The following is a 131,078-nucleotide window of genomic DNA, read 5'->3' as shown; positions in this document are numbered from 1 at the left end:
GTTCTTTTCATTTAACTGCTTGTAAACCAGTTTACATGCCGGTTTGTTACAGGTGATACTTGAGATAGGGAAGTCAGTTTGTGCTTTTTTTTTTTTTTCTGCTTAAAAATATACAGACACTAAAAGCATGTCTGCTTATTATTTGTAATCTTTGAACTTCTGATTTACACAATAAATGTGGATGGTCACAACAACCCAACCCAATGCTCTATTCCTGTTTTTGTTTAAGTAACTGCTGGCATTTGCAATTGTAATTATCTTCTCTCATTTTGCCCTGCATTTTCAAGTTGTTGGTGCTGAAAAAAATTACCCTCAGACTATTATTAATTGTGAAATGTTTGCCAGCAGTAGCATCTTGGTACCTTGATCAAATTTTAGCTGTGGTAATTTCATTCTCCTTGCCTCAGGTATCCATATAATTTCGTGGGTTGATATTTTTTGTTTCTTGCTGCTGCCTGTTGAACAGTTGTATTGTACTGCATATGAAGAATATGTTTTGGTGGGGGATTAAGTGTTCCTGACATTTCTCACAGCAGTCTGAAAGGTTATACATATATGTAGGAATTTTTAGAATTGATGTTCAGTAAATGCCTAAGAAATTATTATTCAAAATTTAACCTTCTTCCAAACAGGGATGGGGCAAGGAGTTCAGTCATGTAACTGGTATATCTTAAGCATAGAAATTGCTTACCAATTTATTTTGTGCAAAACATTGCCGTGATGTTGAAGGTGTCTTCAGTATTCCTGCATGCTAGTTTGGAAGATAAAATACATTTTCTCCCTGTGTTTATGCCACATTGGAGTGTAATTCTGGTCTTCTTTCTGTTTTCCTGGTATGGACAACTGTTTTAAAATACATGTGATCTTCAGTAACCTTGTTGAAGTAACTGCTGTTTGTTTCTTTTGATTAAAGAATGAAATGACTCTCCATTTTAAAAAAAAGAACACAACAAAATAACAAAACAAAACCAACACAATACAATCCCCAAAACCCTCAATCCAAGCCAGCCAAACAAATAAATGCTTTCACTATTTTCCTTGTATGACTCTGGGAGTAGAACCTGCATACACTTCATATTGAGGGATAGCCTCTTGTGTTCATGTAATTCCAGTTCTCTTTGTTTACTCCAGGAAAGAGGAAATTCTGAAAAAAATCACGTATTTTCAGGCTTAGCCTTTGTAACAGTCTGACAAAACTGAATCTTTCCAGGTCAAGGATGTTTTCTCCAGGGTGAGATAAATCTGCAAAGTAGGAATTTGGAATTTATGGAAGAATACTGTGATATAACATAATAAAGGCTTCAGAGATGTTAAATTCAGAACTAGTTGGAACACTTTCAGGGGCTTCACTCAACTTTGTGTCTTTTTTTTTTTTGTCTACCAGTGTTTGGGATAAACTTAGATTAATTGTTTGCCTCAGCCATGTGAATTTGTTTAACATGTGGTTTATCTGTTAACTATGGTGCATGCAATTTTATCAGACAAAGCTAGAGGATATTATTTTTTTCTAGTTGCAGAATAGGAAGAGTAATAAACACTTATGACTTCAAATTAAAAAGAAGGTATATGCATCCACATCAAGAGCCAGTTTTCTTTTTCAATCTGTACTCTGTGCTCCATGTAAGGAGCAGCAAATGTGAACTTTCAAATTTCAGCCCCTATTATTAGGACAGGAAGTTGTCATGTACTTCGGAGAGCAAGATAATCCTCTCAGTCCATGAGGGGTCAAGGCTCCTAGTTGAACAGTTTACAGGTTTGCTTTAGCTGAAGTAATTTAATGTTACAGACAAATGTAAGAAAATATTTGTTGTTACTATATTGTGGTTACTGTTCCACATCTTAGAGAGGAGTTCTTCATTCTTTCCTACTGGAGTTTAATTTCCTTTCCAGTCTTCCCCTGCCAAACTCAAGCCGATCTAAGTCACTTTTCAATTTATTTGCAAGGTCCAACAGAGGAAAAATTAAATCCTTTGGTGTTTGTTCTTTTTTTGTTATTTTTTTTTTTAAATTGCTGCAGGCCAAGTGTGATCTAGAAATGACATGTTAGTTTGCCTCTGTCTCTGTCAAAATTGAGAGTAAGGTTTGATTGGCCATGATAGTGATAATATTGATGATTCAGGGCCAATTACTGTTTCCACTAGATATCCTGGACTGTGACTGTCTGATGTGGAAAACTCCTCTGTTTTACTTGGTGAGTGGGATGAAAAAACGTTAAATTCATGGGTTTTGAGTAGTCTTTTGTAAGTCGTCTTGACTTTTCCTCTCCAAATAATTTCTAGAATTAATTACTGCCTTGAATAAACAGTAAATAATCCCTTATGTTCCACTGCACTGGTACATCATCATATTTAGAGAGGATTTGGAGGGACATAGGACATTGTTTTGTCTGACAGAAGCTTTGATACAAAGTATGTACCTTAAAAGGAAATAAACATGTAAGGGCTGTTGGTCAGGTGAAAATGAGTTATTCAGTTTCAGTACTTCAACTGTTTTCAGTTCCAGATCTACAGATAGGGACACTTAATCCATGAACTGAATGCAAAAACAGCAGCTTGTGTTTTATCAGCATTGACACTGAAGCAAGGCAGCTGTATGGCTTTGCTTAGCTTTGGCTTCTTAGTTGACCCTCCTCATCTTCTGTTCCACCTCACCTCTTATCTCCATTGATAATTCTAGGTTTTACAAAGTCTTTGGTTCTCAATGTTAAGGTGAAGGTGTCACAACTGGATTATGTCTGAACAAAGGTTCTGTGGTGTGGGCTTTCTGCACTCCACTGCTTCATTCTGACTATGATCAGGTTTGTCTCCTAATAATTTGTTCTGTGATCTCTGTTTGCTTCTCTTTTCACCTTATTTCTGCTTGGTGCAATTGATTACTGTTCATATTTTCTGCTTTGAGCTGTAGATGATGGCTGGAGAAGGGAAGAAACAAGTTAGTTTTCCTTCAGCCAGAAGTAAACAGCAACAATGACTGATAATAATACAGAGCTTTCTTTAGGTAAATTCTTGCAACCTGCTTTTCTGTTGGTAGTTTCTCTTGATACTATCACTGGTAAGTTCATGGTTTTCTGCTCTAACAAAGGCTGTTATTCAGCTAGTAAGACACCTTTTCCTATTGTTTTCAAAGATAGATTGCTTTTATTTCTAGATCAACCATGGGTTTTAAGATATAATCTTGAAAAGGGCTCAGCCTCACAATGTAGTTCAGCTGAAGCTTTGTGTTCTATGTCCAGTCTCTTTCATGTTCTTATCAATCTTTTACTTCTGTGTTTGAAAATCAGCAGTATATCAGAAAAATGTGATGTAGATTGAGATTTACTGAGTTTTCACTGAGCTTTTCACCACTTTCTCACTAGCCACTAAGCAGGCAGATCAGTGTATCATGAAATAAGTGTCCAAGTTCAATTTCATTATATTAAACCAGTGCAGGTTCCCCTCACAACCTAGACTTGCAGGTCTTTATCATTCCTTATAGTGGCTTAATATCAATTGGTTAAATATTATGCTGAAATAGACCTGAATTTGTAATGCTTTGTTAAAATCATGGTAACAGTGTTACACTTTGATCGCTGCTCTGTGGTACTTGAATGAATCCTAACTAAAACCAGCAGGATGATTTCAGTGTCTCAGGTGAGCTTTTATATCCCTAATTGTTTGGAAATTTAAAAAACACTCTGAAGAAGGAGCTAGAAAATAGTCTCACTTAAATGTTGCTTTGTCCCATACTTCTTAACTTTAGAAAAAGATGTGTAATGTGCTTGGTCAATTGTTGCAGTATGATAGTGACTAGAAATTATTGTCAGAAAGTTAAGATTTACACATTGATTAATTTTTTTAAAAGCTGCTTGCTAAGAGCACTTAAACAGCATATGGATGTTCCACTTTGTCTGAAAGTTTATTCTATGTACAGTGCTTGGTCCCTTAAGAAGATACTTTCTCTAATTGTTAAAGCTTTTGGATTTTTATGGAGTAGCTAGATATATTTTTGGAGTTTGGTTGATCTTTCTTCATAAAGAGAGCAAGAACAGTTTTTCAGAAAGTCACAGTACCATTCTAAGTCTGTAAAACCAGCTGTTGGTTTGGTTTTGCTTCAAACTGAGTTGGAAACTGCTTGACACATTACCAGAATACTTGCTTACCTTCATATGGCTGGATCCTGTTATCTGTAGATAGTTTTGGAAGTCTGGTATTTGTGGTGCTTGGTTTGTTGGGGTGACCCATATCCCTGTAATGTTGTTTTTTCTTGAGCCCTAGGATATGCTTCGAGCCAGTGTGATCCTGTTTTGAGCGTTGGAATTGCCTCAGTTTCAGGCTGTTGCCCGAGTGGAGTGGTTCTGGTTCCCGAGGGCTGTAGATGGCAATCTTGCGCTGTGCTGGAGAAGCAATTCCTAACCCTTTCAGACTGCGGGCGGGAATGTGTGGTTTAGGGGGAAGGGACGCGGGATGGCAGCAGGTAAAACAAGAAATGGTTTGTTTGGGTATTTTTAACTTTTATTCTTTGTTTTTTAAGACTTGCTTCCCTCAATATTTCCGCGTAACTTCTTGATTGCCAGGACGGTGCAGCCACTAGCTCGTGAGGAAGGCAGGCAGTAGCTGTTGGAGCAGCCTTCCTTAGCAAGCCCCAGGAAGCAAAGCTGCAGCAGTAATGCTCTGTTCCTGCCTCAGCACCCAAGCCCTCCCTCTAATGGCTTTTCAGGGCTTAAGTGAGATCACTCAAGGGTTTTTTTCTACATTTTTCCTCCCCATAGTGGAGTATGGCCCATGTGTTCAAGAAGTTTGCAATCTAGTTGGCAAAATACTAACTACTTTAACAGTTCTGCTCGATATGTAGATAGATCCAAAGAAGGAGGGTTGAGGACAAAGTGGTCCATCCTAGTTCTTGTGTTTTATCATTATTACTCTTCCAACCTTTATCAGCAGGACCTAAAGTAGTAAAAGGTCTGATATTTAGAGTACACTTTGGAAAATGTAATTATGTTCTGATGAAGATGAAACTTTCTGTGACTAGTGTTTAAGAGAACCAAAACTGAACGGACGCTTTAACACTGTATGCACAAGTTATTTCCTGCCATGTAGCTTGATAATAAAATATACTTTGCTTGCTTTTCTGAACTACTGAAGTTACACAACTAATTTTCTTTTTTTGATATTAAGGGTTTACACTAGTATTAAAACCTTTAACTATTACTGGGTCGAAGACTTTATTGAATCTAATACTTGATATCTGTGAATAGTTTATCCCAATTGCTGGAGGGGGGGCTTCATGCTGCGTATTTCAGCAGAACAGTCAAAGCGCAGGAGGTGGAGTGAGAAAACCAACAGCTAAAACCTGCAAAGCACTAATTCCATGTAGTTCAGCAGAGGTTATGCAATTTATGTACCTACAGGGAAATGAGTGAGTTCAGAGCTCAGATTAAGGAAAGCAGTCCTGTCTCAATATAAATCATACAGTAAAATATCATCATCCCTGCTCTCCTATCAGAATTTCACTTAAAGCATTTTGGAACTCTGAATGATGTAAGCATGGGCCTGACTTCATTTTAAGGTAAAATGGGGGTGTAATTCTGGAATGAAACCAGCATCTAATCTCATCACTTAAACCATTAATCTTGAGTTGAAGTAGGGAAAGTAAAGGGGATCTGACAGTATGGACCAGCAGTGGTTTAAGCCAATCTTAATTTTGTGTGGCTGCAGGTCCACTTTCCCTGCTAAATGTTCTCTTTGGCTTTGATGTGCCTGTGACCCTAGGGTGAACTGGCTTGACTGATCTAAACCAAGACTTTGTTTTATAACCAGTGGTTAATTTTCAGCTGATCAGCTCCCTGAGCTGCTTGATGTCCAGTCACACAAACATCACTTTGCCTGAGAAAGGAAGAGGGGAGCAGTTTTCTTAAATGTACTGTTATGGAAATGCATCCTACTCTTCTCATGCATTAGAGTAACATGAGTGATAACCTGTGGTCACTTCATTTTAAACTTGTAGATAACCACTTGAATGAAAGTATGAACAGAGTTGATGTAATAGCCAAGTTCTGCAGTAAACTGAACTCTGATTTAGAGCCACCGGCTCACTCGACAGGAGGAAGGAAAACTGCATGATGCAGTATTATTATTTTAATTTTGCTCAGGCTGATATAATTAATAATTTTTTTAATTTTTTTTTTTTCCTTGACTAGCTGCTGAGTCAGATGGAACCATAATCTGTCCTTTAGTAGAAGTTAGATGGCAGTTCTCCACATGAGGAGAAATCAGACCCAGTTTTAAAGTTCCATGGGAGATGAAGGCAGGAGGCTTTTCTTACCCTAAGGCATATAGAAGTGCTACTGACTAAAAGCTTTTTGAAAGCTATGCAATGAATTATCCCAATGCACAGCTCAATTGAAGGGAAAAAGATCTAACAAGCCCAGCTAGGTAATATTTCATTAAATGTTAGTGAAGCTTGACATTCTTAATCTTGTGTTTTTTTCCATAACAGAACTTCTGGCATTAACTACCTTCTAGAGGAGGGCTCAACAAACAAGTCCAAATAAGCCTGTAATGAAACTTTCTTTTCTAGAAGACCACATCTGTGATCATCTCTGCATGAATTTCATTATCCCCTCAAAGCAAATGAGCAGAAAACACTGAGTCGTGAAGTCAGGCTTTACCTTGGGTGCTACACCAGTCAATTTGTGCTATGCCAAACAACTTCAAGCTGAAACAGTTCTTAACTCAGTTATTCTGAGCAGTTGTGCTTTACTAAAAAGTGGATTTCTGCTATCTTTGGTTTGATGGTTTCCTATTTTACTTGATCTTTTTTTTGCTGGGCTTTAATACCCATTTATCAGCTTTTCAACATACTTTGTAATCCAAGTTTGTTGTCTGTTCTTTGCAAAGAGCTCCTGCAGAATTCTGTAAATCATATTAGCATGTATCAGCCAGTCTGTATTGCTGAATTCATACAGCATCAGGTAAAATGGGTAGAAGTTATATTACCATTTAGACACGTGTGCAGAAGTTAGAAACAACCTTAATATGAGAAAACAAATGTTAGAAACAACCTCCTTGGTGGGATGCTCTCTTTCAGAAATATATTGCATGGCAAAGAAAAGTTCAGGTGCTGTAGTCTTCCTTATGTGGTTTAGCTCCTATATCTTCACTCTGCTTTTAGACTGCTCCAGGGAACTGTTTATAATGTCTGTTTCTTCTTATTCCTCTGCTTCCCCTACCTAGATTTTGGTTAGATCTATTAATAATGTTTTAAGTGAAGTATAACCATCTGATGCAGCCTTGACTGCAAGATCTAAAATACTTAAGGCAAGAAAATAATACATTTTGAAGTTCAGATCATGTCTCCATGACTTAAAGGAAGAAAAAATAGGAGAGTGAAGGAAAAAAGGTTAAGCTTGCAGCAAGGCTATTTATAGGATTTAAAGAACTTTTACCTCATGTGCTCTCTGTGACTGTGGGCAAGTTTCTGAGCTCAGGTTCTAAGTTCACTGCAAAGTATATGCTGAGGTTAAGAAACTGCATTTATTTTCTGTTGTTAGAAGATTGTGGATGTTTTTTATCATTCTCTGGCATGCGAGGGGGGCCATTTTGAGAGCTTGCTTGAAGTTTTGCTCTCTCCAGGTCCTCGACCATGGCAGTACTGTTCCTTTAGCTCTCTTTGGGGTGTTAGACATCTTGTGAGATGCCTCATGTTTATTGAAGGTGCTGGAAGGCACACTAGGCTTTTTATAAATAAGAAGTGTGAGATGGCTCATCTGGTGACTTATAGTCAATAAATCTTATTCCTGTTTTGTTACAGAATTTGTCAAAAATAGCATTTTTAACAGCAAATTGCTAGGACGTTGAAATTGTTGCTGTTAGTTAGGAGAAAGAAAGCAATGAACCCTACCTGTTATTTCCAAGGGACTGAAGTGTTATCTCCATTGTGTGGTCTTGAACAAACCTATTGCATACAGCCAACAAAAAGAAGTAACAAAACATCTGACCCAAAAAAGAGTATTTTGGGTGAAGTAAAATGTACGATCTTGCATCTTTTGGGAAGCATTGGCAAAAGACAGGGAAAATTACAAGCACTGATAATTGCTGAAAATCATAAACATTTTTTTCATGTCCCAAACAATGTAGATGAAAATGATTAGACACTTCTAAATAAACTGTAGATCTGTCCATTTTGGAAGATGTTTATAAGTTAAAGATGTGTCTTCTCAGTTTTTTTCCCTAACTTAACCTTTCCTTTCTCTTGATAATATATAGGGAATATGTTTGGTGCTTTCCTTACTAGTGTTTCTTCAGTTATCATGTCTTCATAAACTGTCAAAATGATTTGACAATAGATAGCAATTAAAGGGCCAGTCCTCTGACCAAGTCACAAACAAAGTTGTGTTTGACATGATTGAACAAATAGTTGGTTTCTTCCCTAGAGGTCATTGGTAGAAGAAAGCAGAGGTGCTGCATGTTCTGATTAGAGAGTTTTGGCACAGCTGTGCAGACGTTGTGAAGCAAAACATGGTAGTGAGTGACTTTGTTTTCAGTAGGGAACACCTACTTAAAGTCACTAGGGTTGAATCAGGTTTGAGCCTGAGTAACTGAAGACTTGAATATGTGCAGTTCTTCAGCTATACAAAAGCAGGCAATGAAAATTCACTTGCTGACTACTGACATAAACAGAATAAACTCTGGGTTTGTATGTACTTATTTCTGTGGCAGCTCAGAGAACAATAATTTATGGAATGACTTAATTAAGCTGCACTTGTGTCTGGCTTTTTTGATTCTTTACTTTTTTTTTTTAATTGTCTGTTTTATGATTTGCGTATAACCTTTGGAAAGGTTACAGTCTGGTGTGTGATCAAGGATCTCTGTCAATTTGGATGATTATTTAATAATGCACTTTATAATTGGTTCCAAGGACATGTTGATGATCCAAAGACAATTGAAGGTTGACAGTTTCTTTCTTTTTCCATTTATATATTTGTAGGTGGTAAAAAAATACTGATTGAGTTTTTAATCACTTTTTAATCCTTGAAGTCTACTCTTTCTGTGTTAGTTGAAATTAATAGAATACCAAGTTGAGATAGTTTCCAATAGTCAACTTGATTTAATGTTACTCTTTAAAACCCCGGTGTTTGTTCCTGGAACAGACCTAGTGCACGGTGACCTACCTTGTAGTACCAAATCTTTGGGAGCAGGGAGGGGGTACAGTGGAGCCAAGTAGAAATATTTTTGTACTTGCGTGTTTGCAGTTCATGATGTGAGCCTCAATTATTACTAGTGCTGCTGTCGTGTTGTGTAGAGCAGCTCTAGATGTGACAAATGTTTGTTGTATTAGGACACTTTAATATGTAGCACTGACATCTGTGTCAGAAAAACTGTTGGATGGAATCGGTTTGTGTAGGTAAATCCGGGAGAACTGCTATGACCAGCCAGTACCTGGGGAACTTGAGTTAGGGGTTGCACTTGATTTTTGTACGTTTCAAAATGCAGCTGTTAGTTCTCTACCAGGTTAGGGAGGAAAGCTGCAACCTGAACTGGTGAAGCAGGACAGGATCCTTCCCTATTTCCTCCTGCTATGTCAGCCAGTCTCCTCAGCGTGCTTTGTGCTCAAGCTGTTTATAGTCACAGTCCCACTCCAAGAACTGGATTTACCTGCTGTGTGTGCTTCCCAGGATGAAGGGGGTTAATCTTCCAGGAAAGCAACAGAGAGCAGAGTGGATGTCCATGGGAGCAATTGGATAATTTAATATTGTCTGTTTCACTCTGTGGACTGAAATCTGATGATAAACGAAGCGATTTTTTTCTTGAACATGTTAGTCTTTTTTTTTTTTTTTTCTGTAGGAAGATATAAATGGCTGCATGAGCTCGACATGTGCAAGTTATGGTTTTATTTTTGACCTTAATTATGAGAGGTCAAGTCCAGTGATTTCAGGCTTCAACAGTAATTTATGCATAAAGCAAGAATACTGTACATACTTATTTTGGATCAGCGTAGGACCAATCTGGTCCATGACTGGTAATCTCTGGAGAAGACAGGAAATTTATTAATTGATATGTGACTTAGTTGTCAATATTTAGTAGCAACTTCTCCCAAAACCTCTCTTCTTAGAACAAGACAGATAAAACAATAGCTTAAATGATGTGCAAAATGTCTTCAGAATATTATTGCTGATAAGATGGCTGATAAGACAGCAGACACTACTTGTACTATAAATGGTCTGCATAAGGAACTGGTGTGTATTTTTCTCATGGGCAATTTAGCAGAGTACTCTGAGGAAGTCTTCACCTCTGGCAGCTGACCTGGATGCATTCCAGGATAACCTGGGTAGATTAACTGTATTCACTCTATAAATAGGGTAGATGGACGTTTTAAGACATTGTGTCCCTTTATGCTCCTAGTAGGAAGGATGTTGTGGCAGTTGGTATATAAAGTTATCAGTTTCAGGGCTACAAAGTTGATTTTGAACTGTGAATAATTTAGACATGTAGATTATGTGAAATGCTGTTCTGAAGGGAAGGTTTCGTTCCTGCAGTGCTTACTGCCTGAGAGAGTAGAGCTGTGCCATAATGGTGACTTTGAAAAAATAGTACTACTTCTCCAAGTACTAATGCATTTCCACCATAAAAATGAAAGTGAGGTTTGTTTGTGTGTTTTTTTGTGTTTAATGCGAATGGAAATGTAATCTTATTGTCTCTGGAAAGAAGTAGATGGGGAACGCAAGGAATTCACATTTGCACAGAAAAGATACCCAGTCATTAAGCCTGGGTGGAAAATAAGAACATCTTTGAAAAATATCCAACTCAGCTTTTGGTTTCATTCTGTCTAATCTTGGAAGCATCTAGGTTTTTGGACTAGGGAAGAGGACTGATCCTTTGATTTTGTCAACTTCCTTCCATAGTAACAAGATTTCCAACTGTTACAAGATAAAATGTGTTTTTCTTTCTTCATCTCTCTGTATCAGCTCTGAGTATCATTTACATCAAATAAAAGAAATACAATGAAAACATGAGGAGGGAGACTCTGTGTGTTTATATGCATGTGTTCAGGGAAAAGGACTCAATTGGGAGGTGGCAGTACTGCTTTCACGTGCTGTTTTTTCTGGGATGGGTGGGCTACAGTGATTTTACTTAAATTATAGCTCCTCAAATATTTTTTTCCTTTCACTTTTCTTTACTCTGTCAAAACATAATTTGACAGGTGTTTGTTTGAGTTGCAGCTAACTTTATGTCAAAATGGAATGTTGGCTGCTGTTCCATTCCAACATTAGAGTTAGTAATTTGACATGACTTTGTGATTTTGGGTGGCATATACTGAAATCTTTCATCTGACAAGGTTTACAGTGAATAAGTAGTGTATTTTTTCACTCAAGTTTAATAAAACTTATTTATCTATTGGTAACCTGGCTGTGAAAATACCTTCATAGCAAGCAGAGAGGGATTGGTTGTCTTCTGTTAGCATACCAGGAGGATCTATCTCATTGACCACAGAAATCAGAGAAATAAATAAAAAGAAAATCTATGAGCTGTTGTAATTCTGTGTCTACCTGCTCTACAGGTATAATTCCAGAAACAGGATTTAGGTATTGATTCAGCAACAATTTACTTTTGTGTATGTATTCAAAGTAGAAAAACTGTTATATCCAAGCCAACCATTATGAATAGGATGCTTGTGTGACCATGGGCATTATTAAGGGTCATAATTTTTAGGTTTTTTAGGCAGAAATCTTACTGAGATGTCAGTGGAGTACCCTGCTGTGTGATACCACGGAAGTGGTAATGCTGAGGATGATACATAGGCTTGGAGTCAGAGCAAAGATTTATATTTTTTTTGGCCAATGACTGGGAGCTGATGATAGCCAGGATTTGTTAGAGGATGTTGAAGAAAAAAGAGAATGCAAGTGCTAATTTCCTCCTACAGATAATCCATGTTAGAAAGGAACTTTATCAAAGCGTCATTACTTTAATGAAATTCTCATATAAAATGCAGGATACTTGATATAATTTATCTAAATTAATTACTCTCTGCTGCTAAAAGGAAGTTGTATGACAAATTATTTGTTCTGCCTATTCATCCATTCTGTATCAGACCCTTTCCTACTCAGATGCAACATAAGGAGCAGAAGCAGCCTTTTAATGGTGCTGAGTGAATTAATTTGCATTGATCCCAGGCTAATAGATGAGTTATTCACCCAAGACAGCACTCACTAGTTTTAATAAGACAATATTTCTCTGTGCCTAAATTAATAATCATGTCGCAAGTAAGCAAAATACAAAGTGAATGTTTGGACTTTTAAAAAGAACATTTTAGAAATAATAAAAAAAAAAATATTTGTTTTATTTATTGGTGTGCATAATAGAAGCAGATAAATCGCAGGCAGCATTTTACTTTCATGTTACAAACATGAGAACTCCTAACGTATTTCAGACTATAAATTGTGTTTACCCTACAAATTTATCTGTAAAAATAAGATGCATTAGATGAATAGCTTCTGCCTCCAGTTAGAGTAAATGAAAACAAATGCCACAGAGACATGATGAATCAGCTTTAAAAAGATGAAATTATTGGTATGTTGGACAAGATGTATGGATCCTGAGTAAAAGTGACATTTTAAACTTTATTACACATAATCCTGTTTTAAAGAGTTAGAGATAATCAACAGACATAAGCAAAAAGTTGAGTAGCTTATTTCTGATCTAGCTTTAAAAGGCTTTAATATTAAGCTCTGTTCCTGGCAAGAGTAGGAAACTGCGTCACAGTGCCTTTCTGGATTTGAGTAAAGCATATCCTAGTTAATGGTTTTGGGTTTTGGTTCAGTGTAGTAGCCAGCTAGGGAGTTCTTTACTCATGAATCTTCATTCCTACTTCATTCTTGACCAGACTTAAGGTGAACACAAGCAATACTTATAATTTGCAGCTGTGAAGTCTCCAACTCCTCTAATTGTTGGGAGGATGTTGTGCAGTGTAGACGCCAGGGGTGTTTATCACCAAGCAGCTCCTTGAGTGGGTATCTCTGTGCAAGGCTGTGCCTTGACTGCCTGGCCCAGCTGCTACTGTGTGTCCAGGCTGTCTTGATCCGCAGCTGTGATCAGCTGTTTTGTCCCTTTCACTACTGTCATTCTCATGAAGGTTCTGAAGATGATCTTTGGTTGTTGAGCTATGGAGCTATGTAATATTAAACTCAGTTACTACAGAAATAGGCACATGGGTTTTTTTGCATGCCATTGTCTATTGAAAGCTTCTTCCCAAGTCTAAGCAGACAGAATGGATTGGGTGAATGCTCTTCCTCTTGGCTGAGAAAAAAGTCATCACTTTGTGAGTAGGAAGTGACTAACTTTTAAAAAGATGACTCACTTTGAGATAGACATGATCTGTTCTGCTAGTTTTTCTTTAGCTGTTTCAGAAGCATCATGGGCATTGCTCCTCTCACAGTTGTCACCCAAAACTGGCACAGAGTCTGTCAGTGCCAACCTGATCATAAAACTGTGCTGGAGTATATACCACGCAGTGCTTTGCTGCACAGAGAGAGAACTTAATTGTCAGCAATGACAACATCTAATCCAAGTGGGGTGCTGTCATAACTGGTATGTTATAGATTCAAACTAATTGAGCTAGTGTGAGTGTCTTGAACTGTGTCCTTATGTACACACAACTCTGCAGTGCAAGAAGGAGGTGGATGGTTCAAAATTATTTTTAAGTAGCCCACAGGTATCCATTAAAACAGGCTTCATTTCTTCAGTCTTGTGGCTTTTTAAAAATAACTAATGGAAGTGTTTTCAGTGCTACCTCCTGAGCTGTTCCAATACTTATACCTACTCATAACCTTATTATCCTGGTTATTTTTTCCAATATTTTCACTTTGTGGGATACTTTAAGCAGACTGGAAGGCAGTTTATTTGTTCATATCACTAGCTTGGAATATTTGACTTGCCTTTTTCTTATCAGAATGTTTGTGAAACTGCCAAGTTTTGCTTTGCTCAGGTTCCATGAATTCTTGAGTGAGAAAATGGAATATGTTTTTTTTCTGTGTGTGTCTGAAGGTCTAATCTCAGAAACAGTTCGTATCTGACAAGGAAGGTTTTGTGGGACACATCAGGTCAGTCTGGTGGCTACCATATTGCTTTGCAAGTGGGCAAGCCAGTAAAAAGAGAATAATCTTTGGGATCTTTTGTATAAATGTATCATTACGTAGGCAAGAGCTCTAAAGGAAACATTTAACAGTAACCCGTGTTGCTCCTGTTGTTTGGCTAGTGTCTGCAGAGTCTAAGTTAAACGGAGTTTTCTCTCTTAGTGAACAGGGAGAGAGAATGGTGAGTTGGAACAGGTAAACTTCAAAATAGTCAGCCTAGTTACTGTTCCAGATGGAAATTTAGGGTGTCTGGAAGAGTCTGGATAAGCATCTGAACTTTCCAGTGCTGATTTGAACTGTTAGCTTGCTGATAGCTTGAAGTCCTTATCTTATTTTTTCCTTTATCTGTGAGACCCAAATTTTTCCTATGCAATTTGCTTTTCTTGCCATTTAATCTTGACAGGAGCAGCTTGTTCACTGTCTAGTCCTAACACGATCTACAAAAGGTGGGGAAAGCCATATTAGCTACATAAGTAAAAAGAAAGGTCAAACTGACATTGTTTATGCTGGAAAAATGACAAACATAAATTATACCAGCTTTGTATAATCAAAGCTTCTGGGCACACATGGTTAGTAGCTTCAAACCTTCTTAATTTATGTTGGTCACTTGTTTTGGTGTGTTTTTTACAAACATAAATTTAAATGGACACTGCAGCATCCTGAAATCACCCTTTGGCTTGTTTCTGAGAGTTGATTTGAGCCAAAGACATGCAGGTGGCTCTGACAGCTGCAGTAGGCAATAGATTCTAGTCCTGTGCCTGTAGAAACTAGGTTAATCTTCTGCTTCTGGCATCGTGGGTTGCAGGAAACTCTATGAAAATACAACTGTGCACTGAAATGCTCTCTTTCAATTCCCACTGTTAAAATACATTTTGTGGGATTTCCTTCTCATTCCTTAGCAATTATTAAGGCTAATACTTACTTTTATTTTTGCAGTGCTTTTTACTTCAAAGCCTGAGTTGGTTGAAATAAAGAAATTGAAGTAGTTTTTTGTTTTGGTTTGTTTTTTGTTGTGGTTTGTTTTTTTTTCAAATTGAATAAAAGCACTTTTGCAAATATTTTTAATCATTAGATCAATGTGGGAACCTTTATTGCTGTCAAGAAAAATACAGTCAGTTCAATAATGTCACCCTTTCCATTGTTTCATTTTAGATTGATTTGTTTCCTTTATTAGCATTTGTAAATGGCTAGCACAGCTATGGGGCAATATAGACTTTCAGGCACATCTATCATTAGCTTTTTTTAACTCTAGATTACAAACATATATGCAGCTGAATTGAAATGGAAAATTGTTTTGATCGTTGCTTTGTCATGAACTTTGGATAACGTGCTTACTGTGTCTTTGTGAAGCCAAAATTATTTGCAGGATATCATACAGACTAAAAACTCCTTGTCTAAATATTGGGATTCGATTGCCTGGTTTTAGGTTTGAATGAGATGTCTGTGACTTCAGATGAGATGTGCTTAATATATGTACTAGACATTTATCAACTGAAAGTGGACAATCTCCATTGAACACTGTAAATGAAACATTTGTTATTTGTATGTGTAGATGCAGAACTGTTAAGGCTGCAACCTGAAAACACAGGTCAGTTAAGGACAATGAGGTGCTGACACTACTCATGCACCTGAAAGAGCTTATATCTCCTTCTATGGTTTTCTTATTTTAGTGGAAATATCCATTTGTACTTACAAAAAGGAACAGTGGAATTTTCTCACCTCTAGAAGTGAGGAAAATGTTCAGGCAAGTTAGGTATCTATTTGGGAGTGTGATGAGTTCAGTAAGTTTGCTTCCACTTCATGTAAATGTAGTTTTGGATTAGAATGCATGAATAACAAAAAGGCAAAAATAACAAACATATTAATGGGCACTGATTAAACTCAGTAAGAGACACATGCATTATTCCTAACTTATTAACTTTCTGACACAGTTTAAATTGCTGTAAATTAAATCTGCATGACTGGGTTAGACCCCTGTAGAACACAATGTTTGGTAATGCTGATGGGGTAGAAAGAAATTTGAGTAGAAGGTGGACTCTTAACTGATGAGACTTGATGAAATTCTGTATCCTTCTGTATTTAGGGTCACTGTAATGGGACCACATACCATCACTGTAATTAAATCAGTCTGCAATACCTCTCCTGAAGCTGAGGCTACAGCTTGTTTGGGTTATACTTTTCTTCTGTGTGTATGACCCCCAAAGGAAAAAACGAAAACATTCAAAGGTGAACAAGGGGATGGAAAAGGGGTGGATTCAGAAGCAGTTCTAAAGACATGTTTGCTTTTTTTTCCTAGAATACATTCATGCATGTATTGCTGGCTTCTATGGACTAGACTGATCCCACAAATGGGATCTGAGTATTGTTATAGAGTTTAGTTAATAAAATGTTCAAGGCTTCTGTGTAAGAGGAGGAAAAAAATTAATCTTGAGAGGAAAGACTTGAGCAACTGTTAACTAATCTGAAACAATGTTGAAATCATGGTTAGGAGTATTTTTAGTATGCACTCGAAGAAGGGTGCACAGTGGGTTTATTGGCATTTGTGAGCTCTTTTGTAGAATGATTATAGATGGTATTTCTTAATACAACTGGGCCGCTCACTAAAATCTGTTATACACATGGGAAGCAGGTGAGCTCACTCAGCAGAAATAAAACAAAACTCTAGCAAGGCAAAATTTATCTGAAGTGTGTTATGCATGGAGAACTTACCTGCTGTGGAAGCTTGAATGTTGGTCCTCTTGCCTCTGGATAGTATTTTCTTCTCTTCGCTAGGAAAGAAGTCTGTCCCCTTTTTCTTTCCTATCCCTGTGTAAAGCAAGAAGTTGATTTCCAACTGGTTTGTAGTTAGTTTTTTTTTTTGTTCATCCAGGTAATTAAACCATCAGGGTGAATTTATTTGAAGTAGTTGGAGATTCTGAACCTCTCATGCTTGTTGATTTACTTGCACATTCTCATTAAGTTTTTCCCTTTGTTTCCATTCTAGCCTCTTTCTGGCAGTGGAGTTTTCCTGTACTCTACTGCATACTTCAAGCTGTGTGGCTGGAAGCTTCAGTTTTACTTAAGCTTTATAGGAACATTAGGTCTTTTGTTTCTTACCAAGTGTGAGTGAGACTTCACATTTGCATTTCTTCTACATTTGTGTAAATTGAATAGAAGGAATGAAGTTTGGTTGTAAACATAATGCTGCTATAATTTGTTCGAGATGGCTGTTGCGTTACTAGGATAGAAGGTGCTGTTATCTTTGAAATGAGTATTTATGAAGCCTGTACTCAGAAATCACCTTTTAGTACTGAAGACATTTCCATCACTGTAGTGGGCTGAGGTTCTTATTGTGGTGGATATTTGCATCTCAAAGATCCAAGAAACCTGTCATGTGCTCTTAGAGCAAGCCGTTTCTCTTTTTTCTTGTTTACTTTGTCAGTTATTTAATGATGTGCTATGTATGGAGATTGTTTAAATTAATTTGATGTCTTCTTCCAGTCAATTAAAAAAATCACTTGCTACAGTAAGATCATTGGGGAAACTGCAGAAGGAATGTAATAAATATTTTAAAAGAGAATGCACATTTTCAGTGTTAATTGACTATTGTGTAATTAAATTTACTGAGCAATAACATTTAACTAGTGGCATCACTTTGTAATAGCCAAAGGAAAAGGTGGCAAGCTAATGTTCTGCAGGCTAAGTGAAAATTTTCTGATGGATTGGGTAAATGCTGATTATCAGCAGAGAGGAACAATGACTATTCATGTGGGCAGCAAGAACAAGTGAAAGTAGACAGTGTATGTAGTCTGTTTTAACACAGACTTGTTCTTTTGCTTTGTAACGAATTTAGCTTTGTGACTCATAGTTAATGTGGTTGGAGAAGAAAGGTGTGGAAAGAACAACTGTCTAAAAAGGCTACCAAGAGAACAGTTGCCTCTTGAGTTTTAATTGGGCAAAAATACACATGGAACTCATGAAGATATTAGTTTATATTGTAACATCATGTTGAGTTGGATCTCTTCATGACCATCTTCAATGAAATAAAAAATGATACACATCAGAAAATTATGACTAAGGTTTTGAAAACTGACTAATGTATTTTGATCAAGATTTTGAAAACTGACTTATCTATTTGTGCTAAGGCACGTTAAAGAGAGAAGATGCACAGCACTGTCAGATTTTGTGCAAGTCTGTCATACCTTTTATTTATTGCTTCTGCTCAGAGAACTATGATGGCCCTCTTGTTTAAAAGCTCTTGGTGAAGTCTGCAGGGAGATGAGGTTTTTCTTAGTACAACTCAGTTATCATTTTGGGATTTTTATGACTTTAGAGACTCTGAATAAAAATTATCAGAATAGCTTTTGTGCCTTCTAATATTTAGAAATTTGTATGCTGTATGTATCTGATACTACTTATGAGCATTATTGATTCTTGGGCAAAGGCCTTACTTGAAGCATTTCCAGTAAAATTATAGCTGAAATTGTTTATGGCAAGCACCATCTATGTTGTTGTTTAGCTAAGCTGGTTACAATGAGGTTGCAACTGCAGAATCCTAGCTAGATTCCTTTCTGTTGAAAGAGACCTCCTGCCAAAATGAGGTCAGTGCTAAATGTGGATGTGATGGTTCAGTCTTAGGCAAGTATTGAATGGCTTTGCGTTTTTACTGGTTTGGTCAAATGGATTGATTTAAGGAGCATAGTCAAGGTTACTTAAGGTTGGTTTTTGCGTTACTCATGGTACCTTGAAAAGCCTCCCTGTTCTTTTCGCCTTTCAGAATGCCCAAGACAGGTTGAATGATTTTGGAGTTGGAGCATCAATACCAGCATAGTAGCTGTATTGTTTTGTTAATTGAATAGTGTCTTGATTACCATACATCTGTTCTTTATTAAAAGTGTATGGTTTTTGAATAGTAAGGTGGGCTCTTTTCTTTGTTTCTTCTTCCTTTTTTTTTTTTTTTTTTTCCACTGCTTGGGAGCTCAAAGTGAAGGAAAGTAGCTTAGATCCTGATTTAATGTTGTTGCTTTCTTGGTGCTCTAGTCTGTACAACTGCAAAGCATCAGACTGAGATGCAGGAGATGTGGGTGGAACAGAAACTGTGCAGGCCTTTCCCTTCTATCCCATTACAGAAGCAGATGGATAGATGAGGTAATTTACCTAGCTGGACTCCAATAACAGCCACCTAGCAGCTCTAGGCTTCAAAAAGCAACTTGCTGCTATGGCAACAGGATGCTGATATATTCATTTGCACTTAGGTATGTATATAGAGTGTTTATAGAATCTCTATAGTAACTAGAAATACATAGACCATATACAGTGGAACAAATTATTAAAATGGAAGTGCTGATATTGTTATAATCTATATAAACAGTTATTGCCTATCTAGTGCTGCTTTCTAATATATGGAGGGAGTATTCTAAATAATGTAAGGAATTAACAGTTCATGAAAAGCAGAGACTGAGCTTCAAAGAAGCCATTAAACACTATCAGACTTTGTGGCATTGTGAAGTTTGATATTCAAATCAAATAGCTTCGGATATACGTATGCATAACATTCATGCAGTACTTTTGCTTTTTGCTGCTTAATCAACAGTTGAAACCTTAAGTAAAACTGTTTATTTTTCACATTTTGTTCAGATAATTTTTCTCAACGTTTCACATGGTGAGAAGTACTTGTTAATATATTAAAAATAACATACCTGCTGGGATTAATAGATTTCTTTTTGGACTGTTTCCCATCTGTATTAACATTTTTAAAATCTTGCATTTATTACTGCTTTCTCTGAGAGAGGTGTATCCAGATTCTATGTTCTACTATATGGCTTTTAGAAAAATTAAAAATGGGACAAATATGTTTAGGATAAGGTAGTATTTTTCTGTCAGTTCAGACATAATTCATCTGTGTGGTTACTCTTAAGGGAATTGTTCTAATGATGATCTCTACACATGAGGTCTCTTGCATAACCAACCCCAGCTCTTAAAAATATGTGAGGATGTGCTGGTGTATCTTTGTAGATTTCAAACTCAGTAAAATTCAGCAGAATTTCAGTTTTTATGTCTTTGATAAGAATTTGAGGGCTCTTTTTGGTGGTAATTTTTGTCATAAGTATGTGTACATGGTGTCTAGTACCTAAAAATTCTGGGTGCACAGTATGTGTTACACTTCTCAGACTTCTGCTAAGTGGCAGGGGTGTGAAAGAAACTGTTCTTAAGATCTTGAGGTTGTCATGCTGGGTTACAAGGTTGCTTTGATTGTTCTATGTAGATTGTGCTTTTATAATTTCTCTGAGCTTGCAACAGTTGTCTTGCTGGTTGTTCTTGAAGTCACATGGAGTGTTTAAGGTATCATGATGAGACACTGACACAGGTTGCACAGAGAAGCTGTGGCTGCCCCATCCCTGCAGGTGTTCAAGGGCAGGCTAGATGGGGCTTGGAGCAACCTGGCTGGAACTAGATGGTCTTTAAGGTCCCTTTCAACCCAAACCATTCTGTGATTCTAGGTTTTCTTATTCTATAAAACTTGAGTTATAAATTGCTGGGGAAACGAGTTTAATATCTCAGGACATGGGGATCAGATACAGGGAACTCTATTTCTAAGCAGTTGTCCAGCAGAACTGAACTTTCAATTCTAACCTTCCTGAGTTCTTAAGAAACAGAGTATCTCTCTGAGATCTTATGCTTTTTTAAATTGAACCCTTGCCTGTGTAATTTAAGACTGTAGGAAAATGTAGAGATAAGAGGTAACTGCCTTACGAAGGGGAGTTCTTCAATGTAAAATGGAATGTCACTTATGTTTTTACATGTATGAGTTCTTAAGATTTAAATGTATGTCAAGTCATATGTTATGACAGGTATTAAGGATCTACAGTGACTTAATGACATGGAGTCGTTTTGACAAATGAGCAAAAAATTTTTGTTTGCTTGGGATTTTATTTTGTTCTTTTACTGATTCTGCCTTCTGGTTTCTTGCCAAGTGAACTAGTCTGTGACGGAGTACTAGAGAGGATGAGATGTGAGTACTATTGGATTAACAGCTCTGCTGAAACTCATGTTCTGAGAGGAAGTTATGCTTTCTTCTAGTTTGACTTGTCCTGCATTTCTTGAAGCTGTCTATGCCATATAGGGCTGTTGAAGGACTATACAAAAAGTTCAGAAGCTTTTATTTCCTTAACCATTGTGAAGTAAATAAAATTCAGTATTAACCAAGGTTACATAAATCAATCAGGCTGATGATCTTTTGGTGTTCTCTTTCAGTTTTATCCTGCTGGAAAATATTGATTTAGAAGAAGAGAATACCTGTCTAAAAAGCGCAAGTTTTGATGAGCTCTGATTTGGTTTTGATCCTGATGCTGTGAAGCAGTTCTGGCAGTAGAAGAGCAGGTGAGTGATGCACATTCTTTATACACAATTCTATGTTGTCATCTTTTTGCTTTATCTTTTCCTCCAGCTCCTTTCCGTTTAGAAAAGTGTGTGTGCCTGTGCATCAAAATTACCTCATGCACAACATTTCCTTATTACAGGACCAGAAGATTTGTAAAGAATAAGGAAGGTTCTTCCCTGGCTCCCTTCTAAGTTAGTATAGTTCTTTATTTTGCAGTTACAGATTTGCAAACTGAATGTTAAAGACAGGTTTGATTTAAGTATTTAGACTAGCATGATCTAATGAGATTGATGGATGGTTGCTTTATTTTTCCATTATGCTCTGTTACTCTAGATTTTATGATCAACTAAATATTTTTAAAAATGGAAATGAAATTCCCTTCCTTGCTTTTGCTGCTTCAAGATCACTTGGAATGTAAAACTGAGCTAAGTTAACTTCACTGACAGAGACAGGTCTATATTAGTATTCAGAGTTTTCAGTCTGACTCACTGGTTTGCAACTAATGGCACATTAACTATATTTCCCCTGAAGAATGTGTGCAGTAATTAAATTCAAATGCTTCTATTTTTAGAAGGTGGTGCAGTGCCTTTAGTGCCTTGTGTTGAAGATCAGCTGTTGAATTTTTTGCAACTGATGTGCTTTCTTTGTCAAATGAGTTCAAGCATTGGAGTAAGTGTGGTGTCTTGCAAGCTGCCATAAAACCAAGTGCTTTTTTCACAGTCTTCTTCCAGTAGAAGAATGATTGCAAGGGATAAATGCAAAGAATCAACCTTAGAGAAAAAGATAAGAGCATGTGGAATGCTGTGTGGGTTTTTACTATGTTTTTTTATAGCCAAGCTTGAACAAATTTTGTGTTGATACCTACTATTTAGAAAGTTGGAAGGTAGTCTGTCTGCTTGAATCTAGAATACATTCATCTGTCCTTCCTGAGATATTCCCAGTTTCAGTGAGGTCAGCTTTTAAAAGGATGACCTGAGTGCATGTAAGATGTGTACCAGGTTCTTAGTAGTATGCAGATGGGATATAGTTCTTGACATCCTGAATAGTTGCAGAATCGAGAGAACTTTGTTATAGTTCCATGTTTGGTACTTTTACATGTTGGTACTGTCAGATACATTGAAGTACTACATGCAAGAGCTAGGAGAAACAACAAAGCAGGACTCAGATGTTAGAGGTAGGTTTTAAGTGAAGTTTAAATGACTTCTGCACTTGTAAGCATGCAATGTACTTTACTGCTGCTTGCATGGGTTTTCTACTTGCAATGATTTCAGCAAAGATGTGCAGTCTGTGTAAAGCCACTCAGCAGAGATAACTTGAGAGAACCTAGAATGAACTCACTTGGCTTTGAATAGAATTACTTAATAACCAGTTACCACTGGTGTCTATATACAGAACCAAGAAGGGGGAGTGGAGTTTGCGAGTTTCTCCTGAGGAACCAGCTAATTCATGTCATGACAAGGTGACTCAGCTTCCTGCTACGTTGCAATGTAAGGAAATGAGAAAACTGCCAAATTTGTTGACATGGAGTGAAAATGTAACAGATGGGAATGGTGAGAGGGTGCTATCTTGGTGGCATGTTGTTTGTTGATATACAATTCAAAGAAAGGAACTTCTTTTTTCAGCTCTTAAAGTTTGACCAACCTAGGATAACAGTGTAACAATGGAACATTTTCTTTTGTTTTCATGGGTAAATGAGAGAGAAAAAGGAGAGTTGAAGTGACAGGATATCACACCTTCTTTCCCCTCAACTTCCTTCCACTTAGCTAAAAGTTATAGTTCAATTGAAGGGATAACACCCCAAATTTCTCTATTTGTATCTACTGTAGCTCTGACAAACCTCATGTGACCTTGAAGGTTTTTTAACTTTTCCTGTGTTTTGTGGGATGTGTCAGTTTTATTTTAACATTCTGGCTGGTACTATGAAACTACTTGTGAAGCTATCTGTATCATAAATCCATCTATCAATACCCCCATACTACTTAAGAACTAAGGGTAAACTGTTACATCTTATGGTAGGGTTTTTATAAGTCTTTAAATCAGCCACAGCATTTTAATCAGGTTCATCTGCCAGAGGAAAGAGTTTGAGGCAGTGGAATATTAAAAAAAACAGACAATGAAGGAAAAAGAAATGTAAACTTAAGTCTCCCTAGGAAAAGAATATGAATATACATAGGGGCCTGTGGGTAGAAGAGGAATAGTTGACTTGTTTTTGCAATATCATAACCTGGTTGGGATGAAAGTTACAAAAAGCAAATAAACAACCTCTGATTTGTCATAAATGGAGCCTTATGGATTTCCAAGAAAACAGTGAGATTTATTGAAATACTTAGGCATTCTTATTTAGGGTTGTTGTGCTTTTCTTAACACATTGTAAATTGCTGTGTTTAACCTGGTTAAGAAGTGTATGCTTCTCAAAGTCTTAAGCTGAAAGTACCTTTGGTGACAAGATGGGAAAAAAACAAGGGACTACACCAAAACCAGGCATGCTTTCGGAGAAAATCTGCTACAGGAAGGTGCCCTCTGCACACTAGATACATGTATGCAGGAGGCTGAGCACAAGGGGACTTGCAACATGTGAGCAGAAGTGGGAGTCTTGTTACTGTTAAAGATAGTGATTCCTCTTTTCTTATCCCTCATAGATCATCTAGGTTTCATGAACTCTCAAGTAACTTGGTAGTGGGTTATTAAAATGTAGTATAGAATTTATTTTTTTTTTGCAAAATCTATGAAAGAGCTAACAGATATTTCAAGATATAAAAGCTTTGCATATTTTGTATTTGGAAAACCTTTTTGATGACTGAAACTGCAGAGTTCAAGTATCCTGTCAGTTTGATAATAATTTAGACAATCCCTGCTACTGTTTCCCAAAGGATACGAGCCCAGCTTTGAGAGCTCTTCCTTCTTATCTAGTAGTTTCAAAACCAAATTCTGTGTCTGGTTTCTGTTTCTAGGACTGAGTGGCTGCTCTCTGGGAGTCCAAAGAATGAAGTTGGGCTTTTCCTTCTCAGACTTACTGACTTGTTAAATTAAGTAAACCTTCCTCTCATTCATATTCCTTAACATTCTTTAAGAGGAGCTGCTGAAGGAACTGGGATTGTGTAGCCTGTGTAAAAGGAGACTGAGGGGAGACATTACTGCTCTCTACAACTACCTGAAAGGAGGATGAAGTGAGGTGGGGGTTGGTCTCTTCGGTGAAGTACCAAGGGATAGAACAAGAGGAAATGGCCTGTAGTTGTGGCAGGGGAAGTTAAAATTGGGTGTTACGAAGAATTTCTTCATTTAAAGGATTGTCAGGCACTGGAACAGGCTGCCCAGGCCAGTGGCGGAGTCACAATCCTTGGAGGTTTGTATAATGTGTAAGTGTGCTGAGGGATGTGGTTTAGTGATGAACTTGACAGGGTGCTGAGTTAACAGTTGAACTTGAGGATCTTAAAGGTCTTTTCCCCCTAACAAAATTCTGCTTGTAACCTGCTAGAGCTGTCCAAGGGCTTTGCATCTGCCTATTTGGACAGAAAATTCTCTAGGACAGTTCATTTTATTACATTATATTCTTTTGTGGAAATCCAATATTTTGGTTTACGTTTTGTTAATCCAAATGCAAGTGGTTTTCACTTGCCAAAGGACTTGAAGCATTTTATAATGGGCTGGTTTAATGTGAAAGTTCATGTGTGCGAGCTGTCATAGGTTGCAGCTGGTGCAGCTGTGGTGTGCTGTGCTTGCTCTGCCGTGCCAGCTGGGATCGCTGCATGCGCTGCACTCTGAGTTGGCTTGAGGTAGTGAACACTGATGCTTTATCAGCAGTGAATGTGCTCTGCTTAGCTTACAGCAGAGTCAGTTGTTCAGCTGAAGCATGGCCCTCTTGGAGGCTTGTGTAAATGATTCTGGTGCTCATAATAAAAACCTAAGGCTATTTCGGTATCAGTTTTGAGTGATCTCCTGAACTCTGTCAGGGAAGTTCATGGTGGTTTCATCAAGTATGAAGATGGTTCAAGATTTTTATGAAGAAATCATTTGTGATACGAAAGCTGAAACAACAGATAAAATTACATTTGTTGAATCAAATGTTCAATTCAGATTTGATATTGTAGTATAACTTTAAAGTTATTTAAATTAAAGGAGTTTATGGGGTGGTGGGGATGGTAAATCCTTTTTGGTGTCCCTGTTCCTTCACTGAGGGAAAGAGAGGGCAACATGTTGAGTAAAGGAAAAAAAGGAAGGAGGCATAATGTGAACCATGGTTATATCATCTCATTGTCTCAGGCTTCATCTTGCAATGAGATGAAAAAGGCAGTCTTGTCTTCTGTGGGCTTTTGTAGAAATACACAGAAATGCAGTTACAACCATTAATATGCAATGTGCTCAAGTTTTGTTGAGTGCAAAAATTTGCCTTCAGGCTTGCATCAAGGGTTTAGAACGTTATTGTTCGACACAAACCCGTGATGCTGAAAATTGAGAAAAGTGGAAAAAATGTCAGGAAACAAGAATTACTTTAACCCTGCTGGGATATTAAGATATATTATTAAATAACTCAAAAAAATCACATGTGCTTCAAGATACTCTAATTGGATTTACTTTAATGTACTGTCCTATCTCACTGGAATAAAAATTTGAGGTTTTTTGTTAGTTTGTCTATAATAATAAAATAATAATTTAAGTGCTATGCAGTTAAATGATATGTGCAACAAAAATGAGCGGCCAACTAGTTTCATGCAGTGAGAAATACAGCTGCAAAATGGCAGTTAAGTATTTACTATATTTCAGGTTTGCTTGGCCACATCTCTTGGTGGGAGGTATTCCTATGACCTCTTTCTCCCTGTAGCTTGGGCTTCATTTAATCTCCAGCCTGAAATTGCTCAGAGCCAGTTTGTGTGGTAATTTGTCATTTCTATGCGAACATGGTCTTAAATAGCTTTTATTGCAAGAGCTGTATCTCCCAACACTTGTTCAAGCTCTGGAGGGTGCAATAACACTAAGTCCTACGAGATACTGGAGATTCATTTTTTTATTACAAAGCTATGACTGTTAATATTTTAGACTTTGATTGGGACCTATCAGATCTAGAAGGGTCCTTGGCTCTTTTTAGTATCTGCTAAGAGATGAGCCATCTGATAAATACTGTGTCTCAGAGCTTCATACTGTCATGTGATGCTTTTTCAAGATGCTTCATTAACACTAAGGACATTATTTACTCACCTTTCTGTAGAGTAGTGAATAAAAATTTCCGCTTTATAAATATTGAGAGAACCTGTATTGAGGTAATCGGTGTTATATACAGGCTGTTATTCTTTTGTTCAGAAAATACTCAGGTGGAACTCAAAGTTGTGTGTGTGTGTGTTTGTTTGCTTTTTCATTTTATCGCCTTATTTATGTAGAATATTTATAGGACACTGCAAAATTTGAGCACGCTACAAGTTTGAGCTGTGATCCCATTTCATGTACACTTTTCACTGGCTTTAAAGTACTATAAAATAAAGATAAGCTCTTCTGTGACATCAGTTATATCACCATAAGCTGTATGTCTTGAGGATTCAGTGAAAAGGCATTTTGTTGCCTGTGTCCTATATAAAGTACAAAGTTATGGAGATAATTCTGAGAACTTATAACTTTACTGCTGATCACAGAAAAGAAAGCTAGGTTTGGTCTCATTTAGTAACAGTCTTACCTTAAAGGAGTTGCACCTTTAAAGCTCAATATGTTAGTCTTAACACCTCACTTATTGGCCATAATCACTTTGTAGACTAAAACAAAATATTTTGATAGTCAGCCCTTTTTTTAATATTTAGGATGGGTTTCTGTTGCACAAGTCAAGATATCTTACCTCAAGCAATCCCTGCTGTGCATCTGTAAGAAAACAGCATTGCTTTGAAGTCCTGAAAACTGTGTATCCAGCTTTTTTCTTGTTATCCCACTTTTAAAGTGCTTCATAATTTTTTTTCTCATAATTGAAGCTGATTAATTATACAAGTTACACACTACAAAGTGAGAAGGTGAACATGCTTGAAATGGTAAGTGCTAAAGTTTCTATTCTGCAAATAAAATTTAATTAGCATAATGGATTGTTTCAGCTTTCAGTCTTGTGTCTGTGTGTCCTGCCCCCACTCCCACTTGCCCCTAACAGTGGAAAAGGAGCTGGTGGAGTCCTTGGTGTGATGTTCTCTGGATAGACTTCACCTGTCTTAACAGCTCAGTGGAAAAATACGTTCTTGGCAGCACTTCCAAACCAGTAATCAATGATGAAAATCCTCCACTTCTGGGAGAGAAGCTTGTTTTTTCAGAAGACGTTGATAACAAACAGTAACTTTAGGAAGTTCATGACTTGGAGTAAAGCATGCTCAGTTCAGGAAGGTTTTTTGTGAATTTAATATTCCAAGTCATAAGCGTCTCATTATGGTGGGTCTCCGAACAGAAAAAACATGTTAAGAATCTGAAATAGGACTTGACACATGGAGTCTTAAATGCTAAAAAGGAAGGTGAAATATGGTATCTTTTTTCTTTAAGTTAAGGGTTTTACATTTACTGCTTGCTTTCCCATTTCTAGGACACAGCCTGTCACTCAATGGTTGCTTGTGCTCTTATCTGCTCCAAAGCATTTTCTTTTTCCATCGTTGCCCAGCTGACTTCAGGCATACACATAGAAGCTGATCTCTGAGTGTCTAGAATGTGTTTAAATGTTCAAAGATTTGTTAAGTCAAGCTGGAGAGTTGCTACTTGTCTGACTGCCTTTATAGACACTTAGTGTAAGCTTTATATTTCTATTTTTATTTTTCTACTTTATTTCAGCAAATGATCTGATTAACCTCACTGAAAATGAAAGCTATCTTAAAACACCTTATTTGCAAAAGGAAAGCTGAATGGGTAATTTTTTATCAAAATCTGAGTTCATGCCAGAAATACAACTACAATGGAGAAAATAATGGAGGAAAAATAAGGAAAAGAACTTAAGACAGTTCGATTGCAAGGAGGGAACTGAACTGCTAGGAAATCTGGATAAGTAAAGATGAAATTATTTGAGATGATTATTATATTGTTTGAAAAAGTAGTTTGGAAGCACCAACACACAAATTCTAGCTTTGCTTTTGATTATACACATCACTCTGTCCTTTTAACAACATAACCAAGTCACTGTGGTCCATCCTGCAAAGTGTGTGGTGCAGTAGGGCAGAATGGGGAAAGAACCAAGGAGCTCAGGTCAACTTGTGAGCTTGTTGGCAGCCTTGGTTTTCTTATCTACAGGAAACTTAGAGTTGCATGGATGTACCATATGTCACAATAAGTGATTTTCTTAAGAAAACTAAATAACATCATATCTATCTTCATTTTCTAGCACTGTTAAGTTCAGATATTTTGTAAAGATATAATGAAATGTTATTTTAAAATATCATTTTATTTCAGAAATCTCTGTTATTTTCAGGGGGGAGGGAGAAGTCCACAAAAAAACCCCAAACTTAGGATGATATTAGACATGGAAACAGAATATCTTCTTTGTTAGGTTTTCCATATTCACTGAGCTAGTTATTCAGAGTGCCAGAACAGTTCAAATAACCCACACAACCAACAAAACAGTTCTCCCACACATTTCCTAGATATCTTTGCATCAAAAAAATCACTTTGGAAAAACGAATTTCTTTGTCCAGCTCATGATCAGGCAACAGGAAAAAAAGGCATCTGTCTTCCATTGCAAAAATAACAACTGATTTACTATCTGCAAATATGGTATGGAATGTAATGCTTCTATTTTAACATTCCTACTGTGTTTTAAGTTGATCCTTGTCTTTTTGTCCTCTTTTTACTCCTGTCTTATCTTGCTTTCTGCTCTTTTGCCAGATGCTTATTAAAATCTTTTTGCTTCTATAGTGAAATAAACATGAAGATCAATCTCTCTTGCTACATCCACCGTGACAATGTTTTTTTTTCAGTCCTTGATAGTCACTTTTAAAAACTGAATTCCTCCAGTCTCTTTACCTTGTCACTACTTAAAGTCTTTCTACTTTAAGGTAAATACTCAAGTGCTCTTGGTGTTCCTCTCGGTTCATGCCATCTTTGACTTTTTGTTTTGGCCAAACACAGAGGCAAATACAATATGGAATAATAAATGGTAGAGTGTGCCTTTGAAATAGGAAGTAGCAGGGCAGGAAGGACCTTCATTAGTGCACTCAGGGCACTTGATTCCCTGCTTTGTGTTTTAGCTGCTTGATATTTTTTATGGCACTCCCCTTTCCTGATGCAGTCCTTAACAGCTGTACCTGTTTCTACTCCTCTGTGATATTAACTCAAACAATATGTCTGCAATGCATGATTTTCCTGTGCATTGATTTGAGCTTTTGGTTAGAAGAGAGAAGTTTTTTCTTTTCACAATGGGGGTGACAGGGTGCTAGCACAAATATGAGTATCATTATAATGAATAGCATGGGAATAACTTCCACTAAGGTTCTTTAGTTTTCAGTTTGTATTTTGGGGCATTATATGAATGTTCATTTACAAGAACTTAAGCCATGGGAATTATTTGGCTTGGTTAGAAACAGACAATCTGGGTTATGCTTTTTCAAAGGTTTAAAAGCCCAGTTAAACTGATTTGCAGTACAGCCTAATCTACTGCTGCTTGTTGAGTGAAAGTATTCAGAGAGAAACAGTATAATTTAAAAATAATTTTTAACATGTCTAGAAATAACTCTTTCCCAACAAGAAACAAAAAAAGAGGCAAGAGGACCTTTTAACTGACTTTTAACTGCCTTACCAAATAAAAACTTACTGTAAATTATCTTGGAGATGATGATGCTTGTCATAAAACGTCTAAGCTTATTTGTGACTGAAATTTTGAGCAACTGGTTCCTGCAATGTACAATTAATAATTTTTTGAGAGTTTTTTGCCATGTTGTTAGTGGAAGACACAGATTTTAAGTTTTTGGACACGTAATATGATCTGTTCTTTAAAAGTAGTCTCATGTTCAGCTACCTTGCTTCACAGTTAGCGCCTGCTCTTTAGTTTTTAAGTGGCACATTTTGTGACCCTGAGAGTAATTGAACTAAGACCCTCTGCAGTGAAATTCACGCTTAAGACAGTTTAGCTTGAACTAACCATACAAAAGATAAGAATCAAATAGTAAAACCTGTTTCTTAATTCCAAAATCAAAAAAGGTATCTATGTGTGGTGACGACCTTGTCTCTTGTAGCCTTTTTTCCTAGGTAGATAGTCTGTTCTAGATATGATTTCAGCAACACCACTGTCAGGTTCCCTGTTTGCAGTATGCTTTTCCATGCCTTTGAGAAACTACTGGAAATCTTTCCACTAATTTCATTTATGTTTTATTATATTTTTAATTCTCATTTATTGTGACTGAGTGTTCCAGCCTTACTAATTCAATGCTTTTCAGTATATAAAAGGTTGTCTCTAGTATCTATATGAAAAATGTACCAGAAAGGAAGATGCACATCTTTAGTAAGTTTGTCCTGTACTTAAATTTTTTTTCATTTAGACTTGCTATACAAGTTATGAGACACATGCTGGTGGGATTTTTTTTGTTAGTCTGTAATACATTTTTACTGAAGACAGAAAAGGAGAGAAAGAACCAAGGATTATCTTCCACTGAAAAACTGAAAGAAGGGTATTTTTGTATCTGTCTGAGATGATTGCTTCAATAATTTCAGTTTTGTGTTTTGTGTTTTTAGGATGGTGGCACTGAGTGACTGTTAAGTTTTTTAGGCAGACATGCAGCCTCAGTAGGATTTAAGAGATGATTCATTGGTACATTTTTAACTTACCATATATGAAGATGAATGGTAGCGTAACTATTAAGTATCTTGTTGAATGTATTTGTAACAATTATATAAAATTTATGACTTATCACGGAAAACCTTTGCTTAAGTGTAACTTGAGCAATCATTTTTTTCTGCAGTGTTGTTAGAGGAAAATATACACTTAGAAATGTAAAAAGCTATTTCTAAATAACATTTTTTATTTTTGAAATGGATTGTATGATGGTTTATGTGATGGCGGGAGGAGAGGGAGAAGGAAAGTTTTTATTTCATCTTATCACTTTCCTGACCTCTCCATCTAAAAGATCACTAGTTTTGAGAAGTGTTTTCTTGGTACAAAAACCTGATATTTAGTTTAACTTTTTCTGCTTCTTGTAGGAGTTTGAATAAATATTTATTGAATTCTGCAAGATTTCCTCTAAGGGTACTTCTAAGTAGTGCTTTCCCTCTGTCCAGCAAAAGATTTTTCAATGCTAAAAAAATTTAGTTAAAGAGAAAACAAAAAGACAACTTTGACCTGGGTTTCAGGGAAATCGAGTTAAAAATCTTGATGTAAAATATTATGAGGGCACTTAGATGCAGCTACATCTACACGTATGTCCAAGTGACACTAATAGTAATTACTTTTCAATCTGAGGGCACAATTGTGCATTGGCAAGGAAAGAAAAAGCAGGAGAAATGTCGATATGGAACATGTTCTCTCTGGATACATTAAAGAGCCAAGCAAATTCAATGCTGAATGTCTTCAAGAATTGCATGGGGTTTAACTTCAAGGGAAAAAAAGAGGATTAGATGACTAAAAGTTTACTTGAAGAAGGAAGGTCAGAAAAATTGCAGTTTACAATCTGACATCAACCTTTTATCTTCTTTTAAGTAGTCATTCCATTTTCTTTTAGTGTGGGATTTGTAGGGATGTAAGAGTCAAAGAAGCTGCCAGTGTATTTTAATATTACTGCGTAGATTGTGAATAATCTTGTTGGAATTCACTTGGCACCTAAGAACTTCCTGTTACAAGCATCTCAATACCTTCTTAACGGTGGGTGACAGGTTGCTTATTGCCAAGTTATTTCTCTATTCCTATAACTAAGCAATTAACTTATGCTGTGGTGTTAAAATACTTTTGTCAGCTAAACCCAATCTACTCCAACCCCTAGAGAACCTTTGGGCATGTTCAAGTTGGAAAGAAAAAAAATCTATAGTTTTGCTGACCTTTATGTAATCTGAATATAGGATCATAGAATCACAGAACCATTCAGGTTGGAAAAGCCCCTTGGGATCACCGAGTCCAATCATCATCCCTGCTCTACCAAGTTCTCCCATAAACCGTATCCACCAACACCACATCCAAACGACCTTTAAACACATCCAGGGATGGTGACTCAACCACCTCCCTGGGCAGCCTATTCCAGTGTCTGACCACTCTTTCTGTGGAAAAAAATTTTGTTGTGACCAGTCTAAACTTTCAATATAATGACCTTAACAACCATCTTAAATCTTTATGATTTTTGAGCTTAAACAATTAAGAATTCCAGCTCAAATTGGGTGCATTTCAGGTAGATTGGTGTATGCTCTGCATAACCATGTACGGTCCAGGTTCCCATAAAAATTTGCATTATGAGTCTATAATTTTACACAAGGTGTTGTGTGTGTGGCATAGCTGGCCCTGAACCAGGTATGTCTTTCTCTTTAGCCACAAAGAAGTTGTTCTCCTAACTCATCATGTTTAACTGGGAAGAGGGGAGAAAAAATCTTGCATCCTGAGCTGTATAGGCTGTTTTCAGTAGAAGCTATTTTTCTCGCTTTAAATACATTTTTACTCCCAGTAGGATTTTCTAATATTCCTTTTGAAGCCTGAATATATTTTTCTTCTCTCCTAATTTTTCCCTCTTCTATCTGACAGCTCTGGTTTGTGTTTGTGGTTTTTTTTTAATTTTATTTTTTTCTGCAGCTGCAATAGTTCTAAAACATTTTCTTAATTTTTAGTAATATTTTGTTAGGGTGTGTCAAATGAACTCAGATGAGTGACAAACGCAGGATGTGTCACTGATTACCTCAGAAATGGCTGTGTCTATTGAGACCTGGTTTACAAAAATAATAGCTCTTTAATTTATGAGCTAGAGGCTTCCTGTTAATTTCAGAGAAAACTTATGCTTATTTCTGAGAGTGAAGATGCTTTTTTTTCTCAGTACATAGAGAACTCCCAATATTTCTTCCCACTCCCTCGCCAAATGTGAACCGTACATGCTTTTAAACTATGAGGTCCCGAGATAGATGTTGTTTAGATTAAGCTCTTGGAGTTGGGCACGAGGGACTAGAGAGAAGCCACTAATGTCTGGGAATAACCTAAACCTCAATTTTGTTTGCGTATTTGGCCTCTGAGAGGAAAATACCCCAACCTTGCAGTGATGCAGAGGCAGCAGAAACTCTGCTTGGCTCTACAATTAATGAGACTGTAAAACTGGGGCCTGGCTGCTTGCTTTTGCTTTTGCACGTGGCTACTTAGCTGAAGTAAGCACATGGTTTTACTGCGTTGATTCACCTGCGTGCACATACGTGTAGAATGTGTATTTATCATGTTTTAATAAAACATTGCATACGACAAACAGTGGCAATGAAAATTACACACTCCTAGAAACATCTTTATTTTGAAGTTGTTTTTGTGCTGTGATGCTGCAGAGGCATCTATAGCATAATCAGCTTGGTGATAGAAGAAAGTAATTTCTTACAATGATCTTAGAGCCCTTTGTTAATGTCAAGGATAATTTGGGCTGACTGATTTGATTGCTGCTCTTTTCCAGAAAGAGGTCTCAATAAATGAAACTGCCTGCCTGGTTAATTTAGGCTTATATGATTGCCAGCAAGCTAATGATGCAAACACAGCTGAAATAAAACTTCCACTTTATATTGGAGGTTAAAAGAAAAAAAAAATCCACTTAAATACTTGCAGTATGGACTCTGTCAAAACAGAGAAGAGCTATTTGCCAGTCTCAGGATGCAAAGTGGCTTCTGTATTATGAGACATGTTTCAGACGATTGACCTTTATAGATGACTAGGACACTATTTTATGTAGATGCAGACCAGTTATCTATTCCCTATTCCTTCCTGCCCTAGTCAAAATAGGCTGTTACAATTTCAAGGGTTTAAGGTAGGAATTTTTCTTTAAAAAAAGAGGAGGAAGATGAAGCTCCACAGATATTTATGCTGAACTTAGTGGGGATTGAAATTTGTTCTTTTAGGAGATTTATGTATGAGTTGCAGTACATTTGCTCAAACAATTTTTTTCTGTTATAACTACTTTAGAGGTAGTGGTTGTGGTGCATGTATTGTTTCTATATGTTGTTACATTTAGTTCTGCCTGAGAGTAACTAGTAAAAAAAAAAAGTATCTTCAGAAGGAGAAAACTGAGTTGGTCCCTCAGCTACACAGGTTAATCAGCTAGTATTACAGGCCTTGAGGAGGGGTGGGGGGGAAAGTTCAAACCTTGTTGTTACACTTGGCTTTTAAAATGCTTTAGAGGCCAATTCATCAGTTAATTCTATGTTATTCTGTTCCTTGCTCCTTGTATTTTTTTTTCTTCTCATGTTTTTTGTTTTTTTCATGAGACCATCATGACTTAAGAACTGTAAGCAAGTTACAAATTACCTAGGTTCAAAGCAGAATCACTTAAAGCAAACTGTCTTTGCATAGATTATTTCAAAACTGTCTGTGATGAGTTTTCTTCACTTTTTCAGATGCTTTGATTGAAGACTTGGAGATTTGGGGAAAAAAAGTGCACCTCATTGTGAACCAGAGTCTTATATTATTATGAGTTAGGCACTAATCAATGAACATTATAGTTCTATCTCTATGTAATTAAGTGGTTTTACAGTTGTAACCTTGAGAGCTGATCAAGCCTTGTTATTGTTACTCTTCACTGTAGTTTATTATTATCTCTATAAATTTCATAGCTGTCTCTCCAGCTAAGTATGGCTGGAGTAATCCTATACATTTTATTTCATAGATATAGGCTATGCCATACAGCTAGGCTCTCAGGTGCCGTTACCTTGGTTTAGGAGATATAATACCATATCACAATCCTGGAATGCCTGCAGACAATAAGGATGTCCTTTAGAAATATAACAATATTTTTGAATAAATAATTGGGATGAGTGCCTTAATGAAGACATAAAATGAATCGACTTCCTGTACCATTTTCTTTTCCTTAAATGTTCCAGGTTAAGGAGTGATGTGAAAACATGACAATCTGAATGTAAGAATGAATGAACTTGATGGGTTTGTGTTCTCAGAAGTATGGATGTTTTCAGTTGCATCAAGTGATTGAATAGAAATGACCATGTTTCCTTAGAAACCTCACCTTGTTTGACAAACATAATCAGTAGACAGCTTTTGGGATGAAATGTAGAAGCTCTAAGAGGCCAAATCTGGATTGTGCTGATTAGTGACTAGAACTGGTCAAAACCTAGGGTGTCTGATTTACAGAGTTGAATCAGTGTCTGCATGTGTACGCATGTAGAGAGAGGGGATGCAAAAGGAAGAACCAACTTTTTACGTATGTCTGGTTGACTAGGAAGTATAGAAGTTCACTGCTCTGACAGCTCCATGTGCCCCAAGTATGCTTTGTAAACACCGAGTCAGTTTAAATGGATTATGCTTTCCAAACTTTAAAGCTGGTTAACGAAGAAGACATTTTTGTTCATACAATGACATTTCAGCTTTATTGAAGATATTGCAAAACTGGTGATGTCCTGACTTCAGGCTCCCTTCTTCAAGGCAGGCTGCTGGACACTATCACATCGGATGACCTTGGAGGTTTAAGATTGACATAGACTATTTCTTAGCCCTTCGGCATTCTGGTTGATGGATATGATATGAAGTCCTTTTCCTTGGTCTTGACTGGCAAGTTAGGAGGTGAAGTTTTTAAGGAGGCCTGAAGAAACTGAGAAAAAATGTAAATGACTGACCTATTTTTTTTAATTTTTTAAAATATTTTTCTTCCCATGAAACTCGACCAAAGGTGAAAAGTTGCATCAGCTGTATAGGATTAGGCTCAGAATTTATTTAACTGTTCAGTGTTTTAGGGCTGGTGGTGAAAATGAATAATAGTGAGGGAATTTTGGGTAAGAGAACATAATTATCCGAACTGTTTTTTGGCCAGGACTTTAGAGCTAACAGTTGTATTTCCGGGGAAAATGCTGTGGGATTTTCAGAGGCAATTTGGTTTTATCTCTTCTTACAAATATTGCTTGTTTTTATGGCTGTGTGATTTGAAGCTTGTATTTGAGGTGAAGGAAAATTTTTCGTTTTATTTAAGACTGGGGAATAGCATAAATCCATCGCACTTGTGTAATAATATTTTACAAATAAAACTTAAATTTGGGGGGGCATCAAGTGCTATACAGTAATTTGAAATTCTTGAACGTGTGCTTGGGTGTCTTGTTCTTGTCTGTGGTGTGCTTGGCTAGGTCTGTCCCTTTTGTGCTGACAATTAATCTTTTTGTTCTTGTAGCAAGCTGTGTGAGTAATGACTAGTACAGGAGCATATTGAAGAACCTTGACATGAGTGTGCGTGTCAAGAAACTGTGTACAAGAAAATCAATCATCTGCTTAGAACAAAGGCAACCAGTCTGCCTAAATACTGATCTATACTACTCAGTGAAGTGCACTGGAGCTTCTGTCCAGGATCTTCTTACAAGTGGTAGGAAATTAAAGACAAAAGAATAACAATCATAGCTAGGTGCTGGGTAAGAGCTGTACTATATTAGACTGTCCTCTCCTGTAGTCTGATCCTGGTCTGTGCTCTGTTTGTCTTATTTTAAATTAGTAGTGATATTGTAGTCCAAAGTTATTCTTCTTTTTGAGAGCTGAATCAAGCTTTTTGTTGGTTTCAGGATCGATTAAACTAAACAGAGTCACTAAGGTTTCCCTTGAGACCCTACAATGAGGGACACTATGCAGGGAGTTCCTAGAGTTCTTTTTGTGCTTCTGGAAACTTGCTCTAATTTTAGCTGTTGTGTCAATTGTGGTGACAGCCTGAAAAAATGGCAAGACAAGAGCATCATAATGGTGTCAAATGGAAACATTAAAACAAATATTGTGGCATTAGAGCCCAGTATAGGGCACTGAATTTTTTAGAATATAAATATGTAGTAATTTCTTTAAAGAAGCTTGCTAACCTACTCTGGCACCCAACACTATTTCCCAAAACTTGATTTTTATAGCAGTTTGTATTGCTATAAGCCACCCTTCAAATAAACCCCTTTTGTTTTTGTCAGCTCCCTAAAACTAGAAAGTTTAATAATACATTCTATGTATTAAAATATTTTGGAGCAGTTGGTATTTGCTTAGTCTCAGTTTGTAGCATAGCATGTTAATGAGCCAGTGATGCCTGAAAGGCTACAAACAAATAACTCAAGCTTTTGTGATTTATTCTCCTTACTAAACGTTTTGTTGAACATTTTTTCTGAATACAAAGTTTGCTGTGTGGTGTGATGGATTGTGTTCTCCCACTTAATGATGTGAAAATACTCTATTCATTTCTGAATACTAACTTAAAATAATCTTATCAACAAACATACCCATGAGCATTCTATAATTGTTAACAGCTTCTGAGTTTATGTATTTTACACAATTTGTGGAAAAGTATTATATTTATAATATTTATATTATTTATTATTTTAACTTCCTCTTACAGGTAGGTACAATGCCATACTGATGAGTGTGTTTCATCTCTAAAAACAAAGCCCTGAAGCTTCTGTGCACAGTTGTGGCAGGCATATTCTAGGCCTATAAGGCAGCACAACATCCAATTACATTTATTGTCTGAACATGACTGTAGCAGATAAAAGGTCAAGGAGCATCTGTAGGTGAGACTGGCAGCCTGCATGCAAACTTCTTTCTGTTCACATCAGGATGATTATTTTTTTCTATCAGAAACTAGAAGGTTTATACCTTCTGCCTTCACAGATTATTCATGTCTTTCTCTTTTGAGGCATCCTTTTTGTGATTTAAATTCATATAGGGCAATTAAGCTGAGGTTTGACAAGTGACAGCATTGCTGGTTTTTTTGCAAGGTCAAAAGTGCTGACAACACATTAAAATCAGTTGCAATCAGGAGCATCCAGGGCTTTAAGGGATTATTATTCCAGTGGGATGTCAACCTTGTGTAGTATTGTGTGTCAAATTTGCCTTTGATTTCTCAGTAAGGTGAGCTATAAATGCTAAATATGATGTGTTCTAAGTGAAGGTCAGTCTTTTTATTGTGTAAAATTTCCTGTAAGAGATGGCTAACTATCATGTGGTACAGGAGAATTTACCTTAAAACAGAGGAAATGAAGTTGAGAAGTTAACTTTTCATCATGCTTGAAAGACCTCTGACACAGTAAGTTTATTCTGAAAGCGACGAGGCCCTGTAGTTGTTGTCCTCTACCATAGATGCCCAGTACATTGAAAGGCAAAGTTGGAATTGACAGAAATCCTTTACAGGTAGGTGTTGCTATATTAATATAAGTATTAACTAAAAAGTGACTTATAAGTAGATATACAAGCTGCAAATGCTTCTGTAGGTGTGCAATACGTATTCATGGACAGCAGCAATTTTTAAATCTTGCCAGGTTTCTTGGGCATGGGTGTGTCTGGAAGCATACCTGATATTAATTCAACAGCTGCATTGTGGGCCAGCAAAATATTGTGCGAGGTTAGAAAGGGTAAACTAGACCTAAAATGTACATCTAGTTTTGAACACTATGGCAAAGTGTTCAAATGGGCACAGAAATTACAAAACACTGGGAAGTGTACAGGTGAGATTTAGCTGAAGAGGGACAGAGCTTCATTTGTGCTCAAGCTTGAAAGAAAAATGCAGCTAATGCTTTAAAATAGTTTTTAACAGAAGGAATGTACACTGAAGTTATGGGCTACAAATAAAAAAGACATTAGATTCAAGTATTCACTCTCATCTTGCAATTCTTCACTCCTAACTCTAATGATATTGCATGCTTAAATTGCAGTGTAGTTGTTAAAAAATATGTTGGTTGATTTCTCTCATAATTAATAATAATTATCAGTAAGGGTTTGTTACCGTAATTTTATGTTACAGAGATAGTCTCTTGAAACTTCAGTTCTGTAATTAAAATTACTTTTCTATTTAATGCTCATTGAAAATGTTAATTGAAAAAGCACAGTTTCATTATACAGAATTACCATGTGAAAAAATGGAATGTCAAAGATGAAAGCTTGTAGGGAAAACTACAAAGTACTCTAAAGATTTGATGAGTGCAGGTACTTCAAAGACTCATCAAGTTCAAACAAACCTCAACCATGCAAGAACCTCCTCCTAACTGCACCCCCGCCACCCACCCTTGTCATTGACTATCTGTCAATAATTGAAAAGGAGAGGAGAAACACTCCTAATTAACTTTCTCAATAAACCTTGAGAATAATTGCTAACCAAGGTCTTAACATCTGAAGTTTTAATATGAATAATGGATCTTAAAGCATTTTAAGAAGAAATATTTCATTTCCTTTCAATGGACCATATAGCAACTGATAAACTATCAGTCTGTTTTGCCTTGGTACATTGTTAAACAGATCCTGGTAATTTCCTGCCATTTAAAAGTGATAAAAGGAGACTGATAAAGATTGAGTTGCTTGTGAAGTACCTTCAGTTCTGCCAAGGCACACTGTGGTTTGTAATTGACCTTGAACCACTTAAAACAAGGAAATACTGTACTTGAGTCACAAGAATAGTATAATATGCTGTAGTATATAGAAATCTAGAAGTAACCATAAATTAATTTTGCAGATTTTAAATTTTCTTTAATACATCATTTACTATGTCTTGAGTGTAGGGTTTCACAGGGTCTGTGTTGCAAGACCTGGTAAATTGTCTTTCAAGATCAGTCAAGCATTGTGCGAGATGAATAAAGATGCTGTAACTTCATTTTTATTACCATCAAATCCTTCTTTCTGCTTCACTTCTGTGCCTGAGAAGCTTCAGTATTTTCCTGCTTCTTAAATATTTTAAATGATGGTATTTTCATCCATGGCTTGTTCATTTTCTAGTTTTCAAGTATTTTTCTTTCTTCTTTCTGAAAATTATATCTGAAATCAAGTAATGGAGTGTAATGGAGACTAATGTGTAATGGAGACTCCATGATCCAAGTAATGGTCTATGAGAAGCTTGCCTCTTGTGATGTGTTTGGAAAAGTTAAGTTTTCTGAAACCTGAGTAGTGAATTAAATAATTTGAGCCAGAAATAATAATACAAAATTATAGTAAGAATAATATGCCATTAGAAATATTTACAGGATGGTCTCTGACTTAGTAAACACATAAACATATTTCATTTAAAATTATTATATAATTATGTATTAGGAGACAGGATCTGTTTTTTCAATTTTAGGATGATTAGTTTCTTGTTTCACAGGTAATACCTCACTGACCCAGGCAGGGTCTCTGTTCATCAAGATAATTTAGATAAATGTCTTGGGTTATCAAAACCTAGTTTTGTAAATCAGATTAAAACATAGTTTTGCATGTTGTTACATATATAAAATGTAAAGTGCCTCTTGTCTCTTAGGAAACATAACAAGATGAGTACTCCATGTCAGAAAGGAGTTGCTGTCACTGTGAAGCCATAAGATCAACATTTCTAAGTAAGAATGGAAATATCAGGTATTAGTATAAAACCTGTTTTTTTCGCTTTCCCTGCCGTTATCCAACAGGCAGCCTTAGATGAGGATATTTTCTCTGCCAGAAAAGACGAGCACTGGCTGACTGCCGATTTTTATTGGATGCCTTACAAAGCTGGTGTGCCTCTTAGGCTAACCAGTTGATGGTAGGGCTGAGAAGCGTTTCAAATTAGCAGTAATTCCTCTTACCATTTTTTAATATTGTGCCTGTATATATGCTTTCATTTTGTATTGTGGCATTGAGGAGAGGTAAGTGCTGTGGTTTATAATGGGAAATATTATCTATAATGGAAGTCCTCTAAGTGCTGTGAAAGTGAAATCCACGTTGAAGAAGAGGAATGCAAATGAAGGCTGGGGTAAATGGATCGGAAATGAAATTTTCTTATTTCTGATTTTTTTTATACTATTCAAATATTTAGAAGCTTTTTACTGAAAAATAAACTTGATATTCTCCATAACAGGAGGTAATTAGGCAAAGCAGATAGGTAGTATTTCACCCTGTTTTGTTAAGGTTACATGCAGGGGTAAATATTAAATTGAAAATATTTTTAAGTTTTAGATGTACCTGTTCAAGTCTTTACTGAACAGACAGAAAAATACGGTCTGGATTGCCTGTTTCAAACTCTCTCCCGGTAGAGTTTGAAATTGATTGGTAGTATTGTTAGTTTGGTAGTATTTCAATTCTTGTTGGTTTTAATCTGCCTCCTAAGAAGTTACAAGCAGTAATTTGGGTGCTTGCTCACTGGATTTTGCAACTTACTTTGACCTTCTGTGTTGAAGAAACTTTGTCTTTAAAAATAATTGATAAAATTTACGCTCCTATAAGGAGTTGTGTGTGATAACTAGCTCTGAAGTTGTGGCTTTTTTTCAGGAACTGCAAGTTTGTGCTCTAAAAAAAAATACAATATATGTTCAGATAAGTAGAACAGTATCAAAAAATGTGATAGAAGAGGATCATTGGCCCTACGAGTCTAAAAAGATGAATGGCATAAAAGTCAATTAAAATCAACATGGGTAAATATCACACTCAAAATCTCTAAGACAATGTTGTCAGGAAATGTACAGGGCCATTATTGGTATAGCGTCTTCTGGGATGAATCATCTTTGCCTGTGTGACATGACCTACCAACTCTTAGGCTGCAGCTTTAGTAAAATAGTATTCTTTTATCTACAAAGCATCCTGTTTTCAGGAGCTGGCTTTAAACTTGTGAGAGCTGGGGTGGATGGTGTGCTACGATCCTCTGTACAAGTTGGGCTATCACAAGATTACATGGTGTTGAGTGATGTTAACTGTTCTCCTCATGTCTGGTCACTTTTTTGACCCTACAACAGTGTCTGCTTTTTGGTAGCGCTGGCACATCTGTGACTGCCAAATGATCTACAGGAAAAAGGCTTGTGTGTAAGTTTATGGTTTGCATGCTCACAAAATAGCATGTGGTGGTGAGATTGAACGGGACTGTTGCTTTCAGGAAATAAAGAAAAAGCAGTAACTCCAGTTACAAAACATCTGTTATCCTTGTGCACCAGGGAATGGTAGGTGCTGGCTGGATAGTACCTTGTGTTTTGTGTACTAGTAGGATAACTTGTCTGGTACCTGATGCTACTAATGAGTGCTTATTACTTTGTGCCAATAGCTCCAATGATTTCTTTGTCTGCACTAGGCTTCCAAATCCATTTTTCTAATCACTGTGCTGAGTAGTTGTCCCATTTAGTACACTTTCATTGGATTACTTGCTTCTAGCCAAATTATTTTGCAATTGTGTGCACCTAAGCACTTTTGTCGTCTGTTGGAGCAATTGCTTCAGTGATTGGAGTTCTTCTAAAGCTGCTTGTGTTGTCATTAATTTTTAATCTTTATTAAATTTAATATCGCCTACTAACATTAGAAACTTGTTCTTAATGCTGCTGCTGTATCTACTCTGTTGTGAGAGCATCCCCCCAAAAATTACCAATTTCAGTGCTTGATTTTTGAGAGATTTCAAAGTTATAAAAACTTAAATACAATAATTCACCTAAAAAAAAGTTTGAATTGTGATTATGATGGGAATTGTGTAGTCTACAGTAGTAAATGTTTTCTGAGGACTTATCAGTCTGAGACAGAGGTGGATGAAAGTAAATAGTCCTCGTTCTGTTTTTTGTCTTACTTTTCAAACTACTTTGTATTTACCTTAAGTCTTAGAGATAAGCAAAATTAGAGGTAAGTGGTAATAGCCTTTGTACATATTATGACTGGAAGAGGATTTATGCACCGTTTTCGGAGCAAGTAATCTTTAATTACTGTACCCAGTAATAGTAAACTAAACTTCATTCACATTAATATATAGGATGTTAAGAGAGAGATAAAAAGAATATTTCTGCTTCTCTCCAGTCTGTGCTAAAGTTGAAATAGATAGCAGATTCTTGATTTCCTAAAAAGCATAACCCAGTAAAACCTGAATGAAAAGTGGGGGCTTAGACATGTGATTATCAGGATCCAGCACATCTGTACAGATCTGTGCTAGCTGAAGAGCAGCCTGAAAAGTTCTCAGTGTGTCCCTGCTCTCAGAGCCTACTCTTGTCTCTCTCTGGCATTGCAGTATCTGCTCTGTTGAGGATTCATTAATATTATCAATTTCTGAGTGGGAGTTAGAAGCTCCTGAGCCAAGATTTGCTAAGATTTGAAGCCTCTGAAACTGGAGGAATCACAAGCACAGATAACAGAAAAAGAGATGGAGTTAAGAAAATGACTTAAACCCTTGTCTTCCTAATTAAACTCTCTAGTTACTATGTGCACCAAGTAGGTTTTATTAGATGTTTGTGATACAGGTAAGAATTCTTAAGAGGTGCAAGCTGTTGGAGCATTGCAAGGAGATGTGATGGGATGCATATTCAAATAAGCTTAACAAAACTTAATTGCTCCTTTGAAACAATTGTCTGAGGACATCTTTAGCATATGGCCTCATTTGATGAAGTTCACCAACATTGTGCTTATTGTACAAGCTTCTGAAGCTGCAGGAAAGCCTGTGGTAATTAAATAGGTGACCAAAAACTTAGTCTGTTTTCTTCCACTACTCCTCATCCGAAATTTACACATACTCCTTCATACATATGTATATTTATATACATGTATATGTATCTAATGTAAGTACAGGATACAGCTCTTTAGAAAAAACATTATTTTTATTGTTTACTACTTGGACAAATAATAAGAAAATTCGAACAAATTTCAAATTCATTTTTTTTTCTGCATTTTAAAAAAAATCTTGTTTCAAGATTAGTGATACTGTATAGCATTTACGTTTATAATAAAGGAACATTATTTTTCCATTCTTTTTTCACTAGAAAAGTATCTTATGCCCACTGTGTGTCTGCACTGGCTGTGACAGTAAGGTATTTTAAGTTACTGCAGGATTAAGATAATTACAAAATACTCTGTTTCAGTAGACCAAAATTAATGTAACTAATATTTATAAAGAAAGTGAAGAGTTTCCAAGGTTTAACTTCGTTCACCTTACTCTAGGAAACTTTCTTTGGCTTGAGGTCAATCACAGCAATGTGCTTTTTACATATGTAATCCTCCTTTTTTTTTTAAGTACTTATCAAGTATGGGCTTATCATTATGTGTAAAAATCATTTTTTTAGATGTTAGTACTTCTAGTTATGCAAACACACTGTGGACAGAGCTGGGCAAGGCAGTCTATTGAATGGAGCTCTGAAAAAATATAATTGGACTGAGCTGATGTTTTGTGTTAAATGTTAAGAGTTTAAGGCGTAAGATCTTGTCTCACCAGCTATTCTGTCATGGAGGGGAGCAAAAAGAGGCACCTTGTCCTCTCACTTACTCCTGTGGTGTAGGTGTGAAAATGAATGCTGATATTGAGGATGGAGGCAGTGCTGGTAAGTCTGTAGACTGCTGAGGTTAACTCTACCAAATGTAGCCTTGGATATTTGTTCCCATCTCTCCTGTTGTGTTGAAAACAAGTTTGTGGGACACAGAGTGAAATTTTGACAACTACTAGGTTTTTTCTTCTCTCTTTTGGCTGGGCTGCTTAAGCTTTTGGCCTCACGAATGAGGGCTGGCACAAGGCAAGGGAGACAGACTAGCAAAGGACAGGGAGATGACAGGACTGTCCCTTTCAATTCACCTTAAACTGACAGCATTACTGCAGCTTGTGGGTGCCATTTGAGGAAATTTATCTTGGGTATGATGCTCACAGAAGAAATATTTTCCTTGTCTAGACTGCTGGTTCTCATTCATGTGCTGCTGTCTGACTGCTAGTTGTGCCAGTACAATTATCTTGGGTCTGTGCAGTAAAAATCCCTCATCTGCACAGTCGGTCTTGCTGGTTTCCTCAGCAGGAGTGTCTGCTGGGTCCTGTCAGAGCAGGCAAAGGCCTTCTGCTGAAGTTGGCTGCTTCAGCAGCCACTCCTTGTCTCTTGTCAGGGGGAAAAAGGAATGCACATGAAACTGTTTTGTAGGATGAATCCAGCCTGCATGCTTCCTGATCCAACCTTATCAGTCTGGGCACAAGACAGCCACTGCGTGTCATGGTGTTGTGTGCTTGTGCATCCTATGCAAATGTACTGCTGACTCATTAGGTGCCAATTAAATGCAAAAGTGTGAGCCAGGGAAAAATGAACAGTTGAGGTGTGTAAGTAATATAGATTTTTCTGCTCAGTTACCTTGTCACTCATGGTAGCTAAAAGTAAACACTAGGAAGCTGAGAACAAACTATTTTTTCTAACATTTAAAAACTTAAATTTATTTAAATTTAAAGATTGCAAATGCCTCACAAGGAGTACTAGCATAATCATTTAACACATAACCCATAAACAAGATTTTTTAATTACTGACAACAGAAAATTTGTCAGTGTTAAGTAGGTTTTAGCTTATCTTCTTTTGTGTCCACAAGACATAACTATTATTCCAAAAAACCTTGTAGGACTGTGTCTAAAAAAAGCCCAACAAAACCAAAAAGAAAAAAAACCCAGCAAGCCCAACTCTTTTGCTTTTTGCAAGTAACCTCTGTTCTAAACATCTGGATTGTTTGTTTTTTAATTTTCTTTTGTTTTTGGAGTAATTTTGTAAATATTCAGTCTTCAGTAGATATTCCTGAACAGTTTGGTTTTTTTCTTCACCACTTAATTACAGGGGAGAAAATAAGGACTAGATATAAACTTCACTGTATGGTTATAACTGAATCAAAACCTGTATCTTTTTGTATTAAGGTGTATATTTGGTATTAAATCATCCATGTATGATACATTTTCAAACTGTTTAAATGCTGTCTCATGCCCCATGAGTGTGATTGGATCAGGACATTGGAAGGCACATCTTGTCCTTTTGCTGAAATAATTAAGTTGAAATCATTGAAGGATGAATGGGAGAGCAACCCGTCCAGGTAGAACTTTAAAAGCCCAGTTACGTGTTTGATGATGTGATGCCAGAGATAGTGGCAATTGTAATGTGTGTTGCCAGTAGCTTGGCTTTCCAGGAAAATTTCTCCTCACCAGCAGCATTTCACATAAGTGTGAATGGGAAAAGTGACTGAGAGATGAGTGAGTGGTATGTGATTTAGGCTTGACTTGCCAATAATTTCTTCCTCCTTTCTTGCTAATTGTATTGTTCTGTTTGAGGCTTCTCCCTTGCCTGTCTGTCCTTGCAGCTGCTATATATGGTGAAGACTATTAGTTCAATTTTATGTTGACCTAAGACATTGAGAGACTGAGATCAGAATGGAGTTTTTACCAGCAGAGGGATGTGCGGAGGTGGATGCCTTGCCCAATGCATAAGGGTCTGCACAGCTTCAGGTGACAGAGCTGTATTGAGAGCAGCCCTTTTGCAAGTAAATGACTCTAGATGAAGCTTAGGAGCTTTCCAGTTCCTGACTCTTCCTTCATGAACAATGCTATCCTGTTTAAAAGTATCTTAATTTTTATTTGCTTAAAAAAGTTAACAGGGATGACTCAGTTAAGCGAAGAATAAAGTTCAAGGCAAAAGCCTGCTCCTTATTATTGCTGCTGATCTGATTGGCTTCTGAGGATGAAGACTTACAGACTAAAAGATTGATTTGTGTGGTTTCAGTTCAAATATGCAAAAAAGTTGTTCATTTGTTTGGCCAGAGACTGGCTCTTTTCATCAAGGAGAAAAATAAGAGCTGATCAGGAGACAAGTGCAGCTGCAGGGTGTTACAATCCAATGAGGGGTTTCTGTCAGTCTTGGAGCAGTTAGCAAGTGGTTGCTGTCTTCAAAAAATAATAATTCTTTGCATCAGTTGTGTTCCTTAAAGAAGACCAGCTCTATATAGTTTAAATTTAGTATTTTTGTGTATGAGTATAGTGGCTAAGAATTCGAAGACGGATTTCTTTATGCTGAGCATTTTATAAACACACGGAAATTGTTCCTGATGTATAAGTTATATTTTTTTTTATTGGTTTCATATAAGGCAATATTAAACATTAACATTTTAAAGGTATTTTTTTTAGTTATGTCTGAATGATTTTCCAGACTGTGCTTTCTTCTTTCTCCTGCACCCAGTCTTGATGGATTTGCTTGTTTTTTCACAGCCGTACTTGCAAGATGAGGATTTCTGATGTCAGTTCTTAGCATGTCTCTTTTCCTAATTCAGCTTTTTCTGAAAATGGTTTGTTAGTAGTTTAATTTTAACAGAAGGTTTAAAATCCAATTCCAGTAATACTCCACCAAGTAAATTTACTGTCAAGGCTGGAATGTAAAGATGAAGTCAGAAGCAAAATCAACTTTTCACAAAATATAAATACAGCTGGACTAATCACTGCAGTGATTGTATGATTGTTGCAGGTGCAGGGATTCATTAGATAAAATACTAGTCTAACAAGATGAAAAATGCTGATAACAATCCCCTTTCAGACTCAGCTGTGGAGGTCTTGCTTACACATCCACCATAAATTCCTTCCTTTATTTTGGAAATGAAATGTTTCCTCCAATTAAATTCCTCATTGTTTAGAATTCCATTTGTTTTCTGAGTCAAAGGCCAGTTGATTATTTATTTGGTGCTCATTCTGGAGGCTGCACAGGTGTCTTTCTTGTCAAATTTTTTATTTCTTTTCATGATACTGTGTTTACCAGTTGATGGAGTTACATGGAATCAAAATGTGATTCTTCTGTTTCAACCAGCTACAGTTTGACACTAGGGTACATGAACTTCTATGTACTCAGTAATGAACTTCTATACTTCTTGGGGAAAGAGCATCACAATACATACACATGGAAACAAACTGTTCCTTACGAGACTAACTGTTGCTTAGTGTGTGTTTTGGGAATCAAGGCAGAATCTGATATTATTTCTGTATTTTCACTCTTAGTGGACATTGCATCAACTGCTCCTTTTAATTATTTTAGGCTACAGGATCTCTATCAAGTACCACAGGAGGTCATCTCGTCAGTCTTTGACTTAGAGCTTTCTTGGTGATACTCCTTTGAAGTTTTCCCCATAAGGAAAACATAAGAATGTGCAAGACTTGGGCTTATGTCTCTGCTCTTCTTGATGAGGGAAATACTGAACTTTTAGAAGGAATTATTGTCCACTGTGCTACAGAGTCTCCAGCAATGGGTAACACTGAGAAAAATTACTTGACATGTAGTTGCTGAGTGCTGCAGGTCTTATGAAGCTCTTCACCAGCTTGAGAGGAGCCTCTCGTTAGTTGCTACATGGAATACACTGTACATAGTCTGAACAGAACAGAGACAGAAGGAGCTTAGCATTGAATCATGGTTTGGTCAGCTTTGGATTAATTATGTGAGGTGTTTGGTGCTGTTAGGACTGTAGCTGTGGTGAAGGTGTTCAGTGTCATCTATTATAAAGCACAGCAACGTTCTGGATGCCAAGCTGAGATTTTTAGCCTGCTGCAGTTTCAAATCTGTGGTTCTTGTAATTTGCTTGATTATGGGTAGATCACAAATTAAGAGTTAAAGACAAAGAAAAAGCAGAAGTGCCAATTATTCAGAATAATAAAATTTCTCTCTGGTATAAAAGACATTGACCAGGACAAATACAAGTAAGAATACTAACTCATACTAATAAAAAATAAAAAATAAAAAAATGTCTTCATTGTTGAACTGCTCAGGAAGAGGGTGGATGTGTAAAAATATATTTATGAAGAAAGTGAAGAGTTGATACACGTACACACCACACTATAAATACACAAATATTGAATAAAGCTTGCATAATCAGTGCTTTCCTGCATAAAGACACTTCTGGTAGTACAGTCTGGCATAGGTATGCCTTAAAGAAACAAACTTAGTAAACTGTTATATTTCTCTTCTATCCAGGATCCATAAACCCGAGATTGTATCACACTAAATTTATGCGGTTTATAATTTTTATTCTCTTAGCAAGTGTAAAAAAAGCAGTCAGCAAAAACAAGTCTGAAGTGAGGTCTGTTGGGCAATGCAGGTCACCCTGAGGGAGGCCAGCCTGCCTCTAATTTTGATAAGACTGGTTAACAGTTGGTGGCTTTCTGTTCAGGTTGGGCATGAGATCTTCTGGCTGCACTAAAGCTGTTCTAATAGCTTTTTTTAAAAAGCATTTTCAATGACAGGTCCAACAAGAGAATGTGGGTAATTATTTTGGGGAAGAAGAAAAGGGGGCAAAGGGAAACATGCTTAGAAAATCATGTTCTGAAATGAGGCATTTAATGAGGGTGGTTGTGCCCTATTAGATTTCTCATCAGAGTTCTATCCATCTTTAAAAACTACAGCATAGACATTGCTTAACTTAAAATGTAGAGCAGTTTTAAACAAAACTATCTAATCTGCTTTCTTTAGTTCCTTGATTTCTCTGCAAGTTTACTACAAGCCTGAGTGATGCTTGGAAGTCTATGAGGAATGGATGATCTATGGTAAAAGCAAGGAGGTAAAAAAACAGGTGCAAACTCAAGCAGTTGCTTTTAGCTGGACAGTGTGAAGTAGAACATGCAATTTTAATACTTGGAAAAATGAAATAAAGCCTGTTACTAATTTCAGCAGGGTATTTAGACTCATATTAGTATTTTAGTTCCATGCTGATGCCAGGCACCATTAGGCAGGGTGCTGGACGCTGTATAAACATGCAATTAGAAGTTGATGTATTTTTATATCTGTATATAATGTGTTTGTGTATGGTGTGGAATCCCCTCAGTGATAAGTCAGTTTAACTTTGTTAGGTTCAAGGAAGATATACTTATTTATACTGGCTGGACATCTGGCTCTTTGTGCTTTTATCTAGGTGAAGATGTTATAAAGATAGATAAACAGTCTTCTAGTGGCCATGTGAAGACATAGTATTCTCATGTGTTTCATAGCACTTTTGGACGTGATAGAATAATTTCTGCTTTAGATTGTGCTTCTCTGGCTGTTTTGGAAAAGTAACTTGGAGTATTCCTCACTGACTGAGAACTGTACATGCATCATTAGGGCTGAGTGATTTTTAAAAAATATATTTAAATTTTACTTATTATACTTGTTTATTTTTAAATGGAAAGCATAAAGAATAATTTTAATTAGAGTTTTGGAATTTGTTTGGAATGTGTATCTATTTTTTTCCTGTTACGTACGCACTTGAAATCTGATTTTTTTTTTTTGTTCCTGCAATTATGGTTCTGTTTTCAAGTTCATTTTTTGGTGGGCATGCCAAGTAATATATAGCATTACTTATGGATTTTTGAGTTCAGCTTTCAAGTACCACCTGCACACAATTTGGATATGTCAGATAATATTACTGTTCAACAGAACTGCTTGGCATAACTTGGTTGGATTCCAGGTGATCTGTCTTAGGATGGCTTGAGAATAATCCAAAAAATGTCCTGGAAATCTGCCCGTACAAGTCCTTAGAATGAGACATGTAGCTGGCAACGTAGCTGCTATTCACTGAAGTAAAAATTGTTCTTTCTTGTTTGTGGTATACTCCTGCCTATAGAGGCAGATGCAGCTGTTTCATTTACTGAGTCATAATATAAAGAATTCTTTCATTATTTATTTTAAAAGAACCTGTCACAGATATGCAACTCTTGCTTACAGTTGAAGCACAGATTTATTTATTTTTTGGCCATGGATATGTAGGTTGGCTTATGATGCCAAACACTTCCAGTGGAAATCTGTGCACCTCCTACAAGTTCCCTGTGTGTTCCATCAGCAGTGCTGCCAGGATCTTTAAGTTTGCTTTGTTACTTTCCACACAAGTAAAACTGAGTTCATGTTGAAGTAATAAGATGCTGTCAAGAGGACAGGAAGCTTCTTTCTTTTTGTATTAAGGCAGCAGGCAGGTGATGTAGCTTGGGAACAGCTGCCAAGTAGAAACGCTGACCATGAGGACCCCAACTGTAGTCTGCTAGGTCTTGATTTGGCCCCCTCTGCTTATTATCCTCTTAGTTCCAGTTACATTCTCACTCTTATAGCTGGTACCTTTCCACTGCTCTTTGCTTGCTGTACATGTTCTACTTCTTTGTCTCAAATATAGACAGGCAGAAGTGACCATTACTGTCCAAGATCAGCAGGATGGGTCTTCCCATCCTAGCAGATCCCTCAGGTTCCTGATGAGACACCCTGATGGGGAGGTCATGGAGCAGCTGCAGGATGGACAGGCAGACTCGGAAGCTGGGGAAGCATGCGCAGCATGGTCTGATGTGTCAGCTGAGATTTAATTTAGAATTGACATGTGGAATTGTAATGTGAAACACTTATGGTTGAGACAACAGAATTTATTTGAAAGCTTTTTATAAATGATGTAATCTGACTTGCAAATTCTTTGACTCCACTACATTTTTAAAATTTCATATTATTTAGAGTAATTCTTAAAATTAAATTGAGAAGTTGCAGCCATGAAACCTTCAACTTCTGCAACCAGGAACTAGTGTTGAAAGCAGAAAAACAGCCCTGAGAGTCTCTGAGGATCCACTTTTATAAGGAAAGCCACCTTTGGAAAGGATGATCATACACTTGTGCCAGCAGGAATAAAATAAGCCTGACCTTTTTTTCTCTATATATGAACTAAGACTTTTTGATTTAGCCAAAACCAAGAGATTTCTTAGAGACTCTGCTAATAAAAAATCGGTTGTAGTCCCAGTGAGCTAGTGTTGAGGTCAATAAGGTTATGTCACCTTACTGAGAATTGATTTTTTCGGGAATAAGATTGTACCCTGTGTTCATTAATGTGATCAAATCATCTCCACTGGCGCAAAGGTGTGTCTACACGTGCCAACTGTAATTCCCTGAGTAAGTGTAAGCTGTTCAAAGCAGAATGATTCATCCTAAATGAGATAAAAATTGGCATAGATCTGTAGAAAATTTAGTCTGCTGGATTGATGCAAAAATGCTTGGGTCACTGGATCTCATCTGGCCTCCAGGCTCAGTCAAGTTACCCTGCTCATGCTTGGTTGAATGTGTGGGACAAAGCATTGAACATCTGGCTCAAGAAATGCTGTATAGGATAGAAAGTTGATGTTGATATATTCTGCTAGGTTCTGTTGTCTTTGAAAGCTTTTTCAGTGGACATGCTGAAGTCAGTGACTGATAATTTTGCAGATCATCTTTGAAAATTGAAACTATGATACCAATGTTTCTCTCCTTGAACTAACACTCAAGTGATGCGGGAATGAAGGAAAGGGTAGTTATGTAGGTTACAACAGCATTCTTCTAGAAAGCAATAGGTTAGTTTCTGGTACTTGCAATTTCTCAGTTTGTGACATTTGAGAAACGTATTGTACATGTCCGTGAACTGGTGACTAAATGTTGTACAATTTGGACATGGTATTTATAAAAGGGAACTGCATTAACTCATATGTTAAGAAACAACACATTGTTATTAGTAACCACTATTGGAGTTATTTGTTTTTAAAGAAGCAAGTTAATTTCTGGCAAGCTAGGAAAGGGAATGATGTCAAAATAAGAACAGAAAAACTAAGAATGTACTTTCATATGTAAAAAAACAAGTGCCCATAAACTGCACGTTTCAGATTGGAGAATGTATCAGTTTTGCATCATTTCAGGGACAGATAATAGAATGTTTTAATTTGCATTTGAAACAATTATCTGCAGTGCCACCAATTCGCTTGTGCCCCATGACTTTATGTACCCTTCACACCATCTGTATTAATGATGCATCTACACATCTATGCAGATGTGAACACATCATGGCACATGAACAGTGCTTGCTTTGCTACTTGCTTAAGAAGGTATCCCTCTCAGGAGTGACAGTGAACACATTACTCTGTTTTTTGGCAGGAAGAGAACTTTCTACATGGAAAGTTACTACATTGATGTGAAAATTCAGTTGTAATATTAATCATGCATAAGAAACGTGCTGCACAGAGTTATTGTTCTGTGCTTTCTTGTTCTTTGCTCTGCATGAAATTCACAGAGAAGAAAGTTTTGCCAGCTCTCAGTAAATCATCAGCCATTTTATCACCTCATCACTCTATTCTGTACTCTTCTCCTAACCACCAGAAAATGTCATCCTTCGACAGCTTCTGATAATGATGGTCAACAAAATTATTTATATGCTGTCAACACAGCTAAAGTGGTGCTTTTGACTTAATAGGGAGTGAAAAAGAAATCAAGCAAGATGCTACTGAAGGCTTTTTTTAAATTTCTGAAAAGTTTTTTGTCTCTATTCATGTTGATACAATATTATTTGTTGTTCAGTCCTGTATCTCATACAAATCTAAAGCATAAAACAAAACAAAAATGTTCAGGTGCTGGGTGATATTTGAAAATTGCTTGGACAAACAGGTATTGTTGGAATTGCTGTAAGCAGGGAGTTAGACTAGATGAATTTGGAGGTCCCTTCCAACTGGGTTTTTTCTGTGGTTCTGTGTTGCTCAAAATAAAAGATGAGAGCTGTGGGCATGCAGAATATTGGACAGAGGTGATCAGGACACATGTTCTGGGGTGTAAGCTGTCATTTGGGGCATCTTAGGAAGGGACCAGTAAGGAAAATTTACACATGTATTAACCTTTTAAGGAAGCTTGTAAGCAGAAGATGCTGCGGGAAGAAACTAACAGCAGATACTAATTGCATACAGGGTATAGGGATTGCCTCTTTTGTCAGCTTACTCCAAGTCTTGTACTTCCCAAACAGTAAATTTCTTGGAACTGTTGACAATTTTTAAGAGCAACGGATAACTACAATTTCAGTAACATTCAGTCTGTATTTGTGTTTTACCAAGGGTAATTCATGTTTGACCAACCTTATAGCCTTCTATGAGGAAGTAACTAGGTGGATAGATGATGGTAGAGTGGTTAGATGTGGTTTATCTTGATTTCAGTAAAGCATTTGACACTGTCTGCCACAACATCCTTGTAGATAGGCTAAGGAAGTGTGGTCTTGATGATCAGGTAGCGAGATGGATTGTGAACCGGCTGAAAGGAAGAAGTCAGAGAGTTCTGGTCAAGGGGACAGAATCTAGTTGGAGGTCTGTGCCTAGTGGAGTCCCTCAGGGGTCAGTATTGGGACCGGTACTGTTCCGTATTTTCAGCTATGACCTGGATGAGGGAACAGAGTGTGCCCTCAGCAAGTTTGCTGATGACACTAAACTGGGAGGAGCGGCTGACACACCAGAAGGCTGTGCTGCCATTCAGGGAGACCTGGACAGGCTGGAGAGTTGGGCGGGGAGAAACTTGCTGAAATTCAACAAGGGCAAGTGTAGTCTTGCATCTGGGGAAGAACAACCCCATGTACCAGTACAGGTTGGGGACTGACCTGCTGGAGAGCAGGGTAGGAGAAAGGGACCTGGAGGTCCTGGTGGACAGGAGGATGACCATGAGCCAGCAATGTGCCCTCGTGGCCAAGAAGGCCAATGGCCTCCTGGGGTGGATTAGAAGGCGTGCGTTAGTAGGTCAAGAGAGGTTCTCCTCCCCCTCTATTCTGCCTCGGTGAGGCCGCATCTGGATTATTGTGTCCAGTTCTGGGCCCCTCAGTTCAAGAAGGACAGGGAACTGCTTGAGAGAGTGCAGTGCAGAGCCACAAAGGTGATGGAGGGAGTGGAACATCTCCCTGATGAGGAAAGGCTGAGGGAGCTGGGTCTCTTTAGCTTGGAGGAGACTGAGGGGCGACCTTATCAGTGTTTACAAATATGTAAAGGTTGAGTGTCAGGAGGATGGAGCCAGGCTTTTTTCAGAGACGTCTAGTGATAGGACAAGAGGCAATGAGTGCAAACTGGAGCATAGGAGGTTCCATGTAAATATCAGAAAAAACTTCTTTACTGTGAGAGTGACAGAGCACTGGAACAGGCTGTCCAGAGAGGTTGTGGAGTCTCCTTCACTGGGGATGTTCAAAACCTGCCTGGACAAGTTCCTGTGTGATGTGCTCTGGGTGATCCTGCTCTGGCAGGGGGGTTGGACTAGATGATCTTTTGAGGTCCCTTCCAACCTCTAAGATTCTGTGATTCTGTGAGATATGTCTTGTTAAAACTTGTGGAACACCAAGACTATTTCCACTGACCCTAAGGCCTCTTGCTTGGCTTTGGATCTGCAAGTGTGTATGTGCTGCCTGTCTGGTCTTGGCAGCTCAGAAGCAAGTGAAAGTGTAGCGATGCAGGTGGCTCCTGCTGAGGAATCCCTGGTTTCCACAGCTGAACTGGGCTGTGGTGAGGTGACACATTCTCTCAGCAGTACCAGGACATGCATGGGAAGAGCTGGTTGTCATCATAGTTCAGTTTGCAGTCACAAGCCTCTTAGGCATGATCTAGTACAACAGGCTGTTTAATATAAAAATGCACATTTCTTACATTTTCTTGATGAGGAAGATTACTGGCATTTTCCTTTAGAGATAACTATTTCCTTATGAGTTTAGCATAAACTTCATGACAGCTTTAGTTAGTATTTCTATTCAAGGACTTTTAAGTACTTGAGTTTGAAAATAATGGAGCTGTGCAAGTATATTAGTATCATTCTGTAATAAAGCTTTTGAAATGAAGCTTTTGCTTTTGAATACAGAAACGCTTATATTAGCATTGCACTGTATGCTTATGATCTGTATGCATATTCTGTGTGCATATTTGCATTTCTGGCATAATATGGTGTAACTGAAATACCAACAGCAGTCAACGGACTATAATGTGGAATTTGACAGAATTAACTTAAAATATCTCATCGGTTTTTACATGACAGAGCATTTTCAAATCGCAGGCCATGTAATACTCATTTCAGATGCGATGCACAGTTAAATTACTTAAATGTATTCCACTTTCCAGGTTTCAAGGTCACAATGAGGTATTAGCTATTCCTTTCCTTTTTTTATCATGTAAGTAGTATGTAACAGTTACAGAGGGAAACTTCTATTAGAACAAATGAATACATCACCAGGCAAGCTTAAGAAACAGTAATCTAAAAAAATGACAAAATAAAGCAGAGCCTGATGTGGACAAGTCAGTATTCCTTGTTTGAAGATGGTTAGAGGTATTTTATATGCATTATTTGTTCCATATTCTTATGACACAGTAATTGTGAGACTATTTTTGGAAATCTCATTGGAAAAAGTGATGCACTTTAAAAAAAAAAACAATTCAAATGAAACCAATGTCACCTTGACTAAACCTGCTCAGTGCAGCATATAAATGAAATGCTCATCTTCCTTTGCAACTACCAACCTCTTTTTTGTTGTTGTTGTTGGAAAGGGGACAAAACTCATACTGTCTCATGACTGCAATGCTGAAAAGAGCAGTCACAAAACTCTGCAGGATCCTTCATTTTCTTAGCTGTAGGTATATTTATTAAGGTCATTTTTTTTCAGGGAAGGTCTGTATTATACTGAGACAATAAGTTCTGTATAATCTTTTCTAATAATCCAGTCAACCCTGAAAATTATCACGTCTGTGCTTTCTGTTGTGTTCATGTGCCTCCAAATTTGATAACTTTGAACATTAGTAAAATGTCTTGCAGTGTGTGGTATTTTGAGACAGAAATATTGATAGATGTTAGAAATTAATACTAATGATAGTGGCTAGAGACATACAGTTACATATTAATCAAAAAATGAAACTGGTTGGATTGCTAATGAGATGACTGATACCATGTTCTCTTTTCCAAAAGATATGACAAGGCATGTGCTTTGGTTAATAATAATCAAAGATGAGTATTTCTATATTGATTCCTAAGACAATCTGGATGCTATCACAAGGTGCCTTAGAGGAGAGAATTAAAAGCATAGTGTTTAGAGAGAAAATAAGTGAAGATGAACCACCTTGGGCAGTTCTGGTTACAGACAGTGCAAAGGATGGCTGCATACTTTCAGCTCCATGTGATTTTTAATGGTGCTATTTAATAATGTGCTGCACCCTCCCCATCAAAGAAACATGCAGGTGCATGTTTTTCCACCAGAAATAGATGTATGTATTCCACAACATAAAGAATTAATGTTTACCATACACCCACAGTTTCTGCTTTTGTTTTTGAACAGCTAGGTGGTGCTGCTTCAATATTAAGTATATAATTAGTATTTGATTAGTTTTATTATTGTAATATCAAGTGAAAGATGAGTATTCAAATGTATAAGAGAGAATTGCACTTGAGCTGCATGTCAGAAAAAGCACTCATGGTCCAAGTAAAAGGGTACATCTTTTCTGCAGTTAGCCTGCTTCTTTCTTCGACTGAGGTTGATCAAGTTGTAGCTGTAATATTAAAATGAACCAATTGAAAATGTTATAACAAGTGTCTTTCTATAGTACTCTGTGATATCCTCACTTGTATGTCACTAAACTGAGCCAGAATGGGAGGCTGCTGATCTATTTTTATAAGGCTCTCAGCAAAAGAAGGGTTTTAAGTAGGATATAATTTAAGATGATGAACTAGTTTTTGGTGGATTTACTCCCAAGTGGGAGTGAGGTTTGGAGAAAGTGCAGAGACAACGTAACAAATGGGTTCAAGTGCTGATAGCTGGGCAGATAGGAAGTGAGGTTTTTATTTCTGAGCAATAATTAAAAAAGCTATAACTGGAACAAAGGTGAACAATGAAGGGCTGTGCAACTGAAATCAGGTAGCTTGTGTGTTAGAGGGCAGCTGTGAATGGCTGCGTGTAATTAGAGTAGTGGACTAGAGAAATGAGAATGAATGAGTACATAAGCAACTGAGACTTAAAGCCTGCGTTATGTCCAAAAGTTTAATGTAAGACAGAGTTTTAACTTTTTGTATTGAGAATCATGATGTTAAATGTTTCTGTTGAGGGAAGAGCAAATGTTTATATCTGTGCAGTTTATTAAAAAGAACTCTGCAACTTCTTGAAATTAGTAACTTCATTTTGCGCAAAAGAACTGAAAGTATAAATATAAAAGGAAGTGGGATTTAAGTGAAAAAGGTGACTTAGGCTTTGAAGTTATATCAATAGCAGGTACCAAAGAGAGAGAACTGCCTTGTGAATTAGGAATATGATCTTTTCAGCTGCATTGTCAGCACTAGAATATTTTCAAGGAACTTGTTTATTTTTATGTGCAAGAGTTTTCTTTTATATACACTTTTATACATTTTCATGTGAAGCCATGCCTTAGCCTTCTCCTTGTTTAGCAGTTCTCCAATGGCAGACAGATGATAGATTCAAAACCCATACTCTTACTACCATTGGCTTTTTATGAAGACTATCGGGCAATGAATTCTTACTCTTTTTGAGTTGTAAAGAATATATGAAAATGGCAGCAAGTGACTAGTTTCCTTAGAACATATCTATCTACAGGGCAGGCTGTTTATGCCTCTAACTTATTGCTTAGTTGTAAAAATGCTAGCTAAGGTTAATAAAATTGTGTGCTATAGCTTTATTTAAGCTGCTGTGATGTATGGAAGGTTTTATTGAGTTATCATACAAGATTCTTGTTGAAGTAATATTCAAGTACGTGTTTAGGGTTTTTGTTCATGTTGTCCTGGTGGTTTTAGCATTAGAATACTGATTGGGGTTGCCAAAAGAAAAAACATTCCAGCTGAGAATTTTGTAGTCCTTCAAACTACAAAATGGAAAGTAGTATGTTTGCGTTAAGCTATTTCTTATCTCTTGCTTACCTTGTATTTGGCATCTTATCAAATATGTTAATGAAAATGCATCTGATTGGAAAGGGCACATTGCCTAATAAAAGCATTGCACATCATTAATTTTGTGGTAAGTTAATTCAGTATAGACTGTTCCTAAATGTAATTTTTAGTATTTTTTTAAGAAGGGGTAGAAAAATGTTTTTGACCACAAGGAGTTCTTGCAACCTGACCTCTAGACATGTGTCAAGGGAATAAACCCTGAACATAAGGAGAGCAGTTTAAAGTAAAATGACAGCAGCATGAATGGCTATAAATTGTCTGTGAATACACCTGGGTTGGAGGTTAAAGATTAATGAGAGGAGAGAAGTTCTTCAGTATCCCTGAGCAATTTGTCCACTAGGCCACAGATTATCTTGGGTGATACCGAAAGATAATATTCAAACTTCTGTTGAGTGTCATTGGCCTTACATTTTTATTAATGGTAAATGGTGTTTCATCAATGTCTTATTTGTAAAATGGCAGCATTGGGTTTTCTGTAGCACAAAATGAATTGTGTTCGTGTCCTGCTTAGTGAAAGCTCAGCTTGTTGGAAACCTCAAGTGCTGCATCAATTCAATCTCACCAAGATTTGGCTTGGGTTTCTGTCCAGAGCTAATACTCATTTTAACCTGTTTTAATTCCCCGTTGTGTTTGAAAGCATGCTCAATGTTGTCTCTTTTAAGTCAGGGCAGAAGAGATCTAGAAAGTCTGTTTTTTTTACCATAAACACAAAAAATTTAAATTTTCTACTTGTAATGTGAACAAACAACAATGAAGAAGTTCAGTTTTCTGTCCTAGAATAGTCTACAAATCCTTATAGTGCTTTATAGTATTGAATTGACCTTTAGCTGACATATAAGTTTAGTAATTTTCACTCCTTCCCAGTACGTAGTTTATTAAGATGGAAATAAAATGGTTACCTGCTAAAAATTATTACTAAGCTCTGTTAAACTTAACTGCTCAGAGATCACACACACACTGGCAGCAGTTTCTTCAGTGTATCACTGGACAGCACAAAATTTCTTTATCATTCTATATTAAAGCCATGTGTTGGGCTAAAATACAAAATATTGAGTCAGTTTCTCTGAAGTGATTGTGCTTTAATGCGAGGATGTTGCTTCATGTTATTTTCATACAAGTTTATTTGCTAGGATTATGAATAATTTGCCTCTTTTTAATGAGCACTAGAGCTAAGAACTTGGAACTTGGTTTAGTATGAAAAATTAGTTTAAGTTCTAAGAAATGGTAGGGTATATTTTGGAGCAGGCTCAGTGGACTTCTTTTGATACAGATCTTCTTGTTCAATAAATGCTATGTATCACTAGGAAAAAGAGCAATTCAAATGTGTTTGATAAAAGCTGGAGTAAGAAAACAATAATCCAAAGGAAATTTGCATTGAGGACAGTCACGTGGAGAAGTGTTCTCACAAGAGCAAATACAGCAGCAGGCACAGTACTTCTGACCTGCTATTCATTGGTAGTATTGGATATTGAAGAACTGAGCAGTAGCAGGTAAATAGAGCTCCTCACAGCTGAATAATGACTGGAACCTAAACTTGTGCAACTGCTGCTCTAAATTGTTACTTGAGCATTTACCTATTAAAGACTCTGATTTACTGGGATACAATAAAGAATGTTCTATGTATAAGGCAGAATTAACTGTACCAAAGGCTGCAAAGGCTTGTGTTATCCAGGTCACTATTCTTGTATATATATCAAGTGAACATGATGTTATTTATAATTCCAATGTCTGTTTATTCCAAATGCCTAAAAACCAAGTTCAATTAAAATTTGGAAAGGCAAAGGGGAAAGTGTTAAAAGTCATATAACTTTTTGTTCAGAATATCAAAATGACAATTCTTTTTGTCACAGAATGTGTTTGTTTCTCAAATTGGAAAAAAAAAAGTAAATGCCAGCTGGTATTGTAAAATGGGATTTTAAACTGTATGTCTGATGGGAATGATTCATGTGCTACAGCAGTGCAACGCTCTCTTTGGTGCTGAAGTTTTATTTCAAGAGATGCTGATCCATGGTGCCATGGAACTCCTACAGAACTTGTCCTCAGCTTATGTAATCTTGTTCATTTGCCAAAGGAAGCAGTCCATATTGTTGGCTGGAAACCTGCTTCTCTGACTTGAAGCTGCTGGGTGTCCCCTGGCAAGGTCCCAGTGGAAAGAGAATAAGAGATTTTAGCTTCCAGTAGCATCCCAGTCTAAAAACCAATATTTGCAAAATGCTGTTTCTTTTTCTCCAGTTGGAAGTGGTAGAGTTGTCACTGAAGAAAACACCTAGGCAGCTTTCAACTTTTACTGATGACTGGGTCATATCCAGTATATGCTTCCTATGCATCTTGGATTACTTAAACCAGTTCTTTCAGTAAATCGAAGAGGCAACCAAATCTACTCTATCAGAAGATACTTCATGATTAATGTCAGGAAAAAATTCTATTTTATTACTTAGATTCTCTCATCTTCTCCCTTTGAAAACTTCACCATTTTCCAGCCCTCAGCTACCTAAATAGCTGTCAACAGCACTCAAACATAATAGCGAGTAGGCTGTTTATTTTGTATTTAACAACCCCTGACACTGACTTACTGCTAAAGTACATTTTAATTGGGTGATAAAATATGTACAGTCTTGTTGTCACACTTTTCTAATATCTTCCTTCTCCAAAAAAATCCTCTGACCACACCCTTTGTCTCAGGAACCCCTAATGGGGATCAGTATTTTGAGAAAAACTTTCTTGGAGCATTTGTTATAACATGTTATGTATACTTGTGCTGGCTTAGGTTGTCATTGTAGTGATGTATTCATGCCAAAGAAACAAGAACTTTGATTTTAGCCATTGTGTTAGATCTTTCCATTTTCTGGTGACTTCCTGTAGCCATGTGCTGCTTGTTTTCTCTTATTTCTGTTAGACTTTTTTTTTGTGGGGGGACTAGGATTCCTTTTGTTCATGTTTTTAAAATTTCCAGTCGCAGAAACACAGAAGAAAAAACAAAAACAGTGGTGTAAGTGTAGGATTTTTTCTGTCAAGATGTATTAAGGTTCCTCCAGCCTTATGTGAGCAGCTGTAGTGTCGAGACGCTATTTTACTCTAACATTGTGTTAGCAGCCACTCCAGGGTGGCTGTGGTATCCCTGGATCACTTGAAGTCTTTTCAAGAGATGGAATTGGAATCTGCCATAAGGTTCTTAGTCAATAATGGGAACTTGGAGTGTGACCTGATGGTTCCCTTGCTGGGCATATGGTTTCCCTGTCACGCTCTGTTGCCTTAGGCAATTCTGTGGTCCTGGCTTTCCAGTCATCTCTGGGTTAGATTTTGACACAGGAGAAAGGCAAGAGGGCTGCAGAAATCCCCTGACAAGTGTGCAAAATACTATACAAGGACAATTTAGAATGTGTGTGAGGAGCAGCAAAAAGGAATATTTAACTTGCCAAAAGAAACTTAATTATTTTGATGACAAATCTTGCGACTTCCTACTGTACCTTTCAGTCTTTGTGTTTATCGTTCTTTCCTACCTCTTACTCTGTCTTTTGGGGCTGGGTCTCATTTATGGGCGTTGATTTTAGTTATGTGAAGAGCAAGTGCTCTAATACCATCTCTTTCTTTCTGAGGAACTCTGGAAGATGAAGACATCTTCCCACACAGAATCATTTTCCTATTTAACACATCTTCATGAGCATTCATCAAACTGCTCATTTGATCTAGAGCCTGAAGCACTGGGAGCTTATGAATGAAACTGCCAAGACTAGGATCTTTCCTACCATATGTCATCACTTCCCTGAAGAGAGATGGAGATTGATACATGGAAGCTGTTTATAAAACAGACTAATCCTTGGTAAATTGTGGGTTTGGCCCAGAAATAGTACAGGCAGGCTAAATTATAGAGTATATTTCTGGTTTAGTTAGGACCTTTAAAATAAACATATATAAAAATGTGTTTATGCAGACCCACAAATATGTGAGTAAATAAATGTATGCTATCATTAACTACATCAAAGTAAACAGGATTTTTTTGAGAAAGTACCTTCATAGTTTACCTGGAATTCCTGAACCAAGTTAAAGTTTTATAAAGCATGGATAGAGACAAGGCTTATCCGTAGTGTTACCTGTCCACATATTATCAATATCATTTAGTAATTTTATTTTTATATATCTAAAAAGCCTTTTAGGTTGCTAACAGATAGTTGATAGTCATGGTAGTTTCTGTCACTGGAAAAATAACTATGTAAATAACAGAAAAATATGTTTGTATGACATATAGATTCAGTCTATAACAGTTTGACTCAAGACTGTCAACTGTGACATATTGGGGTCATGCACAATACATTTGTAAAGAGTTTTGAATGGTTTTATCTTCTGAGTTTATGAATGCCAACAATTAAACTATGCTGGACATTACATCTTAGAGCTTAGATAAAAATTCCTGATCAGCACCTGCAGATGTGATCATCTTGCAGGTTTTTTTAAGGAATTGAAGTTTAATACTTTTCTATTAGTCCACAGAAATTCCATTACTATGATTATTTATTTTGGACCTGTTGTCATGAAGAGATCTTTTTATGAGAGATATACACTTACCCCCTGCCCTTCCATATTCTTAGTCATATGGAGGAAGAATCTGAGAATTCTGGATAGATCCAGAAGTAGTGGTGTTCTTAGCAAGCAGTGATTTATTTGGATTTGGTCAACAGAGCTTCATTTGATCTAGCTTTTTCTAGTTCAAAAAGATGGGCAATAACTTGACAATAGAATGCACTGAGACATGTTTGTTTTTCATAGTATGGTTACTACAGTAATGAAGAGCACAGCTTCAGTTTATGCATTAACAGCAGCTCTACTGACAAGAAATATACATAAGGCTAAAAATGTACACATGACAAGAATGGCAATGGCAGAGCCATTATCCATAACAATGGTTAGAATCAATGATGAGTAACTTTTAACACATGCTGTTGGCTCAAAAAGTTTCTGCTCTGCATTTTTACCTTGAAATGTAGATAGGAGAGAATATGGTTTGGTGCCTTTTATCCTGTAGCTATATTAAGTCAATTCCCCTAAGGCCTGTCTGTATAGGTAAACAATTTTGTTTAGTCAGCAGGCTGACATTCACACAGGCTTTTCCTCTTCTCGGTAACAGAAGTTAGGAGTCCACAAGTATCTGCTGTATGCTTCTAGAACTTCTGTTGTGGTCAATTATCCATAGCAAGAAAATAGCTAAGTTTTAGACAGAAGCGCAGCTAATTAAAAATCTACCATAAACCCCGCAAGAGTTGGTGTCTGTTTATCCCTAAGGAGTGTAAATCAGGCTATTAAATGGTCTACAGTAGTTTTTAGGAAATTGTGGATGATAAACAGCAGGGTGAATGAGCCAGTCATTCAGTATTTTAGCTACCTTCAAATTGGTCAAAATGGTCAATACTGGACACTTATCAGAGAATGTATTGATATCACATGAGCTGAAAAGTAATCTAGTTGAGAGATAAGTCTGGAATCTGAGGCTATTGTCATGGCAGCTGTAGTATTCAGACCAAATGTAGACAGGATTTAAGGAATAAATTTAATTTTAAAATGTGTGAATTCAGAGTAATTTCTTTGACCTTTCACACAGATGTGAGTACAAACTTAATCTAGCTTCAGTTTTGTGCATTTGGTGTATTTGTGAAGACCCCTTTGTTTCTTTCAAAAAACTGCCAGCTAATGAGATTTTTCAGAAAACCCAGAGAAGATTCTCCAAACAGAAAAGTTTTAAATGTGAGCTTGTGCTGTGCAAGGTCATTTTTAATTCCTAGTTGACTTGAAAAATGCTGTATGTCAAACTGCACTAGGAAAACCTTCATACATAATTAGAGGTTCAGATTGGCTGGAAACACTCAGTGGTGTTGTCTATTGCCAAAGAGAGTAATTTAATTACTGTCCATATGCCCCGTTGGGCCTGACTGAAGCCCCATGTTGCCTGGATAGACTTGATTAGTGAAAGTGTTTCTCCAAAACTAAAATCCTTGCCTTGCTCAGCCAGTTTTGGATGGTGCCTCTTTTCTGCATCTCCTGCTTCTCACTTTCATAGTGATCTACTACAGAGAGACTTCTGATTCATCTTGTCGAGCCATTAATGGCCCAATAGCTCAAAACTTCTTTTTTATTAGCTTTGGATTGCATTGAGCTTTTTCAGAACTTTGTATTTTTTGACCCAGTCAAGTTTCAAAATATTTCTCACTGCCTGTATTGATTGTTAGAGATTTTCCATCAACATTTAGATGGTTGCTTTTTCAATATATATTCATGAATATGTTCTGTCTGTTTTAAAGGTAGGGAAGTGTGAGGCTCAGGACAATTCTAATTTGTGTGACGTCTCAGAAATGACAGGACTGATGACAGATCATCACAAACCTGTCCAGCTTGTGTTTCCAATAATCCTAGTACATCATTCATTGCAACTGTGGAAGCATTAGCACTATCTTAAGAATGTAGCTGATTTTAAAAATACATTTTCATTTTTACTTATCGATTTACATATGCCATACACAGGACTGTTAAGAATCATAGTTCATAAAGGTAAATACTGACATCTGTCTAATACAGCTTGTAAGAACACAAGAGGAATTTTTTTATGAGAAGTAACTGTAAATTAGTTTGGAACCAAAATCACATGACCAGCTATAGCACTGTTTGATTAAATCTTAGTGTCATGTGAACAAAAACATTTGTAATTTAGTACTTCTAATATTAAAAACTAATTTGAAAGTAGATTTTTTTGGGGGGACTGTATTGTGCTGGCCAGGGAAGATTTTGATAGGAACTCTAGTGAATAGGAATGAAGTTGTGCAGTATTGTTAGTCTGGTTGTCATTGATACCGTGATTTCTGCCATGTTGGGTCCTGCTGCACTTGGGCCACAACAGCCCCCAGCAGCTCTACAGGCTTGGGGAGGAGTGGCTGGAGAGCTGCCCAGCAGAGAGGGACCTGAGGGTGCTGACTGACAGCTGGCTGAACATGAGCCAGCAGTGTATCCAGGTGGCCAAGAAGGCCAACAGCATCCTGGCCTGCATCAGGAATGGTGTGGCCAGGAGGACCAGGGAGGTGATCCTGCCCTTCTACTCAGCCTTGGTGAGACTGCACCTTGAGCACTGTGTACAGTGCTGGATGCTGCAGAATAGGAAGGACTTTGAGGTGCTGGAGAGGGTACATAGAAGGGCAATGAAGCTGGTGAATGTTTTTGTGCAATATAGTTGCAAGATTCCCATCACAAAAATAAAACCTCAAAATTCCTTTGTCTTTATGTGGTTAAAGCCATTACAGCAATACCTGGAGTATAATTTGGAGCTTTCTCAAGTAAAAATGTAATGTTTTCTGTTGTTAAAAATAACAAAAAAAGCAGCTTTCTGGTTTGTAACTTTCAGAAAATAATGTCTTAACTGATTTTAATTTTTTTTTTTTTTTTTTCTGAGCAGTGGTGTAAAATTGTTCAGTTGCAGTACAGTGACTTATAAATGTTCCTTTTTGTAGCCACCCCTGGGAAGTCTTGGTATACTTATCTTTGAGAAATGATAAATGGGACTGAAGATCAAAAGATAAATTGTAGCTAAAGAAATGAATAGCTGTAATCTTTGTACCAGACAATAAAACCTAGTGATGAGATCACTAGACAATAAAACCTTTCCATTATAGAAGACTTTGTGAAATTAAAATCAACTTCTTTTTGGTGTATTTGAGACTGTACATAGCTTTGCCAAGATGACAAGAAAATGCTGAAATGGTGATACTTTGTATATATATACAAAAATGCCTGATGTAAGCTTTATGCAGGAAAACAACCTGGGGTTCGGAGAAGTCTTGAAGTTTGGGGTCTGTGCTTCCCATTCTTAATTCTGTTCTTGCACTTGCTGTCTTGTTTGGCATAGCAGAGTTGCTGTAGCCTGGGCTGTTAAGCATCTGTCTTAGGTGTTAAAAAAAACGAACAACAAAATAAAAAAATACTAGAAATATCTCGGAATCAGGTAAACGTATGAAAGTTGAAATGGAGAGGTGGAAATCTTACCTTCTGAAGTGGTGTGTGAGAGAAAATCAGAAATCAGGTTTCTGTACCAAATACTATTCATGCAAAACTTAAGGTTGTTTGTTTTTTTCTCTTCTTTGTTTTTTTAAAATTTATTTTAATTTTTTTTTTTAAGAAACAGAAGATAAGTATCCTCTGTTTCAGGTTGCTTCATTGATTGAGGAAGCAGTGTAGTAGCTCTCACTGACAAATCTTTTAAAATTATTGATAAAGGGCAGATGAAGCAGTTAAAGGCAAATGATACTGTGACAGTAAAACAGCATATTAAATCCAACCATGTGTGTTCTTGGAAAGAGTTAAAAATCTGAAATGCATGATAAATGTTAGTATTTATCTGTTGATCATTTGTCTTAATATTTAAAGATGTACTTTTCTACTGCAGTATAAACTGTGAAGATGGCCCTTCCCCAGCCAGCTCTGTTCTTGCTGTGTAAGGTCTTATGTTACTTCCGAAGCAAGAATGGGTCATCTAATATCAGAAGTTACATAAGATTAGTGAAGTTCAAATATCAAATTTCATTCAATCTGGTTGTTTTATATTTACTCATATTATTTCCCGATCCTAATTTTTTTGCCTCATGTCCTTAAAAATAAGTATAAACACAAGTTAGTGTTAAAAATTCTCTTTTCATTTTTAGGAGACCACAACATTTCAAATTCTGATATGCTTATTCTTTGGGAGTCTTCAGAATAGGCCTTTCATGTATTATTAATTGAGCAGAAAATAGAAATTTTGGCAGTGTCAGACAGAGAACATAAAATCTGAAACAGATCCAGTGGCATGGAATTTTCAAAGTGATCTTTGATTAAGAGGTTAATAGCATTTATGAACCACAGTCTCAAATTGTTGTGATAATTCCCACCATAATTACCACAGACATATCACAAAAGGTCCAGGGGTTAATTTAGTTTGTGTTAGTATTGAAAAGTTTACAAGCTTATTCAGAACTTGCACACAACTTTTGATTTGGCAGATTTGGACTTCGAATTCTAAGGAATGGTTCTCTAAAGATTTCTCACACTTATAGTTTGTGTCAGTATTTCTGTCTCACCCCAGCTGTAGCCCTCCCACTTTCCTACAAGCCCAACAAACCAACCAAAACCTAACAAAATCAAACATTCAGAATACCTGAAAAAACAATCTTCAGAATCCTAAATAAAAGCAATTATGATTTGTCTGCAAGAGGAACTTCTACCTCGCCATGTGCAGACAACTTTCCTGTAGTCTCAATGATGATGCAGTGTTTGTGCAAAGACAGAGATAAAATAGACTGCAGTTTAATTTTGCACTTTTCCATTCCAATGCTTTAACAATGTGGTGCGGTTTATATTCTTCTGTGATTTATTTCTCATGCAGGCAATAGTCCTAAGTGACTGAAATACGTAGTTCCAGGCAAAACATTTAGTTTCTGGCTTCTTGATGGAAATATGAAAATGCCAGTTAACAGATTGTTGTGCAGAAGTTCTGCCTTCTCTAAAGCATCAGATTGCAGCACTTTATAAAATGCAAATAGATGAAGCAGGCACTGTAAATTCATTTGCTTTGGTGTGGTACTGGAGAGGGAGAGGAAAGATTCCTTGCTGATGGGGAAAAAGTTAAGTTACATTCAGAGAAGATTCTCTGTATTGATCAGTGGTTTGTTATACTGTGATAGAAATTGGTTTGAACTGAGGATGGTAGATCAAGGCAGTCAGTCAGGCCTGTAATAAATCACTGTCAATAATGGTGCTGGACAAATTACTTAGAATCTCTGTAAATGATTCCTTTCATATTCAGACTATCAGGAAAATATACTTTTACATTCTCAAATGTGTTTTAAAGGTAAAATAGTTGTATCAGAGAATGAAGATGAAAAATCTACAGTACTCTTGACCGTGATGTATGCATTTGCTAAGAAAAAGTAGATTGTCTTTGTGCTTTTCCTTTGTTTTCTCTCAGCTACTTGCGATAAGGACCCTTCAGTGTTTGGAACTTCAGTTCTTTCTGTCAGGAGCTCTTTCAAAACAGCATGCAGTACTTTGGCTGACTGGAGTGTATCAATCACATTTGGTGATACTGTACCTTAAAAAGGGTTGTTTTTCTTTTGTATATTGTAAGATATGAAGTGTGATAGTAGTTTAAGTACCTCATGAAAAAAATCAGTGTCCACGGAAATAGAGACAGGTTCTGTTTAGAGACAGCTGGGAGGTGTTACTAGAGCTCAGGGAAAGGATATGTAGAATAAAGGTTAACCCCCCTCTAGTTCCTGAAACTTGTAAGGTAAATTGTGAATTCTGAAGACTATGGAAATTAGCTGGAAATGAACACTAAAGGAACAAACCTATATATTTAGTTTTCAATGCAAACCACTAAGGGTTTGCCAATCCTTACAGTGAATAACCATCTGTTCTGCAGCAGTGGTTTTCTGTAACATTTATATCTTGCTCAAGGCTAATCAGGAAAGCTTTATAAATTGTTGAAATCACTTTATAGCACATTTAGAGCTCATTTCCCAGCAGTTTAAGGGGCTGCAATGAAGCTAATAGCCTTCTGCATTTCTTAAGTGTTTGTGATTTAAAAATGATGTGACATTTATAACACTTAAGAATTATTTCCAAAAATAACATGGTAAATCTGATCATTATGTAATCAATACACAGTAAAAGTCCTAGTGCTGAAAGGGCCTGATTTTCATTGTGCTGCCTGATTTTCCTGTTGTTTGACAGTGATGAATGCATAATAGTCGCATGAGAAATACCAGATACCAAAATGTTTATCAGGTTTAATATCCTCATCAAAGACATAGAACTTTGCAGATATGTGACAGTAGTTTGGAAGAGGTTATAGATTGTGTCCCTTCAGCCACCTAAAAGCAAGGACAATTAACCCAAAGAGACTGCTCTTTGCTCTGTACCCCCATTTAATGAAACATTTTATAACTTTCTGTCAGAAACATTAAGATATGAGAAATGCTGAGCACTACAGTGATTGAGTCACAAAACAGTCACACAGTAGGAGGAGATGGAAACAAAGCTGGCTGAAATATTTTTTTCACATAATTTAGTTGAAAATTCCCATACGTAAAAGTGCGAGGAAAATCTTTCCTGTTGTAAAACATCTTGTAACTTGTTTTGTTGTCCAGGAGCAAGCCAAGTCCAGGAGCCTGTAAGGGTTTTTATCAACCGGGCTAATCATGTTTTACCTTGCCTGACCTACCTGGGCTTAAAACCCATTCCTAGTTATTATTTGCTGGTTGCCACGTGTTCTCAGTTCAAGACCTCAGATACAGTTCCTTTATCAATAACTTAAGGTATCTGTGACATTTTTCTTAATTATCAAGTCAGTTAACACAGTAATATATTTTTCTTAATTACCATGAGGTGTGTGGAGGTAAAGGATATAAACCGAGACCCTTTTAATAAGATCCAATGATGTAATGCCAACCAGAATGTTGTCTGGGTCTCTTCAGTCACTTTGAAAATTTCAGAGCTCCTGATTTCTGGGTTGTGATAACTGTTGATTCACTTCTATTTAGCGTGTACATGTTCTGTCTTGATGACAGGTATTAGCGTTTTTTAAACTTCTTTTAATTCTGTGTTACAATCCTTTGTTCTTATCTCTACCAAAGGCTGTGAATTTTCTGCCTTCTCAGTACTACTTTTTCATTAATCCTCGAGGATTGAATTTGGAGCTATACAGTAGGAACCTTGCTTGTATCAAGGATATAAATCAAAGCTGGTAGTTAATGGCCACTGAGTCAAGCTATATTTAAAATAAATATTGATCTGTTAATTTTGTGCATAAACCTGGACTTACGTCTGTAGCATTTCTCAGTAATTGGTCTCAGTAATTTGTTTGCAATCTAAGAGGCTAAGTGCCTAATATGGTAGTGCTGGGTCTTATTTAATAAATTTATTGAATAATAATAGGATGGTAATTATTGCAGTTTTCTATGTCTGCAGTTGTTCCACGGTGCTATGGAGGCTGTTAGAATTTCTAATCAGATGCATGTCATAAACTATAAATGGGAGCTTTGCATCCTGACGAAACCGTTGAGCCTGAGAGTATTCAAAATACCCTTTGTCTTCAGCATGACAATGCAGCCACTTCTCATTTCAGTGGATCCACTGTAGTTAATTGTATCATACTGTTACTCAATATACTTGACTTTATAGTAAATTGTTCCACGTGCGATAATAGATTTGTTTCTTCACTGCTTGTGGTTTATTAGACTAATAAGAGTATACTGCTTTGAGTAATAAATTACAAGGTTAGGGCTTCTAATGTTTAGGGTTATCATTAGGCATTGCAGCCTGGAGCTAGATTTGACAAATGCTGTTTGCTAATGGAGTATATTTAAAGGAAAATCTGCATGAATTAGAATTAATTACTGACATATTGAAGCATATAGAAACAGCTAATGTCAAAGGTATACCAGTGCTGTTGATTCAGTGCTATCATGTGTGTATGGTTAGAGAACCCTGTTCATGTAAATATTTATTCAAATAAACATGCAGACTTGCTGTTCAAAGTGCTACCATTCTGTGGCCTGAAGTTTTCAGGCTTTTACATCTTTTTGAACTCTATAATGAAGTTTAGGTATTTAAGCATTACAGAGAAGCAACCAGCTGGGATCACTGAAGCAGCTGTATGATAAATAGCATGAGAACTCACAGTCTGAAGGCATGGCAAATCCAGCTGTTACCTGTGATTGGGAAAGCTAGATGTTCTGTCTGGCTTTTTGCTTTGCAAAGAGTAAAGGGAAACCTGAACACAGCCCAGGCAGTTGTCTCACGATCTGCCTGCCACCTAAGATACTGTTCTTTATTATTTTTTCTATTTTACCAAAAGGAACACCATTGTTTAGTAAGACAAAGGCAGAAAAGAGAATGGGAGAGCTTTAAACGGCCATACTTGCAATATTTCATAAACACTGTCAGCTACTAACTTTGCGAATATGAAGGGAAAATTATGGCAATGGAGTAGTCTAAGTTAGATTGGATTTGGTGCAGCTTGAAGAAGCTCTGAACTATTACAAACCAAGATGACCTTACTGGCAACAACTTGCCTTTTCAAAGGAACAACTTTAAGGGAGTCTGTGATCCAAGCAAATACTTTCTCGACTGCTATCCATACTGCAATCTTTCATCTCTATCTTGGAAAGCTAAATACAGATATATATACAGCTGAATACCATTTTTATACCAGCAAATACAGTCTGCTGTACAAATAAGTGTTTTTATTAATGTTGTTTATGTTTTGTTTTTTTACACATTCCTGCTAAGGAGTCTTGCTCAAGCTGTATGCTTAGGAAAAAAAATATTTTAGAAAAGTACCTTTGTCTAATGGAGCAGCAGGCTCATTTGCGGCTTAATGATCCAGCAGAATAGGAGAGGTTAGTAAGGGCCATGACAGGCAGTGGCTCTGGAAGAATTTGTGACTCCCAACTCAGCCAAAGCACACTCTGAAGCAGAAACTCCATCAACATTTGAGATTTTGCTGTACATAATTCCTTTGCTTCTGGACAGTGAATGCTCAGGCCGGTTACCCTGCTCTTTTATCCCCCATTCCTACTGCTCTGGTAGGGCCTGGAGTAGATAGGAGCATCAAACTGGCTTTTTTTTTCTTTTTTTAATTTTTTTTTCCTTTTTTTTTTTTTTGGATGGCATTTCATGTCGGGTCTGTGCTTATCATTTGTAGTGGATGGATGATGCAGCTTTAAGGAGGTGTTCTGAAATGGATTTTAACTACCTGATTTTTGTTTTGTTTCAGATATCAAATGTATTTCTTTAAATTACATTTTCTGTGGTTTTCTTCTTTCTCCCTGAAGCTGGAAAATGTCTGGAATCAGTTGTATTAAAACAGGATTAGCAAGTGTTTGGCTCTGAAAACTCTAACATCCACGGAGCCAGGAAAGCTTCAGCTAGGCTGTATTAACTGATATACATGAATAGTCCCATCATGGAGTAGTAGGGAATAGTGACATATGCACAAAAACTATTATAGCTCATCATTCATTTTCCAGTAGAATAATTCATAAACATTCATGAAAGTTTAGCTATGCCAAGTGACAAACTTCCCATCCTGCTGCCCTGAAAAGCCCAAGATTTTTCATTTTAAAGTGTAAACATTTTATTATGATACTTTTAGATTAGAATTGTGTAAATCTCTTAGCAGTGAATTTGTTGCATATATTTCTTACTGAATACGTAGCTGCAAGTAAACTTTCTATGATATTCCTGATATGTAATTTACTTAGACAAGGTAGTAGGGAACAATAACATTATGAAATATTGGACCAAAAATGATATCAAGAGAGTATTTTCAAGGGGATAGGGAGCATAACACAAAATGAGCAAATAAAGGCTTATTTGCCATGTGTTTTTTTGCAAAATGTTATGAGCATTTTATTGACTATTTCTTCCACGTGAATTATGCATGCACTCCAGTGCCTTTGGGAAGATGCAAAACACAATATAAGATGAATGGAATTCATGACCTCCTGATGGTTTCTAAGATACTGCTTTAAATGAAAAACTGGACAATTTCATATCTATCAAAGATTATTTCCTTCCAACACAGATAAGCAAGAATATTGCAGCAAAGGGAAGATTTCTGTGTTTTCCCTCTGATGCCTCCTACATGGCATGCAAGTGAGATATTGCACACTGGTGCACTGAAATTGCATTTCTGCAAGCTAAGAAATCATTTTTCTAGTAAACTATAACGAAAAGTAAAATGTGTCCTAATTTCTTGAATAATGTTAGTGAAGTCTGTTAACTTTTTAAACATTACATGTATAACACCTGACTGACCTTGGGCTCAAATAATGAATTCTTCTGGTGGACCAACCAGACTTGTTCTTTTACGGTAAACAGAAGCTATAACTGTGCAAGGGAGGAGCCAAAGCTGACACAGAAGCAACTTTTCCCATGTGATGGCCTTACTCTCAGTCCTGTGCTCACTGCTCTTTTGCATCACACCTGCTTCCAGCTTATCCATGTTAGATGTGAGTTTGGGGCATAAATATCAAATATATATTTTTTTCCTGTTCATAGTTGCAGAAGATATTTTATTTTCTAAATGTAGTCTTAGCTGCTGCTTAATAATAAGATATTAATCAGTGCACCTTTACAAGATATGATATTTCAAAAAATAAAGTCCTCATTATTCTCTTTTGGACTATATTTAAGAAATTTTTTTTCTTTGTTACTGAAATTAATTGTAAATACCTAAATTAATGCTTGTGCAAAATTAGGCTAGTGGATGTCTGACAGTTGAGTTCATTCTATAGAAAGGAAGTTATGAGTACAGAATTCAGAAAGGGGCAGTAGGGGAGTACTGGACTTGAGTAATAAAAACAGCAGTGTCTGAGAGGCTTGCTTCCTTTCCCTAAAAATAGATGCTTATATCCCTGATATACATGTCATGATCACATGAGTTCTTGATATTGATCCATATTTTTAGTGTTTTCAGTCCTTTCTGAGTGTTTAGTGTTGTCATGCACATTTTGTAAGTGGAAAATACTGTTCTTTTCATTAGTTTCTTCAGCAGCCTGCTCAAGTTAATATAAAGAAGATAGGCATTTGAGATAAATTATATGATGGAGCAGCCAGAGACTTAAAGGCATAGTCTGAGGATAAACCCATTTTTTACAGGATCCAGAGCAGAAAACTGTGTTATTTTTATGCAGTAGTTAGAAAAGGTAAGCAAAATTTTATGTTCCTGCTGTCCATGCACTGTGCTGTGTGTGTTCTGGTGTGAAATGTTTAGTATCAATACAAGAATAATGCTTCATGTCCTGACCTTAAATTCTTTCAGATTTTTTAAAATTCAGGTAAATAGAGGCTACACTTACAAAATCATCATTTCTCCTCCACAAATATCAACAATAATAATAAAAGTGATCTATAAAACCAGAGGAGTTCTTATATTTAGATAACATTGGGATGAGAGAGGTGTGAATCCTGTGTTGTTTTTTGGTCATACCTGGTAATAAAGGGAAGTTGGGAAGCAATGCTTACAGGTAAATAAGAAGCATTACTGAGTATTAAGCCAGATCTTGCTGACTACTCTTTGTAATAGGGTTTAAAATATAAAGAGAATATTGGAGGGGTGGGGGGAAAAGGATAATGTGACTTATCTACCACAAAGGCCTATGTGTGCATTTTAGATGTAATGATATATTTTCTTTTGTAAAGTGATGTATTCTAACCTATTACATTTTACATTTATCTTACTCTATTACGTTTTCATAGATGTTGGCTCATGTTGTTCTCCCGAATGTGCTATTGAATTAATATTATAAATAGATGGCTTTGGCTGTCTTTCTAAATGGAAAGCTTTACTGAAAGCTTTACTCATCCTTTTAGGGTTTTTCCAACTGATTACTCTCGCTCATTCTGCTTACCTATGTTCTCTAATCTCTTTTCTCTCTTTTGTGACACTTTGAAGTTGATGTGAACTAAAAAAGAAATGCAAACTGAAAATGTTCTATTGCTTTCTGTTCTATTTCAGCACCTTAAAAATGAAATCAATTTGTGTGTTCCTGTATAAAAAGGATTGTCTTTCATCTCGCTCCAAATTAGGGATACAGGTAACAGATTTACAGCACTGTGGAAGTTGTGATGATGTATTTTAACACATGGGATGGTTTTTAACGTAGCTGTAGTTCCATTTTACTAGTGTGAAGCTGAACTCTGTCTCTTTAAATAGCCCATTAGAGCCCCTAATCGGAAAATCTGCAGCTCTCAGCTGCTTCTGTATATGCATCATGCAGGAAGAGATGAAGTATCTCGTGTCCTGTGGCTCAGAGACTTTTCCACACAATAAATAAGCAATGAAGTACATGACAAGATTTTAAGCAAGATTTTTAGCATATAGAAGATTTTCTAGATTTATGATATGGATTATTGATAGAGCCAAATGTTATTCTGAAAGAATATATCTGTTATTTATTGAGAGGTATAATGTATTCTTTTATGGCCAGATAGGTGATCTACTACAGTCATTCACTTGCACATTTATAGAATCGTAGAATATGCTGAATTAGAAGGGACCCATCTGGATCATTAAGTCCAACTCCTGTTCCTATGTAGGGCACCCCAAGAATCACACCATGTGCCTGAGAGCATCATCCAAAAGCTATATGTTTGCATATACATGCACATACTTGGCAGCACGTGAATACTTTGCTTCTCCTTTTAACTAGGGATAACTGTTAACTGGCATGCGGACTTTAGTCCTCCACTGTCAGTAGAGGGATGTAATTCAATACTGGATCTAAAGTTTGCCATGACTGCTCAGTTTTGACTTAGAGCTCTTTGTTTTGGGCTATCTGGAGGAGTTACTGATCTGTGGGAGGCAGAACACAAGTACAGGCCTCCTGAATGCAGTTGTAATATGAATTGTATGTTTAGTCACATTAAAATAGTTTCTCTTCAATGCAATGATTGAAACCAAGGTCTGTTTTAAATTTTTTAAAGTGTCACACACTTTATGGAACTACAGATAAAGGTTATTTTTCTGTTTACATGTAAGCTCAGGTTTTCAGGAATGTGATTGCACTGAGCATTTTTTAGTGTGACACTAATGCCTAGCCTGAACTCAGGAGGAAACCAGTGCTATAAGGTGAGGACAGTGAAGAACCAGAATTCTTAACATACAGCTCTTATAAGTGGTATCACAGTAGTGGCTGGAGTAAGAAATAAGGCAAGAAAACAAGAAATAGATAAAGAGTCAAGAGATGATGTAAATATGAGGGAAGCATGGAAAATGAACTGGGAGAATGGGAAGAGAGAAGTAAGATTTGCTGTGTTACAGGAAGGTTGGTTTGCTGCTGCAGGGATTTTTCAGTACTTGAAGTAATTGTATGGGGAGATACTTGTGCTCAGTGGTTTCTGCAGTTATCTACACTCAGTTCACATTAGGTTGACATAAAGTGAAGTTGTTTAGAATCTTCAGTCTGGGGTCCCTAAAATGATTTGTTCGTTCCATAAGGGTTTTTTATTTCAGGCAGACATAGGAACTTTGTGTGAGAAATTCTTGAGCTATTTCCGTTAGAGGAACAGCTTTTAAGAGGCTTTGGTCAGGAGGAAAGAATTAAATAAGTCAATGGGTGTGAACTTTTGCTAAGCCCCTGAACAACCTTTAGCACAATATAATTTCTAGTTTTTGTGTTTTGCCTTGGGAGTCGAGAATGGGGGTCAGGGATTTAATGGCTTATCACTTTTCTGTATGTCTGTAAGATTCTAGTTGTCTTATCAACCTAATAACTACAGATGGCAGGGTTTGGATGAGTCAAGGGCAAATGAGGTTGGGATATGAAGTGTGATCAGGCAAATAGAAGAGAAGGAGGAGAAAGTTCAGCTCAATATGATCTGTGTAGCATTTGGTGCTCCTATTGCTCTACAGAGTTCAGCTCTAACTTCTCTGAGCTTAGCATAACTGTTTCTGTGGATCTGTGGTACTGGATGGCTTCTTAGAAAACATCTAATCTTTTTAGTGTAAGTCTTGTTCCAATAAAAAGCATCTAGTATATGCTGCTGCAGTGTAATTTTCTAATGTATGATCTTGCAAGGAGGTTGTCAGCTGGATTAATTTATCTCAGCCAGTGAAATAAAAAGCAATCAATAACAAAAGATGAAGTAAATGACTAGTAATAGGTGTATCTGATTGTTTAAATGAAGCATACCATATGCATTATTATGCCTAACAGAATGTGAAATGCACTTTAGATATGACAGTGGTGCTAGTTTACTAAATTATACAGCATAACAGAGTGAACAAGGCAACATTAGTGGACAAGATAATTTAATCTAAGAATCTCGTTAAAATAAGATTTACGTTTTTCATTTGTGGCAAATGTGACTGGAGATGTAAAATTTTAAACAAAAAATTTAAATTGTCTTTTGTTTATCAGAGGACTTGAGCTGCTTCTGATTTCAGCTGTGCTTACAGCACAGTGCCAGAGCTAGAACAACTGCTCCCTGTAAATTCTAGGTCACTACTCTGACAGCAGTCTGAAAGGCACAATATCCCGTTCCTGTTCATTCTTATCCAGGGCAGGAAATAGTATTTGCAGACCAAAACTAACCTGATATTGTCTTCTCCTTAACTTTCTCTGTCTGAAAATTGTGTTTGTTGTTTTTTCATGCTTGCATGGAATGCCCACTGTTAAAACTTTTCAAGGGGAAAATGATATCCTACTAAAAATTAGTGAGACTTCTAACAATATTAAGAGGAATAAGAAGCTACCTAGAGAGTTCTCTTCAAACAAGGACTGGAGTTTAATATACATGTGAAGGGATTAGGTGTTCTTAACGATCAATTGATAACAAAAATAACCCATAGTGAGGATTCCAGCTGGACCCTACAAAACGATTCCCAGTTTTTTAATTACTGGGACTTCTGATCTTTTCCAGAATTTTTATTTGTTCCGCATTCTTGTCGAAATCCCAGCTAATCTTGGATTACTAGGAAATAGCATAGGAAGAGAATCTTCTTCATCAGCTGTAGTTGTGACAAACAGGATATCAACTTGTTTTGGTCTTTGGTGCTGCCACTGGGAGTTGCCACTGGCTGCTCGTAGTCAGCCTCTTGTCAGTGAGTCACATCATTAATCTCTTCTAGTTGAGAGGAAAGGTGTTTCTGATTTTCATTTGGAAATGGTTTTTTGCCACAGTGGCAAAGATTTTGGTTTAAGTAGTTCTACATTGAATGTACTATCTTGAATTGATTTGAGAACAGGGAGAGAAGACAATCAGGCTGTTTTTTTGACACTGAGTGTGTGGATGGAAGTAACTTTAATGTGAAGGCCTGACACATAATTAAATTCCTCTAACTGAATTTGTGGACCATATGGTTTTATGTTAAGCACATTTGTCAGCATCGAGCCATTTGTAGATTTGGAACACAATGTGTGTCTCAATATCATCAGTGCTTTAGTTACCTCAATAAGCATGATGCTTAGTGGCATTTCTGGTTAAAGTCCTAATTAACCTTCTCTAACTAATGAGTGTGAGAAGGCTTGGCTTGTGGCTTATTATCCTACTTATTATGATGAATGGTAGAGCAATTGTTTAAAGTCTCCAGTTTTATGCTGTGACATAATTATTTATGAAAAGGCCTTGCCCCAGAAATAGAAATAATGATAATTACATTTAATCTTTCCATGGCTTATGCATTTTTTTGCAGTGGAACAGATGCCTATAGGTCACTAATTACTGAGAAAGGAACTGCAATACGCTACCAGACAGGATCATTGAAAATATGTGAACCAGAGCTTATTTTTTTCCTGTCATTGGTATAGTTAAATTTCTTCCCTATGTATGTACTTTTTATGTGCTCAACTTCATGTCATATGCTTGTTTTATAAGCACATTTATTGTTTGGTTTTAACAACTTACCAAGAATGACAGGAGGACTACATTAAGCTGCTTGTTTAGCACCTCTCATTGCTGCTATGGTTGTTGTTTCTGCACTGATAAAGGCACAAATACTGTTTGGTACCAGGTATGCCTCAGAAGTGTGTTTTTAAAGGTTAGCACAAAGGCAGCTCTTAGGTTTCCACCAGTTACAGAAGTTGACAATGTTATATTTTCTGCTAGAGAATGGCTGAATTGGCTAATTGACTCTGCTTTCCTGGTGCAATCTGACAGCACATGATCTCCTTAGCTCCAAAATGAGAATTTTCAGTTGTAATTTCATTATCAGATCATGAATTTGTTGTTGAAATGGACTTGAAAGAAGTAAAACTCTTTAATAGGACGTGACTCTCTTTTTGATAAAAAACTGTGTTGATGGACAACTTGTAGTTTGTTCAAGTTCAAATTAAGTTTTAGCAGACTCATGTTGACCATATTTTTGTGCTTTCAACAGGAAAGGTAGTGAAATGGCCTTATTGTGGCTAAGCTGGAGAGCCGCCTGGATTTGCTGCATTTCTTGCTATGCTGTGTACGTGTGTGTGGTATTTACAGCATTCTTAAATCTGAGATGGTATTTACAGCATTCTTAAATCTGAGATGGTATTTACAGCATTCTTAAATCTGAGATGGTATTTACAGCATTCTTAAATCTGAGGGTCACTGCTGGCAGCCGCTTTCCAGCGCGTAGATGGTGGCCCTGTGCTCGGGGATTAGGCAGGAGGTCACAGTGCAGAGCGAAATGGGAGCCACCAATAGGTGAAGGAAGTCAGTGTTTCCATTTTGTTCCTAGTGAGACGGTGACTTATCCCATTATTGTCACCCCGATTCGTGATGAACAAAGAATGTAAGCTTCATTGTTGAACTATTTGAATGATGAGTAGGTACAAGCATTTGGAAATGGATGAATAGTACAGCACAGGTAGCATGTAATGATTTATCTTGTCAGCTGCACCACATAATTTAACATGCTGAAAAAGGATTTTTATTTTGATTTCAGTATAAATCTTTGTCTGTCTTACTGCACTGCTGGCAAGCCAAGGAGGTAACAAACAAATAGATGAAGAGCTGTTCTGATTTAATCTTGGGTAACTCCAAGTGTCATTTCACCAGTTTAAAACAGTGCTGATGGATCACTTTGTTCACTGAGAGCATGTGGATAATAAAATGGAAAGGAAGTGGCCAAGAGTGGAAAACAAGAATGTATAGATAAAAACAATGCCATATGCCATTGTTTTTGCTGTTGGCACTTAGCTTTTCTAAGAAAATACAACAGAACTTAATGAAGGGAAACATTGTAACAATTACTCCAGTTTCTCCAAAAAAAAAGTGACCTTGACTGTGAAAGGCAAAATTGAGTTTCTAAGACTGATCCTCTCCTATTTGAAATGCACTAGAACCTATTAACTGCAGTGTATGTTTTACCATGGTAATATCATTTTAGAACAGATATCATAAGGAATGAAACCATTCCTGATGTGACGTTTTGACCTTTTCCTTTAGGATAACATTTTATACCGTATTACTGATGCCCACTGCCCTGATGCTAAATAACAACATATCTCCTGTTTTCAAGCAGTTATAAAAAGCTATGCATATTGCAACTCATTCTTTTTTGCCATGATATTCCTCAATCTTCAAAACCTTGTACAGTGTCATTCTTTAGTGACTCAACTGTAGCACAATGTGACTTTGGTCACTAGAGTTACAGTTTTAATTTTCAACAATATTTAAAAATCCCATACAGAAAAGAGTTAATGGAAGAGATTATTAGACTTTTTATTTCTCCATAAACCTGAGTCACAGTAAAAGGAATGCTTTGGATATAACATTTTTATCCTTATCCATTAATAGTGCCAGTCATAATGTTTTAAATCCTGTTTTTATGAGTAGACCATTATGAAGGAAAATGACTTCTTAAGTAAAGCAATCTACTTCATTATTTCAGTTGTGTTCTCCTCTTTCCTCACAATTCTGTGATTTGCTTTTGTTGACTGGCTTTTTTATGTGTTTATAGGTTAAATGTAAGTAGCTTTATTCAGCAATTCTTTGTAGCAAAGCAGGTAACTAGAGGAGGTGCTGAATGTGGGATACTTTTGTCATGGAAAAACGCCCACTCACAACAAAATGGAGCCTCATGGAGTAGTCCTGAAAGTTTAAATAGGTAATTGTAGAAGTGAATACAACTAATTCAGTATTCTGATGGAAATAGAAACTTTTAATTTCTCATGTTTGTTGTTTTGGTACTAATATTACATCTGTGGGTTTGTTCATATTAGTGAAATAGAAGATATAATGGAAAAGAAAATGGAAATTATCATTTATTTTTAAGCCTTAGCTACTTAGTAGTATTTGCATTCTTAATGGTTGGCTTTATATGTTAAGATGCATAAGACTGAATCAATTCTTTATTGGCCTGTTCACAGCCCAAGTTTTGCGTCCTCAGCTGTTCAGAGCCACCTTAATGAGAAAAAAGAGGATATATACCTGTCCTAGAAATAGACATTGCTCCTGCTACCATAAGCCACGTGACCTTAAGGACAGTGCAGAATTTAGCTGTTCTTGGATAATATTTTTAGGTGGTTATAGTGGTTAGTAGTGTCTGCTGAAACATGTTGCTCAACTATATGCTGTGGAATATTTTATTTAAAAGGTATATGAATTTTCAAGAGCTTCAATGGACACAGCTACATAGTGTTCTACTTCTAGCTATAGGAATGGAATAAAAATAACTTTCTATTGTATTTTCCCAACAATGTGTGAATTATTGAAGGTGGTAATATGTATCTTTCATATAAAAGATATGTACAATAATTTGGGTTTCTTACAGCTAGGTATAACCTTTGTATTCCTGTATTAGAAGCTGTTAAAGGAAACTAACAGGAGCAACACAGCTTATGAGGCAAATTTTTCTCTGTGAGGATGAATTCAGATCAGTATGGACATAATTCACCTGGCAGCAGTAAAAATTCTGATGAAATAATTGTTAATGTCATATGTATATGAGAATATATAGTTAGTAGAAATGTAGAGTTATTAATAGAAATGCACAAGAATATCTATAATTATATCATTATCACAATGTAGGTTTTAACAGTTTTTTATACTGAGTGAAAGATATATGTAGGGTGATATGCAGAACTTCTCTTCAGACAATTAGTGTTTCCAGGAAATTAGACATATTTCTGCTATTTATTTTTATGGAAAACTTGCCTGTTTGTTACCTCTTCATTTGCAGAACACTTCTGTAGCCCTTTTCTGTATATATATAAAACTGCAATTTCTTCCAGAGTAACATTCTTTTTAGTAAGACTGTTGGCAAACTTAGGTAAAAAAAACGTGTATGGTGTTTCTGTGAACTTGGCTGAAAGCTCATGTCATTTTATTATGTGTTTCAGTTAAGGTTTGCCTGTGTTAAGTTTCATCCAAAACATTGTTGAATAAAATCACACAATCTCCTAGTAAAAAAGAAATGTATACTGCTAAATTGTTCTACTGTCATTAGTAGAAAGATGGATAGAAAGATGATTTAAATTCTTCTAATTACTCATGAAAATCTACAAAGGACTAAAGTATCTTATAAGTGAAATAAATGACAGCTATAGCTTGTGCACTCTATAGTGAGAGTTCAGATACTGCTTTCTGTGCTTTCCATGTTACCTTAGTTCAGTTCTGTAGGAGATTATAAGATTGGAGATAATTCCCTGTGAAATAACAAAATTCAGACATACGATGTGTGTAAGATTGGACACATAAAGCAAAAGAAAAATAATTGATATAGGCATTGTATCATTAAGTATAGCATGTCTTGTGTACAACAGCCGATTGTAATATGTGTTCGTATTGTCTCCAATTTTTAATTATGCAGCATTAAAATACTTGGAAATAACACACATTTCTAACAAAAAGTTAGAAAGGAAAATACAATGAATTATTTTGAAAAATGTTTCTTATTCTTTGAGGTGCAATATCAACTTGATGCTGTACATTGGTATTTGCATATTAGTTTGAAATTGCTTCAGGGTTCCACAATATTTCAACTTAAAAGACACTTAATTTTCTGAATGCTCTCTTGGGCCAAGTTGCACTTGGCTAGATATATTGTTGTATGTACAGTGTACATGCTAAGTATAGCCAGGTAAACTCTCTATTTTCTGCATTTCTTTTCAGGCTGCAGAGGTTAACTTGTCGAAGGGTATAGCTATCAACTGGAGAACTGCATATTTTTCCCCACCCTACTGTTAGCAGAAGAAACTGACCAGCAAGGTACTGGTTCTACCATGGGATAGGAATGCTTTGTCCCACATCACCCAAATCTGAAAGAGAACCAGAACCTGACTCATAAAAACCTTACATAAAATCTAGAAAACTGGTCATATGTGGTCCAGTCCTAGGTTTATCTGGTTCAGTTAACAGTGGTCAAAAGCAAATGGCTGTGGAAGCAGATGGGAGCAGAACAGGAATGGGTGCGTGCATCCTTAGCCTGTTCTCCTATCCACAGGCACTGTGCAGCTCAGAGGGAGGTGATGTGTCTGTAAATCTTGAAGTCTGATGATTTCTTTTTAGTTTGCTCTGTCTTCTATTGAGCCAATGCAAACTTCTAGATTACCGAGGCAGGAAATTTCACACGCTAATGGCGTGTGTACCAAGCACCACCTCTTTGTTACGCTCAACCTACCTTCTGCTGACCTCACTTGATGGCAGCTGGTGCCATTTCTTACTCGTGTTGATCACAGTGTCACCATTCTTCCTATTTTGTTTGAGCTACCTGTCCTTGCCCCTCTCCATGTTGCACCATGCAGTTACGTAGTGGCGCAAGATGATGTTGTCTTCCTTTTGTAATCCTTTCATAATTATTCTCTAAAAAGTGGTTTATCTTGGAAGTTAGCTAATGTTTTTATCAGCTGACTTTTTGATCAGAAGTTCAAAACTTTTCTTCATGAAAGCATGTGGCCAGTTGGGATCGTTATGCAATGCAAAACTAGGAATTTTTTTTCTCCCCACATGCGTCATTTTACATTGCGGCTCAGTGGCTATAGTCTCCCCATTTGATGCAGAGCTGTGCAATCACCCAAATCCTGCACAGCTGGTTTTGCTCCATGAATAATTTGATACCCAGTTTTTTAGTTAGTTTGGTGGGTTGAGTGTCCCCATGCGGGTGTTGTCAGTGAGTGCCACAGGCGGCGGTGCGAGGAGAGGGCAGGGCTGCCCTGTGCCGGACGCAGCCGGCTCCAGCCGCTTCCCGCCCTTCCCGAGGGCGCCAATCAGCCAGGCTGGGGCCGCGCTGTGAAACCTCTTCAGGAAGAGCAAAATGCTGCGTGGCTGTGAGGAGTGAGGGAAGAAGTGTGAGAAACAGCCCTGGGAGCCCCGAGGTGAGAGAAGGAGGGGGGGAGGTGCTGCAGGCGCTGTGGTGGAGATTCCTCGTGGTGTGTGGAGAGACCCAGGAGCGGGTGTGTGCGCCCTGAAGGGGCTGTGGCCTGTGGAGACACCCCTGGGGAGCAGGGAGAAGTGAGGGGGGAGCAGCAGAGAGGAGCTGCTACAAACTGACTGCAGCCCCCCATTCTCCATTCGCTATCCCTGTATCTGCTGGGAATGAGGGCCAGGAGGGAGAGGAGCTGGGAATGTAGAAGTTGAGCCAGGGAGAAAGGGTGGGAGCGGATGTTTCAGTTTGTCTTTGGTTCTCCCTATATGGGTTTCTTAATTGGCAATAAATTTGAGTCTGTTTTACCCATGATGCTAAGTGATCTTCTTACTCTCAGTCCATAAGCTTTTTCATGGTCTCTCCCCGCATCCTGCTGAGGAGGGTAGTGAGGGAGAGGCTGAGTGAGCATCTAGCAGCTGGCCATTGGTGGCTGCGAAATTTCACTGGTGGGTGACTTCCCTGAACTGTGACAACTCTCTAGTCCCCTGCGTTGTTTCGCATCTGTGTGTACATATTGCAAGGTAAACTCCTTTCTTCTTATCTCAGAGCTACTTCCATCTTGAAGAGTTTTGGTAGAGAAACTTGCGCCTTCCTTGCTTATTTATTCCTGTTTGTTGATTCATTTGAAGAGCTTTAAAGAAGTTTTGTGAGAAAGGAATTTTCCTTATTATATCAAACAATGTGGATATGTCTCCAGTATACTGTCTAGGCTGTATATATGTGCCTCCTCAATGGTTATCTGGATTTTGTCAAACCGAACAGTTGAGTTTTTCCCTACGTTCCTTCCTTGAGAGTACTAGTTTTGCTTTCTTTTGTCTTCTCAGTCTTTGGTCATCACAGGAAACCAATTATCTTAGATGTGTTTTGGCTCTTCCAAATGAATGATTTTTGCCAGTGAACTCCAAAAACTATTAGAGAGGGAGAGGATAGGAGACAGGAAAGACAAACAGGCTGAAGGCAATCGCAAAGTCTTGTGAACTACTAAAAAAAGGATTGTTGTGTACCACTGATTTTGTTTATCCTCCATAAATAAGCTTTTCCTATAATGTTTACCGCCCAGAAATGGGCAGTTGTTTGCTTTTTCCATAAAGCAAATGCAATTAATAGCTATGATGCAATATGTTACAAAGCATGAAGACAGATTCTTTGTATCCAGACCTTTGGTGGCAGTTCTGCATTTCTGTTTGTTATGTAATTCATTTCAGTGTTTGTAGCCTATGGCACAGGCAAACATCAGGATGACAAGGTATTTCAGGTACTTTCGTTTCCATATATTTTAATTTGTGTGATAATATGTAAAATGGATATTTATCTTTCACTTTTCCATGACAGTACTAAAAAGAGGAGAGATGGTAGTCTAATTTTGCATGGCAGAGGCAAACTGGAAGTTATAAATATAAATGGCTGAAAACACTATTTTAAATTTTCTTTTTCTGGAGTAAGTATTGATCTTATTATTAATATTCTGACTTTGTGGCAGTTTCCTATCGAGTTTATGGAAATTGTTTTCTGCAGGCAATGCTTTTAACAAGGAACAGTTGTAACCGCACACTTTCTTTGTTTATCCAAAATATCAATGCTTTCTGAAACTCCTTATTTTTCATAACTTGGTGGAAAATTCGTAGTAAGATTTTTTTAGTCTTGATTTTAACATGAAATGTGTGACAGAGTATTACATGTTGGGTTTTCTTTCACTGCAACTAGTGAAAAGCAGAGATATCAAGTCTAGGCAGGATAATTCTAATAGGAACAGATTTCAAGTTCCATCCTTTCTGCTTTCAAGTTTTATAGGGAGACATCTCTTCGGAATTAAGAGATAACAGATGATCAGTGAATGCAAGAATAATCTGTATTGAAGCTGAGTTGGTTATCTAAAAGTTACTGGCTTAACTTCAGTTTTATTTGCTATGGTTGAACCACCATACTAGTCTACCTGTCAACATATGCCACATGTACACTGTACACAAAGGATAAGAACTGAGATCTTTCTGAGGATGTTGCAGTGAAGAGCCATCTTGTTAGACTTAAAATTTCTTTGTTGGTTTCCAGTCATACTTATAGTGCTGGTTGCAGATTATATGCAGAACAGCTTTTAACATGCATTCTACAAATACAGTATGAAAGGTGGCCTTTTTGTGGAAACCAAGATGATTACAAGAATGTTATGGCAGTACAGCAGGGAACTGAGACAAATATTCCTGTGGTTGGAGCACTTGTGTATCACACAAAGGTCAAAGATGGGATGGAAAAGGCTCACAAACAGAATAGTGGTACCTTTCTTAATATGGTCAGGACAAAAAAAACCCAACCAGAATATACATGAAGGGCAGTCTTGTAGGAAACCGGTAGCTGTTAATTTAGAGTTATGTATGAAAGTATGTAAATCTTATTTTGCATATTTTGCCTAATGAACTTTACTAGCATGCCCAACCAAATCAGCTCAATACAGCTAAAATCACTGCATTTAAATTATTAAAAATAGTCAGTCAACCCACATATTTCCTGCAGTAGGGAGGGGAAACAGGAGGGAAATATATATGTGGATGTTGTGGTATTACCTGGATTTCTACATACAAAATTTCAGATTTTTGATATAAATTAAAAAAAACCACAAACAACTAAACAACAAAATAATTTATTAGCAAATATATTTCCGTGAGTCTTAATGACTGGCTGTCCACAATTTTCATGTGTTGCAACCTCCCTCAGAGACTTGCCTGGTCTCCCACTAGTCCCTTAACTGCTTCTCTTTGTGTTTTTGGCTGAAGCACATGCTGTATTAGCTTTGGAGCTATCCATGGTTGACTGGTCATCTGATTACTGCCCTTTAGCTGAGTGAAATGAGCAGAACAGCTTAAATTTGAATTCTCCCTGCTCTCTTCTGTCAGGGCACTAATTGGTCGCAGTTCTCTATTCAGTCATTAGTGTTCACAAAGTTGAAAGTTAAATTTGTGAAACCTTAACCTCATCAAATTTGGTTGAAATGGTTCAGTGAATTTAAAAGCTACTGCAGGGAGAATGAAGGACTGACAAATGATGCTGGACAGTCAGGGAGTGTGATAATATATATTTTGTTTTATTAGGAAAGCAGGAGAAAGCAAAGATAAAACAAGTGTTTTCTAGTCTGTTAAGTAATCTCTGAAAGAGCATAATCATAACAGCAATAATTATCCTGAAATTGGATGTTGGTTTGAAATACTCAAGTCCTCATGCCTCTGTAACTATGCAGTTTTAATTGTTGTTCTGAGCCACTTTGAGTCCTCATTAAACTCAACATTTAATTTAGAACAACAGTACTGAGTGGCATAGACCTCAAAAAGTTAAGGTTTATCTTACTGTTCTATTTCTGTGCTGTAAACAAAAATATTTTATTTAGGAATATAGTTTATTTCCTGAATAGAAGTTTCAAGGAAAACCTTGGAGATACCCAACTATTGTATTTTGTATCCAGTATAATATCTAACACGTTAAAGCACGCACATTGCGTAGAACATGATTTGATTTTTTGGAGGTTATCTAAGCTGGGATCTTGAGAGTTCAGAGAAATATCTCAGCAACAAACTCTTTCCATACAACTAGAAAGTATCATCAAAATCTACTATACAAGAAAGGTATTTAGTGCTCTTAATTTGTGAGGTCTTAACCTGAAAGTTACTTTTAAAATGACGAATGTCAGCTTTGTTGACAAATGGATGCTAAAATTGCAAGTCACTAATATGTGGAAAAAATAGCATAGGCTTGGTGGTTGGATTGTACATCTGAAATGAGTCTCCCACAGATTTCCTTATGGATAAGTATGGAGAATACTAGGACAAACACTTGGTGGGTTTGTTGCTTCTGACATTTCTGCTGAAGTTGGTGTACTTATGCCAGGAGCAGGTTGAAGTGAACAGGGGTCCTTTTTTTTTTTCATGTGCTCAAATTTGTCCACAGATTTTAATTACTAAAAACTTTGTCTGCATGAAGTGCAGCTAGGAATTATGGAAACATTATTAAACCTGGTTTGCAATCATGTTATTTTAATGTTTTCTACAGGTAACCCCCCCTCCATATTTTGATAAGTGGGAGCATACAGTCTAAATATCTTAACTTGATTTTTATTTGAGAGCCTCAAGGAGTTCTCAAACTGTCAAAGCCCAAACTTGGCATGCAGTATTCAAGATCCTAAGTTTTCATACAATAAATAGAGCTAAGCTGAATTCCTTCCCCTGCTATAAGTAAAGTTGAGCAAAGGCTAGAACCGGGTGACCTCCAATGGTACAGTCAAATCTAAATTATCGTGTGTTTCTGATTTTAAAATTTAATGAAACCTCCTTTTATATCCAAGTTTATTAATAGAAGCAAAAGTGCTTGGCATTGGGAGGAAAGATAGTAGCACTTGATGAAAAGAAGGATATCTGAAAGTATCCTAAACCTTGGAAGTAATTAAGAAAAATCATGATCAAGCCAGTTGAGGCTGCCTAAAAGGAACAGTAAAAAAGCTGACCTGTCATTAGGTGCAGAGAACAGTATAACTTCTCAAGGGATTTTTGCAGCATTGCAGAAAGTAGACAGCTTTGCAGACTGCAATTTTCTTGTATGACCATGGACTGTTGTAGGTCAGAATAAGCCACTGTTCTGCAAGTGTGCATTGGTTAAACTACTGCAGTGAGCACAGATTAATACTGTTAGTAAAGCTGAAGTAATGATAATTGGAGTACTGAAGAATGTTTACTGTAATATTCACTCTGCCAAGCACCAAAGCACTTAATTTTATCTTAACAATACATAGCGGAGTTTAGACAAACATAGCTGACAAAATTGTATTTTCTTGCTAGACTTGAGCTGTCACAGTTATATGATATGGGGTGTAAGTGGTGGGAAGTTTCCAATAACCACCTTTTGCAAAACTCTTTGCAGATGATGATTTAGTCCCTGCAGGAAAAAAAAAAGAAAAACCCCAAAACTGTATTTTTGCAAAAGGGGTAAAAGTTTTGTCAAGGTGGGTAAAATAAGAAAAGTAAACTTGGAAGCTAACAGCAGACAGGATTGTCCAGCCTGGGTGAAACTAGAACATATCACAAAACTATATTCCTCTCTTAGGAAGCCTTACAGGAAATGAGTTTCCTGATTTTTATTCTTATGAAGTTTTGATTAATTTTAATTATATTTGTTATGTGGCTTTCCTTTTAATTAGTTTTCAGAGTATAAAGCCATAGTTCTGCTGGTATAAAAATAATAATTTGATGTGTACAATCTAGAGAAATGAGTAGCTTAGTAATATAGCTACAAAAGACTTCTAGAATCCTCTAAATTTTCTCATCTCTTCATATTCACTCAAACTTTCATTGTGCATGCTATTGCAAATTGCTTCCCTCCCTTAGGTGATTTATTTTTTTTATCAAAGGTTTAATAGCTAATCCTTGTTTATCAAAGAAAGCATCTTTGATCTCAACTCATTTAGGCTTTCTTTCTTTTAGATACATCATCCATATTCTGAAATACACAAAATCAATATGTAATATGTGGAAGACTTGCTCGTGGTAAAAGGTCAAGAAAAATAATTTTTCTCCTGTCTATTGGCATAAACACTTGGACGTGAAATATTTCTACAAATATTTTGAGTCACACTTGAAGTCACATTATTTAATATAATAATCAATGAAGACCACGATGATAATATTTGCATTCTGTCTATAACAGTGCTCATGAACATAACTGAGAAATCTTCCTTTGGCAGCTAGAGCGTTGGTTAGCTGTGGTTACCAAACAGAATGTTTTGATTCTGCAAGTATTTTCTATTTCAATCTAAAATTATAATTCTGAAAGCATTTTTTAATTTAAAGTAGAAAGAAAAAGATATTATGCATTTTTCCAACTAATAAGACTTGGTGCAGAAATATGTAAGTTATGAATTTTGCTTTAGGCAAAAAATAATCTCAGTTTTTTTCAATTTTTCAATTTTGTTTTTCTACCTGTGAGAAAGCTAATGTCAGGCATTCACTGTGCTTGAGAAACTCTGCTGCTCTGAAGTGTATGCTGTGAGATTTGAGGATACATACTAATTGTGGAATAAATCATAAAAAAGGTCACTGAAGTGTAGAGAACACCAATCAGCTTCAAAAAGGACAGAGTTTAAAAAGTGCTGTTAGGGGAATGTAGTGGAAATGCATTCACATTTGTGGAGAGGCTGAGGAATTCTGCAGAAAGCTTTGCTGTACTCTGTTGAAGATGATCTTAAACCACTTCTTCCCAAAACCTTGTGTTTTAGTGGTCATTGATTTAGTTCCTTCTTAGGCTTGCATACATTTTACAGGCTGGAAATCAAAGTAATGTAATTAAATTTGTATGATGTTAAAGAAAAAAAAAGGCTGTATGTTTCTTTAAATTGGAAGGGTGATTGTTACACTTAACGTGATAGTGGTTGTTAAAGCCCTAAGAATATGGTGGTCCTGGAACTATGGAAAAGTACATGCATCCAGAATTGACTTGATATTGTTTCCTTAATGAAAATCATGTGATGAAAAATTACTGAATGATTTGTCGCTGAGCTTATATTTTTCCTTTTTAATTTCTTGAGCTTCCTAGTATAATTTAATTTCATCTTTTATTTTCAGGTGCCATTTCTATAAAGCAGTTGATATTTACTAAAAATGTATAGCACTTCTGTGCTGATTAGATGATGACTCTATACAGTGAAATAGCTAGTTGTTTTTTTTAGACTGTTATGCAGTTCATATACATTATAGTTTCATATAAAATCATCATGCCTGCCTGGCACCTATTAAATAGAAATATATACTTGGAACTATAGATAATTAAGTTATGAGTAAGTTAATTAAAATCAAAGGAACACCATATTATGTCATATTAGATAGCTGTAAACCTATTGCATTATGCCTTTATATTTTGTCTATATTTTAAAATACTAGTTAGAAATAGGTATTTAATGGTAGCCAAATGTATCATTGTGATGTGAAGTCAGACATAGCTTCAATCCTCCTCATTTTCTTGTTGTAGACTTTATTCACATAACAGAAGATATATGTTTTTACATGGAGTTGTGAATAGAGACACTGAAAAGAAGGCAATTACACAATAAGAATATCACAGGACAAAAATAATTTCTTTTCCGCACAACAATTTGGGGAGTTATCTGTAAATGCAGATATTAAATCAGGACAATGAAATGGGTATACACTGAAATAGGAAAAAAAATCTATTTAAATGTAGAAAGGCTAATAGAGAACCTGAACATTATTATACTCTCCAACAGCAAATACTCAATTCTGACAAACTGAATGGCTACTCCTTTTACTGGTCTTGGAGTTCTACTCACTTCACGTGGCATGAATATAGGCAATGTCGATTTGAAATCCAAGTTGCATCCAGAAGCACAAAGATTAAATGCCCAGTGTCTACAAAAGGCACACCTCAGCACAGATTAGGCAGAATGGTAGGATGCACTTCAAGTGTTCCAGCCTCTCAGAGCAGTGCAATTGTAGGCTGAAATTCAGTCCTGAAGAGTAAGGGAAATTGAATACAAGGAGAATATTGTTTCTTATCTGCAGACTGAGATTGAATCTCATCCAACTTTAGACTTCTGCAATACGGACACCTGTATCTTAGATTTCTTTTCAACTTGCTGAAGAGAAATGGGCACTGGTAGGGAGTGATTCATCAAACCTATTTTAGTTTTGGAGTTTTTTTTAGAAAAGTGAGTCTATTGTAGCATTTTCAGCTGGGTGAAATGATAGATTTTGCCCCCTGGGAAGTAAGGATATTTTCTAGCAGTGTTCTGAGGGAATTTTTTGATGAATACTTTGAGTTTAAGAAATCTACTGCTCTCTTACTGTTTGAACTAGGACTTTCAAATTGGGCTAACCATTTTAATTTGTAGTGATAGGTTTTATGAATAAACTGTATTTGAGAATTTTCTGGCTAAAATCTATGAATATGAAACACTATGGCTTGCTATTACCTGAAAACTTCACTGAGAGACTATGAAACCTCGTAAAAGAGTAAGAACAGGAGTTATATTAAGTTGAAGCCAAAAGATAATTACTTATTAGCAATTATAAGAATCTCATTAAGTCAATTTCCTGAAATTTGTTGATCAGAGTGTTATTACAATAACAAAGTGTTACCTCATGTCTTAAACTAATTAAACTTTTTCCTCAGTGTTGGTTATACAACAGTGTTCCTGTGGGATCTACTCTAGGTGATCCTGCTCTTGGAGGTTGGACAAGATGACCTGCAGAGGTCCCTTCAGACCCTACCATTCTGTGATTCTCTGATCCAAAGCTTTCCTGTAAATAGGTTGATGTCTGAAGTATGATCATGTGTATGGCTTTTGGCTGGGATGGAGTTAATTTACTTCATAGTAGCTCCTATGTGCTGTGTTTTGGGTTAGTGACCAAAACATTGTTTATAACGAAATGGATGGTTTAGCTGTTGCTTATGCAGCGTCAAGGCCTCGTCTGTTTGTCATACTGCCCTGACAGTGAGGAGACTGGGGGTACACAAGAAGCTAGGAGAAGACACAGCTGGGACAAATGACCCCCACTGACCACAGGAACATTATCCTTAGCAATAAAAAACAGATTGGAAGGAGCTTAGGGAGGTTACCAGCCATCTTTTGCTCAGGAAATTACTGGACATTAGTCTACCCGTTGGAGGTGATGAGTGTTTGCCATTGTATCACTTGCTTTGTTTTATTTTCTTCTTTCTTGCACTTCTCCTTTGGTTACTACACAATTTTATCTTGACTCACAAGTTTTATTGCTCTTACTTTTTTTTTTGCTCTTCCACTAGCCCACTCTGGTATGGGGGATGAGGGGGGCAAGCAGGCAGCTGCTATGGTACTTGTCTGCCTACCAGGGATAACCCACATCAGGCAAAGTAATTTTTCACCTTTATAATCTTTATCATAATTATCCAATGCATCTGAATTAGTGGCAGGAATTCCTTTGAGTGTGGATGGCTCTCAAAAGTTTTTTCACTCTCAAAGTTTGTATTTGTACAAAATGACTTCATTTTTCAGCTACTTAGAATGAAAGCTGTCATTCATATACATATACATAGGTATAAGGTACAACTATTAAAGGACTCAAACTTGTAATAGAATGCTAAACAGTGTTCAGGTTATGTTTTACTTATCATTGGATAATCAGAATTTTGCATTTTGAACTCCTGAAAGTTACATGTATTCCACATTTCACAGATTTTACTTCAGTGTATGAGTGTACTGATGCCAAATCTATATTCATTTACCTTATGATTCTTGCAAACTTCTGCATCATTCTTACTGACTTCATTAAGTTTCTTTTTCCTCTGATAGCTTGTGAAGTAAAAAGTTACCAAGAATTAGCTCCCAGTTGCTAGTGCATTCCTAGCAATTTTTTAAGGTAATAAGTTTGGACAAAAAGAGGTGATACACTGGTCCTAAAGGAATACCTGGGAACATTTTGTGAGCTTAAGATACATTACATAAAGTGAAATAAAAAGGCGTATGAGTTCATCCCTTTTGCTCTGTCCAGCTGTGGACCTGTCAACTTGGACACACTAGAGCAGCACTGTATCCTCCCTGCAGGTTTGTGGTTCTGTGTGCTGGATAGGCCAAAGGAAAACTGACACAGTAAGAGAACACGGGGGGATGCCCTTGTGTCTTTTTACAGCTGCATCCTGGCACAGCTCTCCCTTTTTCCAATCCAAGCCCATTGGGCTAGAGAAAAGGGAGCACTCCTCTGTGCAGCTGTGCTATTTCTATGAAGTCTGTATCCATTCCTGCAGAGGAGAGACCATTGAAATTTGACAGAACACATACCAAAATCCTCTAGTCTCCTACTGAGAATACCAGCTCTTATCCTTATTTTTTTTCATCCTCAACTTTTTTTTTTTCCCTACCTTTGTTTATGTGCTTTCTCATTTGTCTATTTTGGCCATGCATCAAGGCCAGAAATGAGTCTTACTTTTGCATTAAGAAGAATGTGGTCAGGAGGTCGAGGGATGTCCTAGGGCACATCTGGAGTATTGTGCCCAGTTCTGGGCTTCCCAGTTCGAGAAAGACAAGTAACTCCCAGACAGAGTCCAGTGGAAGGCTAGAAAGATTATTAGGAAACCAGGGCATCTCTCTTATGAGGAGAGCCTGGGAGACCTGGGTCTGTTTAGCCTGGAGAAGACTGAGATGGGATCTTATCAATGCTTTTAACTATCTAAAGTGCAGGTATCAAGAGGATGGGGCCAGACTCTTTTCAGTGGTGCCCAGTGATAGCTCGAGGGCACAAACTGAGCCACACCAAGTTCCTTCAGAACATGAGGAAAGACTTTTACTTTGAGAGTGATAGAACACTGGAACTGTCTGCCTGGAGAGCCTTCTCTGGAGATACTCAAAACCCACCTGGATGCAGCCCTGTGAAACTTTTCTAGGTGAACTTGCTTTAGCAGGGGGGTTGGACTAAATTATCTCCAGAGGTCCATTCGAACCCCTACCATTCTGTGATTCTCTGCAGTATATTGCATAAATGTATGTTGTATAGGTGAAAATACACACCTATTCAGTTTTGTTTATAATTTCTCTTTTCATAACTGAAGTAACACTGTACTGCTCTTAGAAGTTTTAGACTCTAGAAGGATCATCAAATGCTTGAGTCTATATCACACTAATTTCTGATTATTACCAGAAGCATGAGGGCTGGAGAGATGTTTCCTGGTGAGCAGACATGAGAGCTGAGAGAATTTCAATTAACCAGCTCAGAGAAAATGCAAGAGGAGAAAATAGATCTTGTGGCAGATAGAGAGTGAACAAGATCAATTTGTTTGTACTGGCAGTATCACCCACAGAGTATCATTGCTAGTAAAAAAAGGGGCCACACTCATGCTGAGAAGATCCCTAAGTGGAGAGACTAAGAACACATGTATAGTACAGAGAAGAATGTTCATTTAAGACTGACATGTTTCTGTGTCCTCTAACAAAATCTTAGAACTTTGAAATTTTTATATCGCTGATAATGATTCTGAATTGTTTAAAAGTGGTAGAAGCAAAGAAATTCTGGGAACATATTATCTTCTTCATTTGAATATATCATTAAAAAAGAAGGAATTGGGAAGCTTAAAGAAAATGAACAATAATGCACTGAATTAATCAATGAAAAAATGGTGATAGTTATCCCTTTACAAGGTGCTTGCAACACTGTAAACTTTAGCTGCTTAAATTTTGTTTTGGTTGTTGTTGTTTTTCCCAATAAGAGACAGTTCTTTTTTCTCAGTATTATTCTAGTAACATGTACTATGGAAACATGCATCTTGTTCAAAATTGCACTGATGTTTTGCAGCTTCTGATAGCTCTTAAAGGGATGATCTATTAACTCACAAGCATTAATATTAAAAATCTGAAACATATTAAGCTGTTTATGTAGGTATTTTTAATTAGCTAGCTAATTGGTTAAAAATTGACAAGAGAAGGCTTTTATTTGGGCAACTTATTGATCTGTTCTTCATAGCAGCAGCTACAATCTATGACTAATAATAGAAATCTCAGAATAAATATTTTTATGAAAGGGAGAAAAAAACCAATACATTTTCAGCAGCTGAAACAAACCAGCTCCTTACAGCCAGTAGATGTCATTCTACCTCTATTTTAATGCCAATTCCTTCTGTTCTCAGGGTATTTTTCCAAATCACAAATTACCAGTGAGAGTGGGGGGAAACATTTGTTTCCCTTTCTTCTGATCAATACACAAGTTTATATCTTTCTTTTCAATGATTTAAGGTGTCAGAGTGTGAAACTAGAACTTTTTGATGCAACTGAGCCTGATAAGCTGTTGTCTTTCAGTCACTCATCTATTAGTCCTACTTTTTTATTTGTGCAGGATTTTGTAACCTTTGCACTGTGAATGGTTTTCCTTTCATTTTTATTTATTTACAATTTTTTTTTTCTTTCTGGGTAGGTTTGCTTGATGCTGTTCCTGTAGTTCTTTTGCTGTGACTTCTCGAGATACTAAGGTCACATACAAGAAGAGAGTTGTAACCCTGGGGAGACACAGGGACTGCTCCCCAGAATCATGCAAGTGAATGGTCTTGACACCACACGGAGAAAGAGGTTTGGTGTTTGTTTTCTGAATAACTATATTGTTAACTAGAACTCAAGCAGAGATCTACGCTGAGAAATGCAGTAAATACAAAATTTAATCTACAGTAAGGATATGGAAGTCTTGCTAAGCCAAGCAATTTGAAGTTAGTCACTTAATTTCTGCCCACAAGTGCACAGTGACTGTCTTGGGAGTAGTGTGGGCAGAAGGGCACAACACTGAGGTGATGAGGAGACTGAATTGCACTCCATTTTTAATGTTCACTACAATGTGTTTTAGAGAAAGCAGGAGGAAACCAGACAAGCAATTCATTCTGTAACTGGAGTAGTTCAGGTGCTGGGATTTTGAAGCTGACAGCTCTAAAATACTGAACTATTATTTTAGCTCTTGGGCAGCCCTTGTTTCACCAGGTCCTGTTCTGTCACATAAGGACCCCACATGTTTTGTTAGCCATTGAGCTGAGGCAGATGACTAACAAAACAAATGTAACACTGTGCATCAACTATGCTTCAGCACAGGACTTGCTCTCCATGGTCCTAGAGAAGCAGTGAGTCTAGTCCTTCCTTTGCCAGGGAAAAAATATCTGATTTTTTGCAGAATCAGTAATAAGCACATCAACAGATGGAAGACAGGCCTATAGGTGAACTTAAAGATGGGAGAGCCTTAGCTGACTTGACAGAAGTATCATTTTAAATGATGGAGTACAAGAACTATGTAATTTTGACAAATATACATTATTTAAAACCTGTCTTCTGAAAGGGCTTACAATATATGTTACCATTGAACCCAAATTGTTAGTCTAAATGGCATTCTTAGATAAGACCCAATGGCTTGGATCTTATCAATACTATTGCAGTTTCTCTCCTGGCAGTCATAGAAGTCTAATCAGATGTAGGATGGTGGCATGAATTAATTTTCTAGTGGTGGGAAGTAATTGAGTGCTCTGTGTGTGTTCTGGGTAATACGTTAAGGAAATAGCATTTCTAAGCTACTCGTCTGGATCTGGCTCTGGCTGTTTGTGTTGCACTTGGGGGTCTATCACAAACCATGCTAGTTTCCCACATACATTAATACCACACTAATACCACACCCTTATTGGAAAGAATTCAATACAGCAGAACTGCATTTCTTCTAGATCTTGGGGTTGTGATCTTAGATAATTTTTCATCATGGTGAACTACCTTCTCAAGCAAATCGGGAATTAAAGTGAATAGGGTACGGGCTGCAGTAAACACCAAGTGTTCACACTGCCATGTGTCATCTTAGAATATTATATTAATGGCAAGAAAATCACAGTGAATTGCTACTGCAGTTAAAGAAGGAAAAAAGTAATAAATCTGTAGTCAGCAAGTGATACAAAACCAACAAAAGGAGTGACTGATAATGTTTATACAGGTACTGACTAGCAAAATAGAATATAATTATCTTTGTACTTTTTGCATAGCTGAGAAAATCAGTTACATAAGCAAGCAAAGTAAACACTACTCACTTCTGCTTGTCTAAAGAGGCAAAAATAAAGGAGCTAAGTGAGGTGGGGAAGTTAAAAGGAGCTGAAGAAAATAAATATACTACAAATAAGATGTAATCAAGTGCTAGTCAGTTTAAATCTATTTCGTACAGCTACAAGGAAGAACATGGAAACAAATCACAATCTAACAAAGAAATAAGAAAAAGGCTCAGGAAAATAGGGGTTGTGGCAAAGGGTCTAAATAACCAAAGATGTTCAAACTCGGTTGGACAGAAGGTGAAGTGTTTATTTTTTTGCAGTATGTGTCTGTGTACCTTTTGCTGAATTCTGCACATTTTTACTCACAGTACCAAAAGTAATTAAGTTGCATTTTACCTATTAAGCTGTGACTCGCTTCACAAAAGGGTCATTGCCCAGGCAGTCTGAATGTGCCCAGTAGACAGAGAATGCTAAGAGGGAATAGAAATTTACATCATGTCTTTGTCATGAAAAAGGAAAATGTAAAGATCTCAGCTTCTCAGGGGGATCCTTCCCATCTATGCCAAAAAAACCCATTACTCAAAATTCATACTAGGATGTGATTTGTGACTGTCAAAATCTTTAATACTGAGTATGTCTACTCACTGGCTGAAGTATGCTATATCCCACTGCTGCATGGGTTTCAAAAAGGTCTGAAAGAGGATAAGGTTGTGAAGAGCAAGGAAAGGTCTGCAGGGTGCCAAGTGAAAAGGAATTTCTAAGAATTTACCAGTTCCTCCTTTTTTCACTCCCATGAATCCCACCATGCAGCACTTCAGTTTGTGTGCAGGCATTTGGGGTATGGGAAGGGAAGACATGCGAATATTTTTGCTTTAATCTGTCTCCTAACCCACTAAACCCCCTAAAAAGCAGGAGAAATTTGATTCACAGAAATTGGAACAGTCTGACTATGATGGTATCAGAGCAGTCTTGAGTGAAAAATGTAAGAACTAGATGCTTAGAGAGAGGATGACTCTTCACCTGCTTTTTCACAAAATTGTGGAGTTGGCAGCACAGCAGGTCCCATCCTCTTCACATTGCACCTCCTGCATTCCCTTATCCTGTAAGGACCATTGGGACATTAGTGTTAAAAATGTCTGCTCCACGTACACATGGGTCAGCTCAGTCTGAAACACTTTTGCAGTAGGCTTCCCCAGAAAGCTGTTTTCCTGCATAATCTGTTGTGCAGGGTTTTCTACTTCTGAGGATGGGGCACAGGAATAGAAAGAGGCTGGTCTGAGGGGCTACTGCTCCTCTTACCCCTTTCTCTGAGTTGTTACTGAACTTAGACCAAAATGCATTGGAGGGGTTTTCAGATAGGCCAAATTCATTATCTTCTGTACACATGGGGAGAGTATGCAATATTTCTAGATGATAACAACCTATTAATGCATCCCACTACATAATTCATTAATTGTGTCCCTTGCTTCTTCTAAAAGAAAAAAAATTAGTTACCCTTTTCATTTTTTACTGTGAATAAGATCCATTTTTTCTCTGTGTCCAGGGCTCTTACTGCAATAATTAGTTCACATAAACCATTTGCAAATTTGCAACTGTTATTTTGTGCTTCTTTCTGTGCATTTATCTTTCAGCATATTCAGGAAGAAAATATATTTCATGAGCAGTGACTACAGCTTTTACAAATAGAGGAGTGTGCCTTGCTGTGCACTGTGGTGCATAGATACCTTAGTTACAGATGCATTGCATTTTGTAGGTTCTGCTCCTCCATAGCTGGTGCTTTCGTAAAGCACAGACAATTGACCTTCACTCATCTCTCTAGCTCTCTTGCTGGCTGTAGTGTGGACTAGTTGTAACCTTTATATATTTTTGTTTGGTTTGGGTTTTTTGTTTGTGTTTTTGGTGGTTTTTTTTCTTGAATAATTTTAAAGCTGACTGGTAATCTATACTTTATATTGTGGAGGATTTATACCTAAAGATGTAAATTGCAATAAATATTTTTTGTTTTGCCTGTTTCTTTTATGAGGAGAAATGCCTTAGCTTTCTGGGCTTCTTTCATTTTTTAGGTATGTCTTTTGGCCATGTAGAAGTAACCTGAAGAAATGACACCATTTAACATGTTCACTTAAAAAAAAAAAAAGCCAATAATAAAAGAGGGAAAAAAAAGCATTTAAAATTAACTGTATTCTAGTCTTGGTCACAGGCCAGTTGTAGATACAAGAACCTTCTGTATATAATAAATCACCTATAAAAGGAGCAGAAGCTATTAAAAATTACTCTGCTTGGAATAAGCAACAGAAAGGTCACACTCAAAATAAATATTCATGTAATTAGGTTATGTGCAGCTACACAGAATACAATAGCACCAATCACCATAAGTGATTGGAGTGTTTTCATCAGTTTCAGTGATGAGGGAGAGACTAAGAGTACTGCCAAGTGGAATGTGTTCTTTGAATACCCCAGGGTGATTGTTAAGACTGGGTGTTCAAACTGTTTGGATCATTCAAATCTGTTTGCCAAAACCTTGCTTCCCTCTTGCCTTTTGTATAGTTCAGTAATGCTTGGCAAAGTATGGGTAAAGTTCCTTCCATTCAGCAGCTTTTTACATCCTTTTAGTATAGGAAAAGATATCTGCACATGTCACAGTACAGTAGAGCACTAATCTGCTGTTACAGTTTTCATTATAGAAACAAATTAGATAAATTAGAACATCTCCCTCTGCACATAGTGACACTACCTGTATTCCTCCCCTTTCTTACTTTTTTGTAAAGGTTAAGGCATTTGTCCTAGTATCTTGCATAAGTTCCATTTTACATTACTTTCTGCTTCTTGAATTCCCTCTGAAATTGCAGCAGGATTCAACACTCATCTTAATCTCTAGTCCTAAATCATTGTTTCATGTGTAACAGTGCACAGAAACATCTGTCCAAAAGATCTCTGATTTGTGGTGATGCTGGTTTCTAATGTCTGTGTTACAAAATACAGTGTTATTATTCACCACGTGTATTCATTTATCTTAAACTGCATTACAGCAGTTTAAGATGCAAGCTTAGCTCTGCAGGCAACACACTGTACAGGGAGATGGACAGTCCTGTGGAGCTCTCCCTAAATTTCAGGAAAAGCCTGATGTTCAGAAGTTGGAGTGACAGCACATTTTGCCTAAAATAGATAATTTGCTTATCAGCTTGCAATGCAAAATTGCAAATAGTTTATAGAAGAAAAATATCATGAGCAAGGAGATTTTGTAGACATGTTCAAACATGCCTAGAAGTACAGCAAAATTGAAATACTTTGCATAGATATACAGCTGTTCCTCCTTGGGATTGAAAAGAGGAGTGTTCTATCCAAGGTAGTCTGCTGCAAGTGAAGATTACTGCGGGAGTTATTACATGGTTGCTTACATTCTGACTGTGTTAAACTGTGCCCTAATGTGTAAAGAACACCTAAGAATCTGGGCTCGGATTTTATTAGTTCTTTTGGTACCTCTCCTATACATTTATGTTGCTTTGCAAGAAGCTGCACATGAGGTATGTTAGTTTCCTAACTGCAGTCAGGAATCAGACTGAAGACAGAAGGAGTCAGGCCCTCAGTGCTGCACCACACGTACTGCATATGCTGTTCTGTCAACTAGAAGCAGCCTGACTGTGGCAGTCAAAGGGTCTTTACAGTGCTCTAACAGGTCAAAAACTCACCAGAATCAGGAGGGCATGAAAGAAGTTTAGAGATTGTGTTTCAAACACATGATGACTGAGATCTGACACTTTGCCCAGAGAGAGCAAGAGGATGAAGGCTGTGATCCAAGTAGGAAAGTGAAGGAATTGGTAACAGAATTGCAAAGGACCAGCGCGGGACTGAGCACTTGTGCCTGCTCAGGCAGACGTGCCATCATGGCAGAGGGCCCTGTGAAGGGTTTGAAGAGAAAAGATACGTGACTGGTAGTGCTTGCTTTTAACATATATGGCATTTATAAAAGACATGAGAAGTTTTGGTATATTGGACACAAATAAGCTCAATTGAAGAAGTTTCTCATCAAAGACAAGGACAAATATTAAATGAGAGGTATTTTTTTTTAACTTGCCTGTCTAGAGGCAGCAGTACCTTTCAATTTCATCTTCTAACAATGTGAGAATATGAAGAAATTCTAGTTCGTGTTTCAAGGTGAGAGGCTGTTCACTTGAATGAGATCTTGAACTGCTTTTATAGAGGAATTTCCAGCTGTATGTGTGTTATTTCTAATTAACAGTCAGATGATAGCTTCTTTTATTGTTTTCTGCCCTCAGAAGTGTGAATGAATTTAATATATCCAGTGATTATTTCTTCTTATCTAGTACTTGTTTATTTTCTTGAAAGCAAAGCAGAATGAGAAACCATGTAGTATATCAGCATGCATGTTTAATTCAAAGACTGCCTGCTCTTGTGTGGCTAAAACTAGTAGACCTGAATTTTCATTAAGAGTTAGTAAAAGAATCCATTGGAATTCCTCTGTCTCAATCTCAATATCTGCCCTCTTCCAGGGGCACAGAAAGCCTGGCATTTAAGGAGATAAAATTAATCCTACTAAGAGAGTGTTCATCCAGGTGTTTACTCTTTTTTCCCTGTCTTTCTTTAATGATTGGCTAGTCTTGTTATATTTTAGCTTATTTTAACTAAATTTGTGTTTTATTTGCAATTCTGTGTAATTATTTTGTTTTAGATTATTTTGAAAATGAGGAAGCTGAAGTTCTCAGGCACGGAATTTCCTTTTAGGATGGAAAACTAACCATCAGTTGCTGCTTAATGGTATTTCATGTCTGTGGAATCCATTTCATGGAAAAAAGAATATGGCTGTTTGGGAATGTTTCTTATACAACAGCCTTTACTGTACTATACAAAATTAGAAAACCCAGCAGAATCTGTGCAGGGAGAGTACCCTAAATTTTGTCTAGATTATGATAATTACATTATAAATAATGAAGATGAGTATATAGGGTATTTCCATCTCTATGATGGGTATGTAATAAATGTCTTTGCAAAGTTGTACAAAAGTAGATGTATTTAAGAACAGAAAGTATGGTGTGGTTCATAATCACATCTGTTTTATGGTATCTCAAGGTTCAGGTCTCTAACTGGAGAAATGGGAATGAGGAGTTTCAACCTGTAAATGAACGGCTTAAAAAAGAGGCTGATTTTAAGAGCTACTGATCATCTGCTAGGCTTTTCTGAAGCTATATTCTCCATGCTACTTTGCAAATTGCCCAGCTGTGTCTAACTCATCTCACTTTTCTGCCAAGCTGTCATGCTAGAATCATAGAATTGTTTTGATTGGAAAAGATCTTTAACATCACCAAGTCCAGCTGTTAACCCAGCACACTGCCAAGTCCACCATTGAACCAGGTGCCTAAACACTACATCCACACATCTTTTAGGGATGCTGACTCAACCACTGCCCTGGGCAGCCTGTTGCAGTGCCTGACAGCCCTTTTAGTCAAGACATTTTTAGTTGGTTTTTTTTTTTCTTAATGTCCAATCTGAATCTCCCCTGGAAAAACTTGTAGCCATTTCCTCTTGTCCTGTCACTTATTACTTGGGAGAAGAGACCAAAACTTGCCTTGCTCCAGTCTCCTTCCAGGTAGTTATAGAGAGCAATGAGGTCTCCCCTCAGCCTCCTTTCCTCCAGGCTGAACAGCCCCCGTTTCTTCAGCTGCTCCTCACAAGTGTTGTGCTCTTATACTCTTCACCAGCTTCATTCTTTCGTATAGATCAGTATTTTAAAGTTCACATAGTTGATGAAAGAAGTGCATAAGTAAACATTAATTTAAGTTATTAAGAAAGGGAAGAGTTTTTGGACACAATAAGATGTCAGATGGACATAAAAGCTTATTTGTCCATGAAAAATGAAATAATTCAGTACTATTTCAGAATATGTTTATTAGCTATTTGTGGACATATCTTTACGTACATCTCTTTCAAAAAGAATGAAACAATGGTCCTATGCCATTTTTAGTGCTCTGTTTTCAAACGAAAACATGAACGCTAACAGATTTTCAAGGAGAAAGAAATACTTTAAATCTGCTACAAGAAGAATAGAAAAAAATGACCCCTTCAAGTGCAAAGGTTTTTAATCTCGTTACTTTCATATTCTTAATTTGTCCATGCTATTCACTAGCAACTATATTAGCAACAATTAGCTACAGTGATTCTGTTCCCTGCTCAGTCTAGAACCTTTGCCTATGTTTGAAAAAGAGAACGTGTCCTGTCTCTCCAAAAACACTTCTCTGGAGGTTTTGCTTGTGCATCATATTGGGGTCATGCAAAGACAAATAAATGTGGCCAGTAGTTTCATTTCATAATAAACAAAAGGAGAAACTTCTGTAAGATGAATGAAAAGATCATATGGATTCCCTGAATGCCAGACTGGAGTATCATTTGTCTGATTCCTAAGGATTTTAATCAGCAAACAGTCTCTCAGACATGCTGCTTTTTTTTTTTTTTTGCCTATCTGTATCTATAAACATAGAGGCACCCTTCAGCGAAAGTCAAGTCTAGCCGCTGGAGCTCTCAGAAGACAGTGAACAGAATTCTGTTAAGGGACACTTTGCACATTATTAATGTTATCTCTTATGCCCTGCAGGTGTGTGAAAATCTCCTTTTCCTCTTTTCTTTTCCCTCTATTACTTGTGGTTGTATCACTTTTTTTAAGAACTGGACACAGAATAGATATATATGAAGTGTTTTTTGAATGAGAGATTTCTAGGAGAAAAAGTCTAGACATGAGTGATAGCAAAAAGAATATTTATTTCCCTAGGCTGGGCTGAAGGCTTGTATTGTGGGAGAGAGTGATTATTTACCATGAAAGAGATGTTTAGCTCAGACATAGGACACTAGGTAATACCAGGGATAAATAAAGAATATTTTCTTGTAGATGTTCACTTACCCTGTCTTTATGAATGTCTTTAAATAGATCTGTGTTATAGTGACAGAAAGTTTCTGAACTGAAGGGTTCCTCACAAGGCGATGGAATGGGGGACTTACAGCACATTGGGAATACTGATCATAAAGCCTTTGAATACTGATAAAAAGTTATCCAGCCACAGTTACTAAGTGTACAGAATCTTCGCTTAAATCTTTTACCTAGAGGGAGGAGACATTTGTAGTGCAGCAAATAACTAGTGTTCCTTGTTAGAGGTGAAAAAAGCAGCAACAGAGGGAGCCAAGGGAATTCAGAGACAGCTGAGTGGAATTCCAGTTTGGGTCATTGCACTGGGAGCTCCCTGAATTTTTTTCTCCCAGTTATTAGTCATGTAAGTGTGATTTAATGTGAACATAGAAAGTTTGAGGAAAATATTGATACCTTCCTGGAATTTAGACTATCTAGTGGTTGAGTTGCAAGACAATGTGTGGAACCAGAATTGGTCCGTGGTGGTTAGACAAAAATAATGAGAAACATGCCAGGAAAGGATAATGATCTCCCTTATCTGTATTAGAGTTCTCAGCTTCTGAAGATTATCTCTATTGCCTAAGAAAGACAATCTATCGGCCTTCAAAGCTTATTAGAAAAATTCTTTAGGTCTTTTATGCTTTCTGCACAGTACTAATGTGTTTTAGAGCTGTTAAGTATGTTCATTTTTATTTCTTTTGGGGCTTCTGGAATAGCCTGTACTTCCTAAAATGTGCATAGACGCAGGACAGTATATAAATGTGCAAATCAAAATACTTTATAAATGAGGTGACTCAGTATTAAATGTTATTCTCAGCTTTCTCTTCTGGTTAAACACCTCATGTGAAGCCATACCATGAAGCTCCATGTACTCAGAATCAAACCCTCTGCTATGATCTGCCAGATGCATGAAGTGAGAATATGCATGCACTTCATAAATTTTGAAAGAGCATAAATGATACAAAGTGTGCGTGTGAATGAATTTAAATTTTTGCATATAAACCTGTGGAATGGTAAACTTCTCACAACTTCTCTACCTCATCTCTGTTCTGAATAGTCAGAAGCACAAAGCCTAGCAGGAAGGGGCATCTCTGGCAGTTTAGCTGAATACAAAAAGGAAAATACAAGGCATTTGTGTTAAAACCCCAAGCTGAATCAAATTTTGGCTAGACTTTTAGCTCTCTCTGAAGATGAGAATAAAACTCATCTCTGGAAATACCAGTTCACTAACTCAGGTTCAGACCCTTTTTGAGTCTCCAGAAATAGCATCTTACTCTGTGTTCAGAAAATAATGCTATCTACAGGTTTCTGTGAGATATGTTAAAATATCAATGGTAATCTGAATACTTGGGGAAAAACTGGACTATCAGTCTTTTTTCTGTATTTTTTCTGTTTGATTAGGTAATAAAGACTTGAATGCAGCAGCTGCAGGAAAGTTTCACTTGTGTTGAGAGTATTGTTTTTTGCATGAAAGTGGTTGCTGTCTTCTCTAGGCACTGATTTTGAAGAGATCCTGTTGGTGATGCAGCAGGTGCTTGTTAGCTATTAAGATTCCTAGGTCTCTATCTGTGCATCTGGAAGAAGTATCTTAGGAAACAAATACTGGAAAAAGCTTCATGGATCAATAAGTCACATTACCATTACTATTTCATAAATTTAAGACCAAATTTTACAGTAGTTAGGATTTTGGCTTTGATTGCTTTACTTCTGGAAAACTGTTCAAGAATGTCATTGTTGTGATGTCTGCAGTTTATATGCAGTTCTTCAACTGCCTACTTTAAACTTTAGATTAAATTATTATTTTAAATCCCTGTTGTTTACTCTGAAGTGTATTTATAGAGAACAGTCATATCCTCTGAGTTTTTCTGAGTTTCTTCTCATGTAACAGTCTTTTCAGTAATGCTTTTTCTGTGTATGTTTCAGTATCACTTTTAAAAATGAGTAATGGGAGTTGTGCTGAGCATCCCCGACATTTTGACAAAGATTAATGTATTCCAGTCTCTCCTGGAAATGCCTATCTTAATTCTCTCTAGCTTCTCCTTTACTTTTTTTTTTGCACTTGCATCACATTGGTGATGCATCACATCCTGTGACTGGTGACTAATATGCCCAGGTTTCTTTTCTTTGTGACATCTGCAATGGATGAGCTCATAGTTTCCAGCAAAATTTCCTGTTATTAGTCCTCTAGTGAGCTGAAAGGTATCGAGAGCTGAATGTGTAAGAGTTGCTTCTGTCCTGTTATTGACCTAGATAATTTTCCTAATTTTGTTTGTAGGAGCTTGATAGAACTTCTCAGTTACTTTATTTGTAAATCTGAGGGAAAGAAAGGGATTATAGTTGTCTGCTTTCTTAGCTAGGGATGAAGTTAGTAAATTATTGTAAAGGAGTAAACCAATAACTCAGAGTCTCCAGAGCTTCAACACAGTTAAAGATAATTATTGAAAGAAGTATCACACTCCCATATGTCTGGGTCTTAAACTTCAAGGTGCTAGAAAGCAGAATTGAGGCATATGAAACCTGCCATGGAGGGGAACCCTTTGACTACCTTTTAGAGCCAAGTGTCTGAGCATCTTATAAGCTTCAAGGAAATTTCAGAGTTTTAATTAATGGAGTTTATGAAGGTTTTTTATTGAAGGCAAAATATTTTCAGTTTTGCATCTATCTTTCAATGAAACATATGAAGATAAATGGAGATATTAGCCTCTAGGTGCACCCCTCAGTTGTTTCTTACACTACCCTTTGGACTTGAGTAGAACGGATGAATATTAATGAGTTTGGCCTATGCTCCTTTTGAACACTGGGAGCCACAGCCACTGGAGGAGAAAAGATGAGGCAGCTGATGGGCAGGAAAATTTATAAAGACAATGAATGAGAAATCCATGAAAATGTCCGTCTGTATTTAACTTAGATTTTCAGGAATGTATCACTAGACACCATACCAACATCTCCTTCAGCTGAGGCATCAGTGCAAATTCAGTCATGTTTCTACAAACTTCACCTGAGGCCTTTGTGAACTTTTTATGAGCTGAGAATTCCCTATGCTGTGCTGTGCTAATGACTATGTCTGCCCTATAATTTATGAACACAAGGGATAACAATGATTGAACACTGTTCATTGACTTATTATTGTAACTCCCCAGAACAGTATATCCTGCTACTTAGCAGGCATTTGTACAGCACTGCATGTTTAAAAGATTTTCAGGGTATAATTTCAACAGTCAAGTGCACAGCTGGAGGGGATGGTGGTGGTGGGACATGATTGGTAACCAGAGCAGGATTCAAGTGTTTGTTGGTTTGTTCTATTTTTGTTGTGGTTTTTTTTGGTTTGTTTGTTTTCATTTTGTCGTTGTTATTTTGATATATAAGGTCAGAACCATTTATTGTTTTTTCCAAAGAGTAACAGAGCACCTGAAGACTCATTCTAAGCTCTGTAGGGAAAAAGATGTAGGTGAAGGGCAGTTAAGTTCAAAGATTGACTATGACAAGACATTTATAATGTAAATTATAGGAAGTGGAAATATTTTGAAGGGTTATTGATTTTAATTCTCGAGCTCACCACTCTTAAAACTAGGATACAAAGGAATTTCTTGAACCGTGTTTGTGTACTTTTCCTGTAGCTTTCCAAATGATGAAATTAAATAACTGTGCTCTCATTGACATCTTGTTTATACAGAAATAAACAGCCTACTGATTTTCTCTTAAGAACATGAAGAGTGGACATAAAGTTTTGTGACTATAGAGTTCTAACAATATCATATTACCATGCCATTAAAGTTTGGTTAAATATCTCAAAAAGCTTTATGTACCATAAAATTGTGATTCTTTGTTCTACTGGCACTTATTCATGTTGCCATTAATTACCTTAATGACTATTCCTTCAATTGTTTTTACAACCAATTCAAAATTTTATTTCATAAATTGAGATCAAGATATAAGACATGGATAAAAACAGTTTAATGCTTTTGTAATACACTTGGATCATTAGTTTGTGTTGTCTGTTCCTTGGAGACAGTAGTATTTACTACTGAATGTGGGTATTACTGTACACTAAAGGTATAAATGCAGAATTTGTCCTATGTTTAGCTTGGACAACTTCTGCTCCCTTCACTATAATACTTTTCTTAAGTGATTCTCCAGAAGCATCCAACAGTAATATATTTAGTACCAATTGCTCTTCCTCACATCTCAAAGTAGATGTTCCTATCAGGTGGTTTCACTCTCCCCCTTGGAACCTATTAAAAACTTCTGACATGGGGCAATTCCCTCAATCTTTCCGTACAAGTTTCCTAAAGCAAGCATTTGTTGCAGTAAAAGTGTCTTTAGAAGTGCCTCAAGTAATAGGAATTTTTATTTTAAATATATGATGCTTTAGAAACTATAAAGATACTATTAATAACAAGCAAGCTTGAAGTTTGATTCCTTTCAATGAGATTAAATGTGAATTTTATAAAAGAAAATTGTAAAAGGCAGTGAAATGAATCAATACCTAAATTTTAATAATAATCAGAATATTTTAATTGTACTTTTAAGAGAATAGTGTGAAATCTCATGTGCTACTTAAGAGATTATAGACAGCAGCATAAAGATCTGGGATTGGAAAGAATTATAATAGGTGATTGTGGGGGGCTGAAAGTTTACTCATTAAGTGCTGACAGCTGATACTCAAAATGATAGATATGAAAATAGGGACAAAATGTTTCTGAAGTATGGTAATTGGCTTCTCATCAGAATTAATTTTTTAGACTTGAATCTCTTCTGTTCTGTCTTAGTGTCCTGATACAGAGGTTATGCAGGCAACTATCATTGCTCTTTAACTGGCAAACATCAAGGACAAAAACTTTGCTCAAGCCAGCAAAAGTGCCTGAATTGTTAAGTGAAATAAAGTTTTTCATGTCCTAATGCAGTCTTCAGTGTCACTAGATCTGACTACCCCTGGCAAACTTCTAAGTGGCATGGTGCCTCGTATTCAGCAGGAGGCTGCTCTGCTTACAACTTTTTACACACATTCTGGATCAATGTTACCTTGTTTCTGCAGTGTAGCCATATGTCAGGCAAAGGAAGTTGCTGTGGAAAGCATAAAGACTGGATTATGTGAAAAAGGCAGCAAGTTGTCCATTCCTTTTTATACATTGTCCCCTTGGTGTTCAGAGGCACTGCTCTCCGCATCAAGCTAAGCAGCAGAATGGGCTCTGCTCACATGTGTTTTAATCTCTTTCTGGTCAGATCTAGTGCTTCTAAGTTTAGAGAGGAGAAAAGGTACAAGGGTTAAAAGGTCTGACATGTCATTAAGCACAGCATGGCTTTTGTGTCGCTGGACAGCACCAAGAGGAACTGATATGCAAGTAGAAATAACTTAATCTTTGTCCTTTCTCAGCATAACTTTACTCTCATCAACATAAGATGTGTGGGTTGATATTATTCTGTTGTTCAAGTTGTGCAGAAAACAAGCACACAGTAAGAGTACCTTTCATGGAGTTTGCTGTATAAAGGCATAATCAAGTAAAAGTAGTCATATTTATTTTTTCTATTTAAGAAAATAGAATATTAGTTTAATTGTGTTTTTGAAAAACAGATATTTCAGTTAAACAACATTGTTTCTGTTGTGTAAAAAAAATTTGTAAAGATAGAAACCCAGCTACCGGGCACAGAATTAGAAGAGGTATCTGCAAAGAGAACAGGTTTGGGTTTTTTTATATATTGAGAAACAAGATAATTGTATTTGTAGTTGACATTCTGCAAATAGTTTTGTAAAATGCTTTTTCAATTGCAGGGTATATGGGGGGACTCTCCCATTTCATTAGTATTCTGGGTGGTTGGGATGTGCCAGCTAAATACAGCCATCCTGTGGGAGCTTGCTGTAGTCATAGCAACTGGACTGCAGTTTCATATAGCTGGGTAGAGAAGGTTTGGCATATCTGAAGGACAAGGTTCTTAGTAAACAGTTGCTAGCTAATTACTCCTTGTGTTTCTTAAAAAAACAGCACTAAAAATTATTCAGTAAAAAGGTTAAGGAACTCTGTGATGATTTTCAGTCAGTTGTACATGACTGGTGATTTGCTGGTAGTTTTGAGTTATGTCTTGCTTCCTTTTATGCCTACCAAATGCTCAGCATTAGAGCCAGTTCTGTTGGGCAGCTACAGCTATGGGTAGAATCACCAATATCTCCTGTAAGTTGTGAGAACCCTATAAATGAGATATATTGCTACACTGTTACCTCTCATAGTTGCTCAAGCTTCTCATGTTTGACTGGAAGCTTACTGAAATAATGGAAGTTCTTAAAGTCACCTGAATGTGATCTGGTTTAAGCTCAAAGAATGATGAGATATACTGAAGACAGTCAAGAGATTTCCTTATAACATTCAGTAAGACTTGAGTATCTAATTCCTTTGAATTTATCTGGAAGTCTTAGCTGAAATGAAGTTATTTTTTTATAATCAAGTCTGAAATTAAATCCTAAATAAATCACTGGCATCCACATTTTTAGTGAAGTCACAGTAAAATATAGGGCAACTAAGTTAAAATCACATTTATTTCAGTTTGACTAGATAAAGGAGAGAATGTTGTAATTAGGGTTGGAGTTTTATTTCTGAAGTCAGATACATTATGTTGTTTTCAATATGGTTATTTCAGTTCATGAGACAGATCTTGTGTAGGCTCAGAGAACTACTCTAGCTGTTCTGATGTCTGCATAATTTTTCTTCAAAAATGCATTACAGTTCTTTAATATTTTTTTTTTCATATACCTGCAGGAATCTGCACAACTCACCCTGTCCTTCAGGTTCATGTCTGCTTTCAAAGTAAATAGTCTTCCTGCTTGTCAGTCTTCAGACAGGTAATCTTTCCAGGTTTTCGGCAGAAAAAGTCTCCCTTTCCCATGCAATCTGTAACCAACGAGCTGCTTTGAAGTAAGTAGTCTTACAGCTTTTTTGGTTTTCAGAAGTAGCAGATGTGAGACTTGTGAACACAGTTGCTTTCAAACCAGCAAGGAGCACAATTCCAAATCTGAAACTGAATCTAGTAAATACCGTACTGAAGCTTAACAGGCACTTAACAACACTAGTTTAGTCATTGTGTTTGCTTGGATGGCTTGAGTGTAAAAAGGTAATCTCTAAAAACAAATTCTTGAGCGTGTGGAGGCACAAGGTATATGTAAAAGTGATCTGGAGGACTTGAGCCAATAAACCTTTGCATATATGCTTAAGTGTACCCCAAGTGACTTGAATTGCTTCCCCCAGACTCAGGATAAATGCAAAGGGTTTGTTTCACTTAAGAAAATTCTACAGCACTTAGTTTTATATAATGATTTATTAGTATATGCTTTACCACTTTGTGCTTCACTTCCTCATTGATGTAAGCAACAATACAAGTACTCCTTCCTTCTTTATGCTGATCTCCACAGTAGGTGATTAGTTAAATGTGAATTGTGTGAGTTTCATCTGTCTATTTTATGCATTAAGGTTGTTGCTGAGGACATAAACTAAATGGGGGCAGACACTGCTGATAGGACTATCATCAGCCAGATGCCTTGGAATTAAACCTGAATTATCAGTATTGCTACATCCCAACTATCACTTGCTGAATCTCCCATTAACTAATGCTAGAGTAGGACATAAGCTCAGGTGCTAATTGCACTTTTCCTACAAGATGCATCCTGGCAGTTCTATTTTAAGTTTTTGTTATAATCAAAACTTCTCTCTGGTAGAGCTTGGCTTCAAGATCATAATTAAATATGTTTATTATATCTATTTTTAAATATAATGTAATTTTTAGTATGCAAACATTTCTTATTCTCTGTACACATGTAAATGTAACCCCCTTCCCCTTGAGTACAGAAATGTCTTGTTTTAAATTGTTACATGTAGCACTGAAAGGATAAGCACATAAAGAAAATGTGCTGTCTTGTTTTTTAAGAATATTACACCTGTTATTTTGTTATTGTAGCTATCAAATTAAACCACAGAATATTGCCTCTGTTAGTTGGAAGTCCCGCAGGCCTTAGATTATCTTCAGAGATGAGGTTCATATTCCCTAAATTTCCAACAGAAATCATTACAACTGCTACGAAATAATGCTTTGAATTCTCCTTAGGTTTCTTCTTTCTGGTTTTCCTTTATGATCATGCTTGCTGCTGAATATTTTATGTTTTTGTTTGTGATGAGACATCATCTAACATAAATTCTGACATCCTTTCACTAACACAGAAATGTTTACAACTGCTATCTAATGAAATTTAGGACAAAATATGAAGAAAATTAATTATCCACTAATGTGAACTATTTGCAGCTAATTCAAATTACCACCTTTCATCAGTTCCCAGAACCCTCTAAAGAACAAATATTAATTTTTCTAGACATCAGCAGACTAGTGCAAAAGATTTTCTAATTAAGTAGTCTTTTTGCTAATGTTTACGTCTGATGTAATTGAAAAATAATTCCATAAAGTAATATCCATGAAGATGGAGGTTTTACTAAAACAGTATTTTTTACAGAGCTACATAAAATGGAGATTTCTGCCCACATTTCATTGAAAAGTTGCGCTTTTATTTGTATGTAAAGGAATTTGCAGCTATTTGATGTTAAAATAGTGCTCATAGGTGTATCATTATAGCAAATGAAGCTACCTTCTTTGTGTAAAAATATTTTAAGGTATATTCAGGTTCTTTTAGTTATATCATTAAATATTGCTGGAATACTATTTCTCTTAGCAGCATAATACTGCTTGCCTTAGACAGGAAACATCAGCAGTAATTTCAGTCTTTAGTGCTTCCTTCTCTTGAAGGCCAGTGAGCAAAGGGACATTCCCAGAGTCCCAATCCTGCAAGCCTTGCTTGGCTTCTTTGCTTCTCCCTGGTTGCTCTCTATGCAAGAAGAGAAGATGACTGAGCAGAGGCAAGCTGGAATGATGACCTTTTAACATAGGTCATAGGCAAGACATACATAGACATAAGGCCAGAGCCTGGAAAAAAACTTGAGCCATCACAGTGCTGCTGTACCCCTATATTTGTTGCCTCAGGTCTGATAGAACTGCAGCACCACTCTTGAAAGATTCCTATTGATGTGTTGAATCTGTCAAATTATTCCAAAAACAGTATTTTAAGTAAATTTTCAGGTTTTCTCTGTATTTACTTCATTATTTTCTCATACAGAATTACCAGATAAAACTTCCATAAAATTGGATTTGGAAGCTTTTGGGTACATGACATGTTTGTGGTTCCCTTATTACTATTGATCCAACCAGGCCACAAATGGTTTCTCCCCTCATTCCTTACTAAAACCTCCCTAGGTAGCAATTGCATTTTTAGTGTTTTAATTAGCTTCAGTCAATTTATATGATGGGTTTGTCTTCCTTGTCACTTCAGTATGATCTCATTCTCCTTCCTTTATCAGCCTTTGTATGTTGTTCCTTAACAAACATGTTCATGTTGTTCACTTTGCAGCAGGGAAGAGAAGCAGTACATATTGCGGCATTTGGACTCAGGCATTCCTTTGAGGATCTAGCCCAGACTTGTAAGCCATTTCTGAAGAACAAAGCTTGTTCTGTCCTTGACTGAATACTGCAAACATTGCATGTCTTGCAATACTGTCATTCCCAGAGAACCTGAAGTGGTGGAAGCCTCTAAGCTATATGCACTTGCTCCTAAAGGGTGGTGTGTCATTGCTAAGTATGTTCAGCATATGGTGATCAGGGAGAGATTTACATCACATTAGTAATAGAAGAGAGTTTTCAAACTTGAAGGCATGAGGAGTTTTTGGGGTTTTGTCTTTTTTCTTTTTGCTGTCCTAAGAACACCAAGTGCAGCGTTAATATTTAGGAGTTTGGATTGAAATTGTGCTACTTGGGAAAAGACTGCATTAAACCACAAAGGAGCTCCAGCATTGCTGAACTTTGCAGTTTGGTAAAATACGCTTACACACTTCAGTTAAAAAAGACAGCTAAAAATAGTTAATACAGTCTGAATATGCATAAAGTACTTTAAGGTGTCAAGCTGTCATCTCTGTTGGGTGAAAAATTAAATGTAAGCTAAAAATGTTAGAGGCCAGACTATGGCACCCTTCTAAATTTTGCAAAGTAATGTAGGTAAGCAGCTTCTGAATCCATGTCTTTGCTAAAGCGCAGTTGACACAGTAACCAGAGGAGAACCATGATGACAAGGATTTTTCATATTATTTATTGTGCATTCTTACATGCTGTAGTTCACGTGTTATATATGTAGTAAGAACATTTGTAATACTTCTTTTGTCACATTTGTAACATATATGTTACAAGCATAACATTACTATCTCTTGGTTCATTTCTGAGCAAATTCAAGTCTGTTTTTAAAATCTGTTTACTTCGTTTTCCAGTTTGTCCAGGTGATTGTGAATTCTAGGTCTCTGCTCCAATGTGCATGGGCTCTTTCTTTTTTTGGTCAGAGCTGCATAATTAAGAAACTTTTTTCCCTTTAATTAGTATAATGGAAATATTTAATAGAACCAGACCTCCAAATCGCCCTGTGTATCTCCAGAGAGTATGTTTTACAATTTGATGATAAACTATTATAAACTATTTCATAGGCACAGTAATCCCAAACATTTTTATACCTATTCCTCATTACTTTTATGGTGACTGTACTTCCCTCGTTCACCTATTAGAATATATTGTGTCAAAACCTCTACTAAAATTGAAATACATAAGATTTCTTCCTGATTCAGGTATTCCTCTTTAATGGACACTTTTTGACCTTTCAGTTCTTCACAGGTATTTACTGAGCTTTACTAGTCTGAATTGTTGCAGCTAGTTCAGTAAATTAATTAGTCATTATTAGCAGCTGAATTATTTTAACTTGTTTTTCTTTATTCGAAGTTGAGATTTTACTCTTTTCCACAGCATTAACTGTTCCAACTACCTGCTTCAAGTTAACATTTTAAAGGAAAAATATCATGCAACATGTGAGCAGTCCTGGCATTCTGTCATTTTCTTCTCCCATCTCTTCTAGACTGACAACTTACCTGGCTGCTAACATCTGCAATGATTTCTAGTCTTTGATATCTTTGCTGGCTTCTTTCCATCTTATGCTTTGACCTTTCTAATTTTCTTTCTATACACTCCTCTGGTATTTTTAGTATAATTGACCTATTTCCACTGTTTGTGCTGATTTAGTTATTTTCAGCTTCTGTATTGAGATAGTTTGTGCTTGTTCATGCACCATTAGCATTGTTTGTGGAGCTGCTACTCCTTTTATTTCTTTTTTTCTTGTCTTATGAACCCTTACGTAGGGATTTCTTAAATTATTCAACACTTGTTTTCTTGAAGTCTGTTTCCATTGTGCTATCCAGCCTCCTTCCGTTTCATAGTTTAATTTACTGTTATTATACCATGGTTATTGTCATCCCAGCTGCATTTCACTGTGATCAGTCAATTCTTCTATTTTAATGATATAATAGTCTTTGCACTGACTGCTTTTTTCTGCCTCCTGTGTATGCATTTGTAATACTTACCACTGCCATAACTTCCAGATTAATTCAGGTTGTACTGCATTCATTATCTTGTTAAAAATTGGGTGACGTAATTCGTTGTATACAAGGGAATGTAGTGGTAGGACAAGGGGTTATGGCTTTATACTGTGAGAGGTTAGATTTAGGTTAGACGTTGCGAATAAATTCTTCACTATGAGGGTGGTGAGACACTGGAACAGGCTGCCCAGAGAAGCTGTGGATGCCCCCTCTCTGGAGGTGTTCAAGGCCAGGCTGCATGGGATTTGGAGCCACCTGATCTAGTGGGAGATGTCCCTGCCCTTCCAACCCAAACCAGTCTTTGGTTCTGCATATTGTGATTTGCATAATTGTGGTATTGATTCACAAAAGTTTTCCACTGTATTTTTATGGTTTAGTCATCTGCAATGGACACTTACATGTTTAACACGCAAGTTCAAGGTCCCAGACTATCAGCAAAGATAATTTACCACATTTCCATCTCAAGACAAGTGTCATCTATGAATATGCTAGTCTTTTCCATTGCAGTAAAGTGTCTAATTTGCTAAACTTCTGTAGTAATAGTCATTAAGTGCTTGTTAAGAACTCTTGTTCAGCTTCTCTTGCCCCACACTTCTTGCATTAATGTACATTTTGTTCAAGTGTAAGTCAGATGGAGGCATCCATCATTTGTCTCATTTCCTTCATAGTGTCCAAGCTTCTGGGTTTGATGATTATGCATGTTTTTATCTTGATTATTGCAATCCAGGGCTATGGTAACCAAAGATGAATTTGAAAAAGCTCCTGCTTAAAATATCTGTAAGAAGTTTTTGATTGCAGCATAAAATACTGGTGTCATAAATCTCCTATTTGTTCTCTTGACCTCTGGACTTCATTAGCAAAGGGCAGTGCCCAGAGGTTCAGAAGCAGGTTCAGTCCTTGTTGAAACATAAAAGAGGGAGAGACTATTCATGCATGACGATATTACATAATGTGACACTACACCTTTAACTGAATTTAAATGGTAGTGGTGGGAAGGAAGAGAGGGGTTTAGTCATGGTTTTTATTCTGCTACTTTAAATTCATGCCTGCCTCCTTGGACTTTCAGAACAGAGCTACTTTTAGTGCTGCTTTGTGGTTACATTATGCTATCATTCAAAGTGAAGCAGACATTTTTGAAAGGAAATGAAAAACATGTTCCTAGAATTACACAGTGCTCTATTTATCCCTATAGATATATGCATTACTTTTTACTTTGTGTATAATTTTCATTTGCCATATGTGCAAGCTTGGTTAATCATCGGTTTATATTATGTGTTGTCATAAACAGGCCTCTATTAACATGCTTGTTGTCCTGCAAGTATGTGTTTTTTTTCTACATTTGCAGGCCAGGAAAAGTAGTTGTTTTAGCACTTTTTCAGTGAACATGAGCAATTTAAAATAGTGCATCACAGTGTGACATACGCAATATTGCTAGTCTGTAACAAAGATGTTAAGTGACTTAGAAAATATAGTAATATAGTTACAGTATGAACAGCAGGACTAATTCTGTAAGTTGGAGGTTGTGTGAACTTAAACTGCACTGTGTCCCTCAGTGTTTACACTTCAAGCAAGCATGAGAACCAAAAGGCTCCTTGGAGTTAGAGACATGAGAAAAACACTTAGAACTATAGAATCCAAGAGTGGCTGAGTTTGGCAGGGACCCCTGGAGATTATCTAGTTAAAACCCTCACAGCAAGATCATTTAAGCAGGTTGCCTGTGACTGTGTCCAGTTGGGTTGTGAACATCTCCAGTGACAGAGAAGCCACAGCCTCTGGGCAAACTGTTCTAATGTTTAATCCAGCCTTACAGTAAAACACTTCCTTATGTTTAAACAGTATTTCTTGTATTTCAACTTGTGCCCATTTCCTCTTGCGCTGTCACTCGATACTACTGCGAAGAGTCTGTCTCTGCCTTCCGTACAAACTTCTATCAGCTATTTACACACAGATAGGATCTCCCTAAGTCTTCTTCCCTAGGCTGAGCAGTCCCAAGTCTCAGCCTTGTCCTGGATGTAGGATGCTCCAAGCCCTTCAGCATCTTAGTGGTTCTTCACTGGACTCAGTCCATGTCCCTCTTGTACCAGGTAGCCCGGCCACTGGACCCAGCACTCTGAATGTGTCTCAAGTGGTGAGCAGAGGAGGAAGAGAATCACCTTCATCAACCTGCTGACAACTCTAATGCAGCCCAGGGTGCTGTTGGACTCCTTTGCTCCAAGAGCATGTCGTTAGCTTTCTGTCAACTTGTTGCCCACCAGGGCTCCACGTGGTTTTGCACACACATGCATTCTAGGTGGTTGGCCCCAAGCACTGATGCCTGGGGTTATTCCACCCCCAGTGGGCAGTACTTGTTTTTTCATTTGTTGAACTCCATGAAATTCTTGTTGGCCCATTTCTTCAATCTTTAGAGGTCCCTCTGAATGGCTGTGCACCCATCTGCTTTATTTTCATATTTCTCACAGTTTCATATAATCTAATAACTAGAAAGGGATCCACATAAACACAGTGAGATTCATATTTCTATGCTTTCAGACTGTGTGTACCAAGGAAAACTGAACTGCACAGATCTCTGCTGGTTTTAGATGGTTCTGGGTTTTCTGAAATGGAAAAGACAGTGAAAGTCACTGTCTGGGTGATAAACACCCCAGGGGAATACTCCCAGTACCTAAGTGCTTGAAAAAACAAGGCCCTGCACTCTGTTGTTCTGGCTGCTAGCTCTGGTTGCCTTCAGAGAGAGCAATCTTCTGTTCCTGAGGTGTCCCTGCCTATAGCAGGGGAGTTGGACTAGATAATTTTTAAAGGTTCCTTCCAATCCAAACCAATCTATAATTCTCTGATTGTGGGTGGAATTTTTAGTAGGGGCTACAGCAGTAAGACAAGGGGTGTTTTTTTGAACAAGAAGAGGGTAGATTTAGACTAGATATAAGGAATAATTTTTTTATGATGAGGGAGGTGAAGCAGTGGAACAGGTTGTCCAGAGAGGTGGTAGATGCCTTGTCCCTGGACAAGTTCAAGGGCAGGTTGGATGGGGCTCTGAGCAACCTGATCTAGTTAAAGAGGCCTGTTTTCATTGTGGGTAAAACTATTCAATGATTCTATGATTCCTATGGGAAATTTCATTAAATGCTTCTCAGTACATATGAATTTTGCATTGGTTTTCACATTGATCATATTTAGACATCATGGGATATAAATGTCCAACATGACACAGTAGTTAAAAATAATTATAGTTAAGATGATGCTGGATATAGATTGTCACCGTATCTTCTTTACTGCTTTTTAATTCTCTTTCAGGAGAGAGTATAACATGCTCTGGGAATTTTGTAGTACATTTTTTGACTTAATACCTACTGTAGTGTCACGCGGTGTTCCACCTCAGCATAGAGATGCAAGTATTCATAAAAAATGGTCTTCCTGGGTAAAAACTGTTGTGATTGTTCTAAGTGAAATAAGAGAGAAATAGGGAAAGGGTGTTCTGAACGGGAGTGCACATCATTTGCTTAAATTGGGAAGTTCATTTATATCTCTTGGAAAATTACAAATGGAAAAATAGGGGCAGATTGTTTTTAGATTACAAACAATTTCTGGGAAGAAATTCAAACTAATTCAAATGGACGGCTCAGAAGAGAACAAGACAATATTCAAGGACAACTAGGTAGAACAAAACTGCAAGGTAAGGTTAATTGGTAAGCCTCAGAAGTCTTTCTATCAGATTTAACCACCGAGCACATCTAAATAATGCTGAGAAAACTGAGAGAGTGTACACACAGCATTTAGGTGCCATGATGATTGCATTTCAGCTTAAATAGAAAAGCTAACTAACAGCAATAATCTTCCCATTTATTCATGTGCATGAAGAAAAGGGCATCTAGAATTAAATCTGAAGGAAAGCTCATGATCCCATGTCTAGAGCATTCAACTTCAGTAAAAGGATGGGTCCCTCAGAATTTCTGGGCTGCTTATGGTTCTAGTTTATTCTGACTACTAGCTTGAGAGAAATCTTCTTGGCTTTCCCTGATGAAGCAAAAGTAGAAGCCTTGGCAACTCAGACTTACTAGGATTTTTTTTTATTTTTTTTTTTTAAATGAGCAATATCTTTATTTGCATTACAGTTTTTATAACATACTTAGCAGCAACCCTTTGACATGTATTTTATGAAAATTAATATGTGAAATCATAGCTGTAAAGCACTGTTTTATAGTTTTTATCTACATATAGCAGACAAACCCATCATTATCCAACAATTGAAGTGCATAAATTATTAATTTTTAATAAAAAATAAACTACTCATTCTCTATTTAACTCTGTAATCAAGATTGTTCCAGTATATCATTATATCTCATGAGATTTCAAACCCTAACTGGGTTTAAATTGCCATCGTATTAAAATAAATTGATTCTTTGGAATATATAATTAATAAATGTGCAGGGCTTTATAGTGGTTGTTCTCCAGTAGTTAACTATACAAAAAAGTATACTAACGTATATGAAGGGCTCAGTCCAATGTATTTCATTTGTGGAGCTTTCTCTGCTGATCTACTGATCAATGAAAAACAGGATCATGCTTTAGTCTATTGATAGGCATGAGTTGTTGTGGAGCTTTGAAGAGATTTATCCCTTGTCCAAGACATTATTAAGCTCACCACTGGGATTCTTGTAGATGAGCAAGCTTGTATGAAGTGATTTTGCCATAGAGACTGATGGAGTTAATCCTCTTAACCCTGATGAATGCTAGTGAGTGCAATGGATGTATAAAATCCATAGGTTTTTTTTGAACTTTCCTGAATAGATTCTAAAAATCTGAGGAAAGGAATAAAAAATGGTAGTGAATCCACAGATCTGCTCTGTGGCTCAATCACATTGATCGATCACAAGGAAGCAACCCCACTGATTCCTTGTCATTTTCAAATTCTGCTCTGCCAGCCAGTGGGGTGTATGTATAAGTAATAATAGATGTGTGTGGATCTGTGTGTGTATTTATATATCTGTGTACAAATATATGCACACACATACTTCCCTGCTTACATGGTTAACTCCCACCTCACTGCTCCATAGTCACCAAACAGACAGTTCTTTGAGAGGTTTTAGTAGAAGGTTCCTTTGCAAATGGACTGTTTGTAAATAGCAGTAAGGAAAATATATCAGACTTTCAAACAGATTGATGTAGTTACTTCCAGATACTTTGAAGCCAAGATAAATTATACATGTTTTTAAAAAGTATGTATGAACAGCTCTGGCGGATCTTGAATGGTCAGTTCCTCCAAAGGTTTTTTTTAAAAAAATTATGCATTTTAAAAAAGAAATGCTCATAACTCTAGAAGTGTTTGTTAGTTATTAGACCTGATATAAACACACAATGCATTGCAAACAGACAAAATACACATCAGGAGCAATCCTTGTGTTTATTTTCCACTTAGGAAAGTTTATATATAAGAAAGGTAAAAAAAAAAAAAAAAAGTGGAATAGTGATTATGAATAGACCAAGTTTCTCCAAAACATTCATCTGGTGCATCATATGTGGCCCAGCAGACATAAAAAAACCCCTAAATTGGCTACACAGAACAGAAGGACCTCTGAATTATAAACAGCTTAACTGTTGACTGAAATTTTAAATGCAGAGATTTATGATGATTTCTTAAACATTCAATATTGTGGAAATGGAAATAAAATGCATATAAATTAAAAATTTATTTTACATCTACTAAATTAGATTCAAGCTCATATCTTACCATCTACTGGCAAAACCGGTCATAGCTCACTATACATACATGCATACATGTATTTATTTTAGGTAAACAGAATCTGGCACTTGGAAGCTGGTGCAGACCTCTGAGAACTAGAGGACTGTTTGTTCATTTTTATCTTATGCTTCAACTGTACATTCTACCCTTTTTTCATGGCATTAAGGCAGAAATATTAGCCTCATTATTTTCAAATGGAGTTCCAATCCTTAGTGCAAATTCTGAAACTGAATTTTGCAGATATCTCCAGTGCCTCTAAATGGTGTTCAAGAAACACCTGTGGAGGAACCACAGTTAAAGGAACATGTGTCCCCGACCTCAGGAGCTGGGTGAGTCAGCTCATGGTTTATCCCAAGGATGACTTTTGCTGTGCATCATTCTCTCTTCAAATTTTTTTCAATCTTTCTACCCTGCTTCTTCTATTTTACGGCACAGGTTAGCTAAGAAAAGGATGTAGTGTTTTCCACTGTGAGGATTTTTTTAGTTATTTTTGTAGATTCTTGATTAAGTTTTTGTATGTAACTGCTAATGCCTCTCTTCAGAGAGGCTGAAAGACAAGGTTCTCTTGAGACCAAGAGAAACACCTTGTTTTTTTTCCTGTGTGTTTTTTTGTACAAATCATGATGGTAATATTTCTAACAAATTATTTGCACTCTATGGATTAATTACACCTATAAACTACTAATCTTGTTCTTTGCTGCCATAGTTTCTAAATCCATGCCATTAGAACTTTAAATACACACACACACACATCTCAAAATACTTTTACAGCAGCGGTTGCTACATTATGTTTTGGGATCTCCTACTAGAGTTACACTTTGGAAGTTCGTTGGTCTGTACTTCCTGTAATAAGGATTCCACTATACGCCACTTGACTGCTGTGACTTAGTACTGACATATATAACCAGAAGTAAACTCCATTTAGATGATTATTCTTTTTCTTTGAAACCCAGCCTGATGCCATTAATACTTGAAGAAATATATTGGCAGTACCACACTATTTTTTAAAAAATGAAATATGAAGCCACGTACACAAAAATGAAAACATTATGTAATCAGGATTTTTAATGACAAAACAATCTCTTTTGCTTGGATCCATGCATCATATGGATAGCCAAAATAGTAAGAACTACTACTTAAGAATTTAAAGCTTTGTAAAATGACTCTCTATAATTTCTTTAAATTTCACTTTAAGCCCATTGTAATTTTAGGAATTTGAGACCAGAACTTTCACTAAAGAATAGGTTAATCCATTTTTAATTAGCTCCTGTACGTTCCTATTGTACCATAATTACAAAGTAAAATTAATGTAGACAATTTAAAATGCATTAACCTTCAGTGAAAAAAAAATCCAACATAATCAGAAGCAAAATTACCTGTGTATTTGTTTGCCAAGTTGTGCAAGACTGCATTTTGGAAGAATGCCTTTGCTGGCTAATATGCTAGAAGATCATAAAGAAATCTCTATACACCCTCTTACCACAATGTTGTTTAATCAGTGTTAGCATTAATTAATATAGTTGCATAGTTTTAATTCATGAAAGTAAAAATTGTATGTGAGCATGTTTTGCATAAAACTGAATAGTTTTGATGCTTGATAATCTTTGTGTTTGCTTCATTGTCACAGTGTTACAATTAATATCTCTAACATATACCTTTAGATAGTCATGTCTGTGGGAGACATAGTCTGTCCTAAAGTGTATAGTCCACTGCAAACTTTAGTCCTAAAGTGTAGCACTCATTGTTTGTTATTAGAGCTCTTAAATGGGAATAGTATAAGACAATGTGTTTCATAATTTGCAATTTTTGCCTCAACGCAATGGATAGAGTTGACAGTGGAATATGTGAAACTCCTGTTTTGTCATCTCTGCTAGAGAAAACTGTTTTTTGGCAACCCAGACTTTATCAAGATTTCATTAGTCTAGTGTTAATAAGTTAGGAGGTTATTAGAAGCTAATGTATGAAATATTAGCAAGGATTCTGCCAACTTTTCCTTTTTGATTTAAAAAACCTATAGGGATAAGTGCAAATGCTCTGACTTGTTCGAGGTCTATGTGAAATGGGTGTCTATTAGGGAAAGTGATCCTAAGCAAAAAGACTAGGTACTCTTATTTTCTTATTCTTGGATTGTGTCAGCTAGATAAAACTTAATACATATCTATAAGACATAAAATATGTCTTCCTTTTCTCTGCTGTTATCATTAACTCAGAGTTTTTAGGCTTGAAGATGCTTGCTCTTTCATAAGTTCATGTTCAATTTTGCTTTGAAGTTTTAAAATCTTTTTCGCTAACAAGATAAGAAGCTTTGCCCAAGTTCTGTAGTTTTGAAGACTTTCTGACTTTTTAACCATTTCTAAGACTAGTCTGGGCTAAAGGAAACCAGGACAAAGCAATAAACTAACATAATAATATAAATTTGATATGCAATTTTGAGTGGCTGTGTTAAGTCAAAGTCAATATAGACTACTAAGGCTTTTAAGTCACTCAGATTGGATTTGTTCAGTATGTACATAAATAATTTTCCATTATACAGAGAATTCAAAGTACCTACATAAATCTGTGGTTTGTAGCAGCTTTTAAACAGAGAAAGGCAATGATTCAATTCACACTGATACAGGCATAATTATGGAAGTCAGTGGGGATGGAACTTTTGAAGTTTCAGGGCACATAAAAATAGTGTGTAACCTGAATTTTAATGCTTAGTATTTTAAATGCTTTCTGTCAGTCCCAGCACGTTCCAAGCATGCTGAAGTTCTCCTTTGACTTAGTGCCCCTGTAAGGTGTAATAAGTGCTGACTCGTACGTGTCCTATATGTATCTCTACTGGGGAGTGGAAAGGACTGTCCAGTTTACAAATTCTAGTACTTCCCCATGGGAAGCATTTGTGACTTCTCATATGAGGCATGCATTATGTGTTAATCTGAATAATTAAATGCCTGCTTCCACAGAAATGTACTTGTAGTACTGCAGAGGACAACAGCAAAGCTTCTGAGGGTGTATGGAGAAATGAATGGGACTCCCCCACTGCAGGGGTGGTGGGCCTTTTTCTGTCTGCAAGGAAATGTTCAAGTGACGTTTGGAAGAATGAGGCTGTATGCAGTATCTTTTCATCCTTTAAACACAGATGGTAACAGTAAGATCTTTAATAGGTTGTAGTTTGTTTTTTTTTTCACACATATATTTGTATTTAACGCACATAGTAAATATATCCAGTTAATATTTTTATGGCACACCATTGAAAAAAAGATAACTGCAGAAAAAATAGACCTCTTTGTCTCTCCTTGAGCTTCTTTCCTTCCAAATTCCATGAGAAAACTAGGAATCCATTTCTCTTTCTAATAATGCATAGTGTCTCAGGTATCTTAACTTTTTCATACAAAAATACCCACCCAAAATCAAATGATTTTGTGTTTTGTTCATGTAGGACTAAAAAGTTCAGGGAAACTGTTAAGAAACATCTTCACCTTGCCATGAATACTCTTTGTTTTTGTGGAGTTTCAAATAATGTAAAAAAAAAGCAAGTTCCTTCTTTCTTTCGTTTTTCTTTTCATTAGCTTTTTTCTTCTCATTGTCACTGTTGGTGTACTAGGCAGAGGGAGTAATTTGGCCGGATATTATCTTTTTAAGCCCAGTACCATGCTCCCCTTTTCCAGCTTAATAGAGAGCAGGAAAATTACTTTCTCTGCTTGACACCTGTAACTAAGTTAGATGTCTTTTCTTTGTAGACTCTCAATCAAGGTACAGGTATTGCTACAGCCTATATAGCTTGGGTTTACTTCAGTTCTGGAGGAATTAGGAGGGTTTTTTAAAATGTGTGTTTGTTTTTCCCTGGGAAAGGAGTCCTCTGAAATAGAAGAGTCAAAGCATTACTTCAAAAATTATCAGTTAAAATGTCTGTTGACCAGCTCCTGCCTTGTGGATAAAAAAGCAGCAGTGCTAATGTGTTTTTAGTGCAAAGCTGGCTTCTCAAATGTGTTCCTTCAGCACACTGTGGTGTGCTCATGCACTCTTCCAGTTTCCTCCCTCCCCCCAACTCAGTAGTCATAAATTAATCTTAAATTCTGCAGGATTCCTGATCTTATGAGTAGTATAACTACAAGAAGGTGCAGTACTTCTGGCAGAAGTTTTTAATACTTTTGCCTTTAATATTTACATTTGGCTTTTGTCAGAGGGAAGGTATTCAGGAAGATGCATCTTTGGACTGATCAGGTGTGGCACTTCTTTGATATTATGTTCTCAAGTTTGAAGAATAATTCTCATTTTTGGTTATTTAAGTAACATTGCAATGAGCATACTTTTTTCTTTCTGTTTGGTAGACAAAGCCAAAATGATGTTGATACTTGGACAGTCTTCTTCCTGGGTATCCATTAGGAGGGAAGGGTTTTGTAATGTTATGTACTCATAGCCCAGCTGAGCCTCCTCCTCTTCAGCTGCCTACAAACCTTTGAGTACGAAGCATCATGAACTGTGACAATAGTGTCTAAGGTTGTTTTGGAACTACTTGTCCATGGCAAGCTATGTAGGAATCTGAATACTCCCATTTTTTAAGTTAATAAGAAATTATCTTCTATTTATATTTTTAATGTTTATCTTTTGGTTTTTTGTGTTGTTGTTTTTTTTTTCTGTTGTAATTCTCTGTGACTACAAATACCCTTTAAAAAGGGTATTCATTTCAGACTGGTAAAAAGCAGGTTTGGTACTGCATAAAAGGTGCAACAAGTTGCTTGGGAATATTGTGGAATGTGAAAAGAAGAATTTAATACCTATGAAATGTGTTTGTGCTTGATAAGTAGAAAAGAATTGTTTCCTCAATGAGTCACTCATCTCTTTCTTCACAAGTATGAAAGTGACAGAAGCTTCACAGTTACAATGTGAAATTCAGAAGCCTTCAAAACATTTGCTACAGAAGAGGAAATTCTGCAACTCTGTTTTCCCTGTGTAGTTTTCAGTAGCACACCATTCAATTATCATCAGCATTATATAAAATTATTACTTTCACTGAACTATTTTGAGTACAAATGCAATAAATTGTCTGGAAAGAAAGGGCACATTTTCAAGATTAAATTGTTCAGTTTTGTGAATGAGAAGGAACCCTTGGGAAGTAAAAGTACCTCCTCTCAAAGTGCTAGTCTCAAGTGTACTCTTACCGCTTGATCCAATCCCTAGTGAACCCAATGACAAGTTTCTGTTAGAGACTTGAGAAGAATTAGATACAACCATGTACATCTCTCAACTACGTGTTTCTGCAGAAGAGCTAGTTATTTAGTGCAGAGAAAAAGGACAATGGGCACTATAGAGGGAAGACAAGTAGTTCACAAAGAACAAAGTGTAATAGGACAATGAAATACCAACACAACTCCAACATTTCAAACATACGGAGCGGGACACTGCATCCTGTTTATTTCTCTTAGGCTCCCTGGGCTTGATATAGTCATCTATACCATTTAACTTAGTGGCAAGGGGCATTAAGCATCTTGTAGCTTAGTCATTTTGTCTGGTTGACAATAACTGAGCTATGTTTTCTTAACGGTTGGTAGGATATTTAGAAGCTGTTGAGCCAAGCACAGGGTGACAGTACGTATCCTTTCAGCAGGTATGGGAACTCTCCACAGCATGTTCTACATAATCCAGAAGGGGCATTGTAGACGTTACTTACTGTGGATGGAAAGGAAATTTGGCCTCACACAGTATAAAGGATGTGTTCATCAAGGGATACAGAGAATGTTCTGTAAATTCTGCGTCTTGGCCAAGTGATTGGTTGCCCAGTTTTCCTCTATGAGTAGACCACACACCTCAGGCTAATCCTGCCTACATTGAAGATAAGCTTCTAATTAGGCATAGAAATGAAATGCCTATTTTTCCTTATATTCCTAGGCAAGATGATTAACTCACATCCCTGAGTGGGTCTCTTTGGAAAAGCATACCATGTGCCTGTTTTCATAAATGTTTACCTGGACGAGTGACAGGCAAAAGAAAAGTCTAAACTATCCTGCTCTTATTTCTTACAGTGTAACAAATCTGGAAAAAGGTGCATTCAGTTTTCAGCTTAGAAGGTGAAATGAACTGTTCAATGGTTTGCACTTCTGCCATCTCCTTTTTCTCTGTTATCAGTAGTCACCTTGTAGGCAATCAATTATTGTAGTACAAGTTCCTAGTCTTAGTGTCATGACTGACATGGTAAAATTGCTTAGGAAAATACTATTACTGAACTAAATGGGCAAATTCTATAACACAGGCAACTGTCTGCTAGTCTGCTACTCTGGACTTGTCACAGGGAAACCCATGTTCAGTAAAAACAGAGTTACTTTAAGTTCCTGGGTACTTGTCAGCTTTTTAAAATTCTATCTCCAAGAGAAGTTTCCTTTAGAGATGTTTTGAAATAAGGTGCTATTAAAATGGAATCTAGCTTTGCATTTCAAAAAGTTACAGCCTTTAAAATGAAAATTGTTGGATTGTAAATGTTTAGAGTATGAAAGAAGTTAACACAAGAAGTGGTTTTTCCTTTAACGTCTAAACCTGTGCAAGTATTTAATGGAAATTTTCACCCACTTTGCTGATGATTACATAAGAAAGCTCATACTTTTTAATTTCTTTGCTTGCACAAAACACCTCTTTAATTAGGATTTTAAGATACGATGCTACACATTTCAGGTTATTCAAATAAATTCTGGATCTTTCTGATTAACTAGAAAATGGAGATGAATCATGTCACCTTTAACAAATGTATTCCAAAATATAATGGAATAGCTACAGAATTTATGCAATCAAGCTTCTCTCATACAATAGTGTTTTTAATAAGATTTGAGGGCTTAAAATTGACATGGCTGTAATTAAAATTCTGCATGCTGATCTACCAAGGCATGCACATATCTCTGTTATTAAGTCCACTCTACCAAAAAAATGAAGAAACACACTCTGAAATGTATTAAAAAAAAATAAAAATCAAGTGTACATATTCCAAGTTGGGATATCAGCACTGAGAGAGCCCCTGTAGTGACCGACTGGAGTCAGCAAATTAAAGAATATACCTAAAAAGTTTTAATTGTTTGATTTGTCAGTCTACTGACATGATTATTCACCTGCATGTTTGTTGTTTCTGTTGCATATATACAGCTCTGATTAATCTGATATTAAATCATACTGTGCTTATAGTATCTGACAGGAAATTGTGGTTATGGTTTCATTACCTTTATGTAGCTTTTTACAACTTTCTACCCTCCTGTTTTATTTCCTAGTTTGCAGAAACATATCTTCTGCTCTGTCTCCTTCCATTTCACATTTTCTCTACTATGCCTGTTTTCTTATTCAGCATAAATAATCATTTTGCTTACAGTCATCTCACTTCATTTATATTAGGAATTAATAGAATATATCTCCAGGCTGTCTTTTCACTAGACAGAAGAATAAAGGAGACTGGCTTCAGCTCTTAATAAATTATTCCTTTTTAGGGGAAATACAGTGCAGTTCACCAAAATTCCATTAAAATCATACATATCCATTACAAGTGCAAGTGTCATACATTTAAATGCAGAATGGGAGATGGACTGGGCATATGAAAAATGAATAGGCACTGACAAAAATGCTCATGCTCATTGCAAAAACTCTTAAGGATACTCTGGATGAACTCCAGATGTTGTGACCATGAGTTTCTGTTAATTTTCTATACTGTAGCCTGTCGTAACAATCAACTGGAAATAGGGAAACTCACTTCTACAAAGGCACCACTGTAGCCTGAACACTGCATTACCATAAATGCTTCTGCATTGTTATCCTTGCTCCAAGCTTGTCATTTCAGTGTTACCTTTAACTTGCTCCATGTGTGCCTGTACTAATTCTAATATATATTTTAAGACTTAAAGGTTATTTTCAGCTAAAAAGACCCCCTGAATTATGTGTTCTATACTTTTCCCCATTTGCAGGCATCAGACCAGTTACTTATACTTCTCTGCTTTCATTTATAGTTTTTTCTCTTTATAATAGGTACTACAGTTATATAATTACTCTAGCTGGAACTCTAGAAAGTGCTGCTAAAACTTCAGCTTGCCACCAAGCTGAATTTATCACCATATGTTGATAAAATCATTCTTTTACAATTGAAATTCAGTCTTTTGTTCAAAGTGGAGCATTTAATACTCTAAGGTATTCACTTAGACAATGGCCAGGCTCTGTTTTGTGGGAGAGGGAAAGTGAAGGGACAGAATGCTGATCAGTTAGGAAAAAGTAATAAAAAATTGTCCAGTAGAACTGGCTTTGATGAACCTCAACTGAAAATTCAGTTTAGAAACTGTGTGGAGTTTTTTTCAGTTTTGATACATTTAGACCAAAAATATCAAATGAGTTTTCTTTGACCTATCAATGGCAAGTGTCTGCAAGTGACTACAATTTTGCAGTTGTTAAGTCTTCAGGAGTTTCTACAGGATATGTATAATGCAATAAACAATTCAACATCCATTCACATAAGTTGCAAGATGAAATGCTGTATTTTTCAAAGTAAAGGCTCATCCCTGGTGCTAAAGTACAAAAGAACACCTGCATTTCTAGGCCCAGATGAATCCCATCCTGACCCAGAGCTCTGAAATAGTTCAGATGAATCATGACCAATAGAGCACAGAGCATGTGAATCCCTCATGGTATCTACAGTACCAG

The 131,078-nt window shown here is 36.8% G+C and overlaps 1 long non-coding RNA gene across 1 annotated transcript; it reads left to right on the top strand.

Moving 5' to 3' along the window:
- Nucleotides 1-21,356: 21,356 nt before the first annotated feature.
- Nucleotides 21,357-114,709, top strand: LOC127390036 (uncharacterized). Its single transcript, XR_007890798.1, has 4 exons — nt 21,357-21,466; nt 96,703-96,854; nt 111,953-112,108; nt 114,640-114,709. It is a non-coding gene; the product is annotated as an uncharacterized LOC127390036 (long non-coding RNA).
- The last annotated feature ends 16,369 nt before the right edge of the window (nt 114,710-131,078 follow it).

The sequence above is a fragment of the Apus apus genome, chromosome 13, assembly GCF_020740795.1.
Source record: "Apus apus isolate bApuApu2 chromosome 13, bApuApu2.pri.cur, whole genome shotgun sequence".
Lineage (NCBI taxonomy): Eukaryota > Metazoa > Chordata > Aves > Apodiformes > Apodidae > Apus > Apus apus.
Note: the sequence above shows the minus strand (reverse complement) of the source record. Positions and strands in the feature narration are given on the sequence as shown.